General features: G+C 35.1%; 6 protein-coding genes and 1 long non-coding RNA gene across 8 annotated transcripts in view; 1 reads left to right on the top strand and 6 right to left on the bottom strand.

Moving 5' to 3' along the window:
* Positions 1-289: 289 nt before the first annotated feature.
* LOC128988574 (uncharacterized) lies at positions 290-2,357 on the bottom strand. Its single transcript, XR_008490405.1, has 3 exons — positions 2,146-2,357; positions 1,397-1,502; positions 290-364 (listed from the first exon to the last, which is right to left on the bottom strand). It is a non-coding gene; the product is annotated as an uncharacterized LOC128988574 (long non-coding RNA).
* Positions 2,358-14,229: 11,872 nt separating this feature from the next.
* LOC128990134 (synaptotagmin-12-like) lies at positions 14,230-57,104 on the top strand. Of its 2 annotated transcripts, none has more exons than XM_054412397.1 (9): positions 14,230-14,333; positions 44,882-45,058; positions 46,046-46,294; positions 46,439-46,632; positions 46,732-46,873; positions 48,083-48,292; positions 49,289-49,417; positions 55,652-55,771; positions 56,922-57,104. In XM_054412397.1, the coding sequence occupies exons 2-9, from the start codon at positions 44,891-44,893 to the stop codon at positions 57,093-57,095; spliced, it is 1,386 nt and encodes a 461-aa protein (XP_054268372.1). In that variant the 5' UTR covers positions 14,230-14,333; positions 44,882-44,890; the 3' UTR covers positions 57,096-57,104. The 2 variants fall into 2 exon arrangements, with proteins under 2 accessions (XP_054268372.1, XP_054268373.1); XM_054412398.1 differs by lacking the exon at positions 14,230-14,333 and adding an exon at positions 31,250-31,341.
* LOC128990135 (uncharacterized) lies at positions 56,752-65,538 on the bottom strand. The gene is made up of 2 exons (XM_054412399.1): positions 65,474-65,538; positions 56,752-59,500 (listed from the first exon to the last, which is right to left on the bottom strand). The coding sequence occupies exon 2, from the start codon at positions 59,392-59,394 to the stop codon at positions 58,396-58,398; it is 999 nt and encodes a 332-aa protein (XP_054268374.1). The 5' UTR covers positions 59,395-59,500; positions 65,474-65,538; the 3' UTR covers positions 56,752-58,395.
* A 1,149-nt stretch (positions 65,539-66,687) lies between these two features.
* LOC128989671 (protein IWS1 homolog) lies at positions 66,688-80,187 on the bottom strand. The gene is made up of 2 exons (XM_054411644.1): positions 80,085-80,187; positions 66,688-73,033 (listed from the first exon to the last, which is right to left on the bottom strand). Exon 2 carries the CDS (start codon positions 72,907-72,909, stop codon positions 69,661-69,663), a length of 3,249 nt encoding a protein of 1,082 aa, XP_054267619.1. The 5' UTR covers positions 72,910-73,033; positions 80,085-80,187; the 3' UTR covers positions 66,688-69,660.
* Positions 80,188-113,392: 33,205 nt separating this feature from the next.
* LOC128989399 (ATP-dependent DNA helicase PIF1-like) lies at positions 113,393-115,240 on the bottom strand. The gene has a single exon (XM_054411289.1). The coding sequence runs from the start codon at positions 115,238-115,240 to the stop codon at positions 113,393-113,395; it is 1,848 nt and encodes a 615-aa protein (XP_054267264.1).
* Positions 115,241-115,318: 78 nt separating this feature from the next.
* LOC128989398 (uncharacterized) lies at positions 115,319-115,789 on the bottom strand. Its single transcript, XM_054411288.1, has one exon. The coding sequence runs from the start codon at positions 115,787-115,789 to the stop codon at positions 115,319-115,321; it is 471 nt and encodes a 156-aa protein (XP_054267263.1).
* A 5,501-nt stretch (positions 115,790-121,290) lies between these two features.
* The window catches only part of LOC128989397 (ATP-dependent DNA helicase PIF1-like), a 2,319-nt gene continuing 1,713 nt past the window's right edge, over positions 121,291-121,896 (bottom strand). Inside the window, exon 1 of the mRNA XM_054411287.1 lies at positions 121,291-121,896. This exon is cut by the window's right edge and continues 1,713 nt beyond it. Coding sequence (XP_054267262.1) covers positions 121,291-121,896 — 606 coding nt within the window.

The following is a 121,896-nucleotide window of genomic DNA, read 5'->3' as shown; positions in this document are numbered from 1 at the left end:
TGTCAAACAGGGATTTGATAGTCTCAGCAAGATGACAAGTATTTTTCGTATGCTGGTATTGTACTGTACAACGGTCGAGAAGAGAGGTTAGGAAGAGAAAGAGTGGGGACAGTTGGAATTGAAAATTTTCATCATGCATCCAATCCTCATTTTAAATCCAGTCAACAAGTGGTTACAAATCCAGTTTTAACTTGAACCGTAAGTAAACTTTTGATCCACCTTAGGTGTAAATTAACAACATTTGTAGTTTGGAATTCTATGTAATGGTAATATTTACATGGTGTTGGCGGGCAGCACTCGTAGACATCTTGGTTAGCTCTACCCTCTGTTCTGAATTTTTTCCCCTCACATCCGCCCTGGTATTCTGTCAAAAGACACAATTACAGTTGAAAAAAAACTAGCTGATTCATTATTTCTAACTAATGCCATGGAGTGAGGTGTAATAATTAAATTAATTCAAGTACCTCGACTCAGCTTTAAACGAAGTTTATTGGTTTTATTGGTGAATAAAACCAATAATTTTTATTAGCGGTATTATAATTTTAAAACACATCAGTGTGTCTTCACAATAAACGAGAACATTCTAAAAATTTGTCCAGTAGTTGTTGTAAAACTACTTTTGGTGACACGAAAAACGAATATATTTACAGAAACACATAGTAAAAGCACGTACTGTTTACCTGCCGTTGTGTTGGAGATTTCTTCCACTGATAATAATCAAGAATATCCTCGTTTGTAAGGTGTCACATTGACAAATATGTTAAACAAGTTTTCAGGGACCAAATACACCTTTAAACATGTAGAACTTTCAGCATAGCCAATGTGTTAAGGATTTTAGACGTCGAGCCATTTTAAGTACCATTTGAAAGACTAAAATAGCTTTGATGAAAATAAACTTGAATTAATTTTTGTGAAGTGATATTTTCTCAATTAATGAAGAAATGAGTGAAAGATAATAGTTGTTTGTGGCACTTAAGTTGTAGCTTTTTTATATACCTTAATACATTTAATATGATTTACTTCGTAAGTGTAGCGTTATCTTCATGTACACTGAAGTGTCATAAGAAGAGCATCTTTAAATCTTTTGATTTTACTATTTTAGTTTTCGCATGCGAGAATCTTCCCCGTGCCTGGTAGCTCAGTGGTATACATAGCGCAAGACCGACAACCACATGCACTATTTTCATTGCAGATACTATTTGGCTTTCCCATGTTATTTAATAAAAATAGTTCTCTATCCTTAGACAACCACAAGACCTGTGAGTCTATGATGACGAGCTGTTGATGTAAGTGATATATTTTAAATGTTTAAGAAGATTAATCATACAGTTGTTTTTCTTATTATTATGTCTAATATAGCACAAATACTGTAGTAGGTTGTAATGCAAAAGCTTACCACCAGATGAAGGCAAACATTCAAAAACGTTTTGCTTAGTTCTACCCTCTCTTTTGTAGCTGGTGCAAGGATTTCTTCCCCGATTTTGGAACGTTGCCATTCCAGACTACAAGAAAGAAATTTGATTACCTGACAGTACCATTTCCACGTATATCTATACTATATTTAGCCCCAGTAGGCCTAAATTTGCACTACTTAAACTTACGGCTTTTAACCTATGCCGTACTAGTCTAAAACTAACTACCAACATCCCAGAGGGATGGTACCCAGAGGGGAAGTTCACCTCGTCAAGGACTAAATAATCAGGTTACCATGCTGCAGACAAAGATTAAAACTTAACTACGCTAGTCTTCATTTACACGTATCAATAGCCATCCACAATAAAGGTTGAAAACAAATTAACATTGGAAAGACCTGTATACAAAGATAAATTTGGTTGGCAAGTAAACACCAATGAAGAACTCAGGTACTGAAAATAATTGATTAAAAACAAATTCTTTATATCTTTATCAATCATACTAAGCTGACAATATTAGATTGTATTTAGTACAGGCTAATTACGGAACCTACTGTTCATTCAAAGTCAGCCATGCATTTCATTCCTATTAAGCAATTTCAAATGATATGCAATGATTGAATAGTTCTATACGGTTTGAATACACATGAGACTCTATTCTCAAAACAGAACATATACTTATCTTATTATGGTCTAAACGTAAAATAATTTATCTATTAAATTCCTTACTCACCAAAAACTTAAATCTTGCAGTTTGTTTTTAGAAACATAACCTCAACAAAACCATACCTCACTTAAAATCTCACAGAATTTTCACAAATACTTTCAAACAATTCGCATTCAATTTACTCCCTGTCGTTATTTGGTGTTCATGTAAATACACTTTTGGAACAATTTAAAATCCGAAATTGATAACACATTTTGAATCTTCAAAATTTGTATTTGATCGAGTCTAAAATAAACAAATCCCATATGATGTTTAACTATTTTTTTTAGTGTTATGAGAAAATATGAAAACAGTTGTTAAAGGGAGATTTCACCAAACCAAATTATTCCAAGCATAGAGTACTGTAGTATCATACAAGATACTAAGATACAAGATACAATACATACAAGATACAAGATACTGTAGATTAAAACCAAAGCACGTTCGCTAACTTTAATCTTTCTTGGCTATTAAATCAAAATTCAAAATTAACAACAGAAAATAAATTACTTTTATACAAAACTATTCTAAAACCAGTGTGGACGTACGGTATCCAACTGTGGGTGACATCCAGTGAATCAAATCTGAACATCATCCAAAGTTACCAATCTAAGGTTCTAAGGCACTTTCTCCAGGCACCATGGTTAACGAAGTGCTTCACAGGGACAGTCGAACCCCAACGGTCAAAGAAGAAGTTTGCAGGTTAAGTGCTAAATACTTAAAGAAATTAGAGTACCATACTAACTACCTTGCTTTAATTTTAACTGTGTTTAGAAAATTATGGACTTTACTCTTTGTACCAATATGCAAAGTTTGTGTGTTAGCTTTATTGTTGGATAAAGACTACTGTATTTAAATTTTATCATATTTGCTTATTGTTCTATTTTTGTTAAACAGGTTGTAAATTAAATATGATGTTAAAAAAAAAGGATCCGTATTTGATCTAGTCTAAAATAAACAAATCACATATGATTTTCAACTAAGAAAATATTATGAAAACAGTTACCAAACCAAATTATTCCAAGTATAGAGTATCATAGATTAAACCCAACGTTATGTGCTCGTTGATTAAACCAAAACACGTTCGCTACCGATCGTCACATACATGCGATGCTGTGGTTATTCCCACGGACCGAGGTCTACATTTTAATATTGCACATATAGCCCGGATGTGGCTTGAAGGCCCAGTGATGCAGCAAAGTAAAAAAACAATTTTGCCAACTAACATATGACGTTACTAATCATCATATCCACAGACCACGAATACTACAAGTGATGCAGATGTGCGACAGACCATCGACAGACATCCCTGTAGACCACTGCCAGGGCTAGAGATATATAGATGTATACATACTAGAGATAAGTATATCTCTAGCCCTGAACCACTGATGAGAATTCAAGGCCTTCAAATAGACCGCTATGTGTATAGGTACTTGCTCTGTTCAAAGTTAGTGACACGTTTCAAGATTCTTAGACTTAGGGGTTGGCTCATCGTGGTGAAATAATTGCAACCAATTAAATTATGTGTTCTAATGTAACATAAACAATTGCAAACAAAACCGAGCACATTGAGAAAAGGAAATATCCGTTGATTACAATTGAGTAAAGAGTACAAAACATTTTTAATTAACATCAAATACTAAACATAAAAATTTGTGTTTTTCAAACAAGAATAAGCTTCTTTTTCCATAGGCGTTTGCTGATGTAGTTAAGTTGGTCTCTTGGGATGCACTATATGGTGTAAGGAATTTTTTAAGCCATAAGTTCGGTAATTTTTAAAAGCTTTGAGTTATTTACGTTATTATAACCATAACATAAATAACAATTTAAACGTTTGTTTCCGTCCGCCATTGTTAGTATACGTCCATGAACTCCTTATTGTAAGCTATAAAAATTTTGTGACAATGTTTGATACACCATTATTTTGATTTAAGTATTTGAAAAAAATACATAATGCTAAATTGACTTCAAGAAAAAAATCACACATGTATATGCTTGAAGTATGGTGTGGATTGGAATTCAATGAAAGTAATGTGAAACAATCATCTGGAGGGCCAATGTTGGAGTGTGCTGATGTTAGAGTTTTGTTCGTTGGTACACAATTGAGAACCAAGCCAAATAAACAAGATTTCTGTGGGTATCAGACTCAGTGTTTGTGAGAGTGGAATGCTCGGTTCTCAAAATTGTCGAATATTGCAGACGTTTTTCACGGTGGGTAGAATGATGGTCGTTATATCATTCACAGTTGCAAGACCCATCCACGCAGCCTTGGTAGGACGATCCTGATGTTGAAGGAACTCTGTTGAGGAACACGAAGCAGAAGACTCTACACATGTTGGCCTGGACACCCAGAGGGATCCAGTTGGCACACAACCAGTTGCTGCCTGCTGGTCTCAGCTGTCTTTCTACTCTCACTGGAACATACAACATTGTGTAAATCTTTGAGAGAAGGTAATCTGAGGAACACGAAGCAGAAGACTCTACACATGTTGGCCTGGACACCCAGAGGGATCCAGTTGGCACACAACCAGTTGCTGCCTGCTGGTCTCAGCTGTCTTTCTACTCTCACTGGAACATACAACATTGTGTAAATCTTTGAGAGAAGGTAATCTGAGGAACACGAAGCAGAAGACTCTACACATGTTGGCCTGGACACCCAGAGGGATCCAGTTGGCACACAACCAGTTGCTGCCTGCTGGTCTCAGCTGTCTTTCTACTCTCACTGGAACATACAACATTATGTGAAACTTTGAGAGAAGGCAATCTGATGAACACGAAGCAGAAGACTCTACACATGTTAGCCTGGACACCTAGAGGGATCCAGTTGGCACACAACCAGTTGCTGCCTGCTGGTCTCAGCTGTCTTTCTACTCTCACTGGAACATACAACATTGTGTAAATCTTTGAGAGAAGGTAATCTGAGGAACACGAAGCAGAAGACTCTACACATGTTGGCCTGGACACCCAGAGGGATCCAGTTGGCACACAACCAGTTGCTGCCTGCTGGTCTCAGCTGTAGTCTATACTTGCATAAACATTGTTTTGACATTTTGTTGAAATTAAAACAGCTGATTACATTGGGGATTAAGTTTTGGTAGGAGAGAGCCAAGTTAAATAATGAGTATTTGATTGGAATTTGGTACTATTTTCGCCTATATCGAGTTTCACCAAGGTTACACTAAAAAACCTTTTTTAGTTGTGTTTTTTTAGTGTGGAATTGGTTTCACCCAGCCAGGTTTTCATAGTCTACGTAAGGTATCCTAGGATAATATTTTTGGACCCAAGCAACAATATGCCAACAGAGGTTTCGCGCTTCAACCACTATGAGTTCTCTTATTAACTGTTTCAAATAATGTTTAATGCTCTCAATCAACTTTTATATAGACGAAGTTGGATTTTGTATGAAACATAGCACAGAGTAATTTAGAGGAGTGCCTAATATTAATACATTACCAGTTTCTAGTAATGTACAATAATGGTCTATTGAAACTTGTAATCAGCTTGTGACCGATTACAACAACCTGCTGCTGTGTACAATCAGTGCAACAAACAATAGAGCATCACAATGCGAGCTTGGGCTCTTATCAGGGTTTGATATACAACTACTGTAGCAGTTCAAACTAGGTAATCATATTTCAGATAAACTGATTGCATTCATTTGACTCACTAATTACTAAATGTTAACATATGTTTTATTTACATTTTATTTCTAACATGTGTTAAAATAATTAAATAGAGGAGGAGGTGTTAACATATGTTTTATTTACATTTTATTTCTAACATGTGTTCAAATTATTCTTTTGTTTACCTGTTGAATTGTTTATGTTTACTTACAGATTGTGATTTAATCAAAACTTACCTTCTATTTTCTTATACAAAATGTGAACTTTTATTAGTAAAATTAGTGGAATCAACACTAAATAAACCGTGAAGTTCTTTTAACTTTTTTTTCAAAACAGACATATAAATATGAAGATTTGATTCAAATAATAAGGGTAGTGCTAGTGACGTTAGATTGCAGAGATATGGTTAAATATAATTGTTTCCATGAATACAAAGTCTGAAATTCGGATTTAAAGAATGAATATTCTTCAAATTATTATCTTTATTATGTTCTCGTTGATTGACCCTAGCTTATGATTTTTACTGAATGACTGTTGGTTGAAGAAGTTTTCCAATGCAGAAGAGGTTTTTTTACCTTTGATCAAGGACAGCTAGGTCCAGTTTCGAATTACCAAATGCTTATCGTACCTTTCAAGACCTAATCTCTTGTTGTTAGATGGACACTATAACCCCTCAGCTACCCAACCATATAATATGGTCGATTAAAAAATGATAATTCACGGTAATTTAGATATTGTATAATAATTTTCATCCAAATCGTTAGCGTAGTTTTTGGGACACCCAAGATACACAAATACAAGTTAAATATACGCCCGTGCCAAAATTAACCGAATGGACCATCAAATACTCAGTTGAAGGATTTGATCGACTTGTATCAAATCTATGAAGAGATTTAATTGGGTTGGCACGAGCCCAGCTGAAAGGGTGGTACTTTGCCGAACAGCTGGTCGATAGCCTTTATTGAAAGGCCAACTGCGTTCCGCGTGATCCCTCGTACGTATAATCCCCAATATTGGATGACAATCTCGAATCTATGTGGATTAAATTTTACCTTCAACTGCGAAGAGGTGAAACTGGCCACTATACTAAAATCGTGTTTGTGTAGTGAAAATTGTTTAAATTTGTATTTTAATTTAAATGTATTATTTGATTAAATATTTAAGAATAAATCTTAGCTAAGAAGCAATATACAACATATTGTTCTAAGTATTCTCACTGTCTGTGGGTATTAATAGAAACCCACTGTTGCAAAAACTAGGGTTTTTTACTCTTCATTAAAATATCTTGTGGTATTAAATAATTGCTTTATCAGGTTTCTTAAAAGAATTTGAAGGCATGATTATCAACAAGTATTACTGTGCGTTTAATTAGCATTAAGGTATTATTTATGGGTATATACGACTTTGATGCCATTTTGAATTTATGAATATTGTAAATCATGATAATATATATGATAAAAAATTAGCTATATCTCTGATACTTTTATTTCCCTAACGTGTTTATCAACAAAATTTGGCTAATCTTAAAAAATAAATCTTAAATATTAATTTTGTTGATAAAAATATAACTACACTATTCATTGCTATGCTCACTACATAACAATTGAGTTTAATTTTATGTTTTTATTTACAAAATATTTTAGGAGATTTTGTATTTTCAAATGTGTTGAATGTGTTTTTGTGTTCGAATGTGTTGTTGTTATGTTTTTTGGGAACTTTAACGGAAGAAAATAAAAACTTCGACGCTCAAAGTACATAAACTTATACGGGCCTGCTAAAGTTACGGTAAGTTGTTTTATTGCAAAACATAAAATTGGTTCCCTTCAAGTCATCACGAATTGAAACATAATTAATTTTAACATACTACCATTGACTATTGGATAGTCAAATATATTACGCAACCGACAAAGTAAACTTGAACCATTATTATATATACATCTTACAAATTCTCACACATACAGAATAGTTTTCAAAGCTATTTTCAGTAGCTATCCATACTGGTCCAAAGATCTGTTACAGAATAAAGAGGGTAAAGAAGGAGTTACGAGAAAAGTATCGAATAATAAGAACTAAGTTGACGATGACTTATTTGACAAATTGTTTGCTCTCGAAATTGGGAGGCAAAGCTTTGAATAATAAACAACTCAACACAGCCAAGCGATCCGTCAATTTCTGGGACGTTGGACGATAACTACTTAAGTAAACTCTGCCCTCAACTTTAACATAACCACTAAACTTTTTGGACATATTTCTTGCCTGCAAATGTACTTGATTTTCAATTAAAATTCCAAATGATGAGCTTTGTGATTGATGAATGTGGTATTTTATGTATATACATAATATAATAATAAATCAGTTATGTTTTCTTTTATTCAGTTTATGTTTGTATTATTTCATGAGTTACGCGTTTATTACTCCACTACCAAACCACTCTAACCCTTATATTGCAATGCATTTGCCAACGGACAGTATACAAAATCGTAATTACGCATTAAATATTTTACGTTTGAACTAAATTTTTCCTCAAGAAATGTAAATATAATTTTTTTTTAACAAGAGTGTTTCTTATGTTTGTAAAATGTATAGGGTGTACATATTATGGCCCCAACAATTCCAAGTCACCATGTAGAACAATAATTACTAGTGTATTTTGTAAAGAAAACTTATGAGAGGTCTACGTTTGTTTTGATTTTTGCACAACACACGTGTTAAGAAATTGCACGTATATACAATTAAGTTCTGTGGTGGTAGGTTATATTGTTACAGTAAAATATTTAATAATTATGTATTTCTAATACGAATGTTTCTAAGGTTGTTATGCTCGTATTTAACCCAACCACCTTTGTACGGTCTACCGTCTATAAGAATAAAATTATTATACAAATCAGAAGATGCCACACCTGTTATGAAATACACAATTACTAAATATGGACGAATATGAACACAAGGTGACCAACAAAAAAAGGTAACATACTTTTACAAGAACGTTTTTTTATCGAATTCTATATACAGGGTGATTGATATAAGTGTGCCAGCCGTTTTATTCGAAAACTATAAGAGATATCAAAAAAAGTTAAATGGTAAGTGCCTTGGATTTTTTATTAAAAAAATTATAGTCAAGTCAAAAAAATTATTTTAGCCGCCATTTTTCCAATATGGCCGCCAACTTTGATTTTTCTTACGGAACACCCTGTATTTTATGATGTATTCTGGTAGAAAAAGTAATTTTAAGACGATTTTATTCTTGTGATTTTTTTATAAACCTAACCGTTTCAAAGATAATAATGGTTTAAGTTGTGAAATTTTGAATGGTTTTCGAACAAAACAGCTGGCATGCTTGCTTAGGCCTTTATCGAATTATCTTTAAAACAGTTAGGTTTATGAAAAAATCACAAGAATAAAATCGTCTTAAAATTACTTTTTCTACCAGAATACATCATAAAATACAGGGTGTTCCGTAAGAAAAATCAAAGTTGGCGGCCATATTGGAAAAATGGCGGCTAAAATATTTTTTTTGACTTGACTACAATTTTTTAAATAAAAAATCCAAGGCACTTACCATTTAACTTTTTTTGATATCTCTTATAGTTTTCGAATAAAACGGCTGGCACACTTATATCAATCACCCTGTATAGTCATTTTGGATTTCTTATAGTGTAAAAGTGAAAATAAACTAATATTACGATCTAGCCAGTACAGTTGGATTTTTTTAGCTAGAGGTGGTTAAGGTGTGGTGGAATATCTTTGAAGATGAGCCTTTTTGGGTTAAATCAAAACAAACAAACTAGCATATTCTTGGAATTGGCAATAGTTTATATAGGCTACTTTAAACTTACTCTAGCCTACTTAAAGTACTTGGACATTTAGAGAGTATTTACTGTGAAATAGAGACGTGATTCCTAATTTTAAATCAACAAAAAAATAAGGTGTTATAAAATTACTATCTCTAAATTATAAGTGATGGTTGCTTTGAAAATAACTAACTATATGAGCAAATATTAAAATACTAGTATTGAATGTTCTTCAGCCTAAATACTGAATGTTTTCTAATATATACAATGAAATATAGTAAATTAATTCATTTTATCTTAAATGAGCATTCTTTCGTAAGTAATAAAACACGGCCCTATATGACTAATTGACAACATGCCAGTTTGTTTGTTTTTATTTAACCTCAAATTTTGACACGTATGAACTAATGATCGCATAGAGCCAAAAAGGTTCATCTTCAAGGATATTTCACCACAGGTTAACCACTTCTAGCTAAAAAATCCAACTGTACAAAGAAATCACTTAACTTGGAACACATTATTGATTACAGAAAAATAAATTGTACCTAAGCTGTCTTGATGGAGTGAGGCCGCACGAACACAGGTGACGAGAAGAAAAACACAGAGTAAGTACAATGTTCGCCCCATCTTTCTCTTTAACACTGTACTCTATGCACTCTCACTGGTCTTGTTATATACTCTGTGCTAACTGACAAACCGTTCACACGTCGAATGCAAACCGGATCTTAGAAACAGGAGAAAACGTTTGCTAAAATGTGAAAAATGTTAGCGGCCTCAAGAGACTTCATAACAAACACTTCTGTTTGTTTTCTTTGATTTACTTTACGCACGGATACTCCAAAGCAAAACATTTCTAATAGGTTTGCGGTACCAAAAGTTTACATGCTACACATTTAATCTACCATTTACAATGTTGTGTTGGTCCCTAAAAGTTCGTTTACGTGAAATAGTCTCTCAGACGGATCACACTCACAGTAGTTGTTTTCCCATTTATGGCTTACACGAAAAAAAAAATCGAAAATAGTAGTTTTCGTTACTAGTCACCTAAAGTAGGCTTTTTTGGGACGATATCGTGTGAGATTCGATTAAGTCACAAAACAAGCATTTTAGGTTGAGTTACGAACAATATTTTTCATTATATGTCATTTTATATTATAGCAGAAAATAAAAAATATAGCCAAAACCCTTTGATTATAAAAGGGAACGAAACAAACAAAGTTTGTTTGTATATTGTTGAAGCATTTTAAAGGATCAGAACAGCTGATTTGTTTTTGAGATAAGCTTTGACATAACAATATGATTCGAGTCGTAAAAATTTAAGGACTAGTCCGCAAAAAGCTATCTTTAGGGACTCAAAACGATCCGTGACGGCTGTTTTTGAGACAGTGTAATGAAAATTGTATTTTGTATACCACATTGTAAATATACACAAACATACAAAACACGTACATGACGGTATCATTGACTTTGGCTAAAGCAAGAATTACTTCTTTTTTTACTGTAACATGTAATCCTGTTGACGGCTTTCGTGTACGGTTACATAGGTATAAAAATATTGTACAAATAGCATTTATTCACTTAAAAAAGTTTTAAGGTTAGTGAAATGTAAATAAACTAGCTTTGTCCGAGCATCGCAACGGGGTGAAGACACAGACAGTAATATTATAGTTTTTCATCTGCAGAAAACAAATTTTCCACCACTTATACTACAGTAACAAAACCAAACTATTGTACCATTTCATTTGACAAAATTGGAATCAGGTTGTATAATTCAATCTTCAGTAAGACAAGGTAAATATCGTAAATATAAATATTCATGGTTTTCATTTAACTTCCCATGACAACTCGTCAATATTACCAACAAATTCTCGAATCTCATCATATTTGTAAAACATTCAGTATCCAATAGACAATGGTAAAACCTTAGCCTGAAGAGATTTTAAAAACATGAAACGTAGTATAGGTTGGAAGAGGTCATGATCACATTTGTGCAAAATGTCAGCCCAGTAAATACAATGGTTTTCGAGTTTATATATAGTAGTTATCAAAACATAATCCACGTTACAGTTCAGAAACATTGCTTGAAACTTCTTCAGCTGATCCTTATCCAAAATGGCGTGCATAAACTAATACTAGAGGTCGTCCAGTGGTCGAAAACTCGACCAAAAGTATGTAATGTACAGACTTTTATTATTTTCACCCCACGCTGTAAATAAAACATGTGATTTGAATTTCTTCCATTTGTATAGATTTTTTTTATTTCGATGTTATTTCGTCACCAGCATAGCAACCCGTAAAGCTCATTTTATTTTTAAAATTTAAAATTCATAATTTGCCTATTTCATTTTTTTAAAGGGACTCTGCACACCTACAGAAAAATATCTTTCCAACAGTATGCGCAGATTTTCCCTGCGATGCACACGAGTTAAATGCTTCAAAGAAACACGCTTGCCAATTAATATACAGATTATATAAAAATTTGACTTTAGCAGTGAAGTTAGAAATAAAATGGAAAGTTCCACAACCGAGTTGTATTATTGGATAGCTCGAAAACAAGATTACGTCCAGCTATTTTCGTGTCCCAACCGCGTGTAAACAACCATTTTTCAAAGTTGTTTTGATGAAACCACGTTCGACTTTACTTAGTTTTAAAAACCAATATGATGATTGTGTTTATTTTAAATATGTGAAAATATTGTCATTATTTCCTGATTTATGATTTTAAAAGTAGTAAACATTTTAATAGAGAGTTTAAAAATCAGGACATTGCGAGTGTTCTGCTCCATATCAAAATACTGGAACTACTTTACAGCTAGTGGATAGACTTTCCTAAAACATTAGTTAGGTTTAGTAAGTTTATCCAGCATCTGGCTGAAGGTAAGTGTGGTTTATAGCGAAACCCACTCTCTCAACTATTCTGTCCTTCCCAATAAAATGCCAACTTCGTACAACCCGAGCGTGGAAATAAAGCCGGGAAAACTTGGGTGTTACTGGTTACTTTTGTTCTGCTGTCTTTTGTTGCTTTTGAAAATACAAAATTTTTACTACGTTTAATTTAGGTAATAAATAATGAACTATGAAATATGTTAATATATTTTCTGGGTATTTTAGATTATGGACAAGTTAATAACCATTAGGTATAACAGTATAACCAAATGTAATATAACTAATGTATTTAGCTTTATTAATGTTAAGATATTTAGCTGTTTCTTCATTTATTCCTAAGCCTTGTAAATTGTTAATCTTCTATGTTTTATTTCTTGTTTTTTTCCCCTACGTCATTGTTGTTTTTTTACGTTAAAAGAAGGGTGCGAAGAAAGCGCTCAGCGTAAAAAACGCACTGTGAAGTAAGCTCACAGTTAATCCTTTGGAGTTACAATCAGCATTAGTATAGCTTCACCAATGTTAACTTTTTAAATATGTTTACAGTTTAGAGTGCATCGTAAATGTATTTGTTAACTATTTAAATTCTTTCCTTATATACATATTCCTTATATATATGCTCTTCTTCGTGACAGGAGGTCTTTAGGTATGAAACAAGCGTTCATGTTAAAGTATTCTTCGTAATTTTCTACAGTCCTTTTCAGTTTCTCATCTAACTCGACGTAAGTTTCCTTTATATTTTTTCTAGCAATCCAGATCTATCCTCATGTAAATCCTAGATATTCTTCCGCTTCAGTATTTAAACAAAGTATGGCATCTCTAACTTTGGGGTTGTGTCGTCCTCGGTCCTCGTCCAAGAAGATTGTTGATTTTGTTGTGCCAACCTTACAGCACAGACAATATAATACTTTAATGTTTATTCCATTGTCTGTGCTTACAGCGTTTGTGTCACCTAATATAGCAATTCTACAATTCAACAGGAACTTGGCAGAAGTGTCATATCGGCTCAAGAGCATGGCAATATATAGCGCACAAATATATATATATATATATATATATATATATATATATATATATATAGCGCACAAGTGCGCTTTATTCGTTGTGCGCTTTTTTCATATAGGCCTATTCGCTAATCCTGGTTTTGTTACGTCAATCTTTTATTAGATAAAACTACTAATATTTGGGAATTTGTTCAAGTTTAAAACTCCAATCTCTATCTTCTACTTTTGTTGAGGGTCTGGCATCTGTTTATTGCTGAAAGACTGGTTTGTTTCCAGCACCTATTTCAATTTACTGTTATGTGTTTGGATTGTTTATATAATCAAGTTAGTTTGTTGTTTAGTTTTGTGAAGAGCCCAAGCTTATTTCTTGTGTTGTATTAAATCCTAGATTTTGTCATTACAGAATTTAGTTTCTGATTTTCGTTCGTCATAATTCCAGTCTCGCGCTTTCTTACGACGACAAATTGATGACCCAATGACAATCAGACATAATCGATCAAAACATCGAACCAGCAGCATTTGACTTGAAGGCACACTACAAAAACTTTTGCTTGATTGACAAGTTCCACTTTCCTACATCAAACAAAAACTCACCGTCCTTATTTGTTCACGGAGACGGGAAACGCTATCAATAGCAGTTGTCAACGCCACTCGGAGTTATGAAAATGAATCCATTATCAACACCGGGGTGAATCAGGTGGGGGCGGGGGTGGGGGAGGAATCATCCCCCAATATCGACCCACACCCCCTGACAGTGGCGCTGCCAGCGGCGACTGTGCGAAACTCTACAGTCCAATAGGTGCGTTCACTAGCGACTTGTTAGTACAATCAAAATGGTAGCCAAATAGTGAAATTCAAGGCTGAACCGGAACCGATCTTCCTTCTTGTGATTTTTGTGTAATCTTTTATAATTGGTAAGTTTTTTCACCTTTTTCATATCCAATAATAATAATTAAGTTTTATCTTAGTGTAAAGTATTTGTAGTAATTCACCGGTTTATTTATGTGTAATTAGTATTTAGATAAATTTTGTATTTTATTTGAGGAAAACTAAACATCACTGCGCCTAATTAAGTCAAAAATCTACGTTTCCTAAGTTTGGTTACGATGCGTGGTTTGGTTCACCTGTTGATCCATACCGTACCCAGGGTATGGGTTGATGAACCACTCAGTCTGCTTTGCATACAGGTGTGTCATGTAATAAATTGAAATCTATACTTGATTGGGCTGTTTTAAATATCTGGTTTGGTTATAGATCAATATTAACGTTTTCAGAAATAAACTGAATGATATACGAAAATTTGGAACTCGAAGAAGTAATTTTGTTTCTTTAAGCATATACGTTTCCTCTTTTGACTCCTCCGTTTAAGTTAAAAATAAAAAATTAAAAAATATTAATATGAATAAAATGTCACTTCTACCATACTACTGCAAATACATGATTATAAAGTTTTTTATCAATGCATGTTTGAAAGCAGCTCTGAAATAATTGAATTCCAATTTCACAGTAGCGTGTGCATCCACGCATTATGTGTGACAACAGGTAATTAAAAATGCTTATCTGTTTCGTAACGGGCTTACTTTGTTTATGTGGGTTTTATGGCGATAAATTAACGTTTAGTTTGATTAAATGATATTAGATAGATAAAACTGCGATCATTTAACTAATATATTTTTAGTTTCTGGGTAGCTTTGAATTGATTCACCATTTTTGATTTTGAATTTTGTTCATACCTGTCCTGTAGCACAAATCTTCATGTAGTGTTAGAAGAGGGGGAGGTTTAAAAACTTTGAATTCCGATTTTTTAAAGATTTTATGTTAAAATAGAATAAATTCAAAACTATACCGATTACAGCGTATACGGGATTTTTATATTAAGATATTGATGAAATCTCCAAATTGCGAAGCTTATCACAGAATTTTAAATTATAGATGTACTGTCTTTATATCCCTAAAATATCTGTGTATGTATTTGCTTATAAATTTTACAAAGGATTTAAAATTTTGATTACAGTAAGTAGCTAAATATCAACACCAAAAGTTATTATACATATACGGGATCATTTGCACCCTACCTTCAGCAATGATATCAATTTTTATCTCCCAGAAGATGTCTACATGACGTTACTATTGTTACATTTTGTACAGAAAATGAAAATACAGAAAGTGTTGTCTGTGTAGCTGAGTGGTTATAGTGCTCGCCTTCAATTCTAAAGGTCGCTGGTTCGATTCCAAGTGATCATCACCATACCCAGATGTCATTTGTTAATTAACTATCTATTAATCATAGACCTACTATAAAAAAAAAAAAAAAAACCATTAACAAGACCAGATTTCCTTAGGACCTTTAAAAAAAATTAAAAATGCCACTAGAATAGCGTGGACAAAAAAAGGAGTTGGAACATTTTAAACACACCCCCACCGCAGCAAACCTTCAGACAAAGCGAATCAAATATTTTCCCTTAAGTAGTCAGATTTATTCCCTATTCAAATAACATTAATTTTGAGTACTTGGGTTTGCTGCCATAGGGAGAGTAAGAGCGTGTCTTTTTATCGAAATGTTTACAGCTTAGTTTGAAATAAGGGAAATTGCCACATTTTATCAAACTATATCCATAATCTAGCAATCTACAACATTTTACTTGCTATTCTTAAGAATAACATAAACATTTTAAATTAATTTTTAATCAATTAATCAAATAATTTTTCTCCGTTATCATTTGGCGGATGGTAACGTTTCGATATACTTAATTATTTGTTTTTGTGCTTTATAAAATGGTTCAGAAAGACATTGCAAAGTTATATGTTTCACAGGCAAAAAATTGGAAACCCTATTTCTACTTTAAAAACCCCACATAGAACCCCGTTCCAATAGCCAGATCATGCTGGTTCGCAAACTCGTTCGAATAAACGTAGGTTTACACGTTTTTGGTATACAGGATGTTGTTTTTGGCCTCTGGAGACATCTAAACGAAAAAGTATATCGGTCCCGGGGCTAAGTCTTATTATGAGACCTACGGTAATAGCTTATTTCCAATAAGTGAAATTCACTAATAAGGTGGTGGAAACCGTAAGATTAAATTTGATGAAAGAGCTTAACAACTAACATGATTCTGTTATTGGCAACAGTTTGACAAATCTACTTGTTTTGCTCGTCTCAGTTTACGTCAGTTCCAGTTGTAAACATCACATACATTACGTTCCAAAACTATAATGTTGTTGTAAAAAATAATAAACTAACTTACATTGTTATTTTTCAACCTTGTAAAACTTATTTAAGCTTCTTTTCGCTATAACCGTCTATATAATTTGATGAATGTATTTAATACGTATAATTGGTGTTCGTCGTATTATGTATTTATGTGATATCTCTAAGTTTTAAATTAGATTTACTATTTTATTACTGACACATCCCCTTTAATATTTGTAGATAAAATATAGATCGTAAAGGTACATAAGATTTTGTTCTTAAATCCTTATTATTCCGATGGTTTAAATCTGCGACAGTATTGATATTTACTCCAATAGAAATTCCTTGAATAAAGATCTTGATTAAAAAAGAAAATAATTTTAAGTCCCGTCACATTTGATAATCCTTATCCTAACATTTAAACCTTAGCACACTGGTTCAATCGTCCATGTAGTACGTATACTATTTTCTCATTGTTGTTAAATAATGAACAACAGGGTGATTTCAGATCCTGTGGTATTCGATCTTTCCCACCGTTCCTGAACAATTAATCCTAAGCCTCTAGAGACTTAAGTTAAACAAACTAATTGATGAGTTCAGAGAAGTCATTACATAGATACCCCTCACCATTTTGAATACTCTTTCCGAGTCATTTGTAAAGTTAAAATGCAAGAGTCTCATAATTACTCCGAATGATTAACAAAACTAAACGCAAATCATTTGTGAACATTTAGTCAAAAGTCTTTCATAACAAGTTGATGCTGAAACTGAAATAGATAAATAGTTTAAGTAATTATTTCTTGAGGAACTCATTCGAGCGAATTTGAGATAGGCTAGTATTAAAAAAATCAAACTGATTTTTTTTAAATTTGTTTAGTCAAAATGATATCTTCATGACATGAAATTGGGTTTTTTTTTATAAGAAACAATGTACACAAGCCCTCTTTATTTATCCTAAATGAATTTTCTAATACTATAGTGGTCATTAAGCCTGGATAATATCATGGCTTATTAAGAATTTTTTTACCACACTATGATGTTTTTAGCTGTTTTATATACGTTAATTTGTGGCTGAAAGTTACTACGTTTTGCTGGCCATGCCAGCTGTCAAAGTCATTTGGGGACCGAGCAGGTTTTTACATCCCTAAAAACATGAATGCATATTAAATACACAATCGGTATCCATATCATTGCAATAGAATTGTGTTATTGTCACCGTTGCCTAGCAACTATTTATTATTATTTTTGCTGATTCCTCGAATATTATTTCTTCACGTAACCTTAAAGTTGTAGTTGTGTTGACTATCAGTGTGCATTATTATTGTGGTGAATAGTGGTAATAGGGTATAGTGTGGTGAAAAATAGCGTTCGTACCATGGACCGAAATTTTTTCGGCCCTAGGTACAATATACACTATTAAAGTTCTATTATTTATCAGTGTTTTAAAAAGGTTAATTTTCGTTGAAATAAACTTGCCACACTGAAATGAGGAACGAATTAAGAATCGTTGTTCTATGTGAAAGGGCGCGTTTGCAGTCACACTGCGACCATAAAATGTCACATTCAAGGGGTAGACATCAGCCGCTGGCATTTCTACCCTTTCTCCACCACCACCCCTACAACTACTACTAACTACTTTACTACTAACTACTTTTTTTAGTAGGCCTACTCACTACCAATATCTCCGACCACAATCATATTAGGCATGCTCGCCCTTCATTGCCACTGCTACTGGTTTACCGTGTGTCTATAGTAATTTACTTCTAAGGGATTTGAATTTTAGTGGTAATACACAATAAATACGCATAACAAAATCGCTGGAAAATACCTCGAGGTGTAAAGATTCAAGTGAATTTATATTCTTAGTTATCAGTTTAAGGTTTGGTGTGGGATCCTCCTGAAGCATGTTATTTAATTTTGTTTACTTTTATTTGATTATAAAATAAAGAAGATGTTATCTTTTCGAATGTACTTTTTTCGTTCTATGTGAACAAAATAGACAACGCATACCATTAAACCGACTGTGCTGTAATACCACACAAAGATGGACTATGAACATGACCAACATAATATAGACCATTTTAAACCCCTAAAATCCTTCGGGATACGTTCAGTCGTTGATCAGGTTTTCCTGGAAGTGATTTTGAAAGTAAACAGTGGTCGTTTACTCTCAGAAAAAATCACCATTTCTAAAAAATTTACACTATTTTTATTTTATCAGAATTAAATAGCTATTTATTTGATTTTACTTGTACTCTACAGTTAGTTAAATCAAAGATTGCACATGCTAAAATTAACATATCCACTTTAACTGAAAAATTAGTCAACCTTTATAATTATCTTTCTTATTTAATTAACTCTTTGTTATCTTTATACATCATTGTGGATCAGCCAAAGACAATTTTTTGAAAAAAATTTTCCACCCAGTTTATGTAGAGGATGATTCGTTGTAGGATTTGTATATTATTTAACCAATCTCCAATCTAAATCCAATAACCCATGTATGAACATGTGCCCAGGGTTAGACCCATTCGTCCTTCAATAATATAGGGAACCAAAGAGTGGTTCACTAATTGTAAATCTACCATATTATAACAAAGACACTCACATTAAAACAGACTTAAGCTCTAAAATGGAATAAGAAGTCTACTTCTCTTGTACTATGAGAAATCACACAGAACTTTATTTTATGTTATCAATTATTTGTATGAGAGTTCATTATTATGACTTTCTTGAGCTTGTATAGTAAACAAAAGATGTGTTTTGCACATGAGTTTCGGCGACTTATTTCTCTTTTGCCACCTCACCATTAGCTACGAAGTACGAAGCAATACCCGCCTTCATACCACAACCTCTACTACTCATTACCACCATCCCCTACCCCAATCACTCATCACATACTCATGACAATGAGTCTCATCGTAAACAAATTAGACCACCAGCTGTGGCCCCGCATTGATCGAACCCTCCGACAGGGCGCGTTTGATGGCGGCCTTCTTTGAGGGGTTTTAAATTTTAAATATCCGTTCGTCTGAGGCGCATCGCTGCGTCTTTTAATTCAAGGAATCCACTGCAACATTTAATGTTTACTTACTACAATATGTTAATACTTGAGTACGTTGACTGAACAAATCGGATTGAATGCGTCAATTGTTATTTACAAAAAAAAACATTTAATTTAAATTTACATAATATTTTATTTTGAGTGGTAAATGTTGCACTGACGTTAAGTCCCCCAGAATGTATGGTTTTTTACAAGGGAGTCGAATGCTCATGTAAACCATAATAAACATAACCCCTTACAGATTTATCATCCTAATAGAACATCTTAAGACAATTTTGGGGTAACTGTATTGTTTATGTGTAAGTTTTTTAATTGTGTGTTTTTGGTCACTCTTTTTTTAACTATTTCAACCAAATAAGACTATCGACCTTGTTTAAAATATCCCCTCTGGTTTTCTTCTGGTGTTTTAACACACTCACTCCCGGGTGGAGAGAGACCTTACATACAGAGGAGTGTGACGGCTGGGACTGAACCTGTTAACCAAAGATTAAAGCTGTGATCTTAACTTTACTTTAATTTACATCAGCGCAGTCTAACGGTTACCATATACCTGGAACAGGAAACAGATTTTACAGGATGAGAAGTCTCCTTACACCGTTTAAAGTCAACTGGTTTAAACATTAATTTAATCCGCACTAAATACTATTTCTGCTCATAAATGTAATTTAAACTACATTACCTGCAAAAGATATGACTCCAAATGGTAAAATTAAAATAATATCATGAACTTCAAAAAGAGTATTTACTATGTACGTTTCAATTTAAAAGGTATTCATTGTGTTGGCACCCTGGGTGGTGATAAGTTGTGGAGCAATGGGGAGTTGGGAACGGGACGATTGGCACACATTTTTGGATCTTCTGCCCATGGCAGTATTGGCACAATCATTTGAGCGGAATAAGTAGGGTCAACTCGCCTGATTGGAAAAGGCACGATTGGCACAACCGCTCGACCAGGTAAACGCCATCGAACGAGGGAAAACGGGAAGTTTAAAATTCCCCGTCAACTCTGCTACGACAGTCATTTGCCGGTACAGTAATAAGTTTGGGGTCCACCATGCACATTGGGAGGGTATCGAAGGCATTTAGGGGATGAAGTTAACTACTTCACACGTCGTTGGTCTTAAACGTGGAGTTGTTTAACACGTTAAAGTGGAAAATCAATGTGTTTCGTCTTTGGATTTCTGTGGATGATTTTATAACACATAACCAAAATACTCACGATGCAGCAAATCGTTAGAAAAAAAATATGTTATTGATTATTTGAGATTTTATTCATTATAATGGTAGACGTTTTACATTTAAATTCGCATCTATCAATAGTATTGGCTAGTGAGGACTTAACATCTACTGATTCGAAAAATACTAATGCTATCATGTTGATTGAATTCAAAAGCCCACGATGAAATTTAAAACACATTTGCTGTTGGTGTAGCAATGAAGATCCAAAAGCAAGCAAACTTGAGTAAATTTGATTGTGTATAAGGAAAACGTGGAGAAAATGGACTTTCATTAGCGTTTTGAATATCTCAGTGCATTGGTAAGTGTATAGTCAAAATTAATACAAACAAATAATCACACCTGATTTTAAATAAGACTAGCTGAACCCGGCAGACGTTGTCTTGCTTTTGACTATTTATAATCCCGCGGGCTTTGCCCCGTTTAACTTCTTAATTTTCAAGATGATCTCGTTCGCATGGCTCAATCACGTCCTGGTTGAAGTTCGTTCGCTACGCTCACTCACCTTTAGGTTGGAGCTCGTTCGCTACGCTCACTCACCTTTAGGTTGGAGCTCGTTCGCTGCGCTCACTTGCCTTCAGGTTAGCTCGTTCGCTACGCTAACTCGCCTCCAGGTTGAAGTTCGTTCGCTACGCTCACTCACCTTTTGGTTGCAAATTAGCTGTTGTCATAAATGTAAAAGAAATAATAGTGCTGCACCCTGTTGGTAATCCTTGTAACTTTAATGCTATTGAACATCATAGAACAGAACCAACTTGTTTAATTGAAACAGCTGTTAAGATTCATTAATTCCATTTCTCATAAGGTTAACATGGGAAACTCCAGAGCCACTGGGGCGGAGCCGATTGGACGGATCACGAAATTGATGGTGTATAAACCTATTCCATGACATTCTACACGTATGTACCAAGTTTCGTGGCAATTGGTTCAGCGGTGTCTGAGTTTATCACTGCCAAACAAACAAACAAACAAACAAATATATATACAAACATCCTCTTTTATACTTGTAGATAACTAGCTGAACCCGGCAGACGTTGTCTTGCCTTAGCCATATTTCACTGTGTTAAGATAGAGACCTCTAGCTGTAACCCGCGGGCTTTGCCCCTGTTTAACTTCTTAATTTTCAAGATGATCTCGTTCGCATGGCTCAATCACGTCCTGGTTGAATAAGTACAGCTGAGGTATTTTTATCCCTACATGGAAAGTTCCCTTCAAAAAGGAATTTCGACCTTAAAGGGCAATTTATTTAGTTTTGCGCAAGGTTTCTCGTCATGACGAACATTTTCGGTACAGTATATGGTTTATAGGGGTGTGACTTGTAGTTTTCTCAAAAGTGCATGGGTACTTTGGGATTTATATGGCAATTGTCTAAAATTTTTAAAAAATTTGGACTTTTTCAAGATTTTTTGTGCATAAGGAAATATTAATACGTATGTGTTTAAATTTAGAACGAACCGAGGGGCTGTCGAGACAGTATACTGTAGTCCGGGATCAAGTGTTAATCATACTGGATATTGTAATAATTACTTCTCCAAATAGAAATTAAAAAATTTAATACTATTGAAAACCGTACAAACCACCTTACTGGTTCTTTATAAAATAGGGCACAAGAAACGATACTATAAACTACTTAGTGTTGATATACTAAAATCACTTGCATGAACGGTTACTTACCTTTGATTATATTCTACATCCAGTAAAGTTAATACAGTATTCAAAGGTAAGGTATTAACTGATATAAACGAAACACAGCAATAACATATCAAATATGTAATAATGTCTTGAAAACTTGTAAACGTCTTGTAATAATGTATAGATTACGAGAAAAATTACAAATGCATTGTAACAAACCCGATAATACTAAATAGTGAACGTGAACCTGAGTATAAAATAGTTTTAAGAGAAGGATGAAAACCCAGGGATGCATTTTTAAACTGCTCTCGGTGCAGAAAATGGAATTCCTACACCATCAATAACTAATAGAATTCCTTCTAATCATTAAAAATGTGTAAAGTCTCTAATTTCATTTTTTTTTTATTTGGATTTTTAGTTTTGGGATATTTTATATTCAAGATGCATGATCAAAAATATACATATTTACAAGTAAAAATAAGTAATTTCTGTAGTTTTTTGCCTCTTGAACACAAATTTAATTTAACATTATTTTAACCTCTAGTATTAAAAACAGAAAATAATAATATAATGGTAATTTTCCTTGCAATTCAATTCGTCTGTTTGGGAAATGAATCAATTTAAAAGTCACTTAATTCTACATGTAGTTCACTGAAATAAATACATTGACCTTAGCTAAAAACACAAAAACTCTGCAAGGAAACCCATTACAATTACAATTTAAAAAAAACTAATATGGACGTCTCTAAGGATTTGAAATTTCAAATAATAGTAGTCTAACATTCCCTATGAGTTATAGTTTATGGATAAATCTTACATTATGCATGCCTTAAAGTTTGTCATCAAGATAATGATTTATAATGTTTATTAGTTGTTAAAAGCGATAATTAGATGAAACTGGGCTTGGACTCACTTTATATTTACATTAAATATCGTTCTCATGAATTATTATTTAAATACGGTATATATTTTAAATGTCTGCCGCTAAAGCATAGTTTTAAATATTGGGTGGCAGTAGTTTACGAAATATTTTAATATCCGTCTTATCCCTCCCCATCTCATTTTATGTGTACAGTATGAGCAAACCCTTGGTAGTACAAGTAGGGACGGGTTCAGAAAAATGGGTATGCAGTGAACTATCACCTTTTGCATGCATTGCCGGGTCTCAAATATTTGGAATGAATGTGATGATAATGGGCCAAAAAACCACACATAAATTAAATAGCCTAATTTTTGGTAAAGAAATAATTTACCCATTAATTTTACCTTCGTCAAACAATATTTTCATCAAGCTGTCCAGAACACATAATTCGAAATATTAATTTCGCAAATGGTTTTCCATCGTAGCGTCGGGGCTCTGTCACACTTACTCGATTAGTTTTTCACGTCAAGATAAGAGGTGGGGGAGGGGGGGGGGTGTATCAAGGGAGTGTGGAAAATTAACTAAGAATACCAGACTGCTCTTCGCTACCTCATCTGCGGTAAATTAGCGAATTGTGCGGTGTAGAAAAGCTGCTTAGAGCAAATATATTTTGAGAATAAGATGCTTCTTTAAATATTCCTTCATGTGAAACTGGTATACCTTGTGTGTGCTTCATTAGTTAACAAATTATTGTATGTTTTTAGCGGCTTGTTTGTTAACATGCAGGGTGTCCATAAAAAACGTGTCAGGACTTTGAGAAATGAATCTTCAAAATGAATATTTACCCAGTTATCCGCCATTCTGTTTTTTATACAAAAATATTTTATCTGTGAAGTTTTTCATTTGATGATTATGACATGTGGTAACCATGTTAACATACACAAGACCTATTGTAGAAAAAATAAAAAAGTTGTTCCGATTGTAAATTTCAAAAAGGCGGCTGTTTAAATTTTTGTAACTCAAATAACTCAAAAACTGAAATATTACGTTTTTTGTGTGAAAATAAGAAGTCGGGGAACCCTTAATTTTGCCTGGTCTTACAGCTAAAAAAGGTTCTATTTCAGTTATTTGTCGTCCGATTTTTTTTATCTTGGTTACCAAATTTCATAATCATCAAATTAAAAACTTCACAGATAAAAATATTTTTGTATAAAAAACAAAACGGCGGGTAACTAGATAAATATGCAATTTCGGACATACCTTCACATAAACTATTGTCTTCCTTTTAGTATGGGGATTCATTCCTCAAAGTCCTGAAACATTTTTTATGGACAAACTGTATAAGTTAACATTACTTTTAAGTTCAGTTTGCCCAAACTAAACAAGTAAACAAAATTCAAAAATTGTTCAAAAACATTTACAAATAACACGTAAAATACCAAACCAGAACTATTTCATCAATTAAACACAAAATAATTTTAATCATAGCAGACTGTTAATTTCAACAGTATGACAGTTGGTGGTTTTCCGTTACTCCTATTTGTTGAAAAAAAACATTGAAATTACAGCTTTGAACAATCAAGTTGTAGTGTGTGACTTATTGGCATTGTACTAAAGTTTAATAAACGGTATCATCAATCTGACCCATACTTTCTCCCATTCTCTTGTTAACAACCTTAATCATGGGTAAGCCGTGGGACTATGATTTTGTATAGGGAAAATCACACAAGTTTCAATAACTTTTGAACTATAATTTTTGCAGCAATGGGGGTTGCACTATTCGGTTTAGAATTATAAGGACCATAACATAATAATTTTAATCAAAACCGGTTTTTTCCAATCCAATCCAACTTTTTATGGGTTTTTATGGGATGTTAACATATGTTACAATAGCTTTGACCCGTAAATTTTTAAGCAATGGGAGTTGTATCTTTTTTGAAGGCCTATAACACATCGTTTTATCAAAATCGTTAGGGCCATTTTCCAGAAAATCGATTTTTAGATTATTTTATGGGGGTTTTTTGTGAAAATCCCCAAAATCTAAATTTCAAAGAAAATATAAAAAAAGGCCTGGAGATAGCCTACTAATATCGAATTTAATCAAAATCGGATTGAAAGGGTTGTCTGTAGTTCTGTACACGGACAGACATCACTTTCAAGGGGACTCAAAATTCAAACTCGAAATTTTTGACGTAATCAATACTTTTTCCATAATATACTTACTACGGTATAGGGAGAGAAAGTAAAAATGAACAAACCCTCGATATTTGTTGCGAATGTAACATATTGAAACGTGAACGTTGGGGAAGTTAATCGACTGGCATCAGTCTTCTGAGCGCTTTCTAAATTGTCCATAGCGTATACGTTGGTTTCGGTACGGTTGAATAAAAGTGTTCAACAGATGTAGGTGATCTATAAGAATCCGTTCAACAAAAATAAGCATACCACACTAAATTGTATATGAAAAATCATGGATACAGTATGACTCTACTTTGTATCCTAAGGCATGTGCATCGCAGGAAACATCTACCCATTCTGTTAGAAAGATATTTGCCTGTAGATGTGCGAAATCCATTTATAAATTAAAACAGGCTAAAAAATAAGGATAACCATCAATTTAAAAAAAAATTACATTGGTCTTATGGGTTGCTGTTTTGGTAACGAAATAACAATGAAATATAAACAGAAATCAAAACAAATGGAAATTCCAATCCCATGTTTTAATTACAGCGTGGGGTGAAAATAGAAAAGTTTGCACAGTATTTTTGGTCAAGTTTTTGACCACGGGATGACCTCTAGTTTAAATAAAATGGTTAGCTATATCATGTTGCTATAGGCCTACCCATTCTCTCTATTGGCGTAAGGACTTCAAAGATTGTTTTTTATCTACATTAGGAAACTATTACAATGCAATAATTGAATGTATGAAAAAGGATGAACACATGGTTTTAACACTCCTCATAAGTAAATTTAAATTAATTTTAATTATTCATTTTTTCTCTAGTTCAATCAGATGAAGAGAAGAAGAAAATTAATAACTTAATCCTATATTCTTATATGAGCAATGTTTGCTTTGTCTGTATGTATGCTTGTATGTATGTTGCATAAAGATCTCGAAAATGGTGTCAACGATTTACTTCAAATATTGCAAATATTTTATTTCTGGCCTAATAACTTGTTTCATGCAGTTCAAACTCCCAACAAATATCTAATTACGTTGAAAATGTTAAATGAAAGTAAAAAATGTTTATCAGTGAGCCAAATGGGTACTTTGACAACGAAATAACAACGAAAATCGTAAACATAAACAGAAGAAAATAAATAAATATAACAGCTGATTATAAAAAAACCCTTAAACCAAAGAGGTTTTTAATTTATGATTGGAGGACAGTGAGGTAGTAATCCGGTGGTCCAGCTGATTTTATTGGGTTGAAAAACCAACACTCGGTCCTCCTGGTACTTAAACAATAAACCTAAGTATATATTGCGTACAATAGAAAACAAAGTCACACCTACTATTGGTTAAACGAATTCACAGTTTACATAATTTTCAAGGGTATAATTATAATCAGAGTGTAGCAGGGTAAAATTGGTAACAGCTGAAGTTTGAAAAAAGTAAACGTATATTGAAGGAATTTTAAGAAGGTTTATGTAGTCTCTCTTATTTATTTGGAAATTAATCGATATTTACGTACTTTCAAAAAGTTTTACCAACGAATCAGCTCATATTTTGTGTAGTTGTCATTTATTGCTAAAAAAAATACATTTGAAAATCACCATTTGCATTTTTTTGTATTCGTTGTAAGAATGAATTTTTGTTTTATACCAGTGCCAACATATGTCTAAACATTCCCTTATGTATTAGGATACTAACCGTATATCCCATCGCTATGAAACGAAGAAGTAAAACATGCTTATGCTTTAAAACTTATATGAATATTTTTTTAACAATATACTTTTCCATCATTCTGTTGCGAAGCTACTACTACTACTTTAGTTTTGAACTATACCGGTTAAACCCTAAATTTATTTACCAAATTTAAAAAGTATACGTTTAGAGGAACTATTTCTGTCTCTAGATAAAATGGCAGTATCAGGTATCTGGGGCTGTCAAGAGCTTGAAACTTAGTTATTTCTACACCTCTCCTTTTCTTTCACATTTTGTTTTCGTATTACTGTACATGCTGTCCTACTAAGAATTCTAAAAATTGTTCATAAAGTCTTAATAAATAACTGATCTTAGTCAGTAACATAGCTGTGCACTCTTAGACGCGCATTTTTCGTTTATATTAAATAAATAAAAAAATATAATTGGGTTAAAATTCATATTGATAGCATCCTCTTTTGATAATAATAATGGAGTGATATAAGTTTATTTTAACTTATTATCTTTTCGACAAATATGATCTTTAAGGATAAAATTGGAACTAAGCCAATGGGGCAGAGCCCAAGGGACTTTTTCACAAATTTAAGGTCAGTTTGCAAATCTTCGTGATACACTCCAATGAGACGTGAATGGCCAAAATTGGTTAAGAAATGGCGGAGAGGTTCAAAGGACAAATTTCGTGTTGGCTTATTCATTATATAGAATAAGTAGATTTGCTTTTAGACAAAACATAATACGGGCCTGTAAAGATACCCTTAAAAATATGATTTAATTTGTGTTTTAGCGAATTTCCCTATAGGGAAGTAGCTATTACCGTAGGTGGCACGGTAAGACCTAGACCCGGGACTGATTTACTTTTTCATTTTGATGTCCCCAGAGGCCAAAAACACCATTCGTTCAAATTTTTATATATGTATATATATATATAGACTTATATATATATATATATATATATATACGTCCGTGAACGCGATAACTTGAGTAATTTTTGTCCGATTTTGATGAAATTTGGTTTAAAGGTGTAAAGCGGGATAAACTTGAATGAGTTCGCGAACCAGCACGATCGGACCATGGGAACGGAGATTTACGGGGGGTTTTATGGGGTAAAAATTGTTTTTTCTCACTTTTGACCCTCAAAACACAAAATTTCCCGATTTCTCTTTAGACCTTTTTAAAGAGCTTAAAAAAACAAATAATTTAGTATGTAAAAGTATTTTTGTTCGATTGTTAGTAACGGAGAAAATTAAAAAAATTGTAAATTTAAAATTCCCATGTTATTCTTATGGAGAATATTGTTAAATGTTGTAGTATGCTTGTTTATGGATATATTTTGATCAAACTTGGCAAATTTATTTATTTTGTACTAAGCTATCAATATTTTACTCAAAAACACACTTTATTAGTTTCCTTGTAGCAGCAAACCTTGGTACTCGTTAAACCTAATGTTATTAAAATATATTTAACTGAAAATCAATTCAGACAAATGGAAATTCGCTTAGTCGGCAGGTTTGCTGCGGCGGGGGTATTTTTTTTTTTAATTTCTCAATCCTGCTACCTTTCCCAACACTAGTTTATTAAAACGTTTTTATTAGCTCGCTTTTTTGTCCGGTACAAATTTTGAAATCAATTTTATACTAACTTCCCGACGAGCTAGAGGCTTGAAACTTGGAACATAGCTCACAAATGGAAGACAATGCAATATTATATCATTTAATTTTCATATTTTCCTTGGGCTACGCCCCATTGGCTTGTTTTTATTAAATCGCTTTCTTGCAAATTTTGATACTTCCCGATGAGCTAGAGACTTGAAATTTGAAACATAGCTCATAAATGGATGACAATGCAATATTATATCATTTTCAAATTGTCCTTGGACTACGCCCCATGGGCTTGTTTTTATTAGCTCGCTTTCCTACAAATTTTGATATCAATTTTAAACGAAGTTCCCGATGAGCTAGAGACTTGAAACTTGAAATATAGCTCACAAATGGATGACAATGCAATATTATATCATTTAATTTTCATATTTCCCTTGGGCTACGCCCCTTTGGCTTCCAAATCTTCCATGTTTACATTTTAAAATAATGTAAACATATAAATTAATTTAAGTCAGCTGTAAATACTTAAATTTGACAGTTAGAAGAGCAGAGGTTAAGAGGTACAGGTTCTGCTCCCGAGATATTCTAAAAATATAAAACAATAATTTCAAAGTAAAGATAAAACATCTGATTACAGATAATAAGGTTTTGGGTTTTTGTTATGTATTAAGAGGCTATATAAAATAGATTTAACATATTTACACATTAAAGACAAAAAACTAGAAAATAATTTATAAATAAAAATACTTTTTTAAAAATTCCACGTTTTTAAACGCTCTAAAAAGTATAAAATAATTTATAAAATGTTGAGAGAATAAATACTTGTAAGATTTAAAACGAAAAACGTGGGGCGCATGCAATAGATCATAATAGTTCAATAGGTGAAGTTAATTGCAAATCAGCATGCGCCCCACGTTTTTCGTTTTAAATCTTACAAGTATTTATTCTCTCAACAATTTATAAATTATTTTATACTTTTTAGTGCGTTTAAAAACGTGGCATTTTTAAAAAGTATTTTTATTTATAAATTATTTTCTATTTTCAAAGCTATTAACTGTCCCATATAACATCCTTTAATTACATTGGACGTATTGCCCTCTTTTCAGGGTTGTTTTACAGACTAACAGCTTAATAACATTGTTTTACCATGAGCAGTATCTGGATTAATTGCGTTTTAGCTGTTATTTATTTATGAAACCCAATCGATTTAAGTCTGTTTGCAACTGGACTTTTGAAACTTTAATTCTAAAGTTATGTATTAAATGGTGTCACGCGACTTGAACTAATTTCTTCAATTCGACTATAAGTAGCTGGGGACCGAGCCAAGACTATTTCACTGTTAAAACCAAAGTTTGCTAAATATTTCCTCAGTACTTCGGGGATTAAGTTTTGGTAGGTGAGCAAAGTAAAATAATTAATCAGTATTTGATCGGAACTATTTTCACATATATCAAGAAATCTTCAGCGTAATTTTTGCTCAATAGTGACAACTGATTTTCCCTTTGTACTGTATTTTGTAATTTGCTTGTTGATGGCTTGTTATGAACACGTGTTACAATTTTTTTTTACCTTTTCCTTGTAATTTTGTTCAACCAATATGGTTACTTGGCAACTCATAAGGCCAATGTTGAAAATGTTTGACTTTCAATTTATCTTTTTTACATAATTAGATTTTTGTTGGCAGTTTTATCTGCAGTAAACACGTTTTTAGGCAAGTAATAAATTAATTACTTGTCATCTTGTAATTGATTATGCTAACTACTATTGTATAAATGGTGTTACCGTGAATAAATAAATAAAATAAAATAAAATAAAATTACTACATTTGAAGGCCGTTGACGAGATCGTTATGCAAGCATACATACATACAAGCAAACATTGTTCATATAAGAGTATTATACATACCGTACAAGCAAACATTTTAGGGTGGATGGCGTAGGCGATTTGTACGCATTTTCGTTTATAATATTTACCACTTACCCTCGTCAAATACCACTGTTCCCCTTGTACGCATATTTCGCTGTAAGTTTTTTCGTGCTATGACTTTGGTCAAGACCATGTTATTGATCCTAATAATTAAGTGCAGCTGGGTTTAGTTGTAAGTTCAAACCTTCAAAAATCTACAGACTTTTCTCAGGATCGAACCAGCAATCTATGATTTTACTTTTCTCACGATCAAATATCGGAAAATATTACCATCTCAATTAAACAAAGTAAATGTTTATAGGCACGTAACTACATTACTGGTACATCACTATGTTGCACAAGTATAACCACATGGACCTACTGATATTGATTGGTTGCGCGCGTGCGCGGGGTTGCGCGTGCAGAGCAACAAGTGGTTTGTGTTGCTGATCTCACTACTATCAGCTTCATTAGATCGCGATCAGCACATATTGCTGATCATTGTTAGTGTGGTTACGTCATTTTACAACAGTCATCTCGGACGTTTTGGTAATGTAACGGTGTTGTAATTTTGTCATGTTTATTGATTTTCATGTTTTGAGATTTGCACCAATTAGGGTAAAATTTGTGATTCCAAATGTACTGTAAAATGTTTGGTAAAATTACTGCGATATTTAAAATGTTTAGCATCTAAGTTGGTAATTATAATATTAAAGGTGTATCGATATAGTTTAGTTCAATATATTATGAGTAATTAAACCTCGTTGCCAATAGGACATCATAAACCTTTAGAATATTGTTTTTGGCAATTGTATAGCTAAATACCCCACAAAGTACTTCATAATATATTTGTTATGCAGTTTCAAGCTTATCTTTAAATAAAAGTTATTATGACAAAGGTAGTCAATGTTTTAACGCTTACAATCCCTTTAAAAATACTACCAACACGAATTTACTTTTGAAAAATTAACGATTTCGTGTATTCGTAACTAAATGGATTATACACTAAAAATGCCATGAATGGCAAAATTAAAATATACCTTATATGCTCATAGTTTTAATTCAATTGAATATTCAGTATTATGTTCTCTAAGACGACCTTTTTATGTTTATAAAAATTGTTAAATCATTTATAATGGATCATTTCATTCATAAACTTCTAATTTAATTTAGTTTTGAATTCGTTGTTCATATCAGTGAGGATGATAAGTAATAGAACGCAGAAATGGCGATCGCTAAGTTTTAATAGGCTACCTTTGACTATGGACAGAACGAGGCATTCCATTTATAGGTGTCCAGTTTTTGAATTAAATTAAATACAGTTGAATTTAAACATCTACATTGCGAGCTGCTGCGAATCACTTATTTATACACTTATTGTACACCGACATTTTAAACAAGCTCAACTGAAAGGGTTAACTGTTCTGTGTGCTCACTCAATATGACCTATAATCAGCTGTTCCAACAATGTTATATTTGCAATATAGAGTTGGCTACAGCTGGTCAATGCGGACTAACGTTTCTAAAAGCCAATGATAATAGCAAAGATTATCTTTGATACTAGTATGTTTCATCTATGATACTACACACTGCGTTTTTCACTCACACCTTGGTTAAACCGGTACCCGAAAGTCTATTATTAAGTAATCGAAAAGACGCAAAGTCTCACATTCTCTGAGTTTGCAACTAAGTTTACTGAGGATAATTTGACACACAAAGTTATGTTGGGATCGATATCATTAAGTAAGCACTACCGTCGACTTTAACAATCGTCAGGTGTTAGTATATTCAATATGCATAGTGAACTTTTTTTTTATTAAAAATAACTCTTTAAGTTGACTCAGTTAAACTAAGTTTTGGTTTCCTAGTTATGGGTTTCATGTAGGTATGTTAAGCTTAAGGTTTTTTATAGTAAATTAATGTTTAGTTGAGAAAATCAACATTGAAGTGTAATGAAAGTTTCCGGACAAAAACAGACCTTAAAGTTGACTTCATCTGATCCATAAAGTTGATCGTAATTGGCCAAGCGCATAATTGTCATTTCAATTGGAGTTCCGGCATATAGGGTGGATGGAGTGATTTGATTGGCTGATTCGACAGTGACAGATGTCAGATGCATATATTTGATATTTTTTACAAAAATTATAAAATGAAACTGTTATAACCTTACCTAACTACCCAAACTGATAGTGAAAATAATCGAATGAAGGTTTCCTAATCGAATCGATATTTTCAATCAAGATTAGGGTAGCCTAGTTAAGAAACTGTACCCAAAGTCAGTTTCATGACGACACTGTTACATCAGTCAATCGACTTCATTCGCCCCACATGCTGGAACTCCAATTTAAATTCAAATTATGCTGCCCAACGCCCCCAAAATTAATATAAATCTGAGTTTTGTCTAGTAGGATTGTTTGGTGTAAATCAATTGGTACAACAGTGATTTTGCTTTGTTCTGTGTTTTATTTACTCTTTAAACAGGGTGTTTATTTACGCAACCGAAATTACAAGTACCTCAAGACACGACAAAACAAGCTCACATTTTGGTATCATACCTGTAATATTTATTTAATTTCAAATCAGCTGATATGCATTGTTGAATAGTTATCCATGACTTTTGTGTTATTGGCAATTTATTATGAATAAGTCTCAACTTGACGTTTTCGCAAGCTTTGTTTGAGCGTGCGAAAACCCCCATATTACCTCTTATTTACAATCAATCATCAATAACTGAACCTCAAAGATAACTGGAACGATACAATGAAGTAAAGAAAACATGGATACCATCATATGAGATGGTTTTGTTGTCAAAAAGTGTCTCACAGCAGTTGTTATTATTTGGGTTGCATTTAAAAGAAATACTCTGTATAGCCTATCCCAGACCATACCCAACCTAACTTCGGTGATAAGTATTTGAACCTTTTATGTGTAATTAAATTGACTCATAAAGAGAAAACGGTACTTTCCTGTTACAGGGAACATTCATTACTATCGATGATTTTTTTCTCGATATATCGATATTAACAAATTGAAACATATCAGCTGACAACTACGATAAATATTGTTCAGTATCAACTAACAATAATGAAATGAAACTGTTTAAAAAAATAATCTAACATAACTAACCAAACTTGCTGTGTAACATTTAAAAATTCCGTGTTTAACTTGCCTTTTCTGTTATCAAAAGGAATTTTTAAATAGTACAACAAGTTTGGTTGGTTATGTTAGATTAGCTTAGAACAGGTTCATTTCATCCTACTAATATTATAAATGAGAAAGTTTGGATGTATGAATGTATGTATGTTTGTGACAGGTAAACACGAAAAAATACTGGTCGGATTGGGCTGAAATTTGACATGATGATAACTCACATTCTCGATTAACATATAGGCATATTCTTATCTCAAAAATCCTTTTGGGCTCCGCCCCGGTGGCTCTGCAGTTCCCCATGAGTATTCATATTTAAAGGGAATTAAAGAATTTAGCCAGCTGTTTCAACTAAAAGAGTTGGTTCTATGATATGCAAAAGCATTAAAAATTAATAAGATTTACCAACAGGGTGCAGCACTATTATTTTTTTCATTATCCATGAAAACAGCTAATTTGAACTAAGCAGCAACAAAAAACTGTGATACACAATAAGAACTGTCAAAGCGGAGCACATGAAAAGAGCCCGAAATTTTAATCCCCAAAAAGGTTCACTAATCTTAAGCATGGAAAGAGCCCGGGTCTCCACAGGTACCTGAGGAGGAGGAAGCTGACTATAAATTGTTTGTATATATAGTAGTTTTTTAGTAAACAGTGTTGTGTTTGGTTGGGTTAGGTTAGGTTAAGTTAGGTTAGGTTAAGTTGGGTTAGGTTAGGTTAGGTTAGGTTAGGTTAGGTAAACAGGCTATATCTTTTAGTAATGTAAATATCTTTGAATAATATATATTTTATTAATGTATCTTTTAACAGTGTATCTTTTAATATTGTAAATAATTTCATGTAATTCAACTGTGTTATTGGTTCTTTATCCTTTGAAGATCCGTTGTGAAAGTTCTAGAAAGAGACCGGGCTCTTTTCGCACCGTCCTGGTTGGGACCTTGGAGGTCCGGGCGCTTTTCAAGCGTCTGCCTGAGTTTTTGGGCTCTTTTCATGTGCGCCCTGTCAAAGTAGGATTGTTTACAGTTATGTTTATGTTTTTAATTTCATGAATAATTTATGATATTTTGCAAATTTTTAATAATCTATCCTTCTCTATTGTGTAGGTGAAGTAGTAGAACATTATGGCTATGGTAGATGTGTAATACTATCGCATACCGTAAATTTGAGGAAGCAAATTTTCTCAAACCGTGTTTTCTCACATCGCAAACTCAAAGATCGGGTATAACTGCAATAAGCATTTTATACTTATTTGCCAACCCCGTACGAAGGACAGGTACTCTGCTAGTAATCCATATAATAGACTATTTTAGCCTAAACAAGATCAGTTGTCAATTTGTAATGGATCTGAAAACAAAAATATCGATAGATCGAAAAAATCATCGATAATAATGAATGGTCCCTTTAACAGGAAAGTACCGAGAAAACATATAATATCTTTAGACATAGATTAGTCCTGCGTAAGCTAGAACACAGGGTGAGTAACAAATTGCTCCCCTCTGAGAGACAAGATAAATTGTCAGCTGATCAGACATCATCCCCTTTATGTCGCTTGTTTATCAACAACTTGTTGATTATATAAAGTTAAGTTGGTATTTTATAGGATGTTCTGTAGAATTACATAACAATCAAATTTTACCGAAAGTAACTTTATGTTGACAAGGAATGCTATAAACCCAAAAAAATACCACAAGTAGCATAATGAATACTTTAAAAATGTCTAAGAATCAGTAGACCATCTTGATAACAGTTGGCATATTTTATGGTCCACAGCTGATCTTAGTAAGTATCTGCACCGATCAACCACTCCAGTCTACATAATCTTACATTCATAATACGCAACTGGGGGGTTGCTGTCCATGCTGTCTGCTGTCTCAAAAACAAAGATGATAATGATGATAATGAAAATTAACACAAACAAACTGAAATATTTACCAGGAAAAGTGTTGAACCACTTAAGCTTTGAATTATGTTTTGGGATTTTACAATATCATACCTGTGACTATTTTGGAAAACGAGCTCTTGTTAAACCACATAACCAGGAGAGTACTTTAATTCTGAGTTTATATTTACTCCATAGAGCCATTTACTTCCCATACGGAGCAAGGAATAAGCATTTTTGAGTTTCACAGCTGTAAATATGATAGGTACCTGAGTATCCGAATAGTCATAGTGCTCACCTTCAATTCTAATGGTTGTTGGTCCGATCCCAAGCGTGTCCCATTGTGGACTCATATGCCATTTGTCATTGGGGTTGACGATAGTTACATCAAAAATACTCCCGTCATAGCAAACCTGCAGACTAGGTAAATTTCCGATTGCCTGATTAGACTACAACAGTTTGCCGGTACTTATTTTTCATCAAAATAACATGGGGACTACAAATTTATGATTTTTTTATGTATTTTTCCGCAACCAATCATACAATGTTTAAACGTACTGAATTATTTGTTTTTGGGCTTAGAGTTTAGAGTGAAATTGTAAAATTTTAAGTTGAAAAAAAAACATTTTAACCTCATAAAATGCCGTTCCCATGGTCTGATCATGCCGGTTCGTGAACTCGATCATGTAAATGTCACGTTTGTACCAAATTATATGAAATTATATATGAATACGAATTTGAACGGGTGTTTTTGGCCTCTGAGGACATCAAAACGCAATAGTACGGTCCTATATAAGAAATTCGCTACAAGGTCGACGTTAGATAGTAACAAAACCACGGTTTCGACCACTCCCTAACAAAACAACTGTTAACAAACGCCAATTGTGCATATAAAAACCCTAATTAAAATTATAGAAAGATATTATTGACGTGGATGGATAAATAAAAATACAGCTCAGTACACCTGAAACAGTGTGTAGGGAACAGTGGTGAAGTAGTCTGTGTTCCACAATAGGCCAGACGGATATAAAATGCAGACGCTCGGCGTATCATAAGCTCAAGCTCTCCTGATGATATATACGACCTGAACGTGTTTCAAGCCTCATCATACTTTATGGCTTATTTCCTGAAAAGCAGTTTTGATAACGTTTAAGACCTCTTTTAACGTTGGGCAAAGATTTATGGTTACTTGGACTATCTGGTCTCTACCAGTAAAGAATTATTTTATTGTAAATGCTGAAATTATGTGAAAGGAAAATTTAATTATTTTAAAAGAAAACTGCAAACTACTCAAATCTTTTACACTAGTAATTGAACTTATTCCCTTCGTACTAAAGACGGCGATAATAATGCTTCACAATTAAGAAAAGTGTAGCGTTTACATTTTTAGCGAATTTCCCTATAGGGAAGTAGCTATTACCGTAGGTCTCATGGTAAGACCTAGGCCCGGGACCGATTTACTTTTTCATTTTGATGTCCCCAGAGGCCAAAAACACCATTCGCTCAAATTTTTATATATGTATATATATATATATATATATATATATATAGGCCTATATATATAAATGTCCGTCCGGACGATAACTTGAGTAATTCTCGTCCGATTTTGATAAAATTTGGTTTAAAGGTGTAAGGCGGGATGAACTTGAATAAGTTCGCAAACCAGCATGATCGGACCATGGGAACGGGGTTTTACGGGGGGTTTTATGGGGTAAATATTGGGTTTTCAAATTTTTTACCCTCAAAACACAAAATTTCCCAATTTCTCTCTAGACCTTTTAAAAAAGCTTAAAAAACAAATAATTTAGTATATCAAAGTGTTTCTGTACGGTGATTGGTTACGGAGAAAATTTAAAAAAATTGTAATTAAAAATGTCCATGTTATTCTTATGGAGAATATTGTAAAATGTTGTAGGCGGCTTGCTTATGGATATATTTTGATCAAACTTGGTGGATTTATTTATTTCATACTAAGCTATTGATACTTTAATAAAAAAACACACTTTATTAGTTTCCTTGTAGCAGCTAACCTAGGTACTCGTAAATTAAATGTTAATTTAATAGATTAATTGAAAATCAATCCAGGCAAAAGGAAATTCGCTTAGTCGGCAGGTTTGCTGCAGTGGGGGTATTTTAATATGTATTTAATTTGTCACACTATAAAAAAATTTATGTATATATAATTTTTGTTTTTAGTAAAGTAAGTTAATACAATGCAAGTTATAACGTACATAGCGTAAAGTTAAGTTCTTGTTACTTTTGATGATAGGTAACAAATAAAATTCATTTTTAAACTCAAATCATATTTAAATTCGTTATAAATAAACTTTTACTTTAGGGTAAAATATTTTTATAAAAAAAACTCTAAAGTTGAACCGAAATAGAAACAATTTTGAAAACTCCTGTTTTCCTCCGTTTTTCAACAAAAGTCAATAGCAAGCTTGCAGCCAACGTGAATGAGACTTATTGCGTCTTATTTGTCTTTGCTGGCTTTGACTGGTATATGTCTTCTCTCTTATTTAAAATATCTCTTAGGGGTTTCTGGAATATTACTTACTTCAAACTCGGTATATATTGTTTTTTTCACTTGGCTTATATTACCTGACATCAAGATACAATATGAATAATATGATATGAACATGAACAACATGAACTCTAAAATTATCAGTAATTGGTAGGCCTACGTTATTATATTTCAGAAACCTTAAAAAAAGTACCACGACTAAAATAAATTACAGCCAACAATTAGAGTAAAAAAGTCAATAAAAATGTCAATAACAAGATAAAATAAATAACACCATGGTACAAAAAATTGGACTGACTTATTTTTATCAAGTACTAACTGACCCGACAGACGTCGTCCTGTCCTAATGTGGTTTTATATCAAATGCTTGTTCATTTTCAAGATGAGCTCGTTCGCGTGGCTCGATCACGTCCTGGTTGAAGTTCGTTCGCTACGCTCACTCACCTTTAGGTTGGAGCTCGTTCGATGCGCTCACTTGCCTTCAGGTTAGCTCGTTCGCTACGCTAACTCGCCTCCAGGTTGAAGTTCGTTTGCTACACTCACTCACCTTTTTTGGTTGCAAATTAGCTGTTGTCATAAATTTAAAAAAAAATAATAGTGCTGCACCCTGTTGGTAAATCTATTAACTTTTTAATGCTATTGAACATCACAGAATCAAATTGTTTAGTTGAACCAGCTGTTAAGATTCTTTAATTCCATTTAAATACGAGTACTCATAAGGTTGACATGGGAAACTCCAGAGCCACTGGGGCGGAGCCCTTTTGACGGATCTGCACCAAACTTCACACAAACCATCCTTGAATAATGCTTAATAATGCCTGAAAGTTTCATTACAATCTGTCGAGTGGTTTCGGAGTCCATAAAGGACAAATAAACAAACATACATACAAACATACATTGGATTTTATATATATAGATTTAAGGTTAAAAACACTATTTTGCAAAAACTTGTAAAATATTACAATGGATATAAGTGACAGTAGGAAAAGCAAAATACAGTATTTATGATCGTTCAAAATGTTTAATTTGCTATCACATTATAAGGTTTAGTACAATTTCTTGGGTTATAATTTCCATCCTTCAATGTTAATCAGTGTTATTTGAACATTTGTGTTTATCTCATCCCTTCCAGTTGCTTTGCAACACAGTATAAGGTCGTGCATGCGTGAATAAAACGGTTACCACCCGTCATTTATTATTGAAACAAACTCAATTGTCCTGAAAGAAAACATTAAAACTTTAGATATCAACCATTGCCCAAGTACAGTTGAAGGTTTATGCAAATAAATGTTGATTTGTGCATGATATTTCATTGCACATGTTGCTAATTTGCTCTTAAAAACCATTGGTTCTTTGTAATGTATCTGTTGGATATTATTTATTGATATTTATTCGCTATTGTTATTTTTTTCTTTATAATTATTTATTCGTTTATAGTTATTATTGTAGTGAGTATATTGAAGTAAAAACTTCCGGCAAGATGGACATTAATTTAATTTATTATTTATGATGCTTGGCAAATTTTTTGTTGTAGCACATTAATGCTACGTTGCAACTGGGTGTCAACCTGGTATGTAGCATTGCAATACAATAAATAACTAAATAAACTTTAAAATTAACTCAATACCCTGATGAGGGAGCAACATGAGAGTATTTCTACCCTCACAAAATGACAGACAAAGGGTGAAAGTCTTAAAGTAACACGGTTAAAATCTGTCTGAACAACCTTTGTGAAGTTTGGTTTCAAGACTGTGTTTAAGTGAAAGGAAGTCACAATTACAAAAGCTTTTGGCTTTTACAAAGACTCATAAGTGAAAGTCAAAGCTGGTTCTAATGTTTGTTTCTGTAAGGCTTCTAGTTATATGTTCAATACTCTAACAATAGATTCAACGAAGAGCACTTTTGAATTGTAAAAGAATATATTTTACACATTAATTTTATCAAAAAATAATGATTTGGTAACATTAGTTATTTTAATTTAAAATATATTATATATACTCTATTAACCCTTTTATGGCAAAGCTCATGCCACTTTTAGAGCTTAAATAAAGTAATTAAGGAGCAGTAACTATGTACAATTTATAGGTAGGTATACTTCAAAATGTTTAATATATTAACTACGGTTTTTATTTGGATCGAGGTAAGTATAATTTGGTTTATTTTATAAAAATAGATCAGTCAAATAAAACTATAACTAAAGAACAGTCCCTACCCAATTACAAAAAAATTAAACTAAAGCTTTTAAACTTTCTGTAAAACAGTAGGCCTAAAAGTGGTTCTGTACCATTCACACCAATAAGGACACAATGACTAAACAAAATATGGAATCAAAACAAAACAAACTAGATGAAAACGCTGTTAGGATGTAAAATAAACCAATGACATCTCATTCTGAGGAAACTGAGAGGGATTGAATCTCGAAACTGATACAACATGATATTGCATTCGTTTTGCTTTCTCACTCTGTCTTGTTCTCAACCATCAAAACTATATTACATTACATTAGGTACAACACCAATAGAAATGTATAAATGGTGGATGTGTAAATAAATTAAAAAAACTAAATCAATCGATTATCAATTGGTTCTTAAGGCAGATACAAACTTCGTTGCACATATTAAGTTGAATATGAATTCGTCAGAGTAGAAAGAGTAAAGATTAACTTACTGATTGTAACATTCTTGACCAGACCAGAGGTTAGCTTTGTTACAGAATTAGACCAACTGTTTTTCTGGGACCATTAATGCCCATAGTTAAAAAGGACTAGCTCCATGTAACATTAACTAGTGCAACTATTGCTCGAATTCGAGCAATTGCAAAGTATCACAGGTGTTATTTCAAAACGAATTACAGTCATCATTACCGATTACTTAAAAGAGTCGATTCAAAGATAATGTAACCAATCACTCCACTCCAGTTATCGAAACTGAAAACTCACTCTGCAAACGAACATCTTATAGAGAAAATGAAAATTGTTGTATTTTACTTGTTTATGGATATATTAATAAAATTTGGCAAATTTATTTATTTCATCTTATACTATTGACGAATGATCAAAAAACACTTTTTACCTTCCCCGTAGCAGCAAACCTAAGCACTCGTTAAATCTAATGTTATTTAAATAGGGAATAAATATGTCTTATTTATGGAAATGTTTTAGTAAAAATGTGATCATGACAAGTTGAAGTTCGCTTAGTCTGCAGGTTTGCTGCGACGAAGGTATTAATTTATTATTTTGTCATAAAGGATGGTTTTATGGTTGGTGAAGGTATTTGATGTCAAGAGGAGCTTAACAAAAGAATGTTTCAGCTCAGCAAACATTATTGAATCTATCAACCTCTTTGTAGGTTTATTTACAGAGTCAAGCGCATCAAAAGACCACTCCACTCTTTTGTGAATTTAATTATGATTTAAACAAAACAACTTATAAGAAGTGTCTAAATAATTTTATATCTTATTTTTGTAATATTGAGATATTTTACTACCCGTAAAGTAAAGCAACATTGCAATTTGTATTAAGAAATATTGAGAATTATTCTATTGAATGAATCTATCATATAGTTGATGAAATTTTAATCAATGCACAGACCCAAATAGCTCCTATAAATAAAAAATACCCCCGCCAAAGCAAACCTGCAGACTAAGCGAATTTCCATTTGCCTGATTAGATTTACACTAAAATGTCTCAATTTATTCCCTATTTAAATAACATTAGTTTAACGAGTACTTAGGTTTGCTGCAACAGGGAGGGTAAAAAGGTGTTTTTGTAAAATGTTAATAGTTTAGTATGAAATGAATGCATTTTCCAAATTTGATCAACATCCTACTAATATTATAAATGAGAAAGTTTGGATGGATGTATGGATGTATGTTTGTGACAAGTGAACGCGAAAAATACTGGTCGGATTGGGCTGAAATTTGGCATGGTGATAGCTCACATTCCCGATTAACATATAGGCATATTCTTATTTCAAAAATACTTTCGGGCTCCTCCCCAGTGGCTCTGGAGTTTCCCATGTTAACCTTATGAGAAATGGAATTATTGAATCTTAACAGCTGTTTCAATTAAACAAGTTGGTTCTGTTCTATGATGTTCCATAGCATTAAAGTTACAAGGATTACCAACAGGGTGCAGCACTATTATTTCTTTTACATTTATGACAACAGCTAATTTGCAACCAAAAGGTGAGTGAGCGTAGCGAACGAACTTCAACCTGGAGGCGAGTTAGCGTAGCGAACGAGCTAACCTGAAGGCAAGTGAGCGCAGCGAACGAGCTCCAACCTAAAGGTGAGTGAGCGTTGCGAACAAACTTCAACCAGGACGTGATTGAGCCATGCGAACGAGATAATCTTGAAAATTAAGAAGTTAAACGGGGCAAAGCCCGCGGGTTACAGCTAGTATGTTCATAAACAAACAAACTATGTACAACAGTTTACTTATTCTCCATAAGAATAACATGGGAATTTTAAATTTACAGATTTTTGGAATTTTCTCCATAACCATTAGGCGCATATAATAACGCTTCAGTATACTAAATTAGGTAATTTGTGCTCGGGTTATCTTGCAAAAGGACTCATCAATTTGAACGGATGGTGTTTTTGGCCTCTGGGGGTATGAAAACGAAAAAGTAAATCAGTCCCGGGTCAAGATCTTAAAATAATCTTAACCTTAACATGGGTAATACCTTATTATATGGGAAATTTTCTGAAATATATTAATAGGTGAATATTACTGCTGATGTAATCATCTGAAATTTATTAAAACAAAATCCTTAAAGCATTATATTTCTATAATCATCACCACAAACAGTTCTCATACAAACATTTTGACTAAACAGTGGTTATATTGTGGAAGTGTAAAGAAACTAAAGAAAGTAGTACAGTAGCACAGCATTACATCCGGGAAACAATATATTTGTAAGGGTAAAAAGAAGAGAGGGAAATTTATGTGTACAATCTTGTTTTTATCGAACTAAGTCCACTCAATTTATTGCAAAATAGATAAAGTTTTGATCAATAAATAAGGTTTGTTTATCCTTAAAAGAGCAAATGGAGAAGAGATTTATGTCTTAAGTTTAGATCACTTCCAGGTCCCAGTGAATCTTTAGACTTCTCTTATCCCTTTAATGGACACCTTACATCTTCAAACTTGTATTTTTACCTTTTGTAATAACATAACTTTTCTCAATTTCTTCACTGGTTCTCTGTATACAAGTATTTTTTTGTTGGTTTAAACCCTAATATTATTATTTTCAACTGTACAAATACATTGTTGAGCAGAGCGAAGCGAAGCTCTTTGCGATCGACCTCAATGCAAACTTTCTAACACATTAACAGCTGATCATATTTTAGCCAAACTTACCAAAGTTGTTTTTGTCAAACGTTTTGAAGGTTTAGACTAACCAATTTCAATATTTGATAATGCCTATATAATTTAAAAGTAACTCAAAGTTTTTTTTTTAAATTTTACACTGGCCTTATGGGTTGCTATGATGGTTACAAAATAAGTAAATGTACAAAACAAAGGATCAGCATGTTAAAACAAGGCAACACTAAAAAAATCAAGCCACACTTAAAATCAATTATCAATTATCAATTATTTAAGATGGGGACGCCACTATGTGCGTATTTTAACCCAAATATGAGTGAAGGATGCGTGTAGGATGAGTGGCGCGATCTTGTAGTCTTGTTAGTGACTAAGGCCGACATGTTCCTTAGACACAGCTGTTTAATAGCCCATACAGCTAATGGCAACTAAGGGACCTACAGTTTATAGTGGAATCCGAACCACATTTTTTCCTTGTAATTTACGAATTGGTCTAATTATTAGGATAGTACTGCGGATAGTCGTAGTGCTCACTAGTGCGGACGTTAATCCACACCAGGGAGCATCGCATCCACAGAGAATCCCTATAAATATCCACAATAAATAAACACAGTACAAAGGTAAAAAGGATCATTAATCAAGGACAGCTGGGCCAGTTTTGGCCATCACAGCAACTGGCTTTTCTAAAACAATGTGACCTTTGATTGTCGAGCTTTTAATATCTATTGTCTACACCTAAAGGGTTCTACCCGGCAGCCTGAATTTCAATTCAAGATGGCGGATTACATGGATTGAAATATAGTTCAGAATTGGACATGCCTCTATTGTAAAAGCTCTCACTCAACATTCTAAAACTAATTTGTTTCCAATGACTGTGTGCTTTTTGTGTTCTTAACAGATCAGAGCTTGCAATGGATGGGGAAAAATTAATTTGTAACTATTATTTAGTCACATGTTAAAAAGACTAATTTACGGATTTTAAAAATGATTTTGTTAATTCTTAAAGAAACAATTATGAAGTTTCAGTTTATCTCATCCAGTGCATAGTTTGGATCTTTGTGAATATTTTACTGTTATTTCAACTCGATCAAAATGCCACGAGGTTGTTTTTGTAGGACCATGTTTACGTGGTAACAGCCAGCGGGTGGAACCCTCCACAAAAGATTGGTCCACTAGACACATGGAGTTGTTAAGAGTTTGTGTTGGTTTGCAGGCAGCTGATATGGGTGTAGGAGTGTTGCTGATCACTGCGCTGGTGCTGATACTGGTGTTGGCAGGCTGTAGATCCATCGGTCTATGGACATGGACGGCTGCATGGATATTCTCCAACAGAGAGGAGAAGGTGTCATTAACCAGACTCAAGGGCCATTACAACGCCAATGGATACTTGGTAACTTTGTCGCTTCCTTCAACTATCATTTCCAGTCTAATTATCAACCACCGTTTCATCCAACATTAAGCTTGGATTTATAATTTGTTTTGTAAGTGTCTTAATTGGGTATAGTTAAGAAGAAAGTCTATAGGAAAAACTTCACTAATCTCATTTTCAACACCAGTTTACAAAATTTAACTTCAAATAACTTTGATTAGTTCCTATTGGAAATGTTCACCCCATATTTTTTGACAGAGTTTACCAAAAGCATTCCTAGTGCATCTGTAGCCAAATCATTGAAACAAGGTTGAAACCATAGTGGACTACAGGATTTGTTTCTTTAGAAGAAATATTAATAAAAGCAATTAACTTGCGTAAGACTCCAATTTTTTTTTTAACTTTCCTTTAAAACATTTAAGCAGCTTCGTGATTTCTGTTAGCAGTCCCTTTGATGTTTAAGTTAAGTTAACAAACCACTTGGGAAACCTTTCTTATATTACTATAACTTTTTAAATTTATTTTAATTTCAGTGGGACATATTATTACGTTTTTTCATTAATTTTTATTTAGGACTAATTTATATAGGAATGTATAAAATACAACTAGAAAAGTGACTGAGATACCGAGAAACTTCATCTGGTGAAAAAATGTGTAAAAAAAAAATAAACAAGAAATATTTGGTAAAACTACCGTAGTTAAAGTATAATGCTTATACATATAGAAATGTTCACTGCAGTAAGAAAAATAAATTTAAAACAAATATTTTCATAATCCTGACTGACAGTCAGAGTTGAAACCAAATAAAATAAAATATTGCATCTTCCTCAATAATATGTTTTGAATAAAGATTTGAAATTTCATTTTATTTTATGTTAGGTAAATCAATGAATGCTCCTAGGTTTCAAATCTGCTGCAAACCTCCAACCACAACTGTAATTAAAAAAATAAACGAAGATGTTAGCTCGCCTTAAACATTCTTCACTTTACCGATGTTCCATCTTCCAGATAACGTCAGACTCTGATATACAGCTGGACTGTACAGGCAGTTTCCAGCACTTTGACTCTGTAGATCGTGAGGTGTGGACTCCACCCGTGGACTCTACCCTCAGCACCACAGTGGCCCCAGAGATCCCCCTGCAGCCTCTACGCCCCGCGCCCAGCCCCGTACCCCCGCCATCACCCAAACCTGTGGAACCATCTCCTCCTCCACCACTAACACCTCAAGCTCCACCAGCTATCTCAACCAACCCCTTTGTAAGTATTGCAAACATTAGGTTAAATAGTATTTCCTCACTAGTTTCTGAAGTGACTTTTTTGGTCCAAGCAAAAGTTGATCTTTTTTGCCAATGTGATGAACCGTATTGTTCGTACTTCTGCACAATTTATTGTTGTTATCAGTTAGCAGATATAATGGAGCCTGTGGTAGTGCTACCTCCACCACTGGTGACAGAGGAGGTCACGGAGAGAGTTGTACCTCAGCTACAGAGAGCCATGAGCTGTGACTCTGTGTGTTCTGACACAAGTGTCTCCGCAGCAGACCTACAAGAACCCAACGTAACTGGTTATCTCTGTGTGGGACTTGAATATGACAGGTGAGTTGAATTTAAGTTTTCAATTTTCATTCAGTTTAAAAAGGTCTTTTAGATTTCAAACTGGTCATGATCTTTTACATATAACTTCTTGGTTGTTAGCGAGGTGGCTGATTTGATGGTGAACGTGCTGGAGGCCAAGGATCTAGTAAGCAGTGATGTGAACCATCCTCAGCACCAACCTCTAGACACATATGTCAGGGTGTACCTTCTACCTGACAAGACCACTAACATGCAGACCAGGGTGAGTCCTTTACTGGACCATATGGGAAACCAGTTAAAGACCAAATATTTACAAAATGGCAGCATTGTTACTAAAATCAGAGCTTTTTGTTTAGTTTTTTAGTTTCTTCCCCTTTAGTATGGAGAAAGTATTATTTTCGTCAACAGTGTTTGAATTTCGTGAACGGTGTATTTTTTGAGTGGAAGTAACCATTTTGGGTCCCCATGAGTTTGAGAAAGTTATTGTTTTTGGAGTGATGTCTGTGTGTATCTGTATGAATGTGTGTGTGTGTTTCTGTACAGAGCTACCAGCTCCGACCGCCAACCAATGATAAAGGTTCTGACAAGCAAATGGGAAAAAGTATATGCCTATTGTGTCAGATCTATATATAAAATAGGCAAGCACGATTTTTGTCGGCAGAACTCCTCCGTGGTTTCTCAAACAACTTTGTTGGTTCATGGCTCATTGAAAAGATCTCATTGAGTGGATGTCATATTACTATTATGGTCATATTATTTTTTTGATCTAATAAGGTCTCACATTTGGAAAAAGTCCCCTGGGCTCAGTACCATAGTGGCTTTTCAATTTTCCATGTTATCATTGTTTGTTTACATTTATGATTAGCTGGATTATTTAATTGCTGTTAACACTGCAATTCAAGAAAACGCCCATGCTACACACATTTTACTGACTTAGCTGAAATTAAATATTTACTAATTTAAATCTGGGTTTGCGTACATATTCTAATCAAAAAAGTTGAGAATCCTGGTTACACTATCAATAATAAAGATAAACATGGAGAACATTACGCGGCTATGCTGGGTAAGCTGGAAAACATTTGTTGAAAACACTAAAAAAAAAAGGTCCAGCTCTTGAAAAATGGAAAAAAATACATTGACTTGTTGAAAATAGTTGACAATATGAAAATTCCTTGATTTCGAACAATAGTTGCTTATAAGTTACCATCAATACCATTTATTATAAACTCATACTACCTATGATCAAAAACAGCAAAACAGCTAAGTTTAGATTCAATGGATAAAAAAGATTTTTACAGGATTGAACTGGCAACCTTAAGATTGAATGGCACCTTAACCACTCAGCTGCCTTGCTATAATTCAATTGGTTGATGGATTCTGACTTGTTCCCTTTTATTTTCTCATGCATGTCTACAACCTACAACAATCCTAATATTTTTTAAATATCTATTCTTCTTTTCTGCTCATTTAGGTGTACAGGAAGTCTAACAGTCCGAGTTACAAGGAGAGATTCCTGTTCGCTCTAGAGCCGACGGAGTATCACAGGAGATCTTTGTCTTTCTACATCTACGCCACAGACCGAGCGTCCAGCTCGCTACTGGGGGAGGCGGAGCTACGGCTGTGCGACGTCAACGCTCGACAACCCGTCACCACCTGGCTCACACTGACCGACACCGGACAGGTCAGGAACAAGCAGTATTGTGTGTTACTACAAGATGAGATTTAAATGAACATTTTTTTATAAAAAGGTTAGTGAACCTGTTTTTCGTCAGGTAAAGGCTCATTATCAAGCTGAATACCAAAGTTGTAAACACCAATCCTCTTCATCATTGGTGTTGTGGTGTGTCGTCATAAGCACGATTAAATACATGAACTTGTGAATACGGATATTTAGTGTATTGAAGTTTCATATGAGAAAACTTATGAGGCCATTGTTGAGTTTGGTATAACTTAACAATATCACACCAAAAGCTATTTGTGACATATGTGATCAAAAAAGTCTCAGTCAATTTTAGAACTATACTATCTTTGGGCTTTTAATTGACCAATGCTGCATTCCAAATCATTCAAATTAGTTTCAAATCACTCGTCTCTGCCAATTACTTGGCCAGTTTCCTCTAAATAAACAATCAAAGGTGAGTAGCACCAGCCAAAATTCCACATGGTTTGTGATACCTACTTTGAAACTAAAATAATTTACAGCTGGTAGAATGAAGTGCCACCTTAATTGCAATGGTAGTTTGATCATAATGGCTGCTGATCTGTAGAGAAAGGTACAGCATGTGACATCTAAGCTGGCTCTTGGCCGATCGCTACTAGGATCTATAGTTCAAAAACATTATGTCCCGTCATGCGGGTTGCATCAACTGTCCTCGGGACCCATATGATAGCTCAAGAACATAATGCAAGGGGAGTCAACCCCGTGAGGCAGTGAAATGTTTGCAGTCCGGTTTTTTCCCTACCACCACCCACCTCTAGCCTACACTGCCCGCGTTAGGCCAAGTGCCAGCTTAGATGTCACGAGCTGAACAGGCAATGCAAGCGGCTGGGGTGGCTGATGTTGAAACAATTCTGAGCTGTTTATATTAACGACTACACACTATGACTGGCCAACCGATTGTAAACAGTTAAGTTAACTGTGGAAGCAAAGTGTTATAAAACTGTTTGTTATGTTTAGACGAGTACAGAGCTGGGTGAAGTGATGTTTTCTCTAAGTTACCTGCCAACTGCAGAACGTCTTACAGTTGTGTTGGTGAAGGCCAGGAATCTCAAGTTTCACAGGGAATCAGGCGACCCATTTGTAAAGGTATTTACTTATACTTAAACTACATTTGGGTTGTGAAGTCCAAAGTCTCCAAATTTCCAAAAGTCCAAATTTTCTTTTTGTTCTGTGTTGTGTGTAAAAGTGAACATTAAATCAGGAGCTCATTATACCAGACATGTTTTTTTTTTTATATTTCTGCTGCAGGCTTGCCAATAGATGCACAGCCAACACAGCACAAATATCCAAAATGCCAATCACAGCGCTGGAACGGAGAAATTTATAAACGGTGCTTACTTAAAAAAACATGCCTCGCATATCTTAATACGCTATTTCGTTGACAGTTTGTTCCTAATAAGGCTTTTTTGTTTTAAAACTTAGCCCCACTTATCAAAACACATGTCTGGGTGTGCATATTTGCATCCTTATTGATGCAGCAAGGATTGTTATAAATGAGAGATAATGACAAACGCAATGTAGCCCTAACCAACATTGTTTTCAAAGAGAATCGTAAGCGGTGTATTTCAGCTTGTATACATGTGTATTACTTATCTAATATTGGCTAAGCTACCACACAAACTGGAATGGATTCATTCAAACAAGAAGAAAGTTCAATTTTATTTCATGCAAAATCACACAGGTCCCCCTAGTTGTCAATTAAAATCTGGCTCAAATAATGTCAAAAACACCGATTCTGCTTATTAAATAATTAACTTGCCCTTTTTTTGTAAGACGCTAGGCACGAGCCAGGGATTGTTTTTCACATTACTTCAGGCTAGACCTAGGGGTTGCGGCATTATCACTTGGATAAAATCCATTGGTGATTTGGCGGGATTTGGACCCGGGACCTCAGCCACCGAAGTCCCGCGCTCTAACTACTGGACCGAGTGTAGGAGTTTTGCCAACGGGTATCAGGTAGAAAGGGTCCCCATCCATGAATTCCACATACTGCAGAGTTTTGCCAACGGTTGTGGGTTGCGCGAGAGGGGGAGGGGGAGAGAGATGACACGTGACCGTGAGGGTGGCTTCCGCTATGGGTGGACAAACCAGGCAGGATGCTGACTGTGTTCAAAGTATGTAATGCAGTTATGCACCTCTGACTGTGAAAGGAAATGTATTGAATTTTTAACCTAACCTAACCTAACCTAACCTAACCTAACCTAACCAAACCAAACCTAACCTAACCTAACCTAACCTAACCTAACCTAACCCACCGCGACAAGCGCATAACTGCCAAGCGTAGACAACCCTGACAATCGCTCTCCTTCCGGACGTCACACTCTTTCTCCCACCACCACCGTTGGCAAATCTCCGCACCAAGAGGTGGCCGAAGGCATCCCCCATCTACCTGACACCCGTTGGCAAAACTCCGGTTCCCACTGGACCAGATCGCTCCCCTAACTTTCACCTTGATGATGAAAGGAAATAAGATTAAAATTTAATCCTTTAACCTGACTGTCAAATAGTTTCTACTGTTTTCCAGCAGAGAATCTTATGGAGACTGTTTACTGTGTGCGTGCGTAAGGGAGGAATAGCAGGCCCGTTTTTGACCATGTCAGCGCCCTAGGCACAACTAATAGTAGCGCCCCTTTGCAATATATAACAGGGTGACCACCAACCGGGAAATCCGGAAACTAAGCGTGAATTTTTTTGAACCAGGAATTATGTGTTAATTTTCTACCTGGAATTGTCAATTTACAACAGTGACGTTTCCGTGACCACGGGAGCCGGGAGGCAATAATATGTCTCCACAAGGCCTCGAGGGATGATCAGAACTTTGCAGTGATCGCATGAGATGATAATAATATCTAAACGACCGCGGGATATGATCATGATTTTACCGCGATCGCGCAATACGATAATGAGATCCACAGAGGATAATCAGAATATTGCCGCGATCGCATGATACGATGATAATGTCTAAACGACCATGGGATATGATCATGATTTTACCGCGATCGCGCAAGACTATTATAATGACTAAATGACCGCGGGATATGATCATGGTCCACACAACCACGGAAAACAGTCAGACGATCGCGGAAGACGATAATGATATCCACATAACTGTGGGATATTATTAACATTTTGCCGTAATCGCGGGAGACAATTACGATGTCTTCACGACAGCGGGAGACGATTACGATGAATCACGACAGCGGGAGACGATTACGATGTCTTCACGACCGCGGGAGACGATTACGATGTCTTCACGATCGCGCGGAGACGATTACGATGTCTTCACGATCGCGCGGAGACGATTACGATGTCTTCACGATCGCGCGGAGATGATTACGATGTCTTCACGATCGCGGGAGATGATTACGATGTCTTCACGACCGAGGGAGACGATTATATGATGTCTTCACGACAGCGGGGGACGATTGCGATGTCTACAGGATCGCGGGAGTTACAATAACGATGTCTACTCTACACGGCTGCGAGGGATGATCAGAATTTTACCGCAAACACGTAAGACGATGATAATGTCCACTCAACCACGGGAAAAATCAGAAATTTGCCTCATTCGTGAAAGACGATGATGATCTATAAATCTATGATATATATCTATGATCTAGATCTATGATGAGAATATAAATACAACGATCCTTTTTTATCCAAACTAGAAACTACACTAGATATATTGACTAAGAAATATGAAAACATCATTATAGCTGGAGATGTAAACATAGATATTTTAAATCATAACTCATTGTATTATAGATTTTTGAGCATTTTGAGAATGTATAATATGTCATATAAAGTAAATTTTCCTACTAGGGTTACACTAAAAACTAGATCAGCAATAGACAATATTATCACTAATATAGATCATGTGCAATTAATTGTAACCGGAATCATTACTCATGTGTCTGATCACGATGCACAACTTCTTGAAATTGTGGATTTAAAAAGTAAGAATAAAAAGAAAACAAAGAAAAGGCACAGAAAATTTACAGAGAATAACTTAAAAACCTTTCTCAGTGATTTAGGCAATGAGACTTGGTATGATGTTTGCCAGTCATCTGTAGATAAAAAGTATGATGCATTTTTTTCCATTTTTAGTTACATTTTTTATGTTAATTTTCCCAAAGTTTTAAGTGCAGATGGTGGATATAGTAAATGTAAATGGAATTCAAAGGAGTTATTTAAAAAAAGGAGTGAGTTAAATGAACTGGAAAAGCTAGGTAGGATAAGACAAAATTTTGACACATATCAAAAGATAAAGGTTAAGAAAAAGGAACTAAAAGAATCAATACACCAAGCCAAACAAACATTTTATAATGAGAAAATAAAACACTCTTCTAATAAAACTAAAGCAACGTGGAACATAATTAAAAGTGAAATAAAGCTTAACTCAAAAAGTGATTTTACCAGCAACATTCCGATATGTATAGAGCAAAATGGTAAACTCCTTAAGCATCCAGTAGCTGTCAGTAACAACTTTAATAATTTCTTTGTATCAGCTGTGGAAAAGCTTATATTGCCACACATTTCTCCTTCACTTACACAAAAAACAGATATCCAGAAAAATATTTTACCTACAGATAAGTCATTTAAGTTTCACACAATAACAGAAGAACACCTCACTAAAGTGGTCCTTTCCTTTGAAAACAAGTACTCTGCAGGTTTTGATGAAATTCCAATCACCATAGTTAAAAAATCAATACACATTATCCAGAAACCACTAACACATATCATAAACTCTTCTCTTATTTCAGGAATCTTTCCATCAAAATTAAAATTGGCTAAAGTAATTCCCATTTTTAAAAAAGGTAATAAAACTGATCCCTCCTGTTACCGCCCTATCTCTCTCTTACCTGTTTTTTCAAAAATTTTTGAACGCATTGTTTACATTCAGGTCTATAAATATCTGGAAAATAATCAACTATTTGATAAAGAACAACATGGCTTTCGGCAGGGCAAATCAACAATAACAGCTGGTATTGAATTCATAGAATCTATAATAAATGCTGTTGACAGAGGAGAAAATGTTGTAGGAATCTTTTTGGATCTTAGTAGGGCATTTGACAGCGTGTCACATAGTATATTGTTGACTTCACTAAAAGAAATGGGAATCTATGGAAAAGAGCTTGCATGGTTTACATCATATCTAGAAAATAGAAAACAATTTGTTGAATTGGATTATGTTGTGGAGCATGCAAGCACTAAGTACGTTGAAAAATGTAGATCTCAGCATCAGACGCTGAAATATGGGGTGCCGCAGGGATCGATCCTGGGGCCTCTACTTTTTCTCTGCTATATTAGAGGTATGCCAGGAGCGATTCCTGGAAACGGCGGGTCTATGTGTCTGTTTGCTGATGATTGTAATGTGCTGGTTCCGGGAAGATCAAAAGAACAGATTGAAACGTTTTCTCAGGAGAGTCTTTTATCCACTAAAGAATTCCTTGACCGAAAAAATCTGCTTATTAACACAGAAAAATCCAATTTTATATCATTTTCCACTAAACAACGTAGACAAAATTTTGAACCAAACATTTGCATAAAATCAGAAAGAATAAACCACGTAAAGCAAACAAAATTTCTTGGTCTAATTATCGATAAACATCTATCTTGGGAGGGCCATGTGAATTATGTGGTTAAAAAGGTATCTTCCGGTATCCATGCTCTGCGACAGATGTTCAGAGTATGCAGTTTAGACACTCTAAGAGTTGTTTATTTCTCATTAATACATTCACATATTTCATATGGAATTGTTCTATACGGGGCAACAACAAAAACTAATTTAGATAAAGTACTAATTAAGCAGAAAAAAGCTATCAGGGTGATGAAAAATCTTAAAAAGAAAGAGCCAGTCAAGAGCATCTTTCGTGAATTACAAATATTAACAGTTTATAGTCTTTATATTTATGAAACAATAATTTATGCAAAACAGATCCAACTATCATCCAGCTCAACAGAACAATTAGTATATAACACCAGATTAAAATTTAACCTACCTCGGCATAATCTTGAATTTTACACTAAAAAGACATCTTACATAGGGCTAAAATTTCTCCAGTCTATACCTGCTCACATCCGAAAAGAAACCAAATTTAATAAATTCAAGCAGCTCTTAAAGGAATATTTTTTAAGAACTCCCTGCTACTCAGTAACAGAATTCTTTAGTATTAGTAAAAAACAGTTAGGCCTAACTTAATTTGAATTCCAAATACTGTAATCCTTAAAGTCATGATTTTGTTAAAAGTTAAAGTAAAGTAATTTTAGTACTCTTTTTATGTATTTAATTAGCAGTAAGCAATTTTGAATTTAGCTCATGACTCTATTCAAGTTCATGTAATGTGAAACTATAATGAATAAAGAATGTTTTGACTTTGACTTGACTTTGATCTCCAAACAACCGCGGGAGATGATTACCATTTGCCGCAATGGCGGGAGAGGATGACAATGCCTCACGACCATGGGAGGCGATGATGTCTTCACGGCTGTGAGGGATTATAAGAATTTTATCGTGATCACGCAAGAAGATGATAATGTCCACACGACCCCGGGAAAAGATTACAATTTTGCCTCATTCGCGGTAGACGGTGATAATCTCATCACGACCGCGGGATGTGTTCATATATTGCCGCGATCAAGGAAGACGATAATTATGTCCACACATCCGCTGGAAATAATCAGAACTTTGACGAGATCGCGGGAGACGGACGATGACGACGTATATACAACCGCGGTAAATAATTAACATCTTGCCGCAATTGTGGGAGACTGTTAAGGTGTCTTCACGGCCGCAAGGGATTATCAGTTTACCGCGATCGCATGCAAAAACGGCCACAATTTTTTTTCTTTTTTCCAATTTTTTGGCGCCCCCAAAAAAAGCCAATTGCCTCGCGCCCTAGGCACGTGCCTACCTTGCCTATTCGGTAAATCGGCCCTGAGGAATAGATTTGAAATTAATTGATAATTTTGGTGGTCTAGTACAGCTTGTGACATCTAAGCTGGCACTTGGCCTATCGCTACTAGTACCTATTTCAAAAACATTATGTCTCGTCATGCGGGTAGCATCAACTGTCCTCGCGACCCATATGATGGCGCTCAAGTACAATGCAAGGGGAGTCAACCCCGTGAGGCAGCGGAAATGTTTGCAGTCCGGTCTTTTCCCTACCTCCACCCTCCTCTCGCCTACACTGCCCGCGCTAGGCCAAGTGCCAGCTTATGTGTCACGAGCTGTAGGCCTATATATTGTGGTTTACAAAATTGTCATAGAAATTGTTCAAATAAATAAATTATATTCATCATGAACTTCTGTATGTACAGGTTTATCTATTACAACACGGTAAAAAAGCGCACAAGAAGAAGACTTCGACAAAACGAGGAGAGCGAAGTCCGATCTACAATGAAGCTATGATGTTCAGTGTTCCTCCTCATACGTTGCAGGTTTGTAATGAAGATAACTGTTTATTAGTGCATAAAAGACCAAGATTGTTACATTTTTTCTTGATTACTAAAAACCATTTCTATAGTTTATTTTGTATAACCTCACATTTTCAAATCAAGGTAAATTTACATGAAAATAGCAAAATCTCCACAAATTTTACCACAATAAAACATTGTTTCCTTTTTCTACCTTCATAAGGTTATGAATCTACTACCTGTCATTTTAGTATTTTACCTAATTAACTTGAATGTTTTTTTTTTCAATATCAACTTTCACATTATAATAGTACTCTCTCGTGTTAACTTCTATTTTAGATCATTTTTCATTATGCTATTGAATTAAATGGTTTATATTACCTGTCCGTCAGTGGTCCTATTGTCGTCTTAGGCGACCAGTTTCGGGACTAAAATCCCATCCTCAGGCTATTAATAATTTTATTTCACTCAAATTGAGGTTGTCATTAAAAACAAAAACATGCACATAAAACATGAAACACAATTAGAATAGGACAACAATACCACCGGCATTCCATAGATAACGGGAGAGGAGCAAGGACACCTCAGTCATGACCACGCATCTACCCATGCCGCGTCGTAGTGTCTTGTACTGGCCAGTTACCAATATTTGTACAATTTCCTTCCGTGTTTTTGTATTTCATGTTTTATGTGCGTGTTTTTGTGTTTACCGACGACCTCAATTTGAGTGAAATGATATTTTTAACAGCCAGATGATGGGATTTGAATCCCTAAACTGGTCGCCTAAAACTACAATAAAATCACTGACGGACAGGTGATATAAACCATTTAATTTAGATCATTGTTTACTTTACCCCCCAACCCTCCATAGAGCAAAAGTCAAAAAGTGTCCCATCACTGAAAATATATTGACAGAGCAACAGAATTTATTGCTAACAAAATAAACTTAATTTTTTACGTAAATTGTGTTTGGAACTTTAAATTTAGTAATAAAAACCATTAGGTGAGTTTGAAAACTTCAAAATAATTTACTTAAATTGAGTTACAACAACAATCTACAACCAAAGTAAGGGCCAAGCTCGCAACATCGGCCACGTTATTGTAAGAAGTCAGTCAACTCACAAAGCTTTAACCCACTATACTCATTTGTTGACCTGTGTATCTTATGTTGTAGACTATCCAACTGCGAGTGACAGTGTCCGAGACTGGGTCAGAAGGCCGAGCTCTCAACATCGGCCACGTCATTGTAGGAAGTCAGTCAACTGGCAAAGCTTTAACTCACTGGACTCAAATGTTAACTTCCCTTCGTAAACCCATCGCCATGTGGCATCCACTCAGAAGCAAATAAACAATAAATGTCCCTCAAATCCAGAAGACCACTTGTTTAGTAATTTTATTTTTCTAAAACTTAAGTGAATAAAAATTTTACATCTATTTTATAAGTACCCAGTTGTAGATGTACCACAATAATCTTTCTCATTTCTATCTACTAAGAGGCCTTAAACAATCAAATTTGTGCTGATTAGACGATTTATAAATATTATATTTATGTAGAAACTGTTGACGTAGATTCAGATGTTGTAGACAGGTACTGAACTTAACATATTGAGGACCATAATTCATGAATTTTAATACACTTTGCAAAATTTTTGTTTATTCAAGATCTGTGTAGTTTGAAACATTGTAACTGTATTTTTCAAATGTAATGTAAGCTTCATATGGGAATATAGTGTAATATTGTACTGTAATTATTTTGTCACAATGAAAAGAATTTATTTATAAATTATCACGTTTGTTGATTTTAATATTACCTTCCCCCCCCCTTCTGAGTTAAAACTTAATCAAAATTAAATCCATCTAATTCTTTGACGCTGCTTTGCTTATTTTAACATGATTACAATGAATACAAATACCAATGAATACCCCATAAGAAGGAAAAGCTTTTAGAGAATATAGTCAGACTGGAATTTTTCGCAGAAATAAGATTTGCCTCTATCTCTCTTTCTCTCTAAGCTGATTCGTCTCACTCCGTCAGCTGACTTGGCCGGGCGGTTGCGATAGTCTAAATGAATTTGAAATGAAAATGAATGCATTTTTAACCACACAGAATTTTTTTAAGCACACAGACGTAAAATAAACATACACACTTAAACATACCTGTTAAATACAATTTATTTTTTGTCTTTATTGTTGAATTAATTTACTAATTTATGATTGTGCCTTTTAAACTGCTCTTAAACTACAGATTTTGCTAACTTAACTACAAGCTATACTGAAAATTGTACTTTTTATACTAACAAAACAGGTACCTTGTACTAGGCTTATGGTTAATCAGCTGATCCACTAATGTCATCTTTACCAACAGCTGTACCCTTGGTATCTTCTGCAGTAGTTCCATTTGAGGCTCCAGATTCCACTTTAGATCCACTTGCGTTATCAACAACTTCGTCTATGTTTCCTTGGCAGTTGTCTTGCTCCAAATCGATTATTGGCAGATCTTCTACCGTAGTTGTTATTTCATTTGAAACACAAGTTTCATCTTGTGTTACCGGTATTTCATTGTTCTGAATGTTTTTACATTCAGTTTTGGATTCACTGTTATTCTTACTTGTACTTTCAGTAAGCGTTTCACGCTCGATATTTACGTTTTACTCAACATTTACACCAATGAGAATTGTAGAATCATCAGTTAATTCATCAACTTGTTCACAAATCAGAGTTTCAACTTTTGTATCTTGAGCAGCTTTCTCCTCGTTTTCCTCAATCGTCTCTTTGGATTTCAACAATTGATATGCTTTAGATATTTTTTTGTCTTCTTCAGTGTAGGATTCAGGTTCACTTAAATCATTTTGAATATCTTCAACACACCTCTCGATTAGAAGATTTACATCTGAGTCATTCGAATCTTCATCAAATGTGTTATGCGTTATGTTTCCTTGCTTTTTGTCATTTCTTCTGGAGTGTGAAGCTGAAGCAGTAGATTTTACAGTAACAGTGTAAGTTTCAGGTCTTCTAGCAGTTGTTATTTTTGGGTGTAGCCTCTTAGGATGGCCCAGTTTTCCAAAATTAAACTGTGTTTCCGGAAAATTTCTGTACTGTGAAGTCTTGTTCTTTTTGGGTGGTTTTAAATCACAATAATTTTGCTTCATTTTACCTCTGGCACTAAAAGCAACTGGCTGCCTTGTTTTAATTGTGACAAAAGATGTAGCAAGAGATGATTCCAATTTCTTTAAAGATATTCTTAGATTTGATAGACGTTTGCTCACACGTCTTGCTCCCGTCAGTTTGTTTTCCCAGCAAGATTCGCGAGATTTAGTCTTTCTTTTCTTTTTTTGGCTGATTTCTTTATCAGGCTTAACTGGGTTCTTGATAATGTTACTCCCGGTAAAGATTTTCTTGCTTGGTAATTCACTCACATCATTAAGTTTCTTACGCTTCTTCGAAGTAATTTCTGTTTGCTGCTTTAAAGTTCCAGAATCATATTTTTTCTTCAAAGTAGACGTATTACCAAACCTGGTTCTTGAACTCCTACTTTCTATGGGTGTATCTGATTTTGTACCACTAACACTATTAAATTTGGATTTAGCCATATCAAGATTGCCTTCTTTTAACACGTCGATCAATTTCAATTCACATCGTCTACTCATTCTTATTCATCAAATATTGTCTTCTCTCGGCTGATGTATTCCCTTTCACAAAGTTTTTTGAACGCAGTTCTAGGGATCGAAATTGCAGTAATTGTTTTTTGTTTACCTGAAACAAAAATAAATTATCAAACTTTGATAAGAATACTGAATTTACACTAAACACCTTCCGACAAACAATCCTAAAATGGCATCATTGTTGATCTTCTTATAGTGTGGTGGCTTAGAGACAATATCGGCAAGGATCGTGACCTGATGGATTAAAGCTGCAGCTTTTGCACATTTCTTCCATACCCTAAATACAAACAATTTATGGGGGGGTGCCCGACTTTTAGGTCCGCCATCTTGAAATACGACGCCATCTTTGTTTTCCTTAGAGGAATTGAACTATTCATTGAAAATGTCATAATATCACCCAAAAGGACACATTTATGCCATTTTGTATATAACATGTTTTGTTCACAATTAAATTTGCTAAAAAATGATATAAAAACCACTTCGATAACTTAAATAGTCTTGAAGATATAAACTGTTAAAGTTGAAAATTTGATATATTCCTCTACACTAAATGTAGTTTTAGCTATATGTCACCCAAACGGTCAACGGTACGTATCTGTTATTATGATATATTTTATTCGTAATTAAATTTGCTACAAAATAAGATGAAAATCTCTAAATCAACTTAAATAGTTCTGAAGATAGAAACCGTTAAAGTTATAAGTTTCTTTAATTTCTGTATGCAATAGGTCCGTGTTTCAAAAGTCCCCGCGCTTTGTTTTTTCTGCACGTATTGCGTCAGAAGACTGCAACTTCACACATCAATACTGGACCTAAAACAGTACTTTTTAAAGTACATCTTGACTTTTTTCCCCCAAGGGGGTCGGCCCACAAGGAGTAAGTTGAAAATCTTAAATAAAAGCATAGGCCATGATGCATATCAAATTAAAGGGATTTACCTGTAGAACGCGTTACCACAAACTGCACTTTAAAAGGATATGTGGTTCAAAAGTCATACAATTTTATAGTTTTGCTTATTTATTTATTAATTAACGGCCAACACCATTTCATCTCATCTTAATGAAGCTTGGAAAGTTCCCTCGGGGTCTTAAAAATGGTAATGTGCTACCAATTTTCAAGAAAGGTGACTCATCCGTCAAAAATTATCGTCCAGTGGTGGTACAACCTGCATTGGCTAAGATATTTCCAGCAATTCTACTTCATATACTCTCTTTTTCTTTGAACAATGTCATCGTGCCCTGTCAACATGGCTTCAAGAAAGGGCGATCTACCTCGACCAATTTGGTTCTGTACCAGGTTGACATTATGCAAGCCTTTTCTCTCAACCATAAGGACGATTCTGTCAATTTGGACCTATCCAAGGCTTTCGACCGTGTAAGTCACACTTATCTCGTGGCAAAGCTTGGTGGATTGGGGATCACTGAATCATACTCGTGTGATTTGAGGACGATTTGTGGAATCACTTTTTAACCATGAAATTTGCTGGAGCGAAGTCTTGTAAGTTTGAAGCTTCTTCTGGTGTACCTCAAGGATCTCTACTGGGACCAATTTTATTTTCAATATTCAATAATATATGGCTGACGTTGTCAAAGATTCTTGACAACCAGGTTCATTCACTCCTATTCCTCTGATAAGACCACCATTTTGAGAGGGGTGCCTCAGGGCTCTTTTTTAGGACCTACCCTATTCCTGCTCTTCATTAACACCCTTCCATCTTGCATATCAACCGCCAAACCAACACTATTTTCTGATGACACCTCACTCTCCATTTCCAGCCGCAACATTGAAAGCTTGGAGCTCACTACCTTTTGGGAAGCCAGTAACTTAATTGAGTGGTTTGATTCAAACTTTCTGGAGGTCAACGCCAAAAAAACCCAACTTTTGCACTTTTCTATTTCAAAGAGACTCTCTAATGGATTCAGCCTACTTCTGGACGACACAACAGTTCATCCAACTAACAGTGTAAGGTTTCTGGGACTGACACTAGATAAACATCTTGATTTCTCAGATCACATTAAGCAGGTTTCAAGAAAAGTCAGCTCTGGAATTTTTGTTCTACGTAGTTTAAAGAACATATCTACCTTCGAAGTTCTAATATCCGTATATTACGGACTAATATATCCTCATTTAGCGGATGCTATAGCCTACCTATATGGAACTATGAAATTTTAAAGACTAAATTTCTATTTAAATTCCAAAAATGGGCTTTACGAACAATTGTATCTCTGACCAAACGCAAATCATGTAGAAATTTCTTCTCAGAATCAAATTGCCTCCAACAGGACATCAATGAAATTTCAATGTGGTTTATGCAAAATGGAATGCTTTTGAATTAATTCAACTGCATGGTAGTTTCATTCAACAGGACCTCAACTGTTAAATATTATCACTCTTTTTAACCATTCAATAAATGGGAACGCACTTGTTAGATCCACCTCTGTCAACGACCTAGGAGTATCATTTACATCATCTCTCAACCCTGATGATCAAGTTAACAGATTAACAAGGAAAGCAAACTCAGCCCTTGGTATCATTCTGATATTATCCAGAAATGGGTTCTCTGTGTGGGCTGTGACCCCCTTGTTGGAATATTGTTCTCCTGTATGGTCTCCATTTTGTTCTTTCCCCAAGTTGGTCTTTCACAGGACATCGAAAGAGTGCAGATCTTTTTTTTAGAATCGTAGGACTTAGTCTGGGATACCCATTCAGGGATGTACCCATTTGAGGATCTTTGACAGCATCTTCGGCTAAACCACTTGAGTTCTCGAAGGCGTATTGCTGACCTGGTTTTCCTGAGGAAGATTCACATTACAGAACTTGACTCTCCTGAGCTGCTGAGCAGGGTTTATTTCACTGCTCCAGACCATCCCGATCCCAGGACCTATTTGAAAGAGTATATAATTCTACAGCATATGCCTACAACAGCACGCTACCAAGACTACATCGTTTGGGAAACAGTATTTCTAAAAATCTTGACTTTTTCTCCTCAAGTTTTATTACTTTTAGGAAATAGCTGCTTGCTTGTTTTTCATAATCCTTGGTGCATTATACAGTAGAGTGGTCCTATGATCAGGTTTGTTATTGCATTTTTTGTTTGCTTTCATATTTATTAAAATGTTGATGCATGTTGATAGAATTTCTAAATATTATCACTTTAAACCGATCAATTTATGGAATTCCAGATTTATTTACATCTTTTTTATTCAATTCGTGTTAAGTTTGTTATACATTTATTCTAGTTAATCATTTTTGCTTGTTGGTTATGTATAACCCTTGTTGTTAAGTTACGTTACGTATGTTATATCCATATATATGCAATGAGATGAAATGGTGTTGACCGTTAATTAATAAATAAATAAGCAAAACTATAAAATTGTATAACTTTTGAACCACATGTACTTTTAAAGTGCAGTTGGTGGTAACGCGTTCTACAGGTAAATCCCTTTAATTTGATATGCATCATGGCCTATGCTTTTATTTAAGATTTTCAACTTACTCCTTGTGGGCCGACCCCCTTGGGGGAAAAAAGTCCAGAAGTACTTTAAAAAGTACTATTTTAGGTCCAGTATTGATGTGTGAAGTTGCAGTCTTCTGACGCAATACGTGCAGAAAAAACAAAGCGCGGGGACTTTTAAGAAACACGGACCTATTGCATACAGAAATTAAAGAAACTTATAACTTTAACGGTTTCTATCTTCGGAACTATTTAAGCTAATTTCGAGATTTTCATCTCATTTTGTAGCAAATAAATTTAATTACGAATAAAATATATCATAATAACAGACACGTACCGTTGACCGTTTGGGTGACATATAGCTAAAACTATATATGTAGTGTAGAGGAATATATCAAATTTTCAACTTTAACAGTTTATATCTTCAAGACTATTTAAGTTATCGAAGTGGTTTTTATATCATTTTATAGCAAATTTAATTGTAAACAAAACATGTTATATACAAAATGGCGTAAATGTGTCCTTTTGGATGACATTAGGACATTTTCAATGAATAGTTCAATTCCTCTAAGGAAAACAAAGATGGCGTCGTATTTCAAGATGGCGGACCTAAAAGTCGGGCACCCCCCCATAAATTGTTTGTATTTAGGGTATGGAAGAAATGTGCAAAAGCTGCAGCTTTAATCCATCAGGTCACGATCATTTTGCTAAGCCACCACACTATTAAGCAATAAAACCATCTTGGAGCACAAAAGCATAATTGTGAATATTTTTACCCAATTAACTAATGCGTAAACACTATAAAATCAAATGATAAAAAATCATCGATACTAATATCGATACAAGGACTGGAAAAATATTGATATTTTGTATCGATACACGGGAGCGTATCGATATAACTTACCCATATCAATAGACCTATAACCATCGTATCAAATATTGTATTGTTTATCTATACTATTATATTATAAAAATCTAGTGGTGTATGTCTGTATGTTTGTTACTAATAGGCACATAAACTACTGAACTGACTGGGCTTAAATTTTACAAAAATATAGCTACCATATACCAAGGACCTTTATAGGACTATTCACACTTCGATACTGACCGTCAGTGACGTAGCCAGGGGGGGGGTCCTGGGGGTCCGGACCCCCCCCTTCAGGTCTTAAATATAATATTTTTTGTTAAATTAAATGTAGAATTATATAATCATACTGTATTGACGTTGGGGTTGATTATTTTCAATGCCAAGAGAGCTAAAAAAGACCGTTTTAGGGTCTATATTTTTAAAAATTTTCCCGGACCCCCCCTTTACCTGGACTCCCCGGTCGGTCGACCCCCCCTATTTTGAAATCCTGGCTACGTTACTGTGACCGTGGGCTTTGCCCCTTTGGCTTTAAAAGTTCTGAGGTGAGGATTTTAAAAGTAAATATTGATTGGTCTCCATGGCTGCCATGAGAACACATACAATGTTTGCAATTTGCTATGCCACTAAAATGTAAACAAGCTGAACCGTCAAACCACATTAATTCACAATTCCACAGCTGGTTTATAAATAGGCATATAATATTCTCTACAATCATGTGACATGTTTATTTATTCTTATATTTGATGGTTCATTGATTATTGATTATATATCTGTTTCTGTATCTAACGCTAATTAATTATTTTAAAATTCCCTAATGTGAATGATTGTATTGAAAGATTTTGGTGTAAAAAATAGTGAAATTATGAAGTCACATTTACTTGAATCATTTTAAAATTTGTGAACACTTAAAATGTATTTAGAGTAGGACACACACACCTTAAAAATTGAAATTTTTCTCAAGGAGATAATTAATTGTATATTTATGCCATTTTGAGAGAAATGTTGTTCACACCATTTGCATTTTCACACATATTTAAATCATAATATCATATTACTTTATAGATTAGTTATGATGTTTTCTAATCCAGAGGTAGTTACTACCTATCTATATTATAACTTTTGACACTTCCTGTAGATTTCGCGTTCTATTCTAATAATGAATAACTTTTTATTAAACATACATCAACCCCGGACGAAGGACGGGTCCTCTGCTAATTTATTAATATAATTATAATTTTTAAGGTAAGCTATCCTCCCAGCTTCCTCCCTTCCAATGCAGTAGTGGAAATTTGATATTTTACTCTAACCCTACCATCCTCAAAAACACTGATAAAACATGTATTTTCAGCTGTTTTGAAAATAACCCTCAAAACTATAGGGCCATCATTAGGCCTATATCAGCCTGATATTCTACTTCATCAGTTTCTCTGTTGCCTTTTTATAAAAACAAATGTTTAACCAGTAAAATGTTTAACAGGACAAATTTATATATCTGATGATGACAAAAAATGTACACAAAGAATACCTCTTTTTTATGTAATGAGTGTATTATAAATTCATAATCATGCTTTAGTAATTAAAAGTGTTAAATGTAAATCAATAACAGTAAATTAAAGAATATTAAAGGTTACATTATATCAAATCAATATTTAAAACTTTCTTCAAATGTCTTCCTAAACAATCAAAGAAATACTCGTTCTATATCCCAACAATTAACTCTATAATCATTATTATTTTCTTACCTTAGAAACAGGTGTTAACAATGTGCATACAACGATCAACAAGTACTGCAAGCTGGAAACATCAGTTTATAAGACTGGAGGTGACCTTGTACATATGATACACACCTGGCCAACTGACCATATGATCTCTGATTGTTACGACTCCAGGAGTCTTCAACACAGGTGTGGGTTACCAAACTAAATTTGAGGTTATATTTTAATGGAAGGTCAAGTGATTGATAAGGAGTTTTTTAACCCTCCGTCGGTTGCACCTAAGTATTAATATACAAATTATTTATATTATAGTATCGATCGTCCACAATGGCTGTCCTTGATCATTGGTCGTTTGATGAATTATTCTTCCTAAAAACCAGCTGATCTTGCATCTTGCTTCTAAACTCATCCATTAATCAAATTTGGATTAAATTACACCTAGTAATGTCACAAGATTATCCCACTTTATTCTTCACTCACCCGGTATTCTTATACAGCATAAAATGTGTTATGCACTACACAAATGATGTTACTGTCTCTTTAAATATATTAACCCTTCCCGGACAGGCGAAATAGAATGGGGAAAAATTATAGGAAAAAATAAAAACTAATTTTCCTTATTTGTGTTTTGCTATACACGTATACATAAAATCGCTACTCGTCCGCGGATATATCCGCCAACCGCCTTTGAAGATATGACCATGACAACATTAGGCAATAAAAAATGAACAATATATGTAAACAATAAATAAAAGTGGCGCCTTGGTACTGCGAAACATCTGGTTACTGCTCAAGCACCTGCCGGTCTGTCTGAAGAGAAGGCGGGTGTATCCGTTTCCCGTCCGGAACATCAAAAACCATAAGCGGATTTATCCGCAACCCGCCCTTTATCGCCAAAGACTTAGGCGGAAATATCCGTCACCCGTCCGGGAAGGGTTAAGCGAATGATTCTAAAATTTGTAAAATATGAAAAGTATTTCCTCCTGTTATTTTGGATTCACTCACATTCATTCCGATGCATTTTTGTTTTAAATCTGTCATGGCTAATAATTGCACATGGTTAACTTATTAATAATTTAATGGATTTAATATGAAAATAACTAAACATAACTTTGAATGTTAACCAATATAGACAACTCAAACACTTAAGATGGCAAAATAGGTATACAGGGATTGGTATTTAACTCTAAAGTTGTTGATTCAGCTTATAAAAAGGAAAAATAAAATAAAAACTCTCGATATTATGATCCGTATGTTTATTGAATAATAAAAAGACATTCTTCACATCAGACATTTAGTTGGAAAATCACTTAAGTAATACACAGGAACTAGTACATGAATGTAACCGATAAGATCATAATCAACATCCCTACGATTCATCTCAACTGCTACAGTGACATGATAAATGCATCAGTTTTCACAGGAAAGTATTTCTTTTCAGAGGTAGTTTATTCAATGTCATTAAAATAGTTCACAAAAACTTATAATTTATCACAAACTAAAACTACTGTCTGTATTTAGTAAATACAAAAATCTCTGGAACAGTAAAGTGTAATATAAAATATAATAAGTAATTAATAGCTATTAATATGCAGCGAAAACCTGTGTGAAGGGGTCAAAGTTGGCCTGAATGACTGTAATATCAAACCAACCTGTATAATTAGAGGATTACCAGTATAGTAATGTAATATTTTAAAATATTAATCAAATAAATAATTCAATTGCTCATGTGGTTAAACAATCTTTAAATAACAAAATCCCTTCCATTTAAACTGGTTAAAAGCAATGCATTTTTAACTAAGACAATAAAAATACAACAGCAAGATTGTTTATCGTCTAGATATAAAAATGTAAAATTAAATAGTTTACTAAAACAGAAAACCACTGATACAAATAAGTTGGTATTAATATTGATAATAGCATTCTATTTTGTGCATGCAACATATTCCATATCAAAACTACTGTCTTGAGTAAATTTAAAGAAAGTTGGCATTGAAATAAATTAACTACAATACTAACAACTACATAACTGCTTTAAAATATATATAAAAAACATAAATATAATCCTTGATAAAAAAAACCTTGTAAGAATGAAAACCCACGGATGCAGAACAGTAGTTGTCCAAATATTGGATCAATATCATACTCTGTCTGTGCTTTTTAAACCTAAATGCTTGCATGATTTAGCTGGTTTAACGAAAGTATAGTCTACCTTATTCTATTGTGATCGCTTTAGTAAAACCTATCCAAAATAAATATCCAGTATGAACTACACAACTCCTAGTAAAGATTAGACAACCCTTCGTTGTAAACTTTAAGTTGGAAAAAATTAGATATTCTTTGTAAAAAAAAATAGTTGTAAATTGCAGAAAGAGATTATTTTCTAAACAGATACATGCATTTTTAAAAGAAATTTATTGATGGATTAGTGGACAGGTGAAAGAGAGCACCATCTAATTAATATGAAAGGAAGCTGTTTGGCTGAGGGAATTTTGGAAAGAGGTGGAGATCTCCTAGCCTATTTGGGAAAAATAAGTCCAGGAGCCAATATATATACAAACAGTCCACATAACATAACACTGATAATTTTATCAATCTACTTGAAAAAGTCCTTTATTGGGACGATATATCACTCTTATGAAACCTTTTTTTAGTCTGTCAGCTCATGGTATGCAGATTTCAACCCTACCGCTTTCCAAAAAAAAGTCCTTTATCCATTTATGGGACACTGCAGATTCTGCACCTGATTTTCTTTTTTTATATTTTTAAGACGGATGCTTCTGAATTAATATTGTCAATAAAAGAAAACAATTTTAGCGATGGAACATATTTAGTATGATTCTAATACAGACTTACTGAGTAATAATTGAACTTAGACTAATCTATGTACACAATATCATAGTACTTATTTGTACACATAGGCCCTTACAATCAAAAACAAATTCAAAAAGCTATTATGTCTCACTACAACCAGAAAAACAAGGATAATAAGGAATTTCTGTCACCCATCTAAAATGAAATACTTATAGTAAATTAACATATTGTTTGTACTAATTGAAGAGTCCAAGGGAAAAACATGCTAACCCCACAAAAGTAAATTTTCCAGGGGAGCAAAAAGTTTTTCAAGGATATACCCGCCAGCCCATTGCTTTATTAATTGTTTTTTTATGAAGGATTTTTGAAGTAAATGTTATGTATTTTAATAATTTTTGATTGAAATAGTTCTAAATCGGTTGGGTTACAGAGAATGATACAGTTAAACACTCTAACTAAGTAATTTCCTTGTCAAAAACGGGCTAACCCAAATTTCCTGTTGGTTCATGAAACGAGCACCACTGAAGTAAACAAACCATAAGCGCATGCGCGGCTTGAGGGTTGCCCCGTTCTTGCCTACACTCATTGTGGGTTGCCCCGTTCTTCCTCTGGATGGTTTATTTCAAAGATGATTTACTCTTACTAGGAGCCTTTTTTTGTCAATTTTCATTATTGCAAACTGTTTAGATTTAAAAGATCTATTTAAAACCGTTCATAACTAAATTTTGCATTTTTTTAGGGTTAGCCCGTTTTTCCCTTGGACTCTTTAATTGTTATTATTTATAATTATTTATACGGTTCTAATGGTTTATACTAAATATCTCAGTTTGTATAACTGTATGAGCTGATGCCATAGGTAGGTAGTTATTTCTCAGTAATTTTAAAAGTAAACATTATTGCACTTTTATATACCATTTATTTTTTTATATAGACACAGAGGTTCAATACTTTTTATTCTGCTCCTGTATAAAAACATTGTTAAGCCCTAGTTTATGTGAGATAGTGGGAAGCAAGCCTCGCTTCTTTTAGTTACCTGATGTTCCAGCAAAGTTACCCCACTTACATTAAATAAGCATTAACTCACTTAAATTACCCTCTGTTAACTTTAATTTTTCCTTAGTGAAGATATTTTTAAAGTCAGAACCTCCAACAAATTTGAGATCTCTCTAAATATATTTCCCCTTTTAAATGAGGAGTATACCTACTATGTGGACAGTAAAACAGTAAATAAAACTTTCATTCCATTAAAAAAAACTATCCTATATAAAAATTTCTTAGATCTAATGTTAAAATAAACTTTCTTTTGACACACAATCAAACATTGCAGCTAGTAAGAGAAAAAAAATCTACACTATTCCTAGCTTCACAAATATTACAGAATGTATATTAATCTTAAAAGTCTAACTCAAATCAACGTCAACTTCCATACTAGAAGGAGCAGTTGTCAAACGTTCCTTTCCTCCACATTCAATTTCCATGCTAGAATATTCTTCATCAACACTCATTTTGTTGCTGAGAGTGTCAGAACTATGATTCAGTGTTTCTCCATTTGTTCCAACAATAGAATTTTGAGCATTTTCTTCTTGGCAGGTCTCTTCAACCTTTAGTATTCCTCCATTTTTTTCTTCATTCGTAATATTGTCTGCTGGCAGTTCAACGTTTGTACTTATCGGTTTTTCTTTGGGGCAACAGTTTTCCAGTTGGTTCTCAATATTATTTTTTCCACAAGCAATAGTTTTGATTGGACTGACTGAAGAATCTTTACTTTCAGTTACAATGGTAGAGATTTCATGTTTTAGGTTTTCTCTTGGTTCTTCTGTGTTCAACTGTTCTTCCTTAGAACGATGCTCATCACTAGAATTAGTTGGTTCTTCTATCGTTATTGTGTCAAATTCTTGTGTTATGCCAGTAGAGCTGCCATTCTCAAGCTTTGAGTCAACTGATTCTGAAAGTGAAGTTTCACTTTTAACCTCCAAGGCATGAGATTCTACAATGTTCGATGTATTACTGACTTTCAAAATTGTATCAAATTCTTGTGTTATGCCGGTAGAACTGCAATTTTCACGCTTTGATTCTACTGATTCTGAAACTAAAGTTTGTTTTTTTTCTTCTAAAGCCTGAGATTCTACATTTTCAGTTGTAGAACTGACTTTCACAACTTCAACAGAGTCCAAGCTTCGCTTACTAACGGTATCAGCAGAATCTTCTTTAACTTCTATCACATCGCTTTTTTCACTTGCCAAGCTCTGACAACCTTTTGTGATTTCGTTCTGCACGATTTCAAGGTGTTTTTGTTCTTCTTTATCCTCGGATATCTGTAATAAGTGCGGGTCATTTACTGATGATTTCAATTTTTGTTTGTTTATTCCATTTGTAGTTATCTCATGTGGTTTTTTCAAACTTGTATCACAAGGAATGATTTTATCTCTACTCTGGTCTACAGTTTTGTGTTCACCATTTAAAGGCTGAGTTGATGGAGGTTTTGTATTGGATAATTTATTTTCTGGCTTGATAACACAGGAGGAATCAACCTTGCTTGGTGATAAACTGCTCTTGGCTATTTTGTTTTCGTCAATCTTGTCAAAATTAGGGTATTTTCCATTGGTTACATCATGATCTTGTAGTGATTGGTGTGCTGATGATTCTTTAATAACCTTACATTCAGCAACAATATGATCATTTGCTGTGTTTTTCTTGCAGTCCAGACCTAATGAACCCTCTTGATTTTCTTTCAAAGTCGAAATCTCTTGAATAGTATTAGATTTTATTGCTGAGTCAGTATTCCCATTCGTACTTTGTTCATTGGGTTCTATATCTTCTCTTTTCTTGCTTGAGGAATCTTTACTCTTTTCTTTAACATTATCTACAGTTTTATCCACTATTACAGCATTTGCAAGATCAACTTTTTTATTGCTAGAATGGGAAATGTCCTTAACTACAATACCTTCTTGCAAAACACCTTTTGTGTTATTTTTTAATTGAGATGAAGAAGTGGATTTCTTTAGGTCAACAAGTGGATCAAGATTATGGTCATTTTCCTGTGATGTCAATTTATTTTGGCAGTCAGAGTGTTCTTGTGTTACTTCCAATTTAACTTTATTGTCAGAATCTAGACTACTTTTTACTTCATTAACACACTTGCTGTTACTGTTTATTTTTACTTCATTTCCAGTATTTGTGCTAATGCTGGGACTTTGTTCAGATGAGGCAGTGTCATTTTCATTTACAGATGTTACTGATGTATCTGATAAGCGCAATTCCATTTCTTCTTCTAGGTTCTCGTCTAAATCATTTTCATTGTCTGTGGGTTTGTCTGCGGGTGTTGTGGTTTCAATGCAAATTTTATCATTAGTTTTACCATCCATGATTTTCTTTTCCTGTTCAGTATCCATATTAACACATTCACTTACAGGAGTGATAAATGTTTGAGACGATGGGTCAGTTTCTTCTTTATCCATTTTTAATAATGTAGTCTGTGATTTGGATGTGATCAAGTTGACATCTTCACTACAGACAGCTTTGTCTAAATCTGATGAGTCCTTGGGAATGCCAACTGAAGAAAGAATATCGTCTAAAATACCTTGAGCAACTAACACATTTTCTTGTATCCCAGCACCGCTTGAACTTCTTTTCTTTGAAATACAAGAATTGAATTTATTCTTTATGGATGTCGCCAAGGTGTTGGCTTTGGGAGAATTGATGTCTTCTTTTGGTTTGGAAGAAGATTTTCTTGATGAATTACGCACCAATGGAGATTTACTTGAAACAGTATTTTTTTCAACAGTAGATTTGACTTTCTTCTTAGGTGGTGATACAGCTTTTTTCTTTTCAGTCGGCGTTTTGACTCCAATCTGACTTTTTGGTGATTTTGCTAATGTTTTGCCTGCAGCTTTTGACTTAGTAATCGATTTAGGAGAAACCGATTTCTTATTTTGCTTGGGTGATTTATTTTTCACAGTTGTTTTCTTAACTTTTATGCTAGGTTTTTCTTGTTTGGCACCAATTGCTTTCTTTTGCAAGATTGTTTTTTTCCACTCGGAACCCTTGACTGTTGGTTTGATATTCCTATTTCTTCGTGAAGTCAAAGTAATATTTTTTAAATCATCAGTCTTCCTTCTTTTAGCCTCATTGTTTACTTCTGTGTTACTGCTGCTTATTGATTGAGCATAACTCCTTTTGTTACCTCTACCATTAGTTTCATTTACAGGCTTTTTCTTAACTGCTGGTGATGTTTTAACTGGAGACTCGTTAGCCTTTTTAGCCACCACTTGTTTTTTAGATTTTGTTTGTTCTGTGGAATTGGATTTACGCTTGCTGGTAGATTGTGCGTTGTTAGCTCTTGAAGGGATTTTTGTCTTGGAAGTAGATTTTTTATTAGGGCTTGAACGCTGAGCATTAGATGTCAAAGAATTCCTGGTACTATCATTGTTAGTGCGGCTACTTCTTCTACCTGAATTGGCAGGAGAACTTGCAGCAGGTTTAGTTTGCCTTTTTTGTGTCTTCACAGTTAGTTTGAGCTGGGATTCAACTTTTTTCTTCGTTTTGCTTTCTGCTACCTTTTTAGTAATTTTACCGCCTTTCTTTGCATTTACACCAACAGAAGAATCTTTTTTAGTCGTTTTAGCGGGTTTACTTTGTTTGCGTGCCATAGTTTTGGCAAAAAATATACTTCCTTAGTTTACAAAAATCAAAAACCTTTTACTTAGGCTTAGTCATTTCCAATAACACAACTTTTTTCTAATACATTATTTATACTGGTATCTTCTTTAAGACCTGAAACAAAAAATAAATTATGTTAGTAAAAGTATTAAAGCGAATGTCTAGGCTTAATGATTGAACAGTAACAGAAATAAACAACATCATAGATGATGGAGAGGTGGGATACAACAAATGAAAAGTAATAGTTTGGAATACTTGTTAGTATTATTACTAACTAGCAGAGTACTTGTCCTTCGAACATGATTGGCATATAAGTATAAAATGCTTGGTACAGTTATACCATCTAGACAAAAAGAATAAATAGACCGTCAGCAGTGCTGCGGTTAGCATAGGTTCCAGCGCCCACCGCCAGGAGTGCTGTGTAGTTACGGCGCACACCGCTGCAGCGTCTGCTGGTAGCATACGGCTCTTGCGCTCCTCGCCTGCAGCATAACTACACGGCACTCCTAGCAGTGGGCGCCGGAACCATCCTTTGACAGTCTATATTTATTCTATTTTTCTATGGTTATACTCAAGCTTTGCGTTTGCAATGGGGGAGGACACAGTATAATCAAATTTGTTTCTTTAAATTTACGGTATACTAAAGTATTACACATTTACCATAGCCATAATGTTCTACTACTTCACCCAAACAATAGAAAATAACAAATTATTAAAGATTCACAAAATATGATAAACTATTCGTGAAATTAAAAACATAAACATAACTGTAAACAGACAGTTCTCATTGCGTATCACAGTTTTTTTGTTGCTGCTTAGTCAAATTAGCTGGTTTCGTAAATTAAAAAATAATGGTGCTGCACCCTGTTGGCAAATCTTATAACTTTTAATGCTTTTGCATATCATAGAACCAACCTTTTTAGTCGAAACAGCTGACTAAATTCTTTAATTAAATTTAAATATGAGTACTCATAAGGTTAACATGCGAAACTCCAGAGCGACTGGGGCGGAGCCCGAAAGGATTTTTAAGAATATGCCTATATGTTAATCGGGAATGTGAGCTATCATCATGCCCAATCCGTTGAGTAATTAATGCGTGATTGAACTTCAAACAAACAACAATTACACAAACTTTCACATTTATAATATTACAGTAGAACCTCGATAAGAAGACTCTCGTGGGGATTATTAAATAAGACTTGTTATCAAGGTCGACTTCTTATCGAGGTTTACAATAACATGTGATTAGGGGTAAGATAAAATTCAAGGGTATTAGAAAATGACACTTGTTATAAAGGGTGACTTGTTATCGAGGGTCTTCTTATCAAGGTTCCACTGTAGTAAGAAGTAAGATTAGAGCCAAATTGAGTGTATAAACTCATCAATGATTTGTTAGTAGAGTCAGATACAACCTTGCCTGGAAGCAATGTATTGTGTGTGAGTTAACTCATCGTTAAGTTATAGGATTGAGTATCAGCAGACCTGGGGTGATCACTCGGAAGTGTGACCTGTGCTGACTAGCTATCTTGAGTAGAGGCGACTTGAACTTTTTTAAGTGGCTACCTTAGTATTAAACACGAACCAATCATCAGAGCCATAAATCAAAATCTACACATTTCAACTCACAACCAAGTTGGAGTTCGTCTGACTTGAGTTGACTAGTACTAAAATTATTATTTGAATAGAATAACATAACATACCTAACAACTTATTTTCATATTTGTTTTAGATAATCTATTGATCCCCCCAAATCCAGAGGAGCAGTTCTCTCTATTTCATGCTGCCTTCTATTTAACCCCCCCCCCCCCCCCCAATTTACTTGGCAATTACCCCTTACCACATAAAACTAACATTTTTTAAAGTATTTAGTAATTTAAATTCCATTTTGTATTTGTTAAAAGTTAAAAGCCATTGGTATTTCAAGTAACATGTTGACGAGTCCAATTTGGATAAAATGTTTCTGTAACCACTTGAGAATGTCATATTTAGCGTGATCACTCGCACCACCCTGTGTCTCGACTCAGTGTTAAATTAATCGGAAAAATTATGTTTGACTGTCAATGAATTAACACTAACCTCAAATGACAAGGTCGTCTAATTTAAAAAAGAACAATAACGTCTCATGTGAATTAAAAGGGTTATAGGCCTAATTAAGTCCTTGTAATCTTTAAAAATGAATAATAATTCTAATTTGATGATTTATACAATCACCGATGTTCACCCAGCATCGTCTCGGCCTACATTGCTTTGACAACACGACTTACGCCGCCGCGGCTAAAATAACATCCTCGACACTTGACATCCTCGGAAGGACTGATCCGAGGAACCAGAACGAGGCGAGTCATAATCAAGGTCGAAATTATTTCAAACATTTTCATGAAAAATGGAAACAAATCATGAAATAAAAATTGCAAACAATTATTTTAAACTACTGTTTGCAACTGCTGTTTGCAATAAAAGTTTGCAACTTTTTGTTTGAAACTCCGGTGTAAACGCGGCTTTAGGCCTACACATCTCTGTCTGCTGTCACTACCCGCTAACAACAGTTACAACAACTGAGAGAGAACTGATTTCATTCACTGAGGACTGATGACGACGGAATGTTTAGTAAGCTGTTATTGGGTGATGTAACTAGGGTGACTTGTACAATTTTTGGATGAAGAGAAACCTAAGAAAGAAAAAGAATAGAAGAACAAACCAAAGAGCATCTTAACATTCCTTTTACAAGTAGTGTTTTTTTTATCTTTAAGTTGGCTATGGCCTATACACTTTAAAACGACTTATCTAATATTTTTATTATTTTCAATCAATTGTTTAAACTAAGGCAACACCAATGCTGTAGTTGATGATTATTACAGTATCGACATTCCTCTGTTGTGATTTAAAGCAATACTGTAGCCTACCGGCCTATCACGAGCAGTAGCTTACTAAACTCTCTACTGTTTTGTTTTGTTCTTTACGTGGTTTATTGCTATACAATAGCCTACAGTGTTTGGCTAGGTTTTAGGTGGGTTAGGTTAGAGTAAGCTGTGATTTTAAAAATATAGTTTGCAACCTGTACCAATGACTAGAAATGTCATGATTGCGCAATATTAAAGATCCCTCCCCTTTAGTACCCCGGATAATCAAGGTTCTACTTTCAAATGTAAACACTGTACCTACTATAAAGTATTGTAGCCTAGGTTTCTTTAATTGTGTTCTAATGAGGTCAAATCCCGACCTATATATTGACCGATACTGGTTCTGAACCTCGACTTAGCGAAATTCCTGCAAACCTAACCAGAATATAACGAACCTCGTTTTAACGAAAATCCTTTATGTAACGAATATTCAGTTTGGTCCCTTTAGATTCGTTATACCGAGGTTGGACTGTATAGTATAAATAGTAAATAAATACCAACACTTAAGGTAAGCAGTGATGGTGTTAACTTAAGTCAACATGCAAGCGCCAACACAGTTCTAAGTTAGGTAAGTAGGACAAAACAGCGTTCGAAGGCAAATTCTCCAAAATAATTTATTATTAATGCCGCCAAAACACAAGCTACGGTACTATCGAGCACTGTTATGGAGGGAGGAAGATTATCCTAAAGGCAGGGAGAAACAACAAAGGCCCTGTCATTATGATGTACAGCCTACTCTATGATGAGGTATGAGATGCAGTGCTGAGCTCTCAAACTAGCCTAAGAACCTTGAGCAACAAGCTAAAGTAGGCTAACTTTAAAAAAATGTTTGCAATCCTTCTGCTTATAAAAAAAAACTATGCCTAAATTGTTTCTGGGAATATTTTTCACTTAGGCTAATCGTCCACTTCGAATAGGCCTGAGCATTAGGGTTGCAATATCCCCGGATTTCCACGGAGATTACCGGGTTTTGACGTTCAAAATTAATTCCGGTCGCCAACGACATTCTTAGTTAATTGTTTATCGTCTGTTTCATTGCTCCCAGTCCTTCCATTAGCGTCTGCCGGCCAGTACGAAGTCCGAAGGTATCGTGTTCACTTCCAATACCTAACCGAGTCTAGCAGACAAAAAGTAATTTGTTTATGTTACAGTAGAACCTTAAATACAAGACTCTCATAAGTTATGGATTATAAAATAGACTTGTTATCGAGGTTTTCAATAACATGTGATTAGGCATAGGGGTAAGTTAAACTAATTTCAAGGGGTTTTGAAAATGACCCTTGTTATTAAGGGTGATTTGTTATCGAGGTTCTACTGTACGGTAGGTATTCGTTAAGTTATTTTTAGTGAGAAGTGATAAAACTGAAGCAAGATAAGAATAACTTATTATGCTTTCGCGTACCATATTTGGATATTGACATTGTAGCACGAATATTGAACAGTAATGGTATGGATTAATTAACATAAACGAATGACACCACTGGCCCGAATGTCAATAGGTCTAACTTTTAAGTTAGTCGTAACAACTGGTTTTTTGAAGTTTTTTGACAGTTCCATTCATTTATTAATAAAAAAGTGTTTACTTTCAGGCCAGTGACATAGTTCTTTTCCATGTGTACCTATGACTCATACTATGTTTCTGTTAAGTTATAGCCTAATAGGCTAATTAATTTATGACCGGGAATATTAATATCGTAATTTACAAAATTAATATTTTCTGTTCCATTTATGGTTTTTAATTCCTTTTCTGCCCCTCCATAAAGTCCAAAACTTCATTCAATACCCTTTTTACACAGTTTCACAATTCAGGAAGTACGTTATGTGAGCTCCGGGACACAACAGCACCTACGCAATCAATGCCTAAGAATTGATGACGCAATCAATGCCTTCTAAGAGTCAATGACGCAATCAACGCTGTAGAGGGTAAAGCTTGCCGGCAGCTTTGAAAAAATGGTGGATGCACTTTCCCGGCTCATCACCGTGCTTCACCATAAACAAAACAAGGTCAGTCCGCGATCAACGCACACTGTACAAAAACTTCACTTCACAAGAGTCGCACTGAGGTTCGTTAACGTCAGCCATCTCGGAACAAACTACTAAAACTGGCAAAAACTGACCGAATGAAGACGAAGCACTAAAGGTAAATACCCCAGGAAACCGTGATTAACCATAAACAAGACAATGTCAGTCCGCGATCTACGCACACTGTCCGAAAACTTCACTTGACAAGAATCGCACTGAGGTTCGATTTCGTCAGCCATCTCGGAACAAACTACTAAAACTGGCGAAAACGCCGAAAACTGACCGAACAAAGACGAAGCACTACAGCTAATTACCCCAGGAATCACCCGCAAAACCTCCAGGAATCAGCCGCAAAACCCCCAGGATTTACCAGCAATCCCCTCCAAAATAGCTATGTGATCCCGCAAACTCCCTATTAGTACACCAAATTGCAGCGCAAAAACTTTTACCATTTAGCACAACCGTCCCGAACCACTTAGCAGAAGTGACAAGCGCTGGTTGAAAGTGAAACTATACAGCAGAACCACGGCCGCCTTTACGGCCTCTAAGGCGGCCATGGCAGAACTGTTGTTAAGTAACTAAACTTATGCAGACTTGCTGTAATAGTATTCATATTTGTATTTTGTATTGAAACTATTCTAAACTAACCAACCCTAACCAACCCTAACCAAACTTGCTGTATAAACTCATTATACAACAAATATGAAAAGACATGTGGTGAAGGGGGCCGGACATTATGCGGGTTCTTGGCTGCATTAAGTTTTTTGAAGGTAGGTTAAGATTAGTGTAGTTAAAGTATAGGTTATAGTTGACCGGGCTGTTTATTTATGTAAAATCTACATCGTTTTATCACTATTGGAACATTGGCTTAAACAACGGTACCATTTCAAAAATGCAAGCATTTTTGAAATCGTAGCCTCGTTGTTTAAGCCAATGTTCCAATACGGTAGTGATAAAACGTTGTAGATTTTACATAAATAAACAACCCGGCCAACTATAACCTATAGGCACTTTACCTTACTAATCTAACCTAACTTCAAAACACTTAATGCAGCCACGAACCCGCATAATCCCCATCTCCCCTTCCCCACATGCCTAAATAAAGTATTTTGGAGGTTATTTTACATAGTCTACAAACCAGTGGTATGATGAAAATTATTACTCTTTGCCTTGCTGACCTCATAACCAGTGGCCAATAGCGAAGCGTCAACAACCCAAGTGACGTGGCATTGGCCAATAGCGACGCGACAACAAACCTAGTGACGTGTCATTGCCACATCGACATCTGTTTAGGTTGGTACTAGCCATTTATCCCTGATATGTGCATAAAATCCCTAAAATGGGGATATTATCCCCACTAATTTTGATTTTTATCCCGTTTTAGGTACTTTATCCCGCATAATTAAAAAAATCCCATATTCATTGTACAAATTACCCATCTTCCCATGGAATTACCCTTTTGTCTCGATGTTTAAGCGACTTTTTCCCCCCACCCAAAACCCCGGATTTCCACTCTGTCCCCTAGTGAGTAGGAATTATTGCTGATAACAATTACCCTGTTGTCTCGATGTTTTAGCGAGTTAAATTGTTTTAGCGAGTAAGGAAGCCTCGGCGACAAAAAAGTTATTTAAGCGAGTTGTAGTATTGATTTCAAAGAACAGTTTAAACAAACGTTTTTAAGTGCGTTTTAGGTGAGTTGTGGAAACTGAACAATAACCTTAATGGTAGCTCTTCTTATGTAAGGCTATGTATACAACTTCGCTAGCCCGTAGCCTAACTTACACTTTTATTTCCTTAAGTGGGGGCCGCCAGCTAAAATGTCCTCTTTTTTTACAAATTAAATTACCATATGGCAACCCAACATTTACTAAGCATACAAATTTATACACAAGACAGTCTTGAAGACACATTTTAAAACAGGTTTGTTGTTATAAGTTAGATACAATTACAACTAAGTTTACAAGTGGCAATTTGATTTTAACTTAGCTTCTGTTCAAGTAAGTTAATATTATATTATCTGGATCGGAATAGAGTAGGGACTAGGGAGTCAAGGTAATAGATTCGATACTTATCTTCTTCATATGCCTACCAGAGACATTGCCGGCATTGCGGAATCTACAATCTACCATGTTTACAAAGGCGCCTTCTATCGGTATCGGTTTGTAAATAATGGTAATTTGTGAAAATAATGACTTCAGTTATAAACTATTGAATTAAACTACTAGATATATACCATTGCATACCTTACAATGTCCTGGAATTCCTAATTCCTAGTAAAGTAAATGGTTAAAATTCCTTCTTCTATAATATAATATAGTCAATGATAATACTTAGACGCACTACACTTGAAAGCACAGACATGACAATTACAATACGAAACGAATTACGAAACGAAGTGAAGTGAAGTCGAGTCGAAGTGAGGTTCAGGCAAGAGTAGTAAAACAGAAAATACTTGGTGGAAAACAGACCAAAGAAAACCAGAACTGGGAATGTAGCATCGATTAAGAACTGGGAATGTGGCATCGATTAAAAATGCCTCACGTTGTGTTCAATCATTGACTTCTATTAATATTGTATATCGTCACAATTGACCTTTGAAACAGTAGTTAATCATTTACAGCTGAGGTTATTGACATTTTTGTTTTGTGTGCATGTCGACAACTTTGGCATTTTATGATAGTGAACAGTTAGAACAACCAGCCTTAACTCCGGGCCTCGGCCTTCAAAGTGGCAAACTTCTTCTTCTTTTTGATGGCGGGTTGACTTGGTGGCGGGTTGACGTGGTGGCGCCTTGGCGCGTTCCCGTGCAAAAATTGCATACAGCGTTGCACGAATCTTGCCGCTTACAACATGCGTCTTGCATTCAAGAATCAATATTTTATTCCGTTAGACATGTACATGCATTTGGATACGTCAATAAAGTTGATTACATGCTGCAAAAACACAAGTTATAGATAAATTACAGTATTCATATTATTCATTCTGATAGCCCCTTGACTACGGATAATGACTTTGTAGGCTTACATAAGGTCAGTTAGAACAACCAGCCTTAACTCCGGGCCTCGGCCTTCAAAGTGGCAAACTTCTTCTTCTTTTTGATGGCGGGTTGACTTGGTGGCGGGTTGACGTGGTGGCGCCTTGGCGCGTTCCCGTGCAAAAATTGCATACAGCGTTGCACGAATCTTGCCGCTTACAACATGCGTCTTGCATTCAAGAATCAATATTTTATTCCGTTAGACATGTACATGCATTTGGATACGTCAATAAAGTTGATTACATGCTGCAAAAACACAAGTTATAGATAAATTACAGTATTCATATTATTCATTCTGATAGCCCCTTGACTACGGATAATGACTTTGTAGGCTTACATAAGGTCAGTAGTCCAAAATTTCGTTTTCTATTTCAAAAAATGTTGATCAAAGCTAACATGTTTCGTTGCACTGCAACATCGTTGGAGCTTTACGTCAAAAACATCAAATAATTTACATAAAATACAACACGGGACACGGAACATTTAAAACACGAAATTTCGAAATTTCACAATATAGTTCCTCTAGTTCTATCTTAAACAACTCCTTCGCACGGTTTGAAAACCAACGACTATATAGCGCGACTTTTCAATTTGACTTGATGTCTTTAATAGTCCACGATTAAAAAGTTGTCTATGGAAGTGATGGGTACTCGTGTAGTCCCATGTTTTGAATAAAAAATGAACTTTTGTATCTTTTTCAATCATTGTTAGCAAATTTAGATGTGTCAGATACGGTAATGTGTGGTACTCTCCAAAACAAGCGTGTAATTTGTAAATAACTTGAGTGGCGTCTGCACTGTAGACAGCATTTTCGTTTGTGAAAGCTTTTGCCTCACGTTAGCCACCACCACCACACGTTAGTAATCCTCTGTAAATACCAACAGCATGTGCAATGGTATGCTAAATGAAAGTTCCTTATTTTTTCCGATTTACCTGGTCCTAGCCAGCAGGCATTTTTAAAGCTTTCTACCTCGCTCTATTGTATGTAAGTTTTTAATAGTGGTTTCTATATCAACATTCTTGGTTCAATCAACCTCAACACCACCACTCGCGTATCTTGACAAAGTTTCAGATTGCTGTTTGCAAGTCAAGTTCGCATCTTGACATCAGCAGCAGTTTTATCATGTTTTTACCACTAACCTTGCCCACGATATGAAGAGCACTGTTAAATGTGGCAGTTATTACGTCTTGTTGACTGATGGATATACGTATTTCATAGTTATTTTAAAAATATTTTGATGACGCATATGGATTAAATGCGTGTGAAACTCAATTCCTGTTATTACATCACTATACTCTTTGCTATTTTATATTACCAGCATCTTGAACTTTGAATCCCAATGAGCTTAAAAACTTTTAAAACCCGCTTTTGCACCATCGATGTTAACCTTTCTGTGTCTTGACACTTGCTGATTTCATTTTTAAAAATTTTAATTTTTAATGGTAGTTTTCCCATAAAACCCCATAAAATAACAGAAAAATAGGATTTTCCCAAAAACGGCCCGAACGATTTTGATAAAAAATTTGTATGTTATAGTCCTTTATATTCTGAACAAAATGGTACAAATCCCATTTCTGTAAAAATTATGGTTCAAAGGTTATTGTAAATTATGTTATTTCCCATAAAAACCCCATAAAATAACGGAAAAATCAGATTTTCACAAAAATGGCCCGAACGATTTTGAAAAAAATTAGTATGTAGTCCTTTAAATTCTGAACAAAATCTTACAAATTACATTTCCGTATATTTACTTTCACCGCTTACACATGATAAAGGTTGTTGACAAACTTATGGGAGAAAGTATGTGTCAGAATGCTGATACCGTTTATTCTCCCTTATATGCAACCTGACGGAAATGCTCTCGTTTCGTAATAGCTATTTACCTTACAAGTGTAGTTAGAGCGTTTTTAAACATGCTAAACATGTTTAAACTAGCTAGGAATGGACTAGCATGAGCTAAACATGCTCTTGCGTAACGTGTAACGTACAAGATTTTACCTGACCCGACAATATACAGGAGGTTACAAACAATATTTTTCATTATCCATTTCACTTATCTTCTAACAGTAACGCTCATTTACAAACAAAAGCTAGGTTAGGAAAAAATCAAAACATAACGATAAAATTCAAGAGCACAGCTGATTTCTAGCGTTGAACTTTGTTGGCTCCATAGAGGTATATTTTTGAAGTTAAGCACTAAATGTTATTTTACCTAACCCGCCATGCTAAACTTCCCTATCCCAAGCGTGATGTATACAACTTCCTTACTTCTCGAGTGATGTAAAGTTGAAAAAAACTCACTAATGTAATGAAACCCATTTAAATAACATTGAGTGCTTAACTTTAAAAAATATACCTCTATGGAGGCATCGACGTTCAACGCTAGAAATCAGCTGTGCGCTTGAATGTTATTGTTATGCTTTAAAGTATTTTCCTAACCTAGCTTTTGTTTGTAAAAGAATGTTACTGTTAGACGACGAGTGAAATGGATAATGAAAAATATTGTACGTAAACCCATGTATATTGTCGGGTCAGGTAAAATCTTGTACGTTACACGTTGCGCAAGAGCGTGTTTACATCTCTTAGGTGAATTATGCAACTCGCTTCCGCTCGTTGCACAACATTCACCTGCGTGATGTAAAAACGCTCTTACTACACTTGTAATGTAAATAGCTATAAATGGGTTTCATTACCTCACCGAGTGAGTTTTTTTTCAACTTTACATCACTCGAGAAGTAACGAAGTTATATACATCACGCTTGGGATTGGGAAGTTTAAGATGGCGGGTTAGGTAAATTAATATTTTCACCATTGTGATCCCTCAGGTGGATTGTGACCTTGTTTCTCCCTTTAACGTTCACGGGCCAATAAATGATTAAGTAAATTATTACTTGTGATGAGGAGGCAAAAACAACAAAAATGAATAAATGATTGTGTTGCGTACCTCTACTATTTTATACGTAGGTCTTACGTTTGGGTAGAACTCGTGTATGAAATGTCCTTCTGTGTCGTTACCAAACGACTCACGAACTATGTTACACTCAACACGTTTTACATTAACTTTTATAATACTGAATGGTCTGTCAGAAATGTGTTTTACATCTGCTTTCAATATTTTATTATTAAATTAGGGGATGTAGGAGGGGTGTAGGGATGTAGGAGGGGTGTAGGGATGTAGGAGGGATGTAGGGATGTAGGAGGGGTGTAGGGATGTAGGAGTGATGTAAAAGTTTCACTTTTTGTAACATTTATAGTTTGGATACACTTTATTTCAGACTTTGGTTTATTATTCATTGCTTTTAGTTTTAGTTCTACATCTATTCCTACTTTTGATTTTAAAATGGTTTCTAAATCTTCAATTTCATACGCCCCTTCATCCACTGTGATTGATTTGTTACTACAACAAAACTTGTCATTGACACCAGCATCAATATTTGGGATTACATTAAATGTCATCAAATCAATAAGTCCAATCTTCCATTTATTCACCTTCACTAACATATACAGGTGGGAAATAGCCTCTTTTTATATGCGAACCTCTGTCACTCAAACTAAACATTGCTGAGAAAAGGTAAGCAAAAGTGACCACACACGGCTGAGGTAAAACTCTGCTTCCGCTTGTATTATAGTACATTTCACAATCACCAAAATACTGCAAAAGTTGTCGTGGATTTTTAAGATTAACAAAACTGTGAAAGTAAATACACGTTGTTTATTTTTATAACACTCCCAATGAGTACCATTTCCAAAACGCCTTTTAAACTTTTTTAAGTTTTTTGTTGCTGCTTAGTTTTAGCTGTTTTCATAAATGCAAAAAGAAAAATTATAGTGCTGCACCCTGTTGGTAAATCTTAAACTTAATGCTTGACTTTAATCGTAACTTTAAATGCTTTTGCATATCATAGAACCAACTTTTTTAGTTGAAACAGCTGACTAAATTCTTTAATAACCTTTAAATATGAATACTCATAAGGTTAACATGGGGAACTACAGAGCCACTGGGGCGGAGTCCGAAAGGATTTTTGAGACAAGAATATGCCTGTATGTTAATCGGGAATGTGAGCCATCATCATGCCAAATTTCAGCTCAATCCGTCCAGTAGTTTATGCGTGATTGAACTTAAAACAAACAAACAAACACACAAACTTTCACATTTATAATATTAGTAAGATAATACTGAGTCAGTATCATAATATACTACCTGACCACCCAGGGCATCTAGGTGCGCATACAATTTAAGCCTAGATTTAGCTGTAGTGTATGCTGCAATCACAACATTATGACGTTTTGCATCGGCTCCCCAACCTCCTCAATATAACTCCCGGATAACAACCACAACATCATCATTTACTATCTGGACTCTATTGACATCTATTTCTGGAATGGTTAGCATTTTGAAAGGAAACTTTGGATACCTTATTATAATTGCTTTTGTTTGGGGTTCTCTTTGTCCAAACTTACCAACAAATTAATTGAGCAAAAGTTTTGCTAGTGATCTAAGTCCACTATTTTGGAAAACTTTTTTCTTTTTCTAGTTGGACACCCTATTTATAAAATAGTCGTCAATATATTTTGTCTTTGTCTTCCTCAGTGTCACACCAGCCAGGGAACTCAGATGCCATTAATTTGTTTAATTTTTAAAAAATTATTGATAAAGTCAGTAAACAATTTTCTTTTTTCATATTTGGCCACCTCATATTCCAAAAGCTCACACATGTAGAGTTATACATAACCTTCGTCGATAGAGTTTATGATTTCGTCCATGATCCCAACCAGCGCACTATATATTTACTTTCATTATTAAAATCGCCTTGGATCTGGACACCCTCACAAGCTGCACAAGTTCACATAAAACAAATATTTATTTTTCATCCATTTTAGTGGGGAGTACGGGGTGATAAAGCTCACAAGGTGGAAGAGATTTACATTTGAGTAGGCCTTCAACATTAATACCTCTCTGTCTACTTTCTTTGTCTCCTACATAGTTTGTTGGATCGCCTACAAGGTACTTGCCATATTTACATATCCAGGGATAAAGTGAGCAAAGTCAACATACTGGATAGTCTCTAATATGTACATTTATGTTAGGATTTTTTATTCCCGGTTCTGCCCCCAAAAAACGCCTGCCTCGGGTTGAAAAGCAAATGGTAAAGAATCGGAAATCTGTCTAGTAGATGTTTAAAGTTTTCTGTCTTTTTCTGGTTCCTGAAATCGCAATCTCACATTTCTATTATATTGTCGCCTATCTATGCAATTTTTACTTGGTGCGTTCGTATTGCTGATGCAAATTTTCAGAGGGATCCTCTTTAAACGAAACCTCACGATGGTAGAGGAAGCATTTAGGGAAACCATGCCAGTAGCAGCCTTGAAATTCATACACTGTTTAACCATCAAAACCATCCACTTTCTTCCCATTAATCTTAATCTCTTTGACCCGCCCTGCTTGTTCTATTTTAACTCCTCACCTCTATTCCTCCCATTACAACCACTGCAGGGCAATTGCTGATTGAGCATCTATTAGCCTGTGCCCATTCTTTGGAATAAGACTAATAGAGTTTGGCTTTAAAAATATTCCTTGAAAAGCCAAGTTACATGCGCAAGCAATAAGGAAAGGGTCAACATTTCACTCTTGTAGGAAAATTAGGTAAAACGGTACACCATATGTAGACGTATGTTTTATCTATGGTAAAACTTAAGGCTAGCTTGGGCCACGACTTCAACATCTGATATGCAGTACTCTAGGATTTTTTTAAATCAAATGTGTACAGTAGTTATTTTCTACTTGAGCGGCGTAACAAGATTCAAAGTCCTTATGAGACTTTGCAAACATTGAATCAGGACGGTAAAACTCATTTGCTGGCATTGCATTGGTCCTACATAATTTTGGGTTTCAAGAGTATTAAATAAATGTGGGAAATATCCCTTCTTTTTCTCTGAGGCAAATCAAAGGCCTTGGGGAGTGCCACAAGAGACATAGGAAAGTAGCTCAAGGAATCTATCAAGTATCAACCTGACGTTGTCCATTTTCATTTTGCCAATTTTAGTTCCCCTCATGATCAAGTGTGGAGTGAGCCTGGTCTCTTCCAGAACATACTTGAACAAAAACTGAAAATCAAAACCCTGGCCGTTGTTTGCTATAACACATAGGTACATCTTAAAAGGTTTCCTTACATTCATAACATAGTTCATGAAATGTCTGACTGGGTCAGTTTCAAACCCCTTAGTGCGGTTCTCACAAGTTGTGCAATAGTTTCCATAGACACACTGGTGGCAGAATTGTTTTGATACGCACAAGTTAACATTGTGTACTTTGGCGTCTGAGTCTGATGATAAGGGTTCATCCTGGCAAGTTTCAAAGTAAAAAAATATTAAAAGAAAGTCTCTGGTCTTTGGTTTTCTAGTGTCAGGCTTCATAAAATATTTATGGTTGGGGTCCTGTATGAGTAGCAGGATTCACAATATACTTTTCCACACTTGTGTGGGGTTGACCGCTATCAAATACGGATAAGCTTTTCACAGTCTAGACATTTCTTTATTGCATTGCACCTATCATCCTGATGAGCAATGAAAAAGCGTTGTTTTTTTCGAAGTTTGGTTGCATTTCATACAAATTATACCTTCATGCTCCTCAACACATGGTGGCGATATGGTTTGATAGCTAGAACAGATGTTTGAAACCCCAATCTGCTAGAGCCTACGGGAAGATTAATTCGTGTACATTAAACCGGGGGCTAGCCTAGCTAAAAACGCACGTTTATAGAAAACATTTTGCTGTGAATACACTTTTTGACCTAGGATTTTGAATTTTTCAGGGCATTTTAAGCACAAATCTGGGCATATAATCATGTAAAATATTTTGAAAAATGTTGATGAGTTCGGGAGTTATGATAAAAAAATTAAATTTTATATTTGTAAAAACCTAGGTAACCATTTTACACATTGTGCTTTTTTGTATTTAATTTACACAAATAAATTTGGTATGGTTCTTTTCCTTATGCCTAGGGCTATAGCCTGAACTAAGATTATGTTAATATAATTGAAATTGGTTAGTTGGCTTAACATTTTAGATTATAAAAACATATTTTATTTTATTTTCTGATAAATTTATATATTTTATTACTTAAACCATACCTACTGCTATAATTCTAGTTCAGGTCATAGGTACTGATGGTATAAACATCCTGTAAAAATTTGGTAATGATATCTCAACTGGCTTAGAAGATATCATGTAAATAGTAAGAAAAAAACACTAGTTTCGGAAAATCGACGGACACTTGCCACAAGTCGCGGACAAGTATTGGACTAACAATGAAAAGGCATGTGCACTGATAAATGTTTTTGGTCATATCTCAACAAAAAAAATAGATATCTTTATAATTCTGGTACCAAACTGTTCAGAAAGAACTCACAAAATAAAAAAATATATTTTAAAAAAATTTAAAAATTTGAAATTTTTTGCTAGGCTAGCCCCCTTGGTTGCATTTCATACAAATTATACCTTCATGCTCCTCAACACATGGTGGCGATATGGTTTGATAGCTAGAACAGATGTTTGAAACCCCAATCTGCTAGAGCCTACGGGAAGATTAATTCGTGTACATTAAACCTTAAGAGTATCAGTGGATTATTTTAATTGTTTCTGAATTACTATGTACAATCCTATCAAATATTTTCCAAAAAACATCCTCATTTATCTCCCTAGCCGGGCGAAGATTTACGAAACCTGGTTCTTTAGTTTGTAAATATAAGCTTTGTAGAGTAAATACATTCTCAAAAGCCTGACTTTCATTTCATTTTCAATCTCAGCAAACCTTTGTCTTAAACAATCAATTTCACAGGTATCTGGTGGAGGATTAAAAAAATTAAAAACTGTTTTACAACCATAAAATCTAAATTTGCTCACATATGTTTGACTAGCTGTTGTACCCGTGCTTTGCAACGGTAAGAGGACGTGAAATAGAAACATTTTTTATCTTTACATGTACGGGGTTGGAGTATAAACAAAATGATTATTGCAGTTATACTCGTGCTTTGCGTTTGCAATGGGAGAGGACACGGTTTAAGAAAATGTGGTTATTTTAATTTGCGTTCAAATTAGATGTTGTCCTAAACGCAAAAAAATAATAGTGCTGCACGATGTTGGTAAACCTTATAACTTTGTAATGCTATTTATTTAATATCATAGAACAAACTTGTGTAGTTAAAACAGCTGACAAAATTCTTTTATCTATATATATAAAATCCAATGTATGTTTGTTTGTATATTTGTTTGTTTGTTTGTTTGTTTGTCCTTTATGGACTCCGAAACCGCTTGACAGATTGTAATGAAACTTTCAGGCATTATTCAGCATTATTCAAGGATGGTTTTTGTAAAGTTTAGTGCAGATCCGCCAAAAGGGCTCCGCCCCAGTGGCTCGGGGGTTTACCATGTTAACCTTATGAGTACTTATAATTAAATGGAATTAAAGAATCTTTAAAGAAACAATTTGATTCTGTGATGTTCAATAGTATTAAAAAGTTAATAGGTTTACCAACAGGGTGCAGGACTATTATTTTTTAAATTTTTGAAAACAGCTAATTCGCAGCCAAAAGGTGAGTGAGCTTAGCGAACGAGCTAAGCTGTAGGCAAGTGAGCGCAGCGAACGAGCTCCAACCCAAAGGTGAGTGAGCGCAGCGAACGAACTACAACCAGGACGTGATTAAGCCATGCGAACGAGTTCATCTTGAAAATGAACGAGCTTTTGACATAAAACCACATTAGGACAGGACGACGTCTGTCGGGCCAGCTAGTTCCTTTTAAATGTGACTCATAACGTTAATATGGGAAACTCCAGTCCAGAGCCACTGGGGCAAAGCCCGAAACGATTTTTGAGATAAGATTGCGTCAATATGTTAATCGGGAATGTGAGCTATCATCACACCAAATCTCAGCCAATCCTACCTGTATTTTACGCCTTTACTTGTCACAAATATCCATACATCCAAACTTTCTCACTTATAATATTAGTAGGATAAGATAGTAAATAATAAGATTAACAGGTTTCATTCTACCACCGGTTTCTAAACTAATAACCTTACATACACTATACTTCCCTCACCTACTCTACAATTTTCACCTAAACTACTACCACGGCCACCTTTAACTACAGACTGCGGCCTGGTAGAATTGGCAACGTCGCAAGTGGTGTTGTTTTGTGACAGACGTCCCATAAGATAATATTGGACGCAGTCTATATTGTCATAGTCCAGTAACCAATCTTCCGTAAATACAAAAATACCATTAGCTGCTTCCAAACAAAACAGCTGTTACAACACCACTTGCGACATTGCCACTTCGAAGGCCGCGGCCTAGTGTTAAAGGCGGCCGTGCTACTACTCTAATCTACAATACAATTTTCAAACACGCTAGTATCTTGATCCACTTTACTAAACACTAAAACAGAGTCCTATAACGGGGCACTCACGAAAGGGCAAAAAAAAAGACTATGAGGGGAGTTAGCCAGATTTATCTAAATATACCACGGAGAAACAACCAACAACAAATTAACTCAAAACTAGATTCTTTGATATTAATAAGATACAATACATACACATTTACACAACAAAATTGGGGAGCAGCAAAATATTGTTAAGTAAACTCTAAGCTAATAATTTTAAATATATGTATAAATTACGTAATAAGCAAACACTAATTTCTGTTAGAACTGGACTTGAGAATGGAAGGCAATGCAATTATAACGCTTCAAAAAGATTACAAGATATGTCAAAATAAAGTTAAAAAAAGACTTACCTCAAGAACAGCTCCAAACACAAGTAACCGGGAAACTAAGTTTTCATCTCTTTATCAACAGTATTTGTACTCTTAGCCTTATGACCTCAGATAATGCCGACTATTCAGAAAAACGTCAGAGAAATATTCAAATTTATTCCAACTGACAATAGGTCAACAGATAACATGAACTTAGATAGTTCTAATTAACACATGACCAATCAAAAGGAAGCTGTTATCTTAACCTTCATGACCCCTCACTTGGATGCGTGCAAAACTAATGAGTTACGTAACTTGCTTGTACAAATATTACAAAACTTCAACATGCGAGTTGCTTTTCACAATAATGGTTGTATTTCATTGCAACATTTTATCGTTTTTACGGAAATCCACTACATAACTAGGCTATTATCATAGATAAAACATACGCTTAGTCTATGCTATTTAAAAACATATGTTTTTACACAACAAACATATGTTAGTCAAAAAGCAAGGCTCAAGTAGGTAGCGTGCACTGCTGTCTGGGACCATGGTGGAAGCCTTCCACCATGGTCCCAGACAGCGGTGCACGCTGTCTGTAACGAGGGAACGTGCGCCTACTTGTGTCAACTCTTGCAACTATTTTGTAGCATGCGGTAACGCATGCAATACGGTGCACCTATAGGCGCATATATGAGTCAAGATGCAAGAAAATAGGGCATAGTGGAAACTGCACTTAAATATACACTTAAATTGCTTGTTTTATTTTAAATTTTCTAATTAATTTGTGGAGATAAATTACCGCCATTGGCCTATTAGGTCTGATGATGATTGGAGTGTCCAATCGAAATCGATCACCACTTACCATCTTTTTTGTATATTTAGTCTTGTGAGTATCAGTATAAGCGTAGATATATGTTTTAAGTGTTATAAGACGTATCTTTTATTTACTTTCAGTAAATTTAATAACACGTAAAATGCTGATCAAGAAGTTATTTAGAAAAATTATGTAAGTTTAAATTAATAATACGCGATTAAATTAGTTCAGTGGTGTCACATGTGCCATGTTAGCTCATGTTAAGGCGTTATGGGACGCCTGGCTATAAACAGCACTGCTTGCGACGTTGCCAACTCTACCAGGCCGCGGCCTGGAGTTTAGGCCAGAATATCACTTTAAAATGTTTTATACAAGATCTGTTATAAAACATTTTACAGTGTAATATGGGCCTCGAGGAGGCCGTGGTTAGAACCCTAGTCTAATGTTTACATCTAACTTCGACCTTTTTTTAACGATTTTCATTTGGAATCGAACTAGCGACCTTCAGATTTTAAGGCGAACACTGTATTCAAAACAAAATTTGTCTAATTACAAACAATTTTTTTCTAATTAATTTGTCTCCAGCTAATGATGTTTACGGTTACGAACACATAATCATTCCTCCTTTTCTACATAATTTTTATGGAAATTTTAAACTATTGTACTTGGGGTTAGGGTTCACTTACTCTACGAATCATTGACACAATGAGCCTCCAAATATGTAATTCTTAAAACACATGGCTCACTTACTCTACAAATCATAGTCTATACGAGCTTCGTAAATAATATTGAAGGTTCACTTGCACTACAGGCTCGTATACTATACGAGCCGATCAAAAATATCAAATAAATGAAGAGGGTTCACTTACTCTACAGATCATTGTGCCTATGAGCCAAGCGTATGAATTCTTGAATAATTCAGGAATAAGCTCGTATAGTATACGAGCCAAAATACTGAATTTAAATAAATTACAGGAGTAGGCTCGTATACTATACGAGCCTATTTCATGATAACTATTACACAAATAGAAGACGGCTCACTTACTCTACAGTTCATTGGCACAATGATCTGTAGAGTAAGTGAACCCTCTACAAATATTAGAAGGCTCACTTACTCTACGGTTCATTTAGCTACTCGTCGCGCGGTTTGCAGCGCATCGTTGCAGGCGTGTATGGTAAACCAATACCGCAGTTCTGCCGTTCTGCCTTACTTCTGCCGTTTACTAGTCTTGCAGCGTGAAAGAGAGCTTGTTATGTTAATGCATTGTTGAATTTTTAACTTGTGTACTCGTTGCATGAATCAAGCAATTATCAAGTACCGGTATTACAGGAGCTATTTTAAGAGTTATTACAGACTTAATTTTCAATTAATTAAAAAGACTCACGTAAAAGCTTATGCAACTAATGGAATTACTTACTGTGTTATGAACATTTCTATATAATTAAAGTTGTAAATATTTTAAAATTGTTTAGAAGATTGCCTTTTTAGTGTTTTCTACAAACGTGTCTCAACTTATACACATAGCCGCATTAATGTTAATGTGCATGTGCATTTTCGCCAATGATAATGTACCAATGTCGACCGTACCAATGTCTAAACTTTACTTTCAAATGGATTTGTTGTTAAATTTTTTTATATTTATACATCATACAGAATTTAAATGTTTTTACGTGACAAAATAACGAAATATAACAAGCTACATTACATACAATATAATTTAGGCTTGAGCTAATGGAAAACTGTAGTTTTCGCATACTTGTCTTAACTTACAGATTCAATTACATCCTTTGTTTACCAAACAAGATATTTACATTTATTGAAAAAATAACACATAGACGAAGCGACATACGATATTGGACCTACCATTCAGATTCGGCTAAGTGTTATCAAAATTCTCTTTGTTAGCTAGTGTTGACGGTGGTCAATCACTAGCTCATGTTCTTCAAGTTATTTTTGTATTACTATTTATATCATTTGCTTATTGTTCAACTTGAACAGATTGTAAATTAAATAAAGTAAAAAAAAAAAAAAATTGTAAATTACGATGACAACTGCATTTACATAACAATCATTATACAAAGAAGTATGTGTTTCAGTTGCCGCATGTGCCCAGTAAAGGCAAGCCCCTACAGAGGAGTAGAGGCTAGAGAGTTTTACACCCTCAAGAACTAACTGTGTAAATTTCTTTAGTGTGTTACGTTATATGAAAGATCCATGGTTTAAAAAGATCAAAATCACTCAAAGAGAGGCTTACTGATGTGATGAGATGAGGGAATTTACTTAGCTAAATATATAGTAATCCTGGTAATTATATCTCAGTACAATTATATCTATTGTACCAACACGTACAATAGATATAAGATAATTCGATAAGAAATCATTTTAAGAGTTATTGTAGTATTCAAATTTTCCAAAGATTTCGTAATTGATCGTTATACAGTATTGCAAAACATCAGATGATGCAGAACAAAACATCATCATCATCATCATCTATATACATAATACGCTAAGCCGATTTTTGTAAACAGAACTCCTCTCTCATTTTTGGACCGATTTTAATGATTAAAGTGTAAAAAAAATTGGCCTGATCTGTAGTTTTGCAAAGTGTTTTTAAATTTTTGAAATCCTTATTAGTTTGGGCAGGATTATTCATCAAAGTTTGGTTTTCTCCCATAAGATTAACATGGAGGAATCTAAATATTTAATTGGAAACTTTGTGTCCACTAATTCGAGAGAACGGCTGGGCGTAGAAACTTGGTAGAGGTGTCCAAATAAAGGGCTTGGTCTGTAGATGAGTTATCAAAAGAAAAACTAAGTAAATGCCCTTAGGGCTCTGCCCCAGAAGCCTTTAAAGATCCCTCCACAGATTTGTTTACATTTTGGTAATGTGGATAATACTTTTTAATGAAACAGCTGTTAATTTTTAAACTGTATTTTAAACAACACACATTTATTAGGAGTTACTGAACTGTCCAAAAGAAGTATTTGCAATGTTATTTTCTGTTTGTAATAGTATATTACGTTACTAGTCCTGAAAGTAAGTGTTTACCGGACGAGTGTGGTCGTTCCTGTGCGAGACGATGTCGAGTACGGGATTACCATACGAGTCCGGTACACACATTTTGGACGAGTTACGTACGATAGTTTACGCCATACTACTTAATCCGTACAAATCCTTATATATTTCCACCAACTAATGGACTAATAATCACTAGTCATAACCTCTGATAGAGGTTATGTTTTTGTTTATAACCACTAATTGCCACGAAAATACAGGATAATCAGCTGATTGGTGTCCGGTAAAACTCATTGCAGAACAGTATTACGCAATGAAACCCCATTTGAATAAGCTGGCGGCAAACAGCTGTTTTCTGGACTAAATCCTTGCGTGGAAAGTTCATCAAAATAATGTAGTGTGGCGTAAACTTGTTTACATAAAAGTTTAAAGTAGGAATAAGATATTAATATTAATACAATATTAATCATTATCCATTTCACTCATCTTCTAACAGTAACGTTCATTTACAAACGAAAGCTAGGTTAGGAAAATTCTTCAAAACATAACAATAAAATTCAAGAGCACAGCTGATTTCTAGCGTTGAACGTAGAGGTGTATAGTCAATGGTTGAACGTCGTTGGCTCCATAGAGGTATATTTTTTAAGTTAATCACTCAATGTTATTTAAATGGGTTTCATTACATCACCGAGTGAGTTTTTGATACTTTACATCACTCGAGAAGTAAGGAAGTTGTATACATCACGCTTGGGATAGGGAAGTTTAACATGGCGGGTTAGGTAATAGCTATTTACTTTACAAGTGTAGTAAGAGCGTTTTTACATCACGCAGGTGAAGGTTGTGCAACGAGTGGAAGCGAGTTGCATAATTTACTTAAGTGATGTATAAACACGCTAACGTACAAGATTTTACCTGACCCGACAGTATACAGGAGGTTACGAACAATATTAATCATTATCTATTTCACTCATCTTCTAACAGTAACGTTCATTTACAAACGAAAGCTAGGTTAGGAAAATTCTTCAAAACATAACAATAAAATTCAAGAGCACAGCTGATTTCTAGCGTTGAACGTCGTTGGCTCCATAGTGGTATATTTTTTAAGTTAATCACTCAATGTTATTTAAATGGGTTTCATTACATCACCGAGTGAGTTTTTGATACTTTACATCACTCGAGAAGTAAGGAAGTTGTTTCCTTTTCGCTTGGGATAGGGAAGTTTAACATGGCGGGTTAGGTAAAATTAATTTTCTTCTGTATCATGTCATGTTTTTCAATATAACGTTTCATTACGAAATCAGTTAAAAATCCTTTTATCACAGTAACTCTTTCAATTATTTCTTATTGAACTATCTTATATCTATTGTACGGGTTGCTGTCTGCCTTTTTCATCACTTTTGTCTATATTTTATCATATTATCTTTGACTATGAATGATATTATTCTAGACAGATCATCATAGGTTTATGAAATTATTGTCATACATGTTTTCAAACGTTGGAAAAATCTTCGATTGTGTAATACAATACACAATAATACAAGTGCAAAAGGACACGTTGCCCATATGAGCCGTGTCCATATTTTGTTAAATTAATAATAGTTTAGAGCAACTGGATAAAACATTTTACAATATTTATGTAGAAATATGTGTATGATTTAGAAAGTCATTAAGCTGGAAAACTTCAATTTACTGCAGACTTTTCAGAGAGGTTACTTTGATGTATTCATTCAACACAGAAACCTTGCCTAAAATGGTACATACCTATCTTGAATTATTTGCAGCGGCCTATATTACGGACCGTGGCCATTTTGGCTGTAAACAATAGCATAAAGAGTAAGTACTATTTAAGCAGCTACTGTCGTGACGTAAAAGTCATATTCCTTTTAATTTAGATCACATCATCCTTAATAAGATACGTTGATTAACAATGCATGTAAACGTCAATATTTACGTAACAGCCAATTTACAGTATTTATTTTTATTTTTGGAAATGTTAAATTGCTATGTTATTTGCATTATTTGTTGCCAATGAAGCTGCGCGACCATTTAAACAAGGAGGTCCCTAAAAGTTCAAGAATAAAAGCCAACTTCACTTCAAGTACATTCCACTACACCTAACATTCCGTAGAGAGATTATATTGACAACTTTATGAAAATGATAAGGCTGAGACAGCTAACTGCCATCCCCCATGTCACGCAATTCCAGCTTTAACAGTAACCCCACAACCAATTTTTCAAAACTATGCTGGAGGGTTATTTGTTGAACAGAAGTACGATAAGAACTGACGCGTTGTGACGAAGGAAAACTCCCTTTGAAGTTAGAACATGTCTTCTCAACAAGCAGATATTTTTTCTCAAATAAAATCATAGATTAATCTGCATTACACTGATGAAATCGCGGAAGTGTTTAACTACAAAAGATCCACCAATATGATTTTAATACTATTTAAAGGTTCTTCCAAAAGAAGAGATACCAGTTAACATACTAATAATAACTCCGATGACGTACGGCAAGGGAAATATTTTAATCATTGAATGATCAACCATTTTTGTAACTAAATCAATTAATATCATTATTGTTTTTACATTTATTACTCTTTAAACAATGCTATTCACTCAATTTATCGCAGTTAGATGAATAAACCTTGGAAGTAACCGTCGATTTCGACGGGTTTCACCTAGTCTATCTATAATATTAAAACGTGACAGGGTTTTTTATTTCACGACTCTGAATCAACCACTTGACGGATTTTCACGATTTTTGTGTTGAAAGAAAGAAAATTTTGAGAACTAAGGAATGTCGAAGGCATAATTTTAGTTTATTATCTTCTTTATCTTTCTCAGTATTTTTGATTGGTATCTTTGGATAATTTCTATATTTGAAGTACTCGCCAAACCCCATAGTTGCACTCCGTATGTCCATATTGGTTTCAATATCGTTTTATATAGCAATAATTTATTTTCTAGACTAAGTTTTGATTTTCTTCTGATGAGCCAATTTAACTGATTACATTTTAAATTTAGTTGTTGCCGTTTTCTCCAAATGTGTGTTTTCCAAGTTAATTTCCTATGTAAATGGATACCTAAGTATTTAACCTCAGTTACTTCAGGAAGTTGGGTGTTGTTTATTGTGACAGGAGGACAAGAATTTTGATTTAGAGTCAAAGGAATGTGGGCAGATTTAGTTTCATTAAATTTTGAATCTCCACGTTTTAAACCAATCAGTAATTATGTTCAGATTTTGCTGTAAATTTAGAGAAGCTTGAACTGGATCACGATGAACAGACAAAATTGCAGTATCATCCGCAAATGTATCAATTTCTACATACATCAATTCTACATATATTTACGGACCATACTTTGTGAGGACCATGAAAATAGTCCAACGCACTGAGGACACATACAAAATGACCGTTAGTTGAATAATTACTGACTATCTGAGGACTATTGTTTTTGATCATCCAAGTGAGTACACACACAAAATACTGTTAAAATGAGTACTTCATAACTATGTGAGGACTTTTATGTATAAAGCACTGTCATGTGGGTATTTCTCGTTTGAGTCAAACTGTTATTGGGCATCGTGTAGTGGAGTACGGCAATTTTATCCAAAGCGAGAAAGTCGCTTCATTCACACGTGAAATAAATTTTTACCAACATTTTTCAAGAGACCCAGGAGAGTAGGGTAAAGACAATTTGATAGTAAATTTAACAACCCCGCCGCATCAATCCTGCACACTAAGCAAGTTTCAGTTTGCCTAATAGACAAATGTTAACTAGAGTCTTAGTGATAGACATATTACAGTGCAAATACAGTGTATTCACAAATTAGGCTATCCAATGACCTATTAATTAATAAAATCGGTTCAGTAGAACTGTAGATTTAATTGTACAAAGCTTAAGAACAACATCTTTAATTCAGTATTTTCTCACTACTATACATTTGGAGGTTGCTTAACGTTTTTGCAAATAACTTTGAAATGGCGAGGAAATCGACCAAAGTGGAGCGTGATATTCTGAAAGAGAATAAAATTTCCTACAAATTACCATTATGTATTGCTTGAAATTACAAGAAATACATACTGTTTCATTAAAAAGTAGTGTAAAATTATACATATTGTCATATTTGATAGATAGATTGGCATTAATTTGGCTAGTTACGTATACAGACAAATTAATATTTACGTAACAGACAATTAACAGTATTTATTTTGCTTTTTGGAAATGCCAAATTGCTATTTTATTTGCATCATTTGTTGCAAAAGAAGCCACATGACCATATAAACGAGGAAGCCCCTAACATTACGTAGAGAGATTAATTGACAACTTTATGTAGCCTATGTATAAGGCTGAGACAACTAAATGACATCCCCCATGTCAATGAATTTTAGCTTTAACAGTAACCCCACAACAAATTTCTCAAAACTATGATAGAGGGTTATTCATTGGCACAGAAGTACATATGTACGATATGAAATGACGCGACAAGACGAAGGAAAAATCGAAAACGGATATACATCCCTTTGAAGTTAGAACGTGTCTTCTCAACAAACAGATATTTTTTCTTATATAAAATCATAGATTAATCTGCTTTACACTGGTAAAATAGCGGACATATAGAAATCACTACTAAAAAATTATACAAATTTAGCATTTTTTTTAAACCAGAGCAGGTAAAGTGTTAAACTGCAAAAGATCCACCAATACGATTTCAATAAACCCTGCTTTAGTAGTGTGCTGCTCCTAGTATATCGAGCTCTAAACATTTGCGTTACCAACGGAAGCGCAAACAATGGCATTGTTTCCTATTGTACAAGCCTTCGAGCGCCCGGTTGGCGGTTTTTTGCTGTGTCTACTCACTACTGCTTGATTTCATCACAGAGGCGCAGTGTGCGTGTTGTTAAGCGTCACAAAAATGCAAATACCCCATTTATATTATTGAGCGAAGCACTTATAATTTTGTGCTTATTTTTGAGCCTATATGTATTTTAATTTATAAAGGCATTATGCACATCCACAGGAAACTATCTTTCTAACAGTATGCGTAGATTTTCCCTGCGATGCACATAAGCTGAGAAAACAGGTTTTAAAGCATACTAGCTGTTACCCACGGGTTTCACCCCGTTTTAATTCATAAGTATTAATAAAATTATTGATTGGTTAAGTTAAACTTGAATAAACAAAACAGAATACAAACAAATAATTACACCTGATTTTAATAAGGAAATACATTGAAAGAATAACATACAAATGAGGACAGCAGAGGTTTTTTAGCGAATTTCCCATATAGGGAATAAGCTATTACCGTAGGTCTCATGGTAAGACCTAGACCCGGGACCGATTTACTTTTTCGTTTTGAGGTCCCCAGAGGCCAAAAACACCATCCGTTCAAATTCATATATATATATATATATATATTTATTTATATATATATTTATATATATATATTTATATATATATATTTATATATATATATATTTTTATATATACATATATATATTTATATATGTGTCCGTTAGCGCGATAACTCGAGCAAAATTGATCCGATTTTGATGAAATTTGGTACAAACGTGTAAACCTACGTTTATTCGAACGAGTTCGCGAACCAGATAATCGGACCATGGGATCAGGGGTTTATGGGGGGTTTTATGGGGTAAAAATGGGTTTTTCTCATTTTTGACCCTAAAAACTTAAAATTTCTAAATTTCTCTCTAGACCATTTTGAAGAGCTTAAAAAAACAAATAATTTAGTTTATTGGAGTGTTTTAGAATGTTCATTGACTACGGAGAAAATTAAAAAAATTGTAAATTTAAAATTCCCATGTTATTCTTATGGAGAATAAATAAACTGTTCTAGTTTGCTTGTTTATGGATATATTTTAATCAAATTTGGCAATTTGGTTTATTTCATACTAAGCTATCAATATTTCAATTGAAAAAAACACACCTCAACATCTTCCCCGTAGCAGCAAACCTAACTACTCACTAAAATTAATGTTATTTAAATAGGAAATAAATCTGAAAATTTATAGGGAATATTTTAGTAGAAATCAATCCGGGTAAATGGAAATTCGCTTAGTATGCAGGTTTGCTGCGACGGGGGTATTTTAACATTATGTATAAGGAAAGTTCCCTTTGGAAAGCAATTACGACCTTAAAGGGTGATTTATGAAATAATGGATAGTTTTGCGCAAGGTTTTTCTCGCCATGACGAACATTTTAAGTTTATGGTTTATGGGGGTGTGACTTGTAGTTTTCTCAAAAGTTCATGGGTACTTTTGGCTTTATATATAGATTTCTGCTTGCCTATTAATATATATTCACTTAGATCAAGCATCTGCAGTTGTTCGCATTTCACGGATTGTGGCCCATTCTGTAAGTAACAGCTGTGTTTACGTCGTATACATAAAGTTGGGCATACTTTGGTTCAATGTTAGAGGGTATTAACGGTTCAATCAGATAGTAGTATGTTTTCTGTGCCGATGGTAAAAGGAGTCCGAGTACTTAAAATTATATAGACTAACTGAATGATGTCGATTCATTTTGACACATCGTTTTTAAAAATCCATCCATTATTAACGGAGGAGTAGTGTTTCGTAGAAATCACCTTCACGTATTATATATATATAAGGAGTACCATAAGATATTTTTATTAACATTTGATATTATTACACACCAAGTTTAACATGGAGGATTCGAAATGTTTAATGTCAAACTTTGTCTCAACTAATTTGAGAGAACGGCTTGATAAATAAAGGCATTATTATACAGGGTGACAAAAAAGTCTGGAAACGGTTTAATATCTTTTTAACTAAATCCGTTAGAAAATTCAAACCTTTCACACCAACTTACATGTATAAAAACTACTTTTTCCGAGAATTATCATTTTTTTACCTCTACCAGGGGACGGCCCATGAGGAGTATGTACATAATCTTTAATGTAAGCATAGGTTGATATGCATATCATTTTAAAGGTCTGGTCAAGTGGACTTCATTGCTGAAAACCGCGTCAAAAAAGGTTCATCCGTTTCAAGATGGCGGCAGTCCAAAGTTCTTACGGAAAATACCTGCACAGGCCTTGGTATTGGTAAATACTCGTATTAAACATCAGCTTGAGAGCTGAAATTGTATTTACAAGTTAACTAGCTCATAGACTAAGTTTATTCAATCTTCAAAACAAATTTTACCGGGTTTCAGATTTCCCGGCTAATGTTGGCTATGAGTATTTACCAATACTAAGCCTGTGTATGTGTATTCCTCAAGAACTTTGGACTGCCGCCATTTTGTAACGGATGAACCTTTTTTGACGCGGTTTCCGGCAATGAACTCCACTTGACCAGATCTTTAAAATGATGTGCATATCAATCTATGCTTACATTAAAGTATATAATACGTGAAGGCGATTTCTTGAAAACACTACTCCTCCGTTAATAATGGACGGATTTTTACAAACGACGTGTCAAAATAAAGTATTTTTTGTGTAGACGCCCCCTTTCACCAATTCATGTAATAAAAATCCTCGGGCTTTGCCCCACAGGCCATCAAAGTTGGATTTTCTCCCATAAGATTAACATGGGGGAATTTAAATATTTAATTGGAAACTTTGTCCCCACTAATTTTAGAGAACGGCTGGGCGTAGAAACTTGGTAGGGGTGTCCAAAGAAAGGTCTTGGTCTGTAGATGAGATATCAAAAGAAAAACTAAGCAAAATCCCTTAGGGCTCTGCCCCAGAAGCCTTTAAAGATCCCTGCACAGAGTTGTTTACATTTTGGCCATGTGAATAATACTTTTTAATAAAACAGCTGTTCATTTTTAAATTGTACTGGGTGGCCCATAAGTCAGTTGACAAATTTGCATTTAATGAAATTATACACAACAAAATGGAATACATGTCTATTATTAATTCATAACTCAAAAACAACATTTACTGCATTATAAGTTTATTTAATTTATGTCCAATCTTACTTCAAAAGGTGTTAAAAGTGGTGTCCACGCTCTTTTATGCATGCTTTGCATCTCTTCAACACCGTTTTACAAATTAAGCCAGAAATGTTCCTTGATTGTAGGTTTTCGAATTCCAATTCGATTCGCTCCTTTAAATGTTCAACATCACGAATCTTGACTGAGTAAACTTCATTTTTGAGAATTCCCCATACTGAAAAGTCCATTGGTTCCCACCATATGGCCATGTTTCCACCATGTTTGCAAAACAAATACACGCTGTTCTGTTGTTAACTTTCTATTTATTGTTTATCGAATAACAATGAACACACTATCATGAATAACTATCAAACATAACCTTAAACTAAACAACAACAATTACTAAAAACAACTCCCAACAGCTGTGGTATTACAGCTGTGTATGGTACCAACTGCTAAAATTAAAAAAAAATTGCAAGCGTCAACTGACTTATGGGCCACCCAGTATTTCAAACCACACATATTTGTTGGGTTACTGAATTTTACCAAATAAGTATTTGCAATGTTATTTTCTGATTTTAAAATTAAATTTCCTCTTTATCATGTCATGTTTTGCAATATAACGTTCTATTACGAAATCAGTGGAAAATCCTTTGATAACAGAAATTCTTAAATTATTTCTTATTGAACTATCTTATATCTATTGTACGGGTTGGTGTCTGCCTTTTTCACCACTTTTGCCTAAATTTTATCATATTATTCTACACATATCAAATATTCATGTAGAAATATCTGCTCTTATCGTGTCTAATAAAATCCAAACATAGAAACATTGCCTAAAATGGTACCCATCTTGACAAATTATTTGCACCTGCCTATATTACGGACTTTGGCGCACTGGGTTGGTAACATTATTGAAAATAACACGACATTTTGGCTGTAAAATATGGTACAAAGAGAAAATACTATTTTAGCAGCTACTGTCATGACAGAAAGGTCATATTCCTTTTAAACTAGACCTCATAATCCTTTATAAGATACGTTGATTTACAATATGTAAACGTCAATATATACGCAACAGCCAATTTACAGTATTTTTTCTTTTTGGAAATGTCCCATTGCTATGTCATTTGCATTATTTGTTGCCAATGAAGCCGCAAGACCATATAAACTAGGAGGTCCCTAACAGTTTAAGAATAAAAGCCAACTTCACTTCAAGTATTCCACTACACCTATCATTCCGTAGAGAGATTATATTGACAACTTTATGTTATTGATAAGGCTGAGACAACTAACTGACATCCCCCATGTCAAGGAATTCCAGCTTTAACAGTAACCCCACAATAAATTTCTCAACTATGCTAGAGGGTTCATTCATGGCACAGAAGTACGATATGAACGGACGCGACGTGACGAAGGAAAAATCAAACTTACGCTGTAACGGATATACCTCCCTTCGAAGTTAGAACATTTCTTCCCAAAAAATATTTTCTTTTCAAATAAAATCATATTACACTGATGAAATCACAGAAGTGTTTAACTACAAAAGACCCACCAATACGATTTTAATACTATTTAAAGGTTCTTCCAAAGGAAGAGATATCATATAACATATTAATAATAACTCCGATGAGTCAAATGACGTACGGTATGGGAAATATTTTGATCATTGAATGATCAACCAAATTTGGCAACTAACGCAATTAAAATCATTATTGTTTTCACACTTACTACCCTTTAAACAATGCTAAATGCTCAAAATATGTATATTTCACCCAATTTATCGCAGTTAGATGAATTAACGTAAGCCTTGAAAGTAACCGTCGATTTCGACGGGTTTCCCCTAGTGTTTATTTATTATTTGTTTTATTAATTAGTTTGAAATAAATAGAAGTAGGGAAACTTCTTTTTTTTTAGCAGTACCAAAGCTCTGCCAAAACAATTTCATATAAAAACCGATGTTCATAGTTTGGTTTACTGATATCAATATTTAAATGAAGTATGATAGCATTACTAAGTGACAAATTATCAGTTCACTGAGAGATTATGTGAACACGAGACATCTTCTATATGAATAAAATTAGAGTTTTGTCTCTACATTATTTCTTAGTACGATCGGACTTGCCTGAAATATTTTGTTCAACTGTTACGGGCTAGAACTAGCGTAAGATGTGTTGGTGGGATAGAAAAAAGGTAGAAAAATTACAGGGTCGCGTGACTTTCTCTCAGTAACACTCTTAAATTGTATTTTAGCTTTTATTATGGTTGAAAACGCAATACCATAGATCCAAAATGTTATAACACACATATTTTTACTTTGTTCAGTTGAATTAGTGATTAGGGTAGAGGCAGCGTAAAGAAAATGAGCAAAGGGCAGATAGTGGCGTACACAGGGTAGTATTTAAAGGCTAAAAATAGATCGTTAAGGAGTTTTCTTATCGAATAAATTCCTACTGTGTGTATTGATGTCATTAGCATTGTTTTTCAAACGTGCTATTATCTCACGTCAAAAATGTGCTAGTATACACACTAGTATATAGTACTAGTATAGTCACTAGTAGTATAGTTAACGACTAGTGTACATGTTGCTCTAAATCGAGCAATTGCAAAGAAGTAAAGTAGTTATTTAAAAACAGTTATTAACTTATTTAAAAACGAATAAAAGTAATAATTTCCGATGAGTTTAAAAGACTAAACTCATAGATGGAACGTACCTAACATTTCCATATAATGGCCTAAACATTTCTTGTAAATATTTTACCATTTTTCAAAAGCTGATCTGGTTTTTAGTGTATTCTACAAATATTTCCCACTTATAGCCACATTAGGTAGTCCATGTTGATCTTCGTCAATGATAACGTAGTCAGCATGGTACTACCCATTGTCACCAGTACGTTTACAAATTTCAGTAATTTTTTATAGAGATACAATTTTGTTTACAATAGGTACTTAAGAACTGCCTGATTTTCTGCATAACCTCTCTGTCACAATTTTATTTGCCTCAATTGGCATTAATTTGGCTAGTTACTGTTATAACGTAAATTATATTTACCTGAAAATATGCAGAATTGTAAGGCCTAATGTTGTTCAGATGGGTTTTTGTTTCCCTTGAATGTGAATAATGCGAATCCTGCAATGCAAGTTTTATTAAGGTTTCTTGGATGTAGTCATATTATTTTAAAATCACTTGACTTTTATGAAAACATATATAATGTCCTTGCCGTACCGGATTAATTCGGCCTTAGAGGGGTTTCCTTTGCAAATCATCATAAAGTTAAGTCCGTGTTTCCTACAAAATAGTAGCACTTCCGATAACATCCTTGTTCATTGTTTGTGGGAATCTTCATATTGTAGGCGTTCTTCTTTTATATAGGATGATAACGATAATATTTTTAAAAAGTCTCGATTTCTGCTACTTGGTGGCGTTCTATGACTTTCCTATGTTTCCTTGGAAAGCAATTACGACCTTTAAGGGCAGTTTATGAAATAATGGATAGTTTTGCGCTAGTTTTCTCGTCACGACGAACATTTTAAGTATATGGTTTATGGGGGTGTGACTTGTAGTTTTCACCAAAGTTCATGTGTACTTTGGGCTTTATATTGATCAACTAGTGGCTTGTAGGGACATAAGTCCCTAAAAAGCTCAAATGTAAAACAAACTATTGTAATATTTAAACAAACTCAGAATAAAATTATCTATGTGTCAGAATCGATACAGTGCTACAATACTACATGTACTCATATTAGTACCCTGGCCCAGTTATTATTTCTAATATTATAGCTCTACTCCTTTTGTAAAGGCACAACTGAATTAGTGTAAAGGCTGCCCTAGTTTCGTTTCTGATCAACATAAAATATAAACTACTCTCTGTGTCAGCTTATGTGGTGGTATTCCTCCTAAAGCTGTGATTGATTTTATACACTCTTTAAAATAGGCCAATTTAAACGTTCAGTGGGTTCATAGTTTGTTAAGACCATAGTAAAGTATTTATTTGCTAATCCGTTATAATTTTTAAGTTAATAACATAGCGCTGTCTGCTGTTATGACGCAATGTACAGACAGCCGACAGCTAAGCCATGTCAGCTATAGTCATGTTAATAGTAGATTATTTTTCATTCAATGGATGTAAATTTTGTTTGAAAACATTTTACCGGTTATATTATTTATTTAGCCTACAGTTAAAAAAGCTAATCATCGACTGATTACTAACTCTTTTGCCACTGGTTAGGGTTCCATTATCATGTTAATGAAACCAATCAAGAAAACAAATTCATCAGCATTGATATAGGTACATATTTTTGGTTAGTGAAACATAAAGAATAGGAAACTACCTCTAGGGTTTACTGTTATAGATTCTCTCTTTACTATCTACATAGATTGTATATATATACAATGCATGTTGGGCTATATTATTTTAACCTTTTTTTCCTTGGAGCAACAGACAGTAGATACCTGGTTAAAATCTACTCCAAACAATTTTATTTTTCCGCCCATTGGAATTTATTATAGTAATTAATAAAAGGAATATATGTATTGCCTGTACAAACCTATTTCAAATTTTATTCCCAGGTTATTCTCTAGAGTAACTGTTAAGGTTGTTCCACTCGATACAAAGTATAGATTAAACACTACAATTACGTGTCAAATTAAATGTTATGAAATTTAAAACAAAAGTTTTGAATAAATTTTCAACATATGTTTTGAAATAAAAACAAAACAGAAGTTTTCTAACTAATCTTGCATCGTTGATTATTTAGTCAACGGGGCTATTTCATGTTAAACATTCCTTCAGCACAACAATAACCTACAAATGTGAAGAAATGTAATCAAAGTAAAATAATTTTGTAAACTTCGTGAACATATGTTTAAAAAACCAAAGCTTAATTAAATGTTTCAGCCATTCTACTTCCATTTAATTTGATTTTAACCATCTCCCACGATTCTACTAAATTTCATGCGCTTGGCTAATTTACATACAAATACACAAATTGAAATGAAGTTCGAATCATGTAAAAACAGTTCTTTTAGTTCGTCATTTGCTTGTGGTTGTGGCATGTCCATTGTGGCAACATGCGTTGAAATGTCCATTTGTGGCCTCCTCTGCAAAATGAAATGCGCCACAATGCATGCAAGTGCTTTAAGAGGACCTATATTGTGAGAAACAACAATCAACTAATTTTTCAGCGTTTTTCTAAAACGGCTTCTGGATTTCTTTCACAATTAGGCCCTACATGACGTTCTCTTTTGCATTTCTTAAGTCTGTTGAATTCCTGGACACTCTTCCACGTCTTGCAGGTCTTCCCCTACCCTGTCTAGTTACTTCACTCATTATAAAAACGGAAAACAAAAAAATTAAACACAATCTTTTTTGAAACATTATTTACCAACATTGTCTTTCGGAATAAATTGCAAATAAATAAGTAACAGCTGATAGAATGCAGACGTTTTTCAGTCCCCATGCATTTCTTAGGGTGGATATTTTACGTTATATCTCGTTTTCTGGTAGCTTTATGGGAATTCTGCTATTTTTCCCGAGTCCCTGGGGTCAATACCTTTAATTTAAGACCCCTCCCACTTTTCTGCGACTTACCAGACGTCCACAATTTTCTGGTAAAAATTAGGTCTTACAGAATTATATATATAGATAGATATTTAATTTCCACAAAATCAGTTAATGTAACCAATGCGTTTCGTTGAATTGAAAAACAAAGAACACAATTAAATTAAACAGCTGATGTAAACAATATTATGTTCTTCGTAAGGATAACATGGGAACTTAAAATGCCACTGTGGCAGAGGCCAAGGGACTTTTTCAAAAATTGTAGGCCAGTTTGCAAATCTACGCAACACGTTCTTTCCAATGACTCGTCAGTGGATAAAATCGGTTAAGAAATGGTGGAGGATTCAACCGACAAACTTCGTGTTCGCGTATTAATTATATAGATTTCATATGTGCATGAAATGTTGGTGTGAAACCAACTTGTATAACTTTAAGCTAAATGGTTTAAGTTACCTGGCTTCGTCAAGTGATCCTTCTTCAGTATTACACTACTATAGTTTCGGACTTGAAAATAAGTCCATCTTCAGAAAACGTCAATAGGTCATATAACCAAATTGGTTAGATGACCTATTGACGTTTTTGTTAACCTGAAGATGGTCCTCCAGAGGCTACCTCACCATGTATACCTTTGAAGTAGAGGCTATATTTATTCCCAAAAGGTATCAAACGCCAGCTCCTGATCAAATCTTTTCTATCACTTTAAAGTTTGTTTCGTGTTTTTAGTCTTCACGTACAGAGACTTAAATCTTTGTATTAAATTGTTAGCAATCATAAATCGTGGACAGAATCTTCCACAAAAGATAAATACAATATAGTTTAACACCCTAGAACTCCTTAAAAAAATATGTTTTGTTAAGGCTTCGTCATAATGTTAAAAATACTCAATACAACAAATTCATTAATTTTACATATGTAAACGTTGATAGTTGTGTGCGTATACATCTAGTCCTCTATATTTTCTATGTACACAAATGCTTCTGTATACACTTTTTTTGCAACTCACAGTAACTGAGAAATATTCTAAACTGGTGAACTGTTTTTATAAATTTTTGCCATTATTTCTCATCCCGTGCTTAAAAAATTAGTGACTCGTGGATAAATCCAGATACAGAATTTAATCTAAATCGGACCACAGGTTTTGTCTGTAGGTCTGTATCTGGATCATACAAGTGTGTATTATATAACCTGATATTAGTCAAAATATGTTTTATTCTATAACGTTTAATTTAATTAAACATAAAAGTCATGCTCCCTCTATTTTTAAAGTATTCAGTCCAAAAATGTAATAAATTTACTTGTGCATACATATTTATTTCGTTTTAATAAATAATTGAGGTGATGCAATACACTTATGTAGGCAGTCGCAGCAGTCGAATACGGGCATAGCGCCTAAAGTTTCACGAACGCAAACCGCGCAACGAGTAGCTAAATGAGCCGTAGAGTAAGTGAGCCATCTAATATTTTGAAGAGGGTTCACTTACTCTACGGATCATAGTGCCAATGAACTGTAGAGTAAGTGAGCCATCTAATATTTTTCTGCAGGCTCGTATAGTATACGAGCCTATTCCTATAATTTATATTATTCATTATTTTGGCTCGTATACTATACGAGCCGATTCCTGAATTATCAAATAATTCGTAAGCTTGGCTCATAGTCACTATGATCTGTAGAGTAAGCGAACCTTCCTACTGTATTTTTAAATATAATACACGAGGCTCATAGGCACAATGATTCGTAGAGTAAGTGAACCCTCTTCATTTATTTTTTATTTTCGATAGGCTCGTATAGTATACGAGCCTGTAGTGCAAGTGAACCTTCAATATTATTTAAAAAGCTCGTATAGTCTATGATCTGTAGAGTAAGTGAGCTGTCCCCGTACTTGGCTGGGCTGGACTACGTCATTGACTAAATAACACTACTTAGTGTTATCATAGATAAAACATACTCCCTTGAAAAGCTACATAAACATAAAAGCTACTATACCATTGAATGACTACATGAAGAAAACACCTTGCTGCCTGCTGAGCTATAAAAAAGTTACATAACCTATAACCCTATTCCATTCCCAAAAAACTTTGGTTCGACCTTTCAACTTCCAAGTTCTAATTTAATCCTATTCATTATTTGCAATTCAAACAAGGCCTAAGTGGTCTTAATAGTTAGAGAAACCGTTGTAAAAGAGACAGACAATGTGGTACGAAATTCTTCCAGTATTTGGGATAATGACCGGACTGTTGGCTGCCCCTCCAGTTGTTGCTTACTATGTACAATCTTTCTTCCAGAATGGAAATGTAAGTATATGTTTGGAAGCCTTATCTTATGCTCGATAAATACTTATTAGGACCTGATTCTAGCCTTTTTTTACACTACAAGTTACTGTACAACACCTCTAATATCTTACTTTATGAACGGTAAACTTCCTAACTTAGTTGTGACAATTAGGCCTACATAGGACTAGAGTAGGCAGGACCTATTCCAACTTAGGAATCCTAACTCCTAGTCATTTTTCAGAGAGCCAGATAAGTTAGTTTACATCTAGAACTTAAGTTTCCTTAGTGCTGCAAGTAACTAGGCCTAGGCCCTATAGGCCTATCTATTCCCAACTTGACTTATGTAGCCTATCATTAAAAAACTCACATAGCCTAGTCTATAGTAGGCCTAAGTTATAACTATGAAATATGGCCTGGTATGTTAATTTCATAGGTCCTTCGCATAGTGTTGCAATCGCATCAACATTTAGATTAGGCCTAAATTCAATGTAGGCCTAGGCCTAGTCCTAAGTTGGTAAAATTTGTATAAAGATAAGTTAAGGTAATTTATATCAACCTCCGGACCTCACCCAAAATTAATATTTTTTTTCAAAATGGTCAAAATTTCACGCTGATTCCAAAAGTGATTGTTTTTCACTGAAACAGGTAGACTTTCATATCTGTTGTCAAAAACAACCAAATGAAAATACTTATCGATCAATATTTTTTATTCTAGGCCTATTGGGTATTTCATTTGATTAAATAAGTTATCGTTTGGTTAGTTAGGTTAATCAGAAACTTAAGGTTAAAAATCTTTGGATTAGAAACCCTGATATCCAACTAAGTTAACATTGTAGGCCTTTATCAAACAAAATTTCAACTCTAAGAAATATATATTAGGCTACCGGTATGTACGTAACTTAGCCTATCCAAAAACAAAACTTTAAAGTTAGTCCATATAAAGTCAATAACATAGGTAAGTAATAATAAGCTAAGTACACATCTATCTTTGATTTACATTTGATTGATTGACTTAAGGGAATGTAGAGTAACTTACGTGCCAGTTTTTGACATCACAACCTTGAGAAAAGCCTGTAATAAACATACTAATAAGCATATACAACAATATTAAATGTATTTGACTGTGATACTGATGCAATTATTCACATGCTTTGAACTGATATTCACCCATGACAGGATTGTTATTATTAGCCTATTTGCTTAATTGTTAAGAAAGTCTTCATATAAATTAAGCATAGCCTATCCTATTCATCAAAGAGTACTTCAATTGAAATCAATCAAAATATTTTATTTGAATATTAAAATATAGCCTAGTTCATGTAATGTTGACAATTTTTAGTTTCTTAATAATCAATTAAATTGCAGCCCTGCAAGAGAACTCTAAGAAACCCCTTGGACAGAAGACAATATCTGAGGGACATAAGCATCACAGGCAACTCCTATATCATTAACGTAAGTTTTACAGACCATTGAACCTAGCATTAATCACATACAAAAATCAACAAAGTCAAACCATTGCAACAATATATCGTTGTGCGTCTTTTTCCCGAAAAGCACGATATGTCGTTGTTCGCATTTCATCAGAAAAGCGCTAAGCGACGATATATCGTGCCGGCACGACTTTCGACCGTGTGAGATTAAATGGGTAGCCTATATCGGTTGACTCGGCTGTTGTTTCGAAACAGCGATGGTTTCTTTCGATTCCTCATACAATCAAAGCCCGATATATCGTTCTTTAGCACTTTTGAGATGAAAAATTTTATTTTTACCGTTTTTTTTCTTGCACACTAGACTTTGCCCCCGAGGCAAGCCTAGCACTTTTCGGACAAAATAAGTAAATTAATAAATCTAGCATTTTTCGGAAAATTGCAAAAAAATATTCTAGAGCATCGAAAGGGTTAAACTAAACTATAGGCCTATTTTCTGTTTCAGTGATAAACCAATGTAGAATATAATAACTCGCCTTTGGCTCGCTGGGGGCTCCGCCCCCAGGCCCCCTAGCTGTTAGTCGTCATTAGTAGATTAGAGTTAAGTTGTAACAAAGCAAGAAGTGAAACCGTCAATATTAAGTTATATAAGTTAACTTTGAGTAAGATAACTTCTAGCTTAAGGAACACCTCATAAAAAAATTATTTTTTAAGTTGCGGTAAGTGAGTATGTTAGTCAAGTATTTTTACAATTGAGTTTTTGGTCAAAGGAAGTAATAATATGAGGAGAGAAGGGTTCGTTATAGTAAAAATCGACATTAAAGTAATAACGATTTCATGAATTTATTAGAGGAGATTGATAAGTTAATAAGTTGATAATAGTAAAGTATTATATGAAGTAAATAGATTATAGTAGATATTCAAGTATATAATTACGAAAATAGATTAAGTAAGGTTTGTTTCCCTGTCGGTTAGCCATAAACTTTATGGCATATCCAGTTCCGCCACGAGGAGGCCAGGAAACGTCGGAACCATATTTGCAATTATTTGAATATGTACAAGTTAGTAAACTTTTGTACAAGATAAGTAAATTTATATTGATGTTCATTGATAGGTTAATAAGTTGATGATAGTAAAGTATTATATGATGTGAATAGATTATATTAGATATTCATGTATATATGATGTAAATAGAAAATAGATTATAGTAGATATTCATGACGTATATATTTATGAAAATAGATTAAGTAATGTTTGTTTCCCTGTCAGTTAGCCACAAACTGTATGGCATATCCAGTTCCGCCACGAGGAGGCCAGGAAACGTTGGAACCATATTTACAATTACTTACAAATGTACAAATTAGAGAACTGTTGTATAAGATGAGTAGATTGATTAGTATGTCGATTGATAAGTGAATAAGTTGATAATAGTAAAGTATCATATGAATTAAATAGATTATAGTAGATATTCATGTATATATTTATGAAAATAGATCAAGTAATGTTTGTTTCCCTGTCGGTTAGCCATACAATTTATGGCATATCCAGTTCCGCCACGGGGAGGCCAGGAAACGTCGGAACCATATTTACAATTATTTACAAATGTACAAGTTAGTAAACTTTACTAACTACTTTATACAACAACGGGGACTTTTGATAAGGCAGGCCCCCTATCGTACTGCCGATGTTGTCAAGTCACAACGGGGAGTTTTGATTAAGCAGATCCCCTAGCCTACTGCTAATGTCAAATCAGGTTTAGAGAAGGAGATCGCCATACACGATGTTCTTTGCGTATGCGATTCCATCTCGGACACGTTCGGGGTGTACGAGAACAACAATATGGTCTGGATGTCTGACCCTACTGAGCAAGACGTATAGTTGCCCGTGCGTGAAGCAATCGGTCCGTAAATCAACACCGACTGAATCTATTGTCTGACCTTGGCTCTTGTGTCCGGTCATGCAATAGGCCAACATCAGTGGGAACTGACGTCGACGAACACGTAACGGCGAACCCTCGACAAACGCAAAAGTAAAGGTAATCCGGGGAATTCCGATAGGTTGCGTCTGTCCGGGAAGTCTCACTGTAATCAGGCGGTTGGTGATGCCGATTACGATGACTTTAGTGCCGTTGACGAGTCCTTCAGCGATGTTGAGGTTCCTCATAATGAGGCAAACAGAACCGATCTTCAGCCGCAGAACATGGTCTGGTACGCCCTTGCCAGTAGCCGTGTTCAGGAGTTGAACGTCGACATCCAGGCCATCGTCGTTCTCTCTGTCGACTGTGTCGGCGCTCCTCAGCTCGTACAGATGACCGTCGAGGGAGTTCAAGATGTGGTCGTTGATCTCCTTGACGTTCACTATCAGAGTCGAGAGGATTGCGCGTCGCGAACACATATCAGAGTCGAGTAGGACGTTTGCGGGAAAGACGGAATCGACCAAATCAGTCAAAGACGTCACTTGTCTAATCCCGAGCAGCGGAATTAGACTTTGTTCGTTCCGTCCCTCCAAGAAAGTGGTCGAACTGACAGTTCCGTTGCCTACCCTAAGAAGGAATTCGGAATAGGCTGTGGAACTACTAGTCCGATGAGCTGTTGTCAGGGCAAAAATTTTGAAATGCTGCCACAGATGGGAAGCCCGAAGTGAGACACAAACAATGTCAGTTGGAGTACGAGCGTTTACAACGACAGGCGCGATCTGGCGAAAGTCGCCACAACAGAGGAATATTTTACCACCAAATAGCTCACTGGAACGCATGAGGTCTCGCAGGGATCTGTCAAGAACCTCGAAAACGAACCGATGTGCCATCGGGGCCTCATCAAAGACAATGAGCCTTGCGGCCCTGATGAGCTCTGCTCGCTGGGAGCCGTTGGTGATGTTCCAAAAGCCGGTGCCGTCACCGAAGTCGAGTGGCAACCGGAACATGCTGTGAGCTGTAGTTCCACCAGGCATGTTACCCGCGGCGATCCCAGAGCTAGCGACTGCCAGTGCAACCTGACGACAACCTCTCACGTATGCGAGAATGACACGAATCAGAGTGGTCTTCCCATAGCCTCCCGGGCCGTCAAGAAAAATGATTTTCGACGACGTTCCGCTGGCAGGGGCATTGAGAACGGAGGTAACGTACTCAAATACGCGGTTTTGATCTTCAGAGAGCTTTGGCACCCACTCCTCCACAAACACTCTCTGTTGATTTTCACCATGTAAGAGCAGTTCTCTGCCCAACTCCGTCGTGTCATCGTGTACATCGGGGAGGCCATGATCTGCGACGCAAGAACCCTGCCGACGAAGACTCCGATCAATATCGATGAGACCTAGCTTGTAGGCCAGTTCAACATCGAGAGGATTACGCTCTATGTGGTCCTCGCAGATGGAATCACGGAAAGCATCCCACAGGAGAGCTGCAGGAGCCCCCATGTTGCAGAGGATCACAAAGAAAGAACGAAGTCTCGGGCCAGTCATGAAAGTGGCGGCCTCGCGCAGTGCGTAGTGGTACTCCTGTTCGTCTTGCACCAAGCCAAGATGCCGCGCGACCCCTTGAAAAGTGCGGCAGTTTGGTCCACCGCGGGACAGGAGGTCGGCATAACCACGGCAAGATACAGTCATAAGCAGGATACGCAGGTAATACTGTTCTGTCCTGCTCGGTGAGACCCAAAACAGTCTGCACACCTTCTCGCCACGCTGTCAGGCAGTGATAAAATGGACGCCATCGGGGTGCTCGTATATCTCCGCAGTTTTTGGGCGCTTGACATGAACCACAAACGTTTCATAGAACCCCTGATAAGTCAGGTCGTCAAACAGTGAAATACGAGGCCGGTCAAAGTAGATGGTGAGTTTGGAGCTGTTCCTAGCGGCTGCCTCTGCCAGTTGGCCAGGTCTAAACAGGACGGACTGCTTGCCCTCCAGATGGACGGGAAGACATTCAACAGCCGGCTCAGATTCTGATACTGGAAAGTTTAATAAACGCCAGCACGCGTCACTGGCACCCACCATTCTCTTCGTCACGTAATGCTGTACCTCATCATCTTGCTTACTGAAGGGAGTAACTGTGACGTTCTGGAGAGATCCTCCCTTCATAAGATATTTGAAGAGGTACTTAATCACGCGGCGAGTAGACGCCAGCTCCAAATTGATGTGAGCCTCGTATTTCAACATCAGTGCGGGATTATAAGGCACAACCCAACCGTCATGTACGATAATGTTCTTATTGCGTGATACAATTGTCCCCCGATTGGTATAATCTCGCTTGTACTGGACGAATCCCCTCTCGTCGACGTGGGTGGTTTCACAGCAGGGCTTGGGGAAGTATTTGGTGCAGTAACCCTTTGCAGAGTCCTAACAGAGAAAGTCAGTCCTATGATCATTACCACATGGACCGTGGATCATGTGTTTGAGGACCAACTTTCTCAGTCGGCCTCCGGCCTCTTCTTCCGAGGGAATATCTGCGCGGATGATGGAGTCAATTTCGGACGCCTGAACTGGTCCGTCGCCGTCAATCTTGAATACAATGTGGGCGTGAGGAAGGCCCCTCATTTGCATCTCGATGACGTAGACGATATAGACAGAGCGTCCAAACATTGCTCCGCTGCGCAGGTCTCGGAGAAGTTCCAGAAGTTTGATCCTAAAAACTCTGCAAGCAGTGCTAGGGTCACTGCGAGTACCTCCACGAGGGCAAGCTTTCTTGTTTTCCTCCCAAGTCGCGTTGTAAGTAAACGTCAAAAAGAAAGTGGGGGAACCCAGGCGCGATACGATTGCCATAGCGTCTTCGTATTTTACTTTCATGTACCTGGGCCCCCCGGTGAACGAACTTGGGAGGTAGACTTTTCCTGCCTGCACCCCACCCTCGCCTTGGACGGTTTCATCACGAGCGATGTCGTTCAAGACCTGCTGTGCATTCCGAATCTCGTCAACCGGCCCCACCCGCAAGGCACTATCGGTGTTCTTCAGCTGCGTAAACTTAATGTAACGCAGTTTCCCCTCCTCGTACCTCGCGAACATCTCAACCTGCCAAGCTTGTGAGAGACGGCCTAGGTGAGAGAAGCGAGGTTCAGAAAGTAGGAGGCACCGCGAGTACTTAAATTGAGTCAGTTTGGCACCCTTGTTATCAAGGCGGCCAACGTGCCATCCCACAGTGCCTTGCGGGTAAAGTAGGGGATATTGGAAAGGTTCCATTAGGGGGTGTAAAAGATCAATAAATGTAGGTCTATCGGAACCGGATTTCCATATAGTCAGTCTCCGGGGCTCAGTGTCGTTTTCATCATTGCTGAGCACGGCGTGCACTTCGACGCCTGTTTGCCGATCACCGAGAACAGGGCCATGGGTAGACCTGCTTGTTACTTCAAAAGCCAAGTGAGCTGTTACGGAAGGCTCGTTGCTCAATCGACGGTAATGCTCAATGTAAGGATTTTCCCTAGACAGGAAATCAGCAATACCGTCGATGATCTCGGCATCAAGCGATCTACCCATCGCAATGTTACGGCGCTCTTCGCCATCGTCAATATACAGGCGGGACCGATTCACAAACTGAACGTTCCCAGAACGAGTGGTGAACTTTTGTCCTGGGGCGTCCAGATTGTAGACCTGGTGGTACATTCTTCCCTCGATCTTGAAAAAAGAAAGACCACTGGGATGACGATACCCGCCTGACACTTCGAGCGCGCAGAAAGCAAACAGGTCGTTGTACGCACGGGCTCTTTCCAGGAAGAGACGGTCGGAATAAAAGCGTTCTTGCAACGGAGGAATGTCGAGAACATTGAACGCTCCTTCCCCGCAGCACCATTGCTTTCTATTCTTCTCCTCCTCGAAGAGCCGTGCTTGGCAATGACGACATCTGTAAACGTCGTCAACCCAGAGACTGACTTTTTTTAATTTGTATGGTTGTATTTCATTGAGTGGCTCCCCATTCCAAACAGACATGGGGCCATTTTTGACTACGGACCGAGCAAGTGATGCGGGCATATAGCGAAGTTCAGACATTTTCGGATTTTTCAGGCGAAAAATCTGAACTCTCTCAGCAGAAGCACCGGGATTACGCAGGTCGTATTGCTGAACAGCCTTTCGGTGCACCTCAGGGTGGGTTTGAGTGTAACGTTGACTGTCATCCCGGAGTTTGTCAGCGTGCGTCTCCCTATACTTCTTCTTCGCCGCATCCACTTGCTCTTCTCGGGTCGTGTCTAAAAGCTTTGGACGACCACGCTTTATTGTTTTTGGTCTACCAGGACATTTGGTTTTCTGAACAACTGTCTCAGAGGCAGATTCTGATAACTGAGTTAAGTCATTGTCCGAACAGTCGACCGTGTGGACAGTTTGAGTTTCGTTGACGGAAAACTTTATTTTTGTGACGGAGTACTGCCCACCGACGAACGCAGAATTCACCAAAATGAGGGAAGCTAGAGAACGAAAACTATTACAGACGAACACCCTAGCCTTATTTCTCGCCTCATCAATGTCTCGACGACGGTTTTCGTTTACCGCGTGGGAATCAAAGAGGTACAGCCGCCCTTGGAAACGCCAAAAAGCGACTGTCACCAACTGTCCCGTAAACAAAAAACCGCTATCAACGGAGTCACCGGGCATAGCTGCTTCCAAAACCGAAGACAAGGAAGAGGTCACCTCATCTAGGCCATCGTTTCGTAACGGATACAACCCGTCCCAAACACAAGAAATTTCTTCGATGGTAACACGATGGTGTGCAACCACGAAGTGCCTGGCGAGGTCCTCAGGGAACAGATACCGGTTAGTGATGCTATGCTCACGGCGAGATAGTGTATACAAGCTATCGCCCGCCATGAGTATAGCGTCAATAGCGTTGGTACTGAATCCGCCGCAGAATGCTTGCCATGCGAGGGCACAGGTTGCATTTGCCATGCATTGAGCGTTGTTGCTCTCGGTAAATCTGGGATCTCCCTGGTGGAACGACCCAGCAGCAACGCAAGAGAATTCCATGCTTACAGAAAATTGCAGCAAAATCGCCAAAATAACAAGTCCAATAAATAGGAAGAAGTGACAGTGAAACTTAATCATGGGTAGCCAAATCCATTAGCAAAAATTAGAGAGAACCAAATGACTATACAGCGTTACTGACCTACGCGTTTTGGGGGTCAAGGAGTAAAGTTACGAAAAAACATGTGAAGGGTGAAATGTAAAGTAAACTAAGGAGAGTACGAAACATTAATAATATTTGAAGAAAAAATTTTTTATGTACGAAAAATTATCAAAAACCGTTAAAAATTTGAAGAAAATTTACCAAAATTTGAAAGTAGGGCGTTTTTTTTAGGTGAAGGAGTGCGATTTTCTAAAAACGCGTAATAGTGTCTTGTAGGAAATTTAATTCCTGTTCATGAAGATTCTTTCAAATTTTTGCTAGCTATTACCGTTTTTTAGTTATAGTCGGTATTAAAAACCGTGTTTTTTCGTTTTTATACGTCTACCATTTTGGATTTTTTTGGGGGTTAAAATTTTTAAAAGGCATTTTTGCAAATTCCACCATTAACGGATGATCCCATACTGCAATACTACAAAAATTTAAAGTCTTTAGAACGTTTCTAAACTAATCAGATGAGCATACCAAAGTATTAAAATTACATAGCTATTCTCCATAAGGATAACATGGGGCTGGTAAAACCGGTAAAAACCAATCAAATTTTCACATTAAAATTAAGTTTTTGGGGGTCAAGGAGTAAAGTTACGAAAATACATGTAAAGGGTGAAATGTAAAGTAAACTAAGGAGAATACGAAACATTAATAATATTTGCAAAAAATAATTATTTAGGTACGAAAACATAGCAAAAACCGATAAAAATTTGAAAAAAATTTACAAAATTTTGAAAGTAGGGCGTTTTTTGAAGCTTAAGGAGTGCGATTTTCTGAAAACGCCTAAGAGGGTTTTGTAGAAAATTTAATTCCTGTTCCTGGATATACTGTCAAATCTTTTCTAGCTCTTACCGTTTTCGAGCTGCATCCGGTTGAAAAAAAAGTGTTTTTTCGTTTTCAGAGGTCCGCCGTTTTGGATTTTTGGGTGGGTTAAAATTTGAAAATGGGACTTTTGCATATTCCACCGGTAATGTAAGATCTTTTACTACAATACTACGCAAATTTGAAGTCTCTAGCACGTTTCTAAGTGGTTCAGATGGGAACACGAAAGTCGGCCATTTTTAATGTTATTCCCCATAAGAATAACATGGGGGGGGAATTCGAATTTTCGGGGGGGTTAAAATTTGAAAATGCGACTTTTTGGAATTTTATGGGTGGTTTGGGCACTAGACCTACAACCACCGAAAATTTCAAGTCTCTAGCTCATCTAGAAGTGGTCTAGAATTTGTATCCCCAGTCAGTTACACATCGGATTGTATAGTATTTAGACTCGCCTTTGGCTCGCTGGGGGCTCCGCCCCCAGGCCCCCTAGCTGTTAGTCGTCATTCAGAAATTTAGGAAGGGGTGAGAGGCCATCACCAAGAAGCCGGGGAAATTTCAAGCCCGTAGCACACCTAGAAGTGGTCTAGAAAGCACTCTCCGCATCTCTAAATTCTTTGTGGGGTTGTAATAGCGAAAATCGATATTGAAGTAATAACCATTTCACAAAATATTCGAGTAGATTGATAAGTATAGAATAGTAAAGTATTATATTAAGTAATTAGTTCATAGTAAATATTCATGTATATGTTTATGAAAATAGATGAATTTATTTTTGTTTCCCTGTCAGTTAGCCACAAACTGTATGGCATATCCAGTTCCGCCACGGGGAGGCCAGGAAACGTAGGAACCATATTAATTTACAATTATTTATATTAACAGTTATAGTATTTCAAGTAAACAGATGTTAGTATATATTTATAAATTTATTAATGAAAATAGATCAAGTAATGTTTGTTTCCCTGTCGGTTAGCCATAAACTGCAAGGCATATCCAGTTCCACCACGAGGAGGCCAGGAAACGTCGGAACCATATTATTAATTACATGTACAAGTCAGTAAAATTTTGTATAAGATAAGTAGATTGATAAGTGAATAAGTTGATAATAGTAAAGTATTATATTAATTAAATAGATTATAGTAGATATTCATGTATATATTTATGAAAATAGATAAAGTAATGTTTGTTTCCCTGTCGGTTAGCCATAAACTGCAAGGCATATCCAGTTCCGCCACGAGGAGGCCAGGAAACGTCGGAACCATATTTACAATTATTAACACATGTACAAGTCAGTAAAATTTTGTATAAGATAAGTAGATTGATAAGTGAATAAGTTGATAATAGTAAAGTATTATATTAATTAAATAGATTATAGTAGATATTCATGTATATATTTATGACAATAGATCAAGTAATGTTTGTTTCCCTGTCGGTTAGCCATAAACTTTATGGCATATCCAGTTCCGCCACGAGGAGGCCAGGAAACGTCGGAACCATATTTACAATTATTTACAAATATACAAGTTAGTAAACTTTACTAACTACCTAAAGAAATATGAACAACAACTTAACTAACTAATAAAAAGAAGAAAAAAAATATATACAACAACGGGGACTTTTGATAAGGCAGGCCCCCTATCGTACTGCCAAACTAAAATACTAAAAACACGAAAAACGACTTATTTCTAAAGAAAAAACTTAAAGGGAATATATACAACAACCTAAAGCTAAAGTCAAGTCAGGGTTAGAGGAGGAGATCGTCATACACGATATTTTTCGCGTATGCGATTCCCCCTTGGACACGGTCGGGACGGACAAGGACGACTATATGGTCTGGATGCCTGACTCTACTGAGCAGGACGTACAACTGACCATGAGTGAAACAGTCACTGCGAAGATCGACTCCGACGCGATCAATCGTCTGGCCCTGGCTTTTGTGGCCAGTCATGGAATATGCCAGCATGAGAGGGAACTGAAGACGGCGGACACGAAGCGGTGACCCCTCGACGAACGGGAAAACGAACTGAATCCGGGGGATACAAATCGGATCATGTTGTCCAGGGAGTCGCACTGTGATCAGACGAGGTCTTATTGCCGTCACGATCACTTTAGTGCCGTTTACGAGTCCGCTGTCAATGTTCAAGTTCCTCATGACGAGACACACGGAGCCAATCTTGAGTCGCAGGACATGGTCTGGTACACCCTTGCCAGTAGCTTGGTTCAACAAGTGAACGTCTACATCCATACCATCGTCGTTCTCCTTGTCCACAGAATCAGCACTCCTCAACTCATGAACGACGCCGTCCATCAGGTTGAGGACGGTGCTGTTGATCTGTTGGACATTGGCGTT

This window comes from Macrosteles quadrilineatus, unplaced genomic scaffold (genome assembly GCF_028750875.1).
Source record: "Macrosteles quadrilineatus isolate MER2022 unplaced genomic scaffold, UCM_ALF_1.0 Scaffold_3__2_contigs__length_128488019, whole genome shotgun sequence".
NCBI classification, from domain to species: domain Eukaryota; kingdom Metazoa; phylum Arthropoda; class Insecta; order Hemiptera; family Cicadellidae; genus Macrosteles; species Macrosteles quadrilineatus.
Note: the sequence above shows the minus strand (reverse complement) of the source record. Positions and strands in the feature narration are given on the sequence as shown.

Bases quoted from the DNA above. Each gene is read 5' to 3' on its own strand.
- LOC128989399 (XM_054411289.1), bottom strand. From the start codon at position 115,240: ATGACTGTATCTTGCCGTGGTTATGCCGACCTCCTGTCCCGCGGTGGA.
- LOC128989671 (XM_054411644.1), bottom strand. From the start codon at position 72,909: ATGGCACGCAAACAAAGTAAACCCGCTAAAACGACTAAAAAAGATTCT.
- LOC128990134 (XM_054412397.1), top strand. From the start codon at position 44,891: ATGGGTGTAGGAGTGTTGCTGATCACTGCGCTGGTGCTGATACTGGTG. The intron at 46,874-48,082 runs GTGAGTCCTTTA...CTGCTCATTTAG, and splicing joins CCACTAACATGCAGACCAGG to GTGTACAGGAAGTCTAACAG. The intron at 48,293-49,288 runs GTCAGGAACAAG...TGTTATGTTTAG, and splicing joins CACTGACCGACACCGGACAG to ACGAGTACAGAGCTGGGTGA.
- LOC128990135 (XM_054412399.1), bottom strand. From the start codon at position 59,394: ATGAGTAGACGATGTGAATTGAAATTGATCGACGTGTTAAAAGAAGGC.
- LOC128989398 (XM_054411288.1), bottom strand. From the start codon at position 115,789: ATGTTGAAATACGAGGCTCACATCAATTTGGAGCTGGCGTCTACTCGC.